At 39.7% G+C, this 144179-nt stretch overlaps 2 protein-coding genes, 2 long non-coding RNA genes and 2 pseudogenes across 6 annotated transcripts; 3 read left to right on the top strand and 3 right to left on the bottom strand.

Annotated features, from left to right (window-relative positions):
- The window catches only part of LOC115691307 (disease resistance protein At4g27190-like), a 7343-nt pseudogene extending 693 nt beyond the window's left edge, over positions 1 to 6650 (bottom strand).
- Positions 6651 to 25197: 18547 nt separating this feature from the next.
- On the top strand, positions 25198 to 81094 carry LOC115691313 (bifunctional riboflavin biosynthesis protein RIBA 1, chloroplastic-like; annotated as a pseudogene).
- Positions 31204 to 51476, bottom strand: LOC115691305 (uncharacterized). 3 transcript variants are annotated; one of them, XM_056303408.1, is made up of 8 exons: positions 48389 to 51448; positions 44877 to 45456; positions 44706 to 44770; positions 38867 to 39568; positions 37474 to 38172; positions 36649 to 37365; positions 32823 to 33308; positions 31204 to 32049 (listed from the first exon to the last, which is right to left on the bottom strand). In XM_056303408.1, the coding sequence occupies exons 1-8, from the start codon at positions 51266 to 51268 to the stop codon at positions 31342 to 31344; spliced, it is 6837 nt and encodes a 2278-aa protein (XP_056159383.1). In that variant the 5' UTR covers positions 51269 to 51448; the 3' UTR covers positions 31204 to 31341. The 3 variants fall into 3 exon arrangements, with proteins under 3 accessions (XP_056159383.1, XP_056159384.1, XP_056159385.1); XM_056303409.1 differs by lacking the exon at positions 32823 to 33308 and having other exon boundaries at positions 48389 to 51457; XM_056303410.1 differs by lacking the exon at positions 31204 to 32049 and having other exon boundaries at positions 33251 to 35885; positions 48389 to 51476.
- Positions 81095 to 81362: 268 nt separating the features above from the next.
- Positions 81363 to 83590, top strand: LOC130135095 (uncharacterized). The gene is made up of 2 exons (XR_008814566.1): positions 81363 to 82048; positions 82167 to 83590. It is a non-coding gene; the product is annotated as an uncharacterized LOC130135095 (long non-coding RNA).
- Positions 83591 to 89797: 6207 nt separating this feature from the next.
- On the top strand, positions 89798 to 90941 carry LOC115691308 (uncharacterized). Its single transcript, XR_008814565.1, has 2 exons — positions 89798 to 90234; positions 90323 to 90941. It is a non-coding gene; the product is annotated as an uncharacterized LOC115691308 (long non-coding RNA).
- Positions 90942 to 92548: 1607 nt separating this feature from the next.
- On the bottom strand, positions 92549 to 131751 carry LOC115691303 (uncharacterized). The gene is given in 12 exon segments (XM_056303407.1): positions 92549 to 92998; positions 93128 to 93977; positions 94758 to 95243; positions 98600 to 99316; positions 99425 to 99635; positions 110292 to 110779; positions 111474 to 112175; positions 125853 to 125917; positions 126024 to 126603; positions 128692 to 129810; positions 129812 to 129956; positions 129958 to 131751. Coding segments are annotated over 11 exon segments (6951 nt in total). The 5' UTR covers positions 131565 to 131751; the 3' UTR covers positions 92549 to 92998; positions 93128 to 93146.
- Between the last annotated feature and the right edge of the window lie 12428 nt (positions 131752 to 144179).

Below are 144179 nucleotides of genomic sequence, written 5' to 3'. Positions count from 1 at the left end.
CTAATGACTACAGAAATTAGTGATCCCTAAAGCAAAAGGAAGTACATTCAAGGTAAATTACTTCCTACAAGGTAAACTACTCCCTCTTATGTTACTACTTTGACGATACATTACTCATTTTATCGGATGATTGCTAGAAAGTACCGTACTATTTCACAATGGAGATTATTACCATGAAAAAAAATAAAGAAACTATGGAATGACCATGATTAGGAAAGACATAGGCAATTTTCTATCAAAGGTAATATCTCATTGCAATAAGTGATCACGAAAGTAAATTACTATTCTATAAGACCTTAATTACGGAAGGTATTTCTAATTTACTACCTACCGAAGGAAACTTAGCAATTTCGAAATGTAATTTACTACTTCACAAGGGATAATTACTATCATAAAAATTTGTATCTTCTCACATATGGTAGGAATTGATAGTTCATCATGGCTAGTACCTTCTATCCTTAATATTAACTACCTGGGTGTGGACTTATACCTATTGTCTGCGGCTCGCAATAATAGTTAGACACGTGGCATATTTTTTCTCTTTGTTGTTTTCTTTTTACCAAATTCTTGTTCTCTCTCTATCTCTCTCTTCACGTCACCGAAGAATCAACCTCAGGAAGGCGCGACGGTGAGTTGTGGCCGGTCATGGTGGTGGCAGATGAACGTGGCAATGGTGGGGGCCCAAAAAAAACAAGGGAAAGCAAGATGACGCGTGTCGTAGACGATCGGTGCACAGTAGGCCGCAAACATCCATACTCAAACTTCCTTTTATACTTCATAAATCTACGTTGACAACTTAAATTTCCACAATTCTTTACTAATAGGGAAACAAACATTTTGCACGAGTCTTGAACTTCATCATCAACTTCAGTGATTATTGCGTCATTATGAAAGGGCAATCATGTCTAGCAAACTAAAAGGCTCTAAGCAATTTTCGCTATACAAAATAGTCTCGCGCCTTCCTTAATTGGAACATTGTTTATCCTTAGTTTACTTACTTCTCCAACTAACAATAACCGATTTAACAGCTGACCGAATACACTAAAAGTGTAAGCTCTAAGCAATTTTTTTGCTTTAAATCCAACGGCTGATGTTGGATACGGGACCGGTCCTGTAAAAGTACAGAGTGGGACCACCAGATTTGTCTCCAATGGCATGTAACCTTGTTTTCTTTGATAAACACATATAACAAATCCTTTTCACCTTTAACTGCTCCCCTCACTTTTCACTTCCATGATTTGTCATCTTGGACTCTTTACACTTGATGCCAGGACTAAACAAAGAGGATCTCCTATTAAATGTTAGCATTAAAGCTAGTTAAACAATTAACTACGATTTCCACCTACTAGTTTAGCAGTTTAATCAACTTTACATGAACGGCCTCAATTTCAATTAAATGCCATTAATTGTTGTTGTGACGATCTACCTTCATATTTATAAATTTCAATAACATAGTGTTTGAGACAATTTCCTAAGTCGCATTTCTAGGTGATAAAGGTTTATTATACAAAATCATTAATTATTTTTATTATGAATGTTATGGTCTACTATATCTCAATGCCATTTCATACGCTCGAGCCTCAACTACACCTTGGAATAATGCTCCAAAACAAGCATTCGTTTGAAAATCGTTTCATTTTAATCTTTCACCGTGATTTTGACCATAATGAAGGAAGAAAGCACATGAAGTTGTTTAATGAGCCAAAAAAAAACTTCATTACGAGAATTAATTAACAAAATTAAGCCCATATTTTGAGTAAACAAAGCGGGAAAATGACAATGATTTTTCACCGCTTAACATAGAATTCGTGAGTTATTTTTCAGTAAATTATGATAATCAAGGTTCCACTCCATTATGGACCAAACCAATGTACATTCCCTTGATTTAGGTCAAAATCATACTTAAATTCACAAAAAATAAAATGCTCTCATTTCTGTTGAGGAAATTTGTCAACAACACTAACATTAGAACTTGATTTGCATGTATTTCAAATAAAATATTTAGGACCTAATTGACTCTCGATTAAAATGTGAGGACTCCTATGACACTTTCCCCCCAAACATAATTTATCTCTATCTTTTACATTGACTACATCGATACATACAATTAAAGGTATTGTCATGGAGTACTCTTAGAGCTTTAATGCTACTTTTGTCCAAATTGCCTGTACGACAATCTTAGAACTCCTCTCTCAACAAGCCACTCATTATTAATCGCTTTCTCCTCCTCTCTTTCTCCATTATTTCACTATTTAATTTTAACACTCTTATATTTTTCTTCATTCTTGAATGATGCTAATTTACATCAATATAACATTCATTTACCTACAAAAAGAACATAATAATTACGGGGAAATTACCAAACCCACTTATGAACTTTGAGGGGGACACACCTTGCTCCTAAACTTTTAATTATTAAGAGTTTCTTCAACTTTGATTTTATTGCAGATGTCAACCCTTTGTGCATTTAACCATTTGCATGTTACATGAGATTTTTTACGACAAAGTTGCAATTCTTTTGTATCTGTTTCAGTTAAATCATCCTTTGGCCTCCGAATGCGCTAAAATAAGTTGAAAGTTTCCAAAATACATAAAGAAAAACGAGGGAAAAAAGGCAAAGATCTTAACAGACATTAGGACAAAAATTACTAATAATATGTTTGACTTCATGAAAAGAGATAAACATCTAATAGGCTTTGAAATATATCCCGAGCATATAAAACAATCATAGAAAAGGCTAATTTTTTTATTTGATTATGCATATAACCTCCCGAGTCAGCTATTTAAAAGGACCATTGGATGATAAGTTGATAACATCACATAGCTATGTTCAATACGCCACAATTTATATAACCAAATTTTGGAAGTAAATGTGTACCGCTTTAAATCTTCATGGGGGATTTCGTGTAGTTTTTCCTAAAAGTCGCCCCCTAATGCCTACGACTATGAGATATTAGCACAAGTTGAAGATTTATGTTTGTTATGCCAAAAGTGCTTAAAAATATATCTATATCTTTTATACAATTTCGTATGCTTGCAAGCATGAACATTCATGAAATGTTGTACTTTTTATATGTATAGTAGACTTAGTGCTTATTGAAATACATGATATGGAAAAGACGTGCATCAATTAGATTAGCATCGTTGCTACTATTTGAAATCCCAATCCCCTTGCCCATTCTTCGTATTTTTTTTTACCTAAGTCACCTAGATATCATATTTTATAGACAATAACAAAGTTCGATAACTAAATTCAGTGAATCCATCTTACAAGATTATGAAATGACGTTATTATGGAATTATTATAATGCCAAAATTCCCTTCAATGTTGCTCTATAAAAACCTATTAATATAGGTGTACTTGCAGCATGTAAGTTGAAAATAACTCAGATTCTATCACAAACTAATTTTATATGGATTTAATTCTATTAGTTGGACTTCTACACAATGAATAGAAACAGAAGATTGCTTTTTCTTATTACAGAGAAGGCGTGATTGGATAAGGTAATTAGGAAGAAAATGAACTTAAAATAAAATAAAAAAAGTAATAAGGATTAAAATCTGCGTTACATCTAATTAGCAAATGAGCAATATTCTTTTCATAGAAAGTTACCTGTTGCCCATTGAAGAATGCAACTTGAGTGCCAACTTGGTCTTTTGATGTACTACTGGAAGGAGCCATCCCGGCGGTGAAAAAGTTCTTGATATTTAGCAAGTCACGCAATTCCAATAAATGCAAATTACGCAACTCAACTTTGCCACAATCATCAACTTCTACAATCTCCCGCATTAAGTTGCACTTGACAGCTTGGATCTCTTCAAGTTGTGGAAGTTCTCTCAATAATGAAAGAGGAAACAAAACTTCCATCTTGTCGCAACTTACGACTCGTACTACTTTTAATGCACTGAAGGACTTGGAGGAGATATGGGTGTTGCATATCTTCTCCAAGTTGATGAGATTCTTGAGAAGTAATGACTCCAACGTCTTAAAATCTGTATGGGATGGCGATTGGAGGACGTAATGGACAGAGGGACTATTCTCAACGTGTAGATGCTTTAATTTTGGAAAGCCTTCTTGGGATAATATGCAAATACTTTGCTCAATTCCGTTTAATTCGTCTAAAAATAGATCGTCGGTTTTGCCTAAGAAATTTTGTATGCATACTTTCTGAAGAATATCGCTTATTGGATACAACTTAAGCTCCAATGTGCTCGATCCTTTGCGACTTCGCCAGCGCCGCACATCACCTATCTGGATTTTGTACTTGCTTAATTTCTCGACGTTGAGATCCTCTGGGAGCACCCTCGGATCGGGAATGCACACATGCAAAGTGCAGAGATTCTTCATGTTATTCAACTCAATAAGCTTGGCATTAGTTGGTGGAGTTTGCTCCATGGCATTCCATCGATCAAAGCTATTCTCCATATACAACTCCTCCAATTTCATCAAGCTTCCAAGCACACCCGGTTCAATCATCTCAAGTCGTGAGCAATGGTTTAAGTCTAACAACCTCAGCTCTACCAATTGTCCAATTTCTTTTGGCAATTGTTGAATTTTGGAGTTCGCAAAGCTGAGTATATGTAGCCCTTTTAGCTCGCCAATCATGGCTACATCCTCTAACGAACAATCATCAAGACACAGAGTGTGTAAGTTCTCCATGAACCGAAACGGCGAAGGTGAACGAGTGAGACGTACTTGAGAAAGATGTAAGACCATGAGTTTTCTCATAGAGTTGAAATATGAATCTCGGACCTTAAGAGATTCATTGTTTGTGAACAACAAAAAGATCCGCATTTCAGGGCAATCTAACTGTTCGGGAAGCTCCTTCATGTCAACGTAGGGAAAGCATGCCGCTGTACAACTTTTGAGCTTGTCCTTGGGCATCTCTGTCACCGACTTATCATTATCTTTCAAGACAAGAAGAGGGTCATCTCTTGAAGCGACCGAGGCAACAAATCCACGGACCAAATCATGTATCTTGAAACCGTCAACATCTTCATCGTCTGCTAACAAAAGGGAGGAGGCTTTCAGGGTTCGGATCAGTGAGCTCAACCTATCTCTAACTTCTTCCATGCTGCTATCTTCTCGAAATAACCTTGAACCCACGCCATACCTCACCAAGTTTTCAAGAGAGGGCTTAGAGACACCATAAACAACACATAGCCGTAACAATAACTTCACCTCCTTGCCATCCTCCCCTTTGAAACGGTTATAACTCAACTGCAACATTTCATTTATCCTCTCACTGATTCCTTTGTTTGTAGACATCTCGATTTGCCTCAAAACATCCTTCCATTCAGAAAAATCAGCGTCTTTAAAAATATTCGCCATTGCAATAATTAGGAAAGGCAAACCTGCACACTTGCGGAGTGCTTCATCCACCAAGGATTTGAACGGGTCATCATGAACTTTGTCTCCTACTGTCCTCTCAAACAATCTTTTTGCCTCTTCCTCCTTCAGCGCATCAAGAAGTAAGTCCCTGTCGCAGCCCATTTCCCTTCGCAAAACATCTTGAAATCTTGACGTCAGCAATAACTTGCATCCTATGACTTTGTTGTCATGTCCGCAAGGAATGCCTACTGATTTTAATTCGAGCCCTTTCCACAAGTTGTCCAGTATTATGAGGACCTTCTTTTTCGCCCTCACCTCATCTTCCAACCTCGTCCGTAGACGCTCTGCTCGCGAATTGACATACTCTACATCCTTTATGTCCAGGTCCAATGCGTACGCAATCTCTCCTTGAATCCTCTTTATGTCTTGATTTTCCGATACGTCGGCCTTAGCGACCCAATCAAACGACTTATCTTTCCTTATTCTCCTTTCGGCATCGGCCAATAGGGTGGACTTGCCGACCCCGCCCATCCCGTAAATCCCGACCACGCTATTGTTGTTATCGGCGAGAGCGACCATGATCTCCTGCATTATCAATTCTCTGGATTTGACGATGTCGTCGTCCTTAAGCTTAATCGAAGTCGAGGCAAAAGAAGCAGAGGCCGTCGTGGTGGTCGACTGGACGACATCTTTGCCCTCTCTCTTGGCCGGAGTCGAAGCAGCGACATTCCCTGGAGCAGGACCACTGAAGGAGATATCCTTGATTTGACTGTATTCTTGAGCGAGTTGCTGAATGCCCTCGATCTTGACCTTGGCTTTCCTGCTGAACTGATAGCGACAATTGGGTTCGGGAAGACTCCCATAGCAGCAAGTCTTCGTCGCCTTTTCGAAGTCGTCCAACTGGTCTCGTGCCTCTTTCAAGGCCTTCTCAGCATTTGCCTGCCACTGCGTGACATGACTGTAGATATTCTGACTATTGTTTCTGGCCACTTCCACAGCATTGTGGACCATCTCAGCCTCGTACGCCAGCTTCCCGACTTCCTTCTGAAGATCCTGGGCGTAGATCTTGGAGGACATAACGTATCCGAATTGACGCTTGATGGGAACAACTACGTACTTCAAGGCATCCCACGCGATAGAAACCACAGAATCGATTGACATTTTTCTTTTGATTTTTGTCGGAGAAGCAAAGAGCGAGAAAACGGAGAGAAAGAGAGAGAGGATGACGAAAAAGAGAAGCAGATACTGAAGAAGAAGAGGAGGAGGAGGAAGAATTGTTGTGCCAAGAAGAAGAAAGAGGGAAACAGAGCAAGAAGATGAAGAAGGCTAAGAGATTTGAGTGCAAACAAGGCTGAAGGAGGGGAGGCGAAGAGCAATCAATTTAAGCATAAAAGAGCTCAGTAACCTAACCTTGGTTAAGCCTTAACCAAACACCACTTAATTTATTTCGTTGACCGGTCACCATCACCAGTGTCTGAGCCTCCCCCGCTAATCAACAAATTGATTAGGTATGGGAAAATTGGAAAAGTAACGAAAGCTGAGCCCATGTAATAAATACTCTATACAGTCTGTCATCATCAACATAACAAAAAGTTAATAGTAAAAGAGAACAAATGGACAAGGACGGGTCACACCCACGTGATATATGTATTTTGTCTAGACGGGCCATAAATATATTTCTTAACTCAATTGTGATGAAAAAATTATTCAATTGATCATAATTTTATTGTACAAATTCTAATTTAACTTCAAACTTTTCAATTTTGTCACACGAAATTCATTTATAATCCTTCTAATCAATTGCATCAGAAAATCTCTAACATTACGTCCAATGATTACTGACTGTCTTATGTTGCACGCTTAGTGATATGACATGTAAGACTATTCGAGACATTATGCTGCTTATTTTTCTCTCTTTCTATCAACATTTCTTTTTTAAAATGTTCTTAATGTGCTGTTCATCCTCTCCTTTGGAAGCCCTAGCTTTTTGTTGTTTTTAGATAATGTTGCCGCCACCGTCACTGTTGCCTCAAGCCGCCACCGCCATCACCATCACCAACAACTCGACCACCACCGTCAAGATGAAACTTGGCCATCGCCATCGCCACCGTAACCACCATCATACAAAAGCCGCCATCGCGTTTCTCTCTCTCTCTCTCTCTCTCTCTCTCTCTCTCTCGCCCTTACTGTGTGGCCGACCTCCATTAACGGAGCTCGCCTCCTGGGATTGAGGTGCGACACATCACTTAAGGTTGTGCGCATTACATATGAGGTCGCGCAATGCGGATCTGAGGTCACTCGAGTGCTTCCATAAATGGAGGTTGACGGTGATCGACAGATGATGATGATGAAGCACCGAATTAGCACATTTAGGAAGGTAATGCTTCAGCTGGCGTAGCTCGTCCATGCGTGCCAAATGATGCCATGTCTCTCCTTCAAACCCTCTTCCTCTTCATCTTCACTACCCAAGTCGCATCCACCGCCTTCGCTGGGTAAGTCTCTTCCCCTCCTTATTTGAAGGATGAGTTCGCTTTGCGCTCAATGTGTTTGCGATAATGCCTCAACGAACTGGGAGTTGCAACGACTTTGCCAAGTGGCACGCCAAGATCGAGCCAGGCGGTCTCACCCACCGTCAATCTCAGTTGAGAGGACACTCTCGCTCTTCAAACAGATTCTTATTACGAGATTCGCTCCCCCATTTACGTTGTTGAACGCAGTCAGGGCAAGCAGGAAGTGCATTCTCAAGAGCAAAACTAATTTTGATGGTGGTGGTTGCTTTGTTGGTGATGGCGGTGGCAGTGATCGGAAAACTTGCAGGGCGGCTGAAATGATGAGGAAGAAGAAATGATGAGGAAGAAGATAAACGTGGGAAAAATGAAAGAAAAGAAAATTTAAAGATACAATAAAAATATTCAGAAAAATCTATAAAACGACGTTATTATAATGCAATTCTTTAACATATTGACCATGACATCTAGAACAGCCGGCAATGACTGGACCTTCACATCAATATTTTTGGCCAAAAGTGGCCAGAAAATTTATATTGAAAAATTATTAAAAGATTTAAGATTAAATTAATAAAATTAAAAGGTGTTGAATTAAATAATACTGCTCCAAGCCGTCACTGGCTCGAAATAAAAATAAAAAAAGGCCGATGTCCACAACACCTTTTTGCTAGAATATCTGATTAACAATAGCCGAGATTTGGCACTAGCGTTCCAACGATTAGAAGTAACAAAGACCCAAACCACGAGAGATGAAAAGAGGAGATGGGCATGGACCGTAGCGCTCAGTGACCTAACCTTAGTTAAGGCCTTAACTATAGACCAATCTATTCCTTGAGAAGCTAAAAACATAGGGGCACACCCCAGTAAGTCGTCACTGAACAATAAAATATATATATAAAGACCGTCGTCGTCACGTTTATCAAGACAAGAATGATGGACTTGTAAACGATAGAGAGAAAAGGATGACACTTTGTATTTTATTGACCAGTCAACATCACCCATATTTTAGTCTCCATCCTTTCCGTCCTCGCTAAAGGGCAAACATTGGATAAGTCTCCATTCTTTCCACCACCACTGAAGGACCAGCATTGATAACGTCTCCGTGTTATTAATTTATATATTGCATAGCAATTTATAATAAATTTCAACTTATTGACATATTAGGCTTGGGCTAACTTAGACCCTTACGTCTCTTGGAGGACATCACGTATCAGAATTGACGCTTGATGGGAGAAAGCACGCTCTTCAAGACATCCCATAGAATAGAAACGGCAGAATCGCTCGACATTTTCCTTCGATATTTTTCCGAGAAAGAGAGAGCGAGAGAACAAGAGAGAGACGGAGAGAGAGACTGATAGAAAAAGAATAGTTGTGCGGAAGAGACAGAGCGAAACAGAGCACGAAGGATGTGAGAGGAGGCAGGCTAGGATATTCGAGTACAGTAAAAGGATGAGGGATCAACGGCTGAGATTCAGTACTGGAGATTCAACGATTTGAAATAAAAGAAATTCCATTGTCGGTCGCCTCTGTCAAGCCACCAATGTGGACTTGCAAAGATCGTCCCTTGAATCTACTACTCCTCCACTGCTAAGGGACAGATATCTAATTAATGTTGACCATTAGGTGAGTACATGTCTTAACCTTTTATGTATTATCTTTCCAAAATCGAATAACCTCAGCCATTGGTACGTGTAGGTGACTCTAACCTAGAATAACTTGCCTTGTGAGATTGGAACGAGCGATTCCTCAATTCCAAGCTGAAAATCTCGTAATGTCCTAACCAACCGCACAAATTTTGGGGTTAAGCAAGCAATAACGTTTTATCGTAATGAGCAAGTGTATTTTGCATTCTGTATCGTTTCTTAAGAACATGATAATGTCCACATTCGTACTATAGACTTTCAATAATTATACGATAGAGATGCTAAATAAGTATATTGTTAAAGTATTAGTATTATATGATAGAGATTCATAATATTGGCCTCAAGATATAGTTGAATGTTAGCTGGCTAAAATTCTATGCGTTTATTAGTCTCAGAGACAAACATGCCCATCAAAATTGTTAGGTTGAAAGGTGAATTTGCCCCCAATTCGGTAGATGCATTATGGCCGTTTCAAACTATTTGACTAAGTAAAAACAATTAAAGTCATGAGGCACATATTCCTTGTAATTAGGTTGAGTAGAATCTTTATCTAATTAATAAGAAATTAATGCGTATAAGAATATTATCGTATATGAATAATTTATCTAGTTAGTAGTGCATAATATTAGCTTAGGCTCCTTACCAAAAAATATTAGCTTAGGCTTAGGTGGAGCCTAGGCCGCCACGTTTTTTTATTCGAATACAGAAAAGGATGAGGGATCAACGGCTGAGATTCAGTAATGGAGATCCAACGATTTGAAATAAAAGAAATTCCACTATCGGTCGCCTCTATCAAGCCACCAATGTGGACTTGCAAACAATCGAGTAATGGAAATGGATGACCCATTTCATTCGTTGCTTTACGTGACCACTCACCATCATCAATGTCCAAGTCTCCATCCTTTCCTCCACTGCTAATGGACAAATATCTAATTAATTGAAGTTGTTTAATTTTTTTTTGCTAACCATAAGTGTTAAGGTTAGAATATGTCAAATTATTCCTCAATCCGTATGTTTATTATGACTGTTTGAAAAGGTTACGAATAATTTCTAATAAAAGAGATGTTGTGACTAATAAGAGTCACGAGGAACGTTCTCTTTAAAATTAAGTTGATAATGATCTTTTACATAGGGAATACCTAGACTATGCCCGACCAAAAAAAAATGCCTAGATTATGAGGAACAAGTGCAAAGAGGTTCTCTTTTCCTAAACTTGCATGTAGTGATTTTCTTTAATAGCTGCCCTCTTTGCAAGAAAAAAAGTAGATGTCATTTTGTTTGACAGCTTCTCTCTCTCTCTCTCTCCACGTATCTATATTGAGGGATTGCTGCTTTTCTTGAATCATCTCTTTATATAGAGTCAAAAGTTTGGTAATGGTAAGGGAAGATGGGACTCACCGATACGTAAGTACAACATGGCCCTTGGCGACAGATGCCAGTGGTGGCTTCAAGTCTTCTTCACCCTCTTCCTTTGCAGTGAATTTCAATGGCGGCACGGTATTATGACTTTTCTCTGAACGCCAAGCCTTCACTAAGGGGGTCTAACTCCAGATTTATTGGAATTAAGGGGCGCCAACAATGTCTCTTATAACCACCCGCGCTGGGTGGCGCCGCTGGAACGCGCACTCTTTCTCTCGCAAAAGGTTGAGTATTCGAATCCTGGGTGTCACAGGGTGACTTAACCGGTACACATGTGTGGTGGCTAGCACGTGCCGCCCCCAGGATTTACCTCCCGGCTGTCGGCCGTGCGGGGGTTCCCTGGGTTATCAAAAAAAAAAAAACAATGTCTCTTATATTTTTACAAGGGAGATAGAAAGAAATATGTGATGAGTCTTTTACACTTGAGTATTAATATTTCTTTTTCCAGTAAGCCAGATTTTGGTCCTTGTCGGGTCGATAATCTTCAGATTTTTGTGATAGAAACACAACAACTTTTTGCTGGAACATTTGATTATCAACAGCTGAGATTCGATACCAGAGATCCAACGATTTAGAACATTAACAAAGACGCAAATCACGAGGAAGAAAGATGAGATGAGCACGGACTACGGAGCTTGGGAACATAATCTTAGTTTACGCCTTAACCAAACACCGGTTGATTTTTTTTTTTTTTTGGTCGGAACACCAGTTGATTTTTTTTTTTGGTCAAAACACCAGTTGATTTTTTTTTTTTTTGATTCAATAGGTATAGAAATAGATGATTTTCTGTATTATTGTTCCTTTACTGGACCGGTCACCATCACCTTTCTTTGTCCAGGTCTCCATCCTTTCCTTCTCCGCTAATGGACAGACATTGATAATAAAAGTGTGCAAAACTGACCGCTCAAACTGAGAATCGGTTGATTGATTTGATTCTCGGTTTCTATAAGTGGAATCGGTGTCCAGGCGGTCCGGTTCCCGATTTCAAAGGCAACCGGATCAAACTGGATTGATCGGACCAGACTGACTACATATATTTTATTTTTATTTTTTATTTCGTTGATGATACTAAGTAGCATATTGGTGCACTTATTGAATAAAATGGTATTTATGTAAGTTCAGACATGCACTCCTATTATTCACTGTACGGTTGTTGAACATTTATTCTTTTTCTTTCCATGTGGCAGTTTGCAAAGAGAACAATAGTAAAATCGTATAGGCCTTAACTTACCTATTGCCTTACGAACTTTGCCCCATCTCCCTTGACCATGAACTTTGACGTCATCGATGAGGATTTAATCTTCAAGAACTGTTTTCAAGGAAATGGTGACCGGTTCCATTGGACCGGATCGGAACCGATCCTTCCGGTCCGGTTCAAGGTTCCACTTTAGGACCAGACCGGGAACCAATCACACCTAATTGATGAAGTATCCATCCTTTCATCCTTTCCCACCGCAAATGGTCCTTTCATCCTTTCCCCACTGCTAATGTACTAGTCCTAATCCATCATTTCATCCGCCATTAATGGACAAACATTGATTAGGTACTAGTCCTAGACCTGCCCCCTTGCCCGGGTAAATTATAATCTAACATTAGCTTAATTATAATTTAACTTCAATTAGAATTGTTAGATCAAAACTTCGAGGGAGATTAAACTTTTGCCATTCTTTTTTTAACATTTTAAATTAGTTTGCTTTCTTGAATACTACTACTCTATATATGACAAAATTAATATGGTAAACGATTGGGAGCCACAACTGACATTGCTTCGTGGTCCCTCATTCTAATTCTAGTTATCACAAATGCTTGGGTCTATTTGGAGTCTTTTACTTCTAACATTCATTGGCCAAATATTGCAGTTATCACAGATTGATTTTTAAAGCATTCAAAATATACAATCATTGACAAGTAGAGTTATGTGTTTTTCCAATATTTATAAAACCTAATTATTTTCATTTTCAATATTTTTTAGGGGAAGCAGATCGCTGAAAAAGGTACTTAAAAAGTGTAAACAAATAGAACAAGTTAACTATAGAAGTCGGCAAAAATGATGGTGGAACGTCATATGGAATTTTTTCGGAATCACTCTTGCATATTCGTAGTTCATGACAATCATTCTGAAGAACGTTATCAAAATGAATAAAAGATCTAAGGAAAAAAATGACTAAGAAGAGATTTGGATAATAAAGAAATCTCATGCCAAGTGCCACCGTGCCACGTGAATCGCTGGCTTGATAATTAATATGCAGCTTGCTGATCCATCGGTATAACTACGTGCAAATTTCTCTTAAAATCATGTCTTAATCCAACATAGCAAAATATGGTTTGATAAAATGATGAGGTCAAATTAGCTTCCGAACCCTTTTTATTCTCGTGTTCCAAAAATTACATCTTTGGCCTAACGTTGTTAAAAACCGTTAAGCTCCTCTTTCTAACTCCTATAAGAGAATGACGAAGTAGATGAACTTGAGATCTGATGCGAATAGTGATTATCAAGACCCTTCTATCACGGGCCATCGCAATGAAAAGAAGATTGCTCCGTTTTGTCGTCTCATTAGCCTCTAAAACATCGTGTGGTAACCCACGCGATTCGAGGCTTAATTGCCGCACTTCTCATCCATACATACAGGGGCATGCCCACAGCTCCTCTAATTAGTGCATTCCCACTTTGTTATTCTTTAACTACTCATTTTATTTACAGATAACCAAATGCAATGAACTGACAAAAGTACCGACACATGCATCTCATACCCAAGTTTTTCCTCCTCCTACAAGCCCCATAAACTGGTTAAACTCAGGCTTTTGGCCCGTGTAGGCGGCTCTAACGTAAAGCAGCTTGCACACGAGTTGTAGAATTTGAATCGAATACTTCCAATTTCTGAGCTAGAAATGCCCAACATCCCAACCAATTGCACCAATTCTAGGGTTAAGTAAGCATAATTTTTTTTATTGTAAAGAGTAGGTGTATTTTGCATTATATATCAATTCTCCAGAAAATGACAATGTTGACATAAAATCACCATATTATTGATCATTCAATAATTGCAAGATAGGGATGCTAACCTAACCTTAGTTTAGGACTTAACTAAATAGCAATCAATTCCTTGGGTGTCGAAATGGATGATTCTCTGCATTATTGTTCCTTTACTGGGCCATTCACGATCACCAATGTCCATGTCTCCATCCTTTCCTCCACCGCCATTGGACAGACATATGAGCCATCCATTCTTTCATCCTTTCCCACCCCAAATGGTCCTTTCATCCTTTCCCATCGCCAATGAACTAGTCCTAATCCGAACAGTTAATATCAAGTCCATTCTATCATGGCACTGCCAGTTCCACACAGCTCCTCTAACGAGTGCATTCCGACATTATTTTTCTTTAACAACTAGTATTACTTACACGAAACAAAAGGCAATTAACTGATAAAAGTACCCACAATTGCATCTCTTGCCCAAGTTTCTCCTCCTCCATCGTCTCCTCTGCTATTTTTTTTTTTTTTTGGTCAGAGTCTCTCCTCTGCTATTTACAGTCCCAAAACTTGGCCTCTTCTTCGCCGGGTTGCTCAACTGGAACGTCGGGTGCCTGCACAACTTCTTCACTCCTTTTCTGAAACTCAGCCATGATTATTAGATCAAAATGTCAAATTACTCCCAAATCCGTATATTTGTTATGACTATTTGAAAAGTTTGTGACTAATTTCTAACAAAGATAATGGTATCGCTAATTAAAGTTACGAGGGATGTTCTCTTCCTAGTTAAGTTGACTGGAATCTTTTGCATAACAACTACCTAGTTTATGAGGAATAAGTGCATATAAACAAATTCCCAGGTAAAGTCATTGTTCTCCTAAAGTAAATACATTTCTTTTTGTAATATAGAGGAATGAGCGCGGAGATCATTTTAGATAGAAGTTTATGAAACATCCTGTAATCCCTATAAATTGGTTAAAGTCAGCCTTTTGACCTATGTAGGCAACTCTAACATAGAGCAGTTTACACACAATTTATAGAATTCTAACCGACGACCTCCAATTTTTGAGCTAAAAATCCCCGATGCCCCAACTAACTACACCAATATTGGAATTAATTAAGCATAATTTTTTAGTGTAAAGAGAAAGTGTATTTTGCATTATGTATCATTTCTCAAGAAAATGACAATGTTAACATAAAATCAACATACTATTGATAATTTAATAATTGCAAGATAGAGGTGCTAACCTAACCTTAGTTTAGGCCTTAACTAAACACCAGTCAATTCTATGGGTATAGAAATGGATGACTCTCTACACTATTGTTCCTTTGCTTGATCAGTCACCATCACCGATGTCTATCTCCACATCCTCCCGTCCAGCCTAATGGACAACTATCTAAATACACGAAAGAGTTGCTTTAATTAGGGTAGTTTTTTTTTTTGCCAATTTAATTAGGGTAGTTGTGGGAGAGGGAGAGGGAGAGACAGAGAGAGTAAACGAGGTTAGTCGTGGGAGCTGGCATCTACGGTAGCAATTGGCGGAAAAAATTGATCTTGAGAAATACATATATAAATCGTCAAAAGATTTAGAATTAAATTGGCCATATTAAAAAGTTTAGAATTAAATTGAGACTCTCTTTCTATGTAGAGAGATACTTAGATGTGCAGCTACCCTTTTTGCACGATAGATAAAGTTCATCTCTTTTTTTACCGACAGCTTCAATCTCTCCCCCCCTCCATCTCGCTATGTGGGAAATGGAAAATGAAAAAGAAATTAGGTTTTATAAATAATGAAAAAACATATAACTCTACTTGTTGATAATTGTGTAGTTTTGAAAGCTTTAAAAATCAATTTGTGATAACTGTAATATTTGGAAAATAAATGTTAGAAGTAAAATACTCCAAATGGACGTGTTAATTAGAATCAAAACGAGGGACCACGAAGCAATGTCAGTTGTGGCTCACACTCATTTTCCATATTAATTTTTTCATATACGAAGTAACAGTATTCAAGAAAGCAAGCTAGTTTAAAATGATAAAAAAGAATGGAAAAAGTTTAATTTCATTAGGAGTTGTGATCTAACAATTCTAATTGAAGTTACGTCTAATGTAACAATTGCAATTGACAATCTAATATAACAATTAGTTTAATTATAATGTTGCTTCTATATTTTAAATATGATTTCATCGACCCGGCAAGTTGCGGGGTTAGGATTAGTACCTAATCAATGTTTGTCCATTAACGGTGGAGGAAAGGATTGATTAGGATTTGTATACGAGGCTGCGTTTGGTAGACCGGATAAATTACGAGCCACAACTAACACTATTTCGTGGTCTCTCATTCTAATTGTAGTTTCCCCCTTTTTTTCAAATGCTTGGGTTTGTTTGGATTCTTTTACTTTAAACATTTATGTTTCAAATAATGGAGTTATCAATAATTGATTTTTAAAATTTTCAAAATATACAGTTATTGGCAAGTAGAGTTATATGGTTATTCATAATTTACAAACCTAATTTTTTTTAGGGAAAGCAAAAGGCAGAAAAATGGTACTTAATATAAGTGTAAGCAAATAGAACTAGAAGTCGACAAAAGTGATGAGGGAGCGTTGCGTGGAATCTTTTCGGGATCACTCTTGCATATTCCTATTTCATGACAATCATTTTGCAGAAAGTTGTCCATCTTATGCCGAATGCCACTCTACCACGTGAATCTCGTTAAAAGTGGACATTTCACAAGTTGCAAAATCGCAATGATTTGAGGCTTTAAAACATGGTATGGTAACCCATACAGGGCAGGGCACTCACAGTTACACACAGCTTCTCTAATTAGTGCATTCCGACTTGTTACTTACACAAAACAAAAGGCAATGAACTGAAAAACGTTCCAACACTTACATCTCATGCCCAACTTTCTCCTCCTCCACCACCTCCTCTGCTATTTACAGTACCAAAAGTTCGTGTCTTCTTCGCCGGCTTGCTCAACTGGAACATCGGGTGCCTCCACAGATTCCTCACTCCTTTTCCGAAACTCTGCCATAATTGTTTGATTAGAATGTCAAATTACTGCTAAATCCCCACATTTATTCTGACTATTTGAAAAGGTTGTGACTCATTTCTAACAAAGAAATTCTATGACTAATGAAAGTTATGGGTGATGTTCTCTTTGTAATTAAGTTGATAAGGATCTTTTGCATAATAACTAACTATTTTTTTTAACATATAACTCTCTAGTTTATGAGGAAGAAGTGCACACAAAAAAATTTACCGTGTAAAGTTAGTAGTTTTTTACAACCTAGGGGCACAAACGTGGACATCCGTCTACCTAGAAGCCGATGAAAAATATAGAAATAATAGTATAATTAAGCTAGTTGAACAAGAAAAAGATTGGAGTTTTATTTTCAAAATGATATCCAGATCGATTAATTCTAAAACGTAAAATTGCCGTGTCATTGATTTATATATTCAACAGCAATTTTGGATAATATTCCACTTATTGTCATATTAGTCTGGGGCTTAATTCGGACCCGTATATCTTCTTATTGACAAAGCACTACTCATTCCAATAATGAGATGCCATTACCTAAGATTGCTACTTAAATGAGTCAATCTCATCCACAGTGCCAAAATATGACAAACCCAGAGAACGACCCGTATCTGAATAAAACACCAAAACCAAAATCATGACCAAAACTCCCAGTAACATCCGGGAAATTTTCCAAGAAGAATGCATTTCCATTGAAATTGTGAGATTTTGGTGAGTCATTGCCAACTGATATAAAAGATTAAACTATTAGATGAATGCGTGTTTTAATATTTAATTATTTTAATACTCCCCCACACGCTTGGTCTGGTCTTTTTGCCTAGCACTAGCGTGGACATATTTAATTGGGGAGGCAATTGATGCCTGAAAAGAGTTGAACTCAGAATCTCCAATTCTGATACTATGTGAAATTTTAATGGGACAATTGCCATCTATTCTAAAAACTTAAACTATTAAATGAAGACATGGTTTAATATTTAATTACTCTAACAAAAATTAAGACTCCTCGGTTGTCCTCGTTCCAATCCAACATGGACAAAAACAAAACCAGACAAAAGCAGCAAATAATCCATCTCTTGTTTTGTCACCAAAACGAAGAGATTCTTCAAAATTTTTTTTCATTTTCCCTGACACGACACCATTAACTATTTAATGTAAAGATTACGACATGTAATTTAATCAGGGTATACTCACGTGACATCGCGAATCAAAACATATGTTGCCGTAAGCTTTACATCAAAAGTTTTCTTTCTTTGTTTTGTTTTGTTTTTTTTTTTAATTGACAGGGCCTTGATCGGATGCTACTGCTGGACCACCCGCTTGACCTGGGTCTGCCGCATCTCCAGTATGCCTGTTCAATTATGATTGCTGGCGCCTCCAATGCCATGGTCACATTAGCGGTTGATGTCCACTCGGTGAATATTTTTTTTCCATCCATATAGTGTTCATAATTTAATTCAATGGATTACTAGAGCAATACTCATCAACAACGTGTATTAGAAAAGGATGTTAGCTAGCAATTTCTTTCATCCTCGAGCACTTGCAAAAGGATAAATTTATCCTTCGATTTCTTTGACCTCAAATCATTACCATCTTGCTCTTTGCCGTCCAATTTATGCTTGGATTTCTCATTCCTCTTAAGCAATTCATATCTTGGTTGTTTAAACATGTAAATCTGCAGACTATTCCGAGTGAATTCTTCAAGCAACATATTACGGAAAAGTAAGAAGCAACTCTTAGGTATTGCGACAGATTATAGCCAGTAAAGCTCGTTAGGAGCTGGGCTCTGTCTCTGTCCTTGGTTGGCATGCATTTGTGAGAGATTCCTATAGTACTATTTGGGGAGTCGGTAAGTTAATTCCTATTGATGTCTGTTTGCCAGGCTGTCCGCCCGCCTAGGATCAATGAATCTAAAGAAATGAGTCCAGGAACAATGAAAGTACCTTGCTAACACCCAGGCCCACTCAGACTTTTCCATCCTTGTCATTATCATTCGGTTTCGTCAGAAAATGGACTCCTACTACTCCTCCTTCTCCTCCTTGATCCTTTATTACGTAGCATTTTTGGCCGCTCAATATCTAAAAAATGGAGACGTCAAGACATCTATATGACAAAGAAGGCCACCCATTTTGTAGCCAGGTTGGGACCAGCCCATCTATGCGTACAAAATGTCTACATGTTCGAGCTAATTGATACGGATGATATTTTGTTCAAAGTCTCCATTTTGAGTGGTGCCAGTCAGGACTAGATCTATTTTGTTCGTAAAGTGCACTTTATAGTGCAACTTGAGTTTTGGTGTACAATTATGCCTCCCTTGTATGGTTGTTCTACATCACTGACAAGTAGCTTTCTTTTAGTTGTTATTTTGAAATATACTAAAAATTGGTTTAATAAGACTTCCGTGAGTCGATTGGTAAAGTAATGATTTAGATAGTAATTCTAGTTAATTCGTCTCTTATGATATGAATAACAGTCATAATTTGTTTCGTGAAATTATCTGATTTTTTGTTTTCATGATAATCATAATGTTTTAGCAAGTCATAATTTTGACATGTGGCTCCTGTTTCTTATCTTCCATTGATTGGAAACATTTTCTTATCTGATGATTAAGAAATATGACTTTTCCAACTTTTCTCTCTTAAATTGCTTTATTATTGTATTGGTGTATATTGAATCGAGAATCTTCATAAAAGAACAATAGTATAGCATATTAGGTCTTTGTTTGAAATGACTTTTACCTTTAACTTTCCATATAATTTTCACATTTTGACTTTTTTTGCACCTGTAACCCTCGAAACTTTTATAACTTTTATTCGTTACCACAAAAATTCAAATATTATTTTGAATTTTACTTAAGTAGAAGTAAACAAGCCCTCCATTATTCATCAACCCCGACTCCACTCGACTCGACTTTATTGGGAGTTTTCTTTTTACCCACGAAAGTGAATAAAGAAGCAAGTCAAGTTAGATGGTTTGAAATGATTTTCATTGGATGAACGACGACTTAAGTCACCAAGCATGCCCGTGTACCTACCCGTAATTTCACGATGAAAGAATCACTATCGCTAATAAAAAAAAATCACAGTTTATACTTTTATAAGCAATTTCACCATTTATGTTCTTTATTCAAACATTATCTAAAATACCCATGGACTTTTGATTAACGAAATTAAAAATCTTAAGCATTTTATCGATCGGTCGATTAAATCTCTTGCTGTGGCAGTCTAGGACACTGTTTTTATTTTTATTAACCAGTCACAATGACCATTCTTTAAGTCTCCATCGTTTCCTCCACCGCTAATGAACAAACATTGATAATATCTCCATCCTTTCCTCTACTGCTAATGGACAAACATTGATCCCCATTTTGCGCCAACAGTAACCAAATTGGTTTGTCATTAATCTATTGATTTATTTCCACATTGTAGCCAAACTATCGTGTTTGATGCTCCTTAGGCTAACCCATGTACTGACGGTCAACGCTTTCGTGTTTTTTGTTCAATAACAAGTTCCTTAGGTAACCCCTAGTGGTTACGCTTTCACCTTTTCATCTTTTTCATAAAGCACCTTTATTTAAAGGCGCTAGAGAGGGAATGGGGACACCCCATTATCTACTGTCTAGTCAAATTATTGCATCTTCTGGACCGGTGCAACGTGCATAGCTTTTTTCCAATTACAGAGACAAATGAATACATGCTGAACCCATGTTTGCACGAATGGTTTAATCATGGGATTCTGGTAATAAAACAAGACTATTACACAATTATGCCAAAACAAACTCACCACAAAAGAGGCATAGAACAAAACAGAAGCGATTTTAACTGCAAATACGAAATTGCCCACGGATCCCCATTTTCCCAATAATAACCAACTTGGCTTATCATTAATATATTGGTTTATTTCCACATTATAACAAAAATATCTTGTGTGTGATGCTCCTTATGCTGAGCTATTTAGGAATTATCAACGCTGTCAACTCTTTAGCTTTTTTCTAAAGTGGCTTTATTAAAGGTGGATTTGAGAAGGAGATAGATGGGACACCCCACTATCTATTTGGAATTATTGACGCTTACAACTCTTTCAGTTTTTTCTAAAGTGACTTTAGTAAAGGTGGACGAGAGAGAGAGAGAGAGAGAGATGGGACACCCCACTATCAAATGTCTATTCAAATTATTGCATCTTTAATCATGGAATTCCGGTGATAACGCATGGCTGCTTTCTTGAAGATAATAACTTTAATAAGGATGTGATGGAAAACGAAAGTGTAGACTAAGAGCTCAAAATGTTAAAGCGCTTTACCTTTTCTTTTTTTCTGCTTTTTGCTTTGAGTTGCGAAAGGAACGAGTTTTATCAAATCCAAATCTTAGTATTCACTTTTGTGCTTTTCTGCATGCCCCTGTCTTTCAATTCACTGGTTCGCCGATAAGTTTTTCCTACATGCCACATAAAGACTTCATTCATGTCATAAATTAGACCTTGTTTGATATTCTTCTTCTAATGCCATAAACAATTGGAAACTTCTATCTTTATTCACTTTAAATTTCAGAATAACAATAAAGGAAACACTCAATTGAACTAAAAACGGACATATGAGACTTGGGCTAGCTTAAAACCTTATGTCTAATTAATGTTGACCATTAGTTGAAATTAAGTTTTGACTTTTCATGTATTATCTTTCAAATTTTCACACATTTGTTGACAAAAAAAAAAAACCCTTCAAATGATCACTTTAAGTGAAAAAAAAAACTCAGTTCATAAGGAAATTTGAAATTGTTTAAATTTTTTTTTTGCCAACCATAATTGTAAGATAGAATGTCAAATTACCCCTTAATCTGTATGAATGTTATGGCTATTTGTAAATGTTATGACTACTTTCTAGCAAAAAAAATGTTACGACTAAACAAAAACATTCAAACTGAATAGTATCACGCTCTCATTCTTTAACCGCATTATTCCATTTGGAAATTGGAGATATTTTTTTAGATAAAACCACACGATTTTGTGAACCTGATCGATATGTGACCTGACTGAAACTTATGCAAGAATTTTAAGTCATCTTGGTACAGATTAACGTGGTTTTTTAATTAGTCCCTAACATGCGCTCAAAGTCTTGGCCCATTTCAGTTGTGAATGTTAGGTCCAAAAGCCCTTTTGAAGCCTGGTCTTTCTCTCTCCTTCAATCGTAATGGCATGGAATCATAATATACTTGGGCAAAATTGGCTTGCCACCTTGGACCACCTTAAGCAAAGTAAGAATTAAGGCAGGTTGTGGAAGGTGGGGATGCCGAAATTGACAAAGGAAAGGGGTAAGCTTCGTGCAATTGAAAAAGGGAAAGATTGAATACCTTTCCTCCATGCAGCATGTAGATCGATCAAGTAGATTGCATGTAAATATATGTGTAGACTGCATGAAGATGGACATGCAGCATGTACATTGAACACTTGTGCTCTTATCAACGAGTTTTTGGTGCATAGAGATTGAGAACTTCCTTCAAAGGACGGCCATCACTGAATCAAGCCACAACTAGACAGAGTTTGATCCATGATCAGGACGGGGGCCTTGTCCGTGATCTAGACGTGCCCTGGTTCATTGCCAGCACACGAGCTTGTTCGCGACTGGGCCTAACTTGATCCATGACACGGAACTTTCTTTACTCCTCTGTATAAATTGTTAGGAAGCTTGTTCTTCGTATTTTCATTAATTTTTCTTTCATCACACTATCCGACTAGTCCATATTGGTATTTTCTGATATACAAATATGCCCTTGCTGGGAAGCGAAGTTGAATAATGGGGTGCCATAATTTTGGAACCACATGTCAATCTTGGCTGATCTTTTTTAGTTAAAACATGGATGCCATGTCGATGTTCAATTGAGTTCATGCACATATTAAGTAGCCTTCGGAATGTTCACGGTTTAATTGAATTGCATGCTTTGCATTTTTGTACAATTGTACGGCATCATGATATCTCCAAAGCAATCTTACTAAATATCATTATGCGAAAAGACAAGTTTGAGATATTGTTTCCGCATCTTCTCAACAAATGTTAAAATATGTCTCGAATTTGATCCCGTGAACAAAATTCGATCCGAGATAAGTTGAATATTTGTAGATGTCCGTAGTGGCATGCTATGAAAATTATATTTCTTGTTCAGTATAATCCAAGTGAAAGATTTCCTATAGTGTCCATCAAGCAAAATAGAAAAAAAAAAAAAAAGAAGAAGAAATTACGTGAGTCAATTTCTTTGCTGAGTGGGTTGAAGAGTTGGACATCGACTCGGTCAACAGTTGGCCAAAGAAAAGACAGAAATAGGAAAGTCCTAATGTTGGACTTTGATTGAACGAATCTCACTGGGATTTTGTTTTCTTATCCTGTACGTACAGGGGCTATCTTTGACGATTTGTTGCACTTCTTCAAGCAGCGGACTACGAGAATACATACATACATACATATATATATATATGTATATAGCTCCTGCGTTGGATCTAGTGCCGTTGTTGATGTGAGCAAAGTTGAAGCGTCGTTCTTTGAGTGCTTGGCAGCGGGTTCGGGATCTTATCATGGAATTACACCAAGAGTTCAAGTGTTTGTAGTGATTAAATTCTTGTGGTAAGAATTATGTATAATTCTTTCGTAAGATTGACAGATTATTTTGCAAGAAATTATGGGGCTAAACACTGCATGAGTTATTGGGTGTAATTGAAGTTTGAGAAACACTTAGAGTGTTTGAGTGACTCGAGTGTGGTTATAATCTCTGTTGTATCGCTTAATCTATAGTGGAATTCATTACTGTTCTCTCGTGGACGTAGGTCACCATGATCGAACCACGTAAATCTGATGTCCGATTTATTTTCTTATTTTGTTAAATTTATTATTCGATCGCTTGGCTTCCGCAACGAGAAATATCTTGGAATTAATTCTCTATTATAAAAAAAAATTTAAAATGCTACTAGTCCGTGACCCTTAACTTATCATAGTCGAGCCGCAGGTGCAGAAAGAAAAAGAAGAAAACGCAAAAAAAAAAATTAAATTCCATAACATGGATGAATGATCTGTTTCCACAAGCAGTGTGCCTCAGTTCAGCATAAGTGCGGATGGAATTTCAGTGATGATTGCTTCATTTCACAAGAACAAAGCTGGAGAATCCAAAGTATCCTTTTCACCATGATCAGTGAGATCATGATATAGCACAGTCTATTACTTTTGGCGTGAGCTATGGGTCGTGGGGTTTTGGCAAGACGAAATTGTCATGCCAAATTCAACAGTTCACATCAATTCATCTCGATCCCACAGTCGAGATGTTTCGCTATCCAACAATTGATATCAAGTTTCTTTTATTCGACGGTTGAGATCACGCACGGTAACTTTGCCGCCCAAAGAAGCACGGCACTGCAAAAAGGCCCATTGCTTTGTTATATCAATTTTTGTCAGTTAAATCTGCATATCCGTGCTCTTACTCTTCTTCTCAGAGTAGAAATGTTAAGAAGAGTAGAAATGTTTCAAAGGATGTTGTGAAAACCTGAACCATCATGCACAGTATACTTTATCGGGACTGGTTCACGACAATTGGTTACGCATCCTACGAAGATATTCATATAATTGAAGTATGAAAAAGGAAAAGCGAAAACATTAATAATGTTTTGTATTCCATCTATTAATGTTTCCATATACTAGTTTGACTATCAAACTCGAAAAAAAAAAAACATGCTACCGAGTTTAGTTATATCAATGACATAAAATTTGTGAAAAAATGTGCTATCAAGCCAAGATATTCAACACCAATATGTATCGCTCGATTTTGGATATCCGTAAAATATCCAATTCGGAATATTCAGACCTCCAAAATAACAATTAATCTCGGGTCGGGTTTCATCTATCGGGCTCAAACTAGAAACATATTTCAATACTAACATTGATCGTCTAAACCCATTGCCCTCGGTTTGTAAGTAATAGTCATCTTCTTTCGATAAAACTGATTGGTTTAAAAGGAAAAAAAGAAAAAGAAAGAGACGATCTCTTCTATTAGAATCGGTAATCTTTCGAGCCCATAAATTAAAGAAAGTGAAATTACTAAATCACACCTGTGGTTGAATGTACATGAAAACAGAACACGAGCATCCCCACCAGGATCATCAGATCTGTTGATGAATTATGATTGCGCACGAGCAATCGTTCGATCTTGATACCGGGACTGCAAAACCTCTCTCGGTTGCTTGCGAAACTGAGCTACCAAGATCGAAGCTTCCCCCCAAATCGAAACTCTAATTGGTCTCCCAATCTTTCATGGGTATAAAATCTAAGCGGCCTTGTTTCATGCAGAGCCTGAAGAAACTCGAAAACGGTCCAAATTGGCTGCGTCAGGCCCCACCCCATTCTTCGCAAAAATTGGTTTTTTCGTCTGATCTAACTGCGTTTCCGTTGGGTAGTGAGTTATCCTCATCGAAGATGATGAATTTGACTTGAACCGACCCACAGCAGGCTTTGCTTCTATTCCAGAAGCGATTGAGGACATCCGCCAAGGAAGGTTTGGTATGCTTTCTGCATGACATGATCGAGTGCATTTCAATTGTTCTTCCATACATGTCTATGTCATGGTGGGAACTGAATTCCAAATTGTAGTGGTGGCAGAGGATGAGGACAGAGAGAACGAGGGTGATCTTATAATGGCACCAGAAAGAAATGGCTAACACCTGAGGCTATGGCATTTTATTGTGAAGTATGGCACTAGGACATATTTTCCCATTGAAGTACAGGGAGGGTGGTGTCCTGAAAAGAGCTGGGCATACAGAGGCTTCTGTCGACCTTGCGGTGTTGGCTGGATTGGAACCTGTGGCAGTTCTTTGTGAGGTACTGGGTGATGGTGGCTCCATGGTGAGATTACCTAAGCTTCGCGAGTTTGTACAGCGGGAGAACGTGAAAACTGTATCTTTTGCTGAGCTAATCAGGTAAGTATTCTCTTCCCAACAATCCAAACGCAAATATTTCTTAGGATAGGTAGTTCCCAATCAAATCCAAATTTCAGCTGCAACTTTCACTTCTTAAGCATTGGCTTTTTTGGCCAAGATGTTGTCCAAGCGGCATCTCACCTTCTTGGGAGTGGATAAATTAAGAATCAGGAAGCCTGGGTGGGGTGGGAAAAAGGAATCTCTTATGGGAGGCTGTTGGGCTACTGTTTTACATAGCAAAACGGAGAGAAGCATAAGCTATTTTGGTCTATTCATGTCATGCTTTAAGCTTGTGGTTGTTATTCCGCCCGTCGACACCACGCAGATCAATGATTTTGGGTACAGAAGAACAATTTTTTATGTGTGTGGCGTTGTTAGATTAGTATAGAGGTTCCTCTCTTACTCGATGTCAAGCTATAGCATTTGGTTAGAACTGGCCAGGATTCTTGTCAAGTCATGTCGATGAGCCTGTGACTGCCATTATTTTTTTGTACCTTTTCTTGTGTTTACCTTGTTCCAAAACTCTTGTCGTTAACTAAGGCAGAGTTTGAGGCGCATTCTCGGCATTATCACCGGGAAATAAGGATAGAACATCTAGATTGACAAATAAGTGCTTGTTTGTTGTATTCCGACTTGTATATTGAGAAGCTTTTTTATACTTGTGCAATTGAGAAATGATTTCACTGCTCAGTAGATGCATACAGGTGCCGTCGGAAAAGAGAGAAATTAATTGAGTGAGCTGCTGCTGCAAGACTACCAACAATGTGGGGCCCATTCATAGCCCATTGCTATAGGTTGATATTAGATGGAATTGAGCACATTGCAATGGTCAATGTGAGCTAAATTATGAGTTAATTGCTAAAACTGTTTGAAGAATTCAGAAACTAATGAACAGAGAGTTTTGAATGGATTAATTGTAAACTTTGAGAATCTTGTTTGTAGCGGTCCAATTTTTCAACACCACTTCAATTTCATGAATAGGAAAAAGGTCCACAAGGGTCCAGCATTGAAGCTGACTTCAGCCAGAATTTCATGAATGAATTTGAACTTTAAGTGCATCTGCAAAGGGGTACAGCTAAGAAAGTTGATCAATCAGCCGAAGTTGTTGCAGGATCATCTGCCGTATGTTTCAATTTGTTTTTTATACTGCTTAAGTTTCTGGTAAATGAGTGGCTCACTGTTCCCATTTATACTTGCTTGGAATAGGGAAAAAAGCCGTATACCTGAGAAGGATGATAAAACAGATCAGGTTATTGCAGGACCATCTAATGTATGTTTCAATTTCATTATATATTGCCTAAGCTTCTGGTAAATGAGCAGCTCACCGTTCTCACTGATACTTGCTTGGTATAAGCAAAAAGGGATCGAGCGAATGGTAGTGAGGCTGGTACCGCGAGAGGTGCCGCAGCTGTTGAGAATAATTTGAGGACAAAAAGCTATAATGACGCGTAATTTACCAGCAGGATCACATAATAGCTATAATTTTTCAGTTTCTATCAACATTTCACGTGTCTTTGTCACTACTTGGAGTGCTATCCAAACTACTGCAAGTAATGCGACCCCAAGTACCGCAACCCATTCGATGGATTAGCACCGTTGTCAACACAAGAATCTAAAGTACAAAATACTTTGCCTATTTTTCGAGGCAACGTACTGTACACATAGTGAAGATAGTAACAACTAATTAAAGTTCTATTTTATCCGTATTACGTTAGTTTTCATTAAATTTTCCCGTCAAATTATTAAGTTGGATGGTACGTGACAGTTGACGAGCGTACCAGTTTGTGGTTTACAGGTATACTGGTTTGTGATTCTTCGTGGTATTAATCAAATTTAACGGATGGTAAATTTGTAACAAGTATACTGGTTTGAGGTTTTTTATGGTAAAAAAATTAGTTTGGGATAAATTTGTCACAGGTATACCAGTTCAGAGTTTTTTGTGGTAAAAAAATTAGTTCGGGATAAATTTATTATAAATATACCAGTTTGAAATTTTTTATGATATTAACCCATAAAATTACTTGTTCTAAGAAAACAGTGGAGAATCTATTTATACATTTTCAGTCTGAAACGGCGCGCCCTAAAATAGTAAAGGAAGCCTCATCTCTTCGAATTCCCCACCCAAACTGACAATGCAGTGGCCGACCGCTTTCGAATTCAAGGGCATTTGTCAACGGGGAAGGAAACGGCCCCAAATCGAAAACTCCGATCGGTCTACCGATCTTTGAACTTGGACTTCCTCGAAGCCCCTAATCTCCTGATTTAGCTCGCGCTCGCCGAGGAGGAGCTTTTCTCTGCTGCTCCTTTCCAAAGAACGGTGGTATCTTGAGTCCCCAAACGACCCACAGCAGGCTTTTGTTTCGATTCCAGAAGCGATCGAGGACATCCGCCAAGGAACGGTTGGGGTGCTTTCTGCATTACATTGGTCGAGTGCATTTCAATTGTTCATCCATAACAGTCCATGTCATGGTTGGAACTGAATTACAGATTGTAATGGTGGGAGAAGATGAGGAGAGAGAGTATTGGGGTTGTTTGTGCGAGCGTGACGGAGGAAAGTATTTGGAGCGCTTGCTTGCGACTTCCTCCTTTGGTGGTGAGTCAGAACCATGCAGCTGATGAAGTACGTGGGGCTTTAAAGTTATGGCTTGATTATCGCCGACAGAGTCCCTCTAGTAACTCCCATAACAAAGGAGAACAAGAGATACTTGCAGACGAGACGCTCCAAGATGTGGGACATCTATGGAGCAGAAGTCAATGGCCGCTTCTTCAGCAATCCTATAAGCAAAAACGGCGAGCCGAGCAGTACTGTTTCTTCTGATCCAGCTGTGCCTGACTCATAGGAGCCGCTGGATAGCTCGACTGCTGATGTTCTATTTGGGGGGATACAAGCAAGTTTACTGACAGGTGGTGTTATTACTTTATCTTAACAGCCCCAAGGTCAAGAACATTGGGATACTTGCTTACCATGAGCTCTGGAAATTTTATGGCGATTCAGTTTTGTAATTATTATAAGACTCATTATTGTTCTATTGATGTCATTCATCCATTTTGTAAGGTGAACAGGTGAAAGACTAGCCCTCTTGTCGAAACTTCCTTTTGTGTTATTGATGGCTTGCAAGATTTATCCTCAATACAACCTTCCTTAGAATCTACAGACCACTGCACATTTCATGAAAACAGAGTTGGTGCAGGACATTCTTTCGTTCCTTTTCTGTCACCACCTCAATGGTGACAGAAATTACTTGAACGAATATACTTAAAGTCTCTATTATAGATCAACTCTCCATGTGGGCAACAGAAGATACGGATTACCATTGACCTTTTACTTTATCGATCCCATGCTCCGCATGAGAGTTCGATTTATACTTTGTCAAAAAAGGACGCAATATGCTAAGAGGTTGAAAATTAAGCACACACATACTTGGAATTTTGGAAGATTCAATGTCCAGGTGTAATGTTCGCTACTCTAAAAAAAACATCAGGAAATACATCCACATTCAATTACTTGCAGCAGAAAGGTTTGCTTTCTTTGATCTGATTAACTAAACAAAACACAGTGAAGCAGAGAGTTTTCTATGGGCATACCAGAGTTTACGCCCAAGTCTTGACATTCCTTCTGAAAATGGAGACTTTGAGTTCAATATTATCAATTCCAATGAGCTCGGACACAGAGACATCTCCTTCCTTTAGAGAGAGTATGGTCTTGGAGAAATGAGGCGTCTCCAGTGCAAAACTTTGCCGGCGCTGTTCATCTTCTCTCTGGCTACTAGAAGTCATCCCCTGAGCACAATTTGTGTAATAAGTTGTAACGTCTGAACCTAAACTAGTAATATGGCATTTAATTGGAGAAGAAATTCATTTCTGGAATGAAAAGTTAAAAAACAAATGAATGCTTGAGGAAGCTCATTAAGAAGAACACACAGGGAATTGAATGTATGAAAAGATGGACAATCTGTCAGTTGATCGAAATTGTATCAAGAATAATGTTAGAGGTACTAAGACTCAAATCGATAGAATTGATTGACAAAGTGATGTGTAATTAGTATGGGCATCGCCATTAGACATTCAGCCCACTAGTTAGAAGACTTGACTAATGAGCGGGTCCGTGTAGGAATTAGGCGTCAAAACTCTTGCAAAGACTTGCCAATCATTAAAATGGCTAATGAAACAATTCCTCAAAAAATTGATGGGGTCCGAGCAGGTCTAACTCTTTAGCCGTGAGTCCTGCAACTCTACGGCGAATAAATTTTAGTTGAAAATGTGAAATTTCACCCGTTGCTAGTTTGGGTAAAATTCATGATTATTTTTGTTCGATTTCATTCATTGTTACATAAGTTGAAAAGGTGGAAAGACTAGTCCTCTGATGGAACATCCTCCTTCAATGTCTATGCTGGCTTTAAAGTTCATCCTTAATTATTTCAGTTATGTGATTACTAGACTTTAATCCGTACCTACTGCTGTATTGATCACAAGAGAGCAATACCTATTAGAAAATTGATTTCGATTCCGACACGCCACGTTAACAAATTCGGTTGAGTGGTCACCGGGAAGGACTTGAGTGCATCTGACTTAAAATGTTTATGATTTAATCACACTTTTTCAAAATTTAGAACTTGATTGTACATAAAGTGAAAGGTTTAACATTTTTTTATGCGATTTCCTCGTGAAAAAGAAAAGGAAAGAAAAGAAAAGAATGGATCGACATTTTCAATTCGCTTGAATAAGGAGAGAGTTGAAGAGAAAAGAAGGAAATGGGATTGCTTAAGTAACTTATGAAAAAAGAGGATGGTGCCGATTTAGGCCGTGATGCTGAGTTGGCAAACTATGAGAAAATTATGTTATCTACCTATTTATATTCAATTAACAAATGGTTGTCATATTGCAAGTCATTTTATTCACGGTAATAATTTATGGGGGGGCTATCTTCAGGGGCCCACGTGTCTAATCCGTAGCTTTTTTTGGGCGAAGAGACAATTCTAACCCTGATTTTTTTAGCATCCACGCAAGAAATTTGTTCCCATCTTTCATTTCTTAACAAAAAAACGGACGTCCTTCACTTCTTTTGCGGAACGGTGATTTTATTAAAGAGAAAGAGGGAATATGGAAATAGAATCTCTCACCTCAATTAAATTTTTTCATCTCAAGCTTTTGATTGTGCCTCAGTAAACTTCCAAATCTCTGTGCCGCTTGCATCACCTGCCATTCCCTCCTATTAGTGTGACTAGACAAGTTAAAAAGGCGAAAACTTTAGAACTTATGATGCTTCAGGCGTCGGACAATTTGAGAAGCAGAGGCAAGCGGAAGAAATTTATGGATGAGAACGACATTAATGAGGTCTTACCAATTCTATGTACATTTCTTTATGCTGATAACTTTTGTATAATTGTGTTGAGATCACCCTTCCAGTTTCCATCCCATGAGTATCTGAATAGTGTGGCATAACGTAGTTGTGGTGTGCTTAGCATACCATTAGAAAAGATCTTCATTTTCGGGCACTCGCCACTTTAATTTGAAACAAGGATGGAAACCTAAAGCTGCAACTTATGGTAGAGGAGAAGCATAGTAGGTTTGGCAGTTGTTGGAGTGTCAACCATGTTAGCCTCCCTAGAGAAATCACTTTTCCTTCTTCGTCTACATCGTTTGCCACTACTTCTTTCATTTTTTCACATCCTATTATAGTCATGCCAGTTAGATGCACCAAATTTGTGACCGCTGAAACCGTCACTAGATGTACAAATCCAGAGGAATTCTTCACCACTAACTGTGTCAAATTCTTGAAGGATGTCACGGCTGGAAATAATGTTGTCAAACCGGGACAATCCCAAACCTCAAACTTGTCAATACTCTGAAGAATTTTTGCCACTAAATAGTCTTCTCTCCAGACACGCTTTAGTTTGTGTAGCTTGCTTAGCTTAAGTTCTCTTAAATTTTCAAGCACCGGATGTTTTCCCTCGCCAACAAGCCCTTCGTCAGGGAATAGATCTTCAAAAGAACTGCAGAAGACCTCAAGGCTTTGTAGGTTTTGAAATCTCTGTAGGAGGAATATGGGAGGAAAGGCGGCCCTTTCATCATGAAAGCATGCCAATGTTACTGCTTTTGGCTTGCCAAAGATGTCATCAGAAAATTTTCCATTCTGTATCATCTGAATGTCTTTATCGACTAATAAAAGTCTCTCTAAGGTGGGAATGTCCTACAAAATTGCCAATACAATGAGAGAAGTAAATTCAACCAGGTTTGGAAATAAATCATGTGCTCTGACAGGTAAACTTAAGTCGGTTAACTCCCATGTAAGGTGGCCTATTCTTACAATTCCTCAGCCCTGCATACATGTGCCAAGCTTCTAAAGTTGTGCTACAATACCCAAACTGTAACCAAATGGTCCAGTATTGCCATCCGCCAACCAAGGTTGAGCGCTCATGTTATAATGATTAGATAGAAAGGGAAAGAACTGTATTGGCATCAGAATGATCAAACAAACAAAAGAAAATCCATTTTACCCAGAAAACATCAAAAGAAAGGTGGTCATCCTGTTGCGATTTGAAAAGGAATTGCTAAATGTCAGTGCCCGATTCTCAATTTAGTCCATAGGAAATTCACATTATCCGTATCGAAAATTTTAAGTGAATTTTTTAAGTAGAGGTCAGTACAGTTAATTCAAGAGCCACCTTGACCAAAGTCATCTTTTATTAGGAATATCTTACCCTGTCAACAAAAATCTATAGTTCCTCGAAATTTTAGGTGATGAGATGAGCTAATAGTGTTACTAAAAACATATTGGGTGTCCACAAATGAAAAGTGTGCTTAAAGATGTTAGAAATATCTTATGTTGTCAACGAACTGATAGGTAAGGGGTTCACTTTTTTTATAGTATCATAATGTGACATAACCACGCAGTGCACATGAGATATGGTGGATGAATTAAAGAATAAAGAAGAAACAGAGGAAGAGCAGTTGCAATCATACCCTCTCAAACGAGAAGTGTGCTTCATGGTCTAATAGGTCGCGTTGATCGTTTCTCTGAGCCCACTTGTTCATGGATGCGGCAAAGGACAACATGTTCAATTTGTCACAATGGGTCACTCGCAATTCCTTCAAGAATGGCCAAGTTAAAGTGGGCAAGTTAGGGTAAAAGCTCTTGAGTTGTGGCATATCATGGAACACCACAGTAGTCAATTGTGGGAAAAGAAATTGAGCAGTAGCAGACTGTGAAGTGTCATCTCCACTCGCGACTATTTCCTCGATCCCACAAGACTCCACTCGAAGTTCTTCAAGTTGGGTTAGACTTGTAGCCACCCAATGCGGAAACAGATTTTCAAGGCTATTACAATTATCAACTTTCACTTGTCGTAAATGTTCAAAAGTGAGAGTATCTCGAGGATTGTCGGTCCATATTTTGCTTAAATTGTCCATGTGGGAGAGAACCATCGACTGAAGCCACGGAATTTGTACCTGCCATATTGAAAAAATGACACTAAGTATGATTATATTGAGTTATGACCTCAAAGAAGGAATTTGCAAACTTCCCTTCCTCTCGCAAATTATAACATTCTAGAACTTGTTAGTGACACCATCAAGGAGGTGTTGCTTGATGCTTTCTTTTCAATTGACTGATGACTAAGGCCGAGTATATTGCATTGGAACAAGCACGAAATGCAGGTCGACAAAATAAATTACCTTACAGTTCGTACCACCTGTTAATACTCATGTATAAAAAAGATGGGACAATATTTTTCAATGAGTTAAGACCCAAAGAATGCAATTACAACCTCAAATACCACATGAATACTTTTGCAATTTGCTGAAAATTTCACATGACATGAAATTTTAAGGCAAGTTTCTTACACAAACAAGGATCCCTAGGCAAATGCAATTAGTCTTCATGAACAAATGAAACGTGTTATGCCAAAATAGATTGTGATACGAAAAAAATGAAGCCATTGTATGAGCTGCTATGAGTTGTTCATTTAAGAGCTGGTATGGAATTTTCATGTCATTATGATAAAACTAATTAAATTACGACATGCTACAATCTCAATTACCAAATGCATATATCCACAGTTCCCTAAGTCCACATACCATGGAAAAAGATTCATACAAGTAACGAATGATCCACCAACATATCCGCCTTAGTCAAATGATCCCTATGAGCACATTATGTTTGTTTGCAGAAAATCAACGATGTTATGAGCTCTTATGACTTGTCTACCGAGAAGCGAGTATTGACATTTTTTTATATGGTTTCAATAAAATTAACGCAATTACGACTTATCAATACCAAAAAACAGAATGACTATTTCCATAATTCCCTAAATCTATTAATATTCTAAATTGAGGATTATTATGAGTTTTTGAAATATTTTAAAAAATGTGGGGGATACCTTATAATCGACAAATAAATAAAATAACGTTAATGCAACTTGTCACTAGCAAAAAAATCAGGTGACTAGTTTCATACTTCTCTATCTATTAGTATTCTAAAATGAGTATTATGATGGCTTTTGGAAGTATTCCAACATATTAATGGCATTAGAAGTAAATGCACAACTAGTAGTAACTCTTATCGTTAAAGAGTAAACAGAAGTATGGATGCTAGTTATGATGAAACGTTCTACTCAGACATAAGAATAAAAAAAATAAAAATTGGGCAAAAGCATTAGAATAAGAAAAAAAACTCAAGCATTTCCTCCGTCAGAAAAGAAAGCAATAGTTAAAACCTGTAAAGAATCTGTAACAAAAAGAGGAGTGATGGAAAAATAGACTAACCTGAACAGTTGGTATGTGTTTATTGCCTTTCTAAGAAATGATGAAATTTAAAACAAATTTGGTAAAGATATTTGCTCGGGTAATCTGAATTCAATGAAAGTAAATTTGAAAATTGACTTGTATTCTTCGAAAAATTAGATGGTGGTGTGTACATGTATTTCCTCCTTGTTCTACTTCGACGGCAACCTCTCCTAAATTCAATTTATAATCAATAGTACATTGAACATTCACTTTTAATTGGCTTATTTCACATTCAATACTGGTAACGCCTTCTCCCTCTAATTTTTGGAAAGTTTCCGTGATGACTTCCTGGAAAGTTCTCTCAATTTGAATATTAAAAAAACAAAAAGTTGCTTGCAATTGGTTTGTAAGGTAACAATTTGGAAAATTGTCCAAAAAGAACTAAACTTATTACATTTGTGCCAATTCAATCTTAAATTTTTCAATTGTGTCAATTTAGTCTTAAACATTTTGACGTTTTGCCAATAAAGTCATTCCGGTCAATTTTGGCCGGAAAATCGCTCACGTGGCAGTTCAGTCAGCACCCACCGTCTTATGTGGCACTACCAGTAATGTGACGTGGACAAATTGAATCAAAATGATGTCATTTTGCATAATTTTATGAATTATTTTCCTTTTTGTGTTCGCTGTTCATCATCTTCCTTAACCCAATCCCATGCTTTCCTCTTCAATCTCTAAGAAAAGTTTCGCTTCCTGACTAAATCGGACTCAATCTTGGAGCTGATTGCATTGCACCAGAAAATGAACACTTCCTTCTGGCAGGTACGCTAGAGAGTGCTTTCCGTCATATTGTCTTGCATACAACTGCTAAATTTTTTTGCGCTTCAACTTGAAGGTGACGAACTCGAACTTGAGTTGATTTACCATCCGTTAGTTATATTATATAGTAGATTGAAATTAACTCATGGAAAAGGGCAAAAAAGAATAGAAAAAAGGAACTTGCGAGTTGATTTCGGGGAGCATAATGGGTTTAAAAGATATAGATCAGAACACCCAAATCGTTTTTTAAAGACTTTTAACCTAACTCCATGCCACAACGGAGCTCAAGCCCTCCAGATCCGGATGCTCATGGTCGACGCTGCAGCAAAGATCGAGCCCTCCAGATCTAGGGCTCAAGGTCGATGCGCAGCGGATCTCGCAATCGTCTGGCTTGGTCGAGATCATGAAGACGCCAAGCTCGATGGCATTTCCAAACAACAGTGGAGGACAGAGTAAGAAGAAGATTGGTTTGCTTTTTTGCTTCTACGTTCAGCGAAGATGGAGGACAAAGAAAGAAGAAAATGAATAGTAATGTGGAAAAGAAGGAAAGAAATAAAATTAAAAAAAAAAGGAAAGAGCAAAAGAAAAATATTCAGAAAATTTGAAATTTTGCAAAAATTATCCACATCAGTGCTGGTTATGCCACATAGGATGGCCAGTGCCCTCGTCAGCAATTACCGGATGAAATTTGGCCGGAAGGACTATATTGACAAATCATCAAAAGGTTTAGGATTAAATTGACATAATAAAAAAATTTAGAACTGAATTGGCATAAGTGCAGTAGGTTTAAGACTTTTTGGACAATTATCTCGTAACAATTCTTTGATTTATTTGCTTCAAGTTGAAGATGCAATTGGTTTTCAGTTGACCTTCTTCGTAAAAACAAATTCTTGGTTTGCGATTTCAGTGATTGGGAAGATTTCAGTTTAACCAATTTGTGAGTGGGTTTACAATTGTGAAGTTTTAGTTGGTGCTGACACCAAACTACAATATTTTATAGCCTGTAATAGGTAACCAACTTCTTATCCTTGATTGATACCGTGTGTTGAGGATTTCGGAGGCAAAAACAAAAGAAAGAAAGAAAGCGGATGTTGCATTGGACTGGAACTAAAATTGTTTCTTGTGACGCATGCAAAGCACCATTCTACTTCCAAATTCCAATCACTGGCATTCCATTTGTACTTCCATTTGACATGATGATTAATCTAAAAAACAAAAGCATTGGATGATGAAAAAGAAGACTGACCTGTAGAGTGAAGAGCGAAGGAGTGTGGTGGTCAATCTCCGTCAAAGATTGCCAAGTCAAACTTCTCATGTTGGGGCAGTGGGCAATTGTCAGATATTCTATTTTGGGACAATCCAACGTATGATTCTTCACCGAGAGGAAACTAGTCAAATTGGGCAAGCATTCCAGCTCCATCCAACGGAGATTCAGGAATGTAATCTTCTCCATTAAGCTTCCCTGCCCTTCTTCCTCTGCGATCACTCCTTCCATCTGACCACACTCCTTTATTTCCATCCACCATAGATTGGCAAGGCTCTGAGCCATCGATGGAGTGAAAGCATGTGTCAAGTTACCACAATTATAAAGGGTAAGACTAAATATACTATTGAAGCGCAATGTCCCTTGAAGATCGTTGTTCCATAGTCGCCTCAACTTTGGTAGATTGACCAAGTCTAGATACCGTAACCTAGGCAGCACCCGAGTGCTTTCCACCGCCTTCAATCCTTCAAGATCGAATATTTCTTCCAGCGACTCGCAATCGTGCACCTGCAATCTTCTCACGTTGTGTAAGAGAAGCATCAATCTGGATGGAATAACATTAATAAATGATGGACATTTATCCACCGTCAGTGATTGTAATTGCCAAGATAACTTGATGGGATTAAGTTCGCTGTGCCATTTTCCAATCAGCTCGGGGAACTCAGACAGCCACAAAAACTCTATTCCAGCAACCGTAGCCTGTTAGAAAAAGCATCATTAAATGTAAACGTCTATTCAGCACAAAGAAATTACTCTATTGGTGATGAAGACCATCCAATTGCACAGAATTTGGTAACCAATGCATACCATTTCTTCAAACATATTTTGGATGGTGATGTTGAGGTCTCCCTTCCAAAACCAAGCTTCCGTTGATACTTGTACTCTCTCCAGCTTTGGTGCCTCTATTGGTCCCCTAGAGAAGAACTTCATGCTGGGACATCCACTCACAATGACATCTTCCAAGAGAGGGAACTTCAGAGTATATTTAATTGAGCTGAAACATCTCAACCCTGTCAACCCATCAAGCTCCATATACTTCAATTGATTGAAAGCCAGCACAAGCCCCTCCTCACCTCCCTCGTCACAAATGACTTCTGTCAACTTTTTACAGTTACTTATCCTCAATTTTGTGAGTTTTACCAAATTTCCAACTATTGTCGATGTAAACATATTGGATGACCCATCACAACGTGACACATCTAGAGTCTTGAGGTTTTGATAGAATCTTGAAAAGGGTAATAGTACTTTTTGCTCATGACTTGGACCTTCTATGGCTTTCATAATGATGCTTAGCTCTTCTAGATAAGATTTGCATACAACCAGCTTTTCCAAGTTGGTTAAACTTTGAACAAAACGATACGTGGATATAGCAGATTCCTGCGAGCAATGATGAAGCTCAACAACTCTTAGCTTGCAGAAGAATTCTCCATCATGAAAATGTCCATTCCATATCTCCATCCGTTCGAATAAATCCAATTTTAACTCTTCTAGATTTGGGAATGCGCCCTGAGAAATTAGTCAAATCAGAATCTGAAACCAACTTAGTTAAAAGAGTATTCATGTGTTATGGTATAAGTCTTGCCTATCGTGCACAATAACTACGTTTTAAGATGTTGAGTCTCATATGATTTACCGGAAGGAAATGCGCCCTCATGCAATAGACATTATGACCAATTTTTTATATTTGACTTGTACCCATATTTGAACTCAAGTAAATCCCTACATTCCCATTTTTACAGATACATACCTCGTGAAAATAACTTCTCCATACAATCACAATTGCACAAATTTAAGAGATTAATGTCAATAAAAATGTCACATCTTTCCGTTTTTCAGCATAAAATCAGTCATCTTTACATAGTCCAAATTAGATAACACAATTGCTCCTTGGTAACATCACACCACATGCCACGTATTTTAAATCTTCATGGTACTTAAGAGAGAGCTGAATGATCGGAATTAGCCCAAACCTTTTTTCAAATCAACGGTTTTGCATTGTGTTAGACATTGACAAGAATGTTCATTCAATATTTGAAGAACATACGATGTTTCCATGTAGTAATAGTTCTATGGATTCAAGGAGAGGCGTACAGTTTACATCTTCATATGTATAGCTACTTGTATGAGATGCTTGGTTGTGACCTTACTCAACACTTCGAATATTCACCATCGAAGCAAAACAAATAATCTTGGGTCGTACCTTTTCTATCAAGAACAGAGGTTGTTTATGAAGTGGCATCTCATTATTGGGTTGCGAAGCAAGCGTCTCCACTTTGTTACAGCCATGCACCTCCAAGGTCTTCAATGCTGGCCAACGTAAAGCATGTGTTCCTGTGTAGATGCACTTCAACTCTGTTAGATACTTAAGCTGGAGGGAGGTTAACTTTGGGAAGACAGCCTCAAGAACTGGTCCTTCCTTCTCGATGAGTTCCACAATGCCACATTCATTGATCTCTAACTCCTCAAGTTGGGTTAGATGTATTGCTACTGAGGCTGGAAACAGAGAGGCGAGGCTCTTGCATCTGGAAATGGTAACAGAATGGAGACACTGGAATTTGACTTGGCTGTGGAGTTCCTTATCCCATACACACTTTAGCTCTGGTAATCCATCTAAGTTTAGCTTTTTTAACGGAAAGCGAGCAATGGGATGTCCATCTAGAGGATTTAGCGGCTGAAGGTTGAAAACAACTTCAAGCGAACCACATGATCGTACGTCCAAACTTTCCAGGCTCTTGAGCCGACCAAGAATGCAAGAAGGAACGATGTTCACTAGCTTATTGCATTGATAAACACTGAGCGATTTCAGTTTGTGGAAAGACTCCGCAGCAACTTGATTGTCCCATATTATCTCAATATTATCCATGCCATAGATGTCTAATGTCTCCAAGCTAGGAAATGCAACCTGCGGTATTCGCTCACGAAATTAGTGATTCTGTTAGATTAAAAGTTCATGAAGTTCCATTGCATACAGCAAAGCTTGAGGAAGAGTGTTAGCATTAGAAAGAAAACGATGGAGATACTGTGATTAAAAAGACGACTAATCAACCATCAGAAGGTGCACTACAGAAGTAGCTGCTCGCACTAAACCTTGAAATCAAATTATGAGTTTCTTAATTGTGGTAAAGAAAATTTACGAGATGCAAGGAACCGCATGGACGACGCGTTGGTCCTGACAATCTTGGTCTATAGATTGGGGTCGTCTTATTAGATGCGTTCGTGAACGCATCCTCATCTTGTAAAGGTCATACCAAATATTGGACAGACCGCACAAAGCAATAAGACAAACAAAGCTTTTTCGTTTATGTTTTGTCGTATATTAGTCTCTCCATATTTTTTAGAAATAAGTATATTAAAAATCCTAAAACTTGTCACGAAAGTACAATCAAGTTCTAAGGTTTTCAAAAAGTGCAAACAAGTTTTAAAACTTGTCAAATTGGTACGATCAAGTCCATCAATTAATTGCACTTTTTAAAAGTCTTAGGACTCGATTGCATTTTCGTGACAAGTTTTAGGACTTGATTACATTTTTGAAAGTTTTAGAACTCGACTGCACTTTTGTGATAAGTTTTAGGATTTGATTGCAGTTTTTTAAAGTTTTAGGACTAAATTACACTTTCATAACAAGTTTTAGGACTTTTAGTGCACTTATCCGTTTTTTTTAAGGACGGTTCAAAAGGCAATATGAAATATTTGAAAACAAAAGGGACGATATTCCTTAATCTTAGTGGACCTTAATTTTGGCGGTTGGTTGTGTTGTTTCTCCATGATAACTATGCTACTTCGATAAAGTAATCGTGGTTAATTTGCCCATATTAGCAATATTCATTTTTCATTTTATTTGTGAGGGTTTGTGGGACCACACCGCCAACTGTTCTAAAAGCTTAAGCAGTTATTATTAAAACAGTTGGCAGTGGTTCCACAAAAATCTAACATGATATTAGAGTAGGAGGTTCTGAGTTCAAATTTTTCTAAATCCCTATTTGTCTCCCCAATTACATATTTACATGCTTTAGGTCAAGACCAAAGTCTAGCCTACGCATGAGGGGAAGTGTTAGAATATTTAAATATTAAATCACGTCTTCATCTAACAGCTTAAATTTTTAGAACAGTTGGTAATGATCCCACAAGATTTCACATTCCTAAATTTAGTTTCATGTTTCATTTTGGACGAGTTTAACTTCAAAATTAGTGTATTAATCCCCATAGTCTCTTTGCTAGCCCTTTAGGTTTCTATTAATTTTACTAATATACTAAAATTAAAAACGTGCAATACAAATAATGTTACGATTTCTTAAGTTATAATCTTTAATATCTCTAAAATATACGTGAAATATGTCAAGGACATCATTACTTCCGGTTAAAGTCAATATAAATTAATTTTATTCAATATTATATCACTCTAAAGCAATTAAAAAGTCAGGCTAAAACAAAACAATGAAAAACGGGATTATTGCTTGGGTCAAAATGAACAAATCTTAACTTTTATCATTTTACACTTGAAAGAACTCAATATACTCAATTGATTGAACTTCCCTTTGAAGATTCGTAACTATTTTACCGTGTTGGATGATCCAACAGTTAGATAACATTTGTAGTTCATACGACTAACAAAGTCCAATTATCGAAAATAGTCCTAGATAGCTCATTAAAGAAGATTAAAAATATCTAATAAAGTCAACATATCAATCCTATTGAAGGGCACATTTTCACAGAATAAGGCAGATCTTGCAAGTACAAATGAAGTCACATGCGTCTCAAAGGCCCCTTACTGCTTTCCTCTCAATTTTTTTCAATTGTTTTCTTGCACATGCTTGCAATGTCCATGCCATACATGTGAAATTTCTGTGAATTTTAAGTTTTCTTGTTAACATCGAAAAAGCTTTTGGAAACCGTACGGGTGTCATAAGAGATGTTCATCCATATTTATGGAAACTATTTTCCAAAGAAATAATACGTAAGAAATTGCAACTCATACATGTCTTCCACTTTGAACACTTAACACTTGCATGCTACTCTTTTTTTTTTATAAATTTTTTCTTGGTATGGCGAATATAATTTCACAATAATTGTCTCTCTCGCCTCTGTTTAATCAATCAGCGAAAAAGAGACATTTCTTTTTTAGACTCAATTGCAAGAGGAAAGACAGAAATTTGTAACAAATGCCACCCTCGAAAAAAGGTTGAATGTTCATGGAAATATAAAAAGAAAAAGAATTCTGAGTTTAACAGAAGAAGGTGGTGGGACCACTGTTTGAGGGCAATTTAGTCAAGTTGTACTAAAAACTGTGCCTCCTCTTGCAGGTTGTCGGAATTGCCTTGCCCTAATTCTAAAATATTTTTTTTATTGATTATCACGGTAATTAAGGGTATTCCGTTTTCTAAATGATGAAAATAAAGTACATCGATCTATTATCATATTAACCACAATATTATAGTAAGAGAGTTTCTTTTTTATCCAACCAGCAAGTGATTTATCAAACACTGCATTTCCAAATTCAAACTCGATATCGGAAAACTCAAATTTTAAAATGAAATATGTATTTTGATTTACAGTTAGATATTGCAGACACATTTTCCGTATTTAGTTAAAGTAAATGATGATTTATAACATTTTATGAGTACTTATTACAAAACGATTGATCGTTGACATTGCCAAAAAATGATCATCATTTCAAGTAATTTGGCTACGACAATATTTATGGATGTATCATCGTTGAAGAATTTTTATTGAATGGTCAAATGTGAAAACAAACTTTCTATTTTAGTTTTGAAATTGACAAAAAGAATTTTGTTTGTAGCAGTCCAATTTTTCAACACAACTTCAATTTTATTTTCCAATTTAATAGAGTATATTTGAGAACAAAATTAATCTTAAAGATCGCCTATCAAATCTAATACAAATAACATACGTGTATGTGTGTGTCAAACTTATGTGATTTTTTTTGTCCTCGTGTTTTTTTTCTCTTTATTTTTTTTACTTTCCCTTCCTCGTGTGCATTTATGATTGGAGTTTCTCGTTTTTTTTTTCCTCAGTTCTCTTAATGCGATTATGTTTACTTCCCGATTGTCTACTTCTTACTAGGTCTACGTTGTAATAAAATTGTCCAATATTTAATTTCTTTTTAGCTTGCTTTGATGATATCTTGATTTTTCTAATTGACTCAAAATGTGTTGATTCAAAAAGAGTATACTAGAGTTGTGTATAATCTACCTTTTGACGTGACAAACATTTCTATTGTATTAACAAGAGGGTAGCATGTTCTTTTTTTCGTCACTCGAGTAATGCTATTTGCATTTACCACGAAATTCATCCATCCTTTGAGTATCAAAGTACCCAAAAGCAATTGTACATGCCCGTGAAAACTAGTAAAATTTTATAAAAAAGATAAGAACTGAAAGGGATGATAATTTCTTACACGAATCAACATGATCGTAAATAATTATCTGACAAATTCGAAAATGATACAAATTGATACAAACTTAATATACATAAATTTTATAGCAAAATTAAGAAAAATATAGTGTACTCCATTGAACATGAATTGCCGGCGAGTCTTTTTTTTTATTTATAGAAAGTACTTATATCTAGTTACGTCTAGATTGAGTAGCCGCAACAAAGTACTTATATTTGGTTACGTTTGGAAGAAAGATGCTAACATGGAAGCTTCAGAATGTTCAAAATATTTTGCACAATAACCTATATGTCTACCCACCTGGCAGAAGCTGAGACACTCCTTCGCGTGACTCCTCTTTCTTTAATTACTGGGTAATTAGCAGCATTCTCATGCGCTGTACGGGCGTAGAATTTTTCGTTTATGTAAAATCAGAATATGTATTTTAATACAAATAATTAATTAAAGTGTATCTCATTTTATATGAATCTCCTTCATTTTGAAAAAAAAGGCTAAATTCTTAACTCGTATTATGTAAAACATAGGGATTTGATAACATTTAAAAATTCCTAATTGTCATTATTATATGACATAGTGTGATTTTATATATGTAGTATAACATTATTGTAATATTGAGAGAAAATTACAAAACTCATCAAAAGACATATATAATATGAAGAGGTACATTTCCAAGGATTGGGTTTGACTTGCAACGCTAAAACTCATTGAAACTAATGGCATCGAACAAGGCAACCACCTAAGAGAATTGAGGAATTTTTTATGGAAGCAAGATGAGTGGAAAGTACCAGAAAAGTTCCAATCGCGAGGAGAATGATCATCTTGCAAATTAAAAGTTGAAGTGATAGCCATTGAGGATATTAATGAAGAGTTACTCTGTAATAATATAATTATATAAATTTTCCAGGTGCTAATTCAATGATGACTTGGTAACAGTAACACGTTCAGAAAAATGGTGTCTGCCACACCGATAGTTCGTCAGAAATTTCGAATTTTTGGTCTAAGTGCATAAATTATAAAGAAATGAAAATTTACTGCCTTGGGTGATTAAATTAAAGTTCGACGACTATATTACAAAATATTTTAATATATAGTTAAAGGGAGTGACTTTAACCCCATAATTTGATAGTTCACAATTGAGCTCATTGAAGATAGTTATCCAACTTTTGTATATATAGTGACTCTACTTTAATTCCTTCATTTCAATTTAAAATCACAATTTGAATAGTAACTCTACTTTGACTTATCCAGATTTATGGTGCAGTGATTATGTGGAACGCAATCAATTTTAACCAAAGTGAGCTTGGTGATTGTGCTTTGTCTCCAATAGAACTAACTATTTATTTGTTAATTTTAATTATTTTCTTGTCAGAGTTAATATTAATTATTTAGCTGGCTGGCGTAGTAATTATTTATATGCACATATCTTATTTTATAATTTCTTAATAATTTGATGTGATTGATCCAACTCTTATTGATGTAAATTGAAACCTGCCAATTGTTTGTAGTGCCATGTGGCAACTTGAAATGCACAGCATGTAAACTTCTAAAGTGCTGTAACACATAAAATTGATGCCAAGCATTTTACTCCATCAGATTGTAAGATTTTGACGTAACATTAATCACGTACCTCTTGATTGAAGAGGGTAGTAGAGCACGATTTGACGCAGTCCTCACTCTGAGCTTCTCGTGAACCTATCATCGATGTTTAAATAGATGAAACGAATGTCATCTTTTACATTGCATGTATGAACTAATCTAAGAAGATCTTCTATGATGAAACCAAAAAAATCAATCTTACATTCTCTGCGAGAGAAGCACGTCAAACTTTCCAAACTTGCAAGGACTAAATTGGTTAACATCGGGAATACTAGAGTTTCTGTTCTTAACCCTTCTTCCTCCATAAGGATCGCCTCCATCTTCTTGCAATCTAATACCTTTAGTTCTCTCAATTGTGAGAGAGATTGAACCACGGATGGCAAAAATAGAAACACGAGGTTGTTACAACCAGACACACGTAACTGCTTTAAATTATGGAATCTCACGATTCCACAAGGATTCTTGTTCCATATGTGCCTCAAGCTTGGTAAATCATCTATATTGATGGTGCTTAGCTCAGAGAGAGTCTCAATATTTGCATTGGCGCCTAGTCCGTCAAGGTCAAAAATTTCTTGCACCGAAACACAAGCTTCTACCTCTAAAGTGTGTAACTTGTGTAGGTTTGCCAGTGACCTAGAGTAAATAACCTTTGAAATAGATTTGCATGAAGACACCTTAAGAAATTGGAGGTTGCTCAGCCCTAATGGAGATTCATCAGTCCATATATCTTCCAGATTGGGAAGTCCAACCATAGTCAAGGACTCCAACGATGGGATTGAAACCTGACAAATAGACCCATCAGCAATAGCATCTACAATTACAAAGAGTAAGCAAGAAACTTATGTGCTATAGCAGGTTATTACAAATAATTGCAAAAGAAAACTTACGAACTTTAGGATAATTTTTGCATTTACAAAAATCTATGATAAAAAAAAAAGCTAATTTACAATCCGAAAAGATATTTTACGACCCCAAAAACAACTAACGAACTTCACTTTTTATTTAAAATATTTTCGTGGATGGTATTAGGAGGAGATTTTGTTTGCAACTTATAAACAATAAGGGAAACTACAGTCATCAAGAAATAGCATTCATTCAGTTTGCTAATGACTACGAAACTTAGTGATCCATAACACAAAAGGAAGTACATTCAAGGAAAATTACTTTCTATAAGGTAAACTACTTCCTCTTAGGTTATGTTACTACTTTGATGATACATTACTCATTTTATTAGATGATTGTTAGAAAGTACTATACTATCTCACAATAGAGATTATTACGATGAAAAAAAATAAAGAAACTGTAGAATGACCGTGATTACGAAAGATATAGGCAATTTACTAACAAAGGAAAATATCTCATTAGAATAAGCAAATTATTATGCTATAAGACCTTAATTACAGAAGGTATGTCTAAGTACTACCTCCCTAGGGAAACTTAGCAATTTCGAAAAGTAATTTAGTACTTCACCGGCAAAAATTACTATCATAAAAGTTTAGTTACTGCAAGTAGCTTCCTTTCTTTCACCGCCTGGGCCACCAACGCACCTTAGCCCACTGGGGCTTATCCAGGCCCAATCCATTTATGCGTGCAATATTATAATTTTTCCAATAAGATCCAATGAAGTAATGTGTATTTATCCAATGACATGAGGAAGTTGTTTTTAAAAATTGCGCTATAACTTGTATCTTTCTCACAAATGGTAGGAATTGGTAGTTCATTATGGCTAGTACCTTTTATCCTTACTATTGACTACCTGGGTGTGGAGTTATACCTATTGTCTGCGGCTCGCACGAATAGTTAGACACGTGGCACATATTTTTTCTTTGTTCTTTTTTTTTTCTTTTTACCATATTCTTGTTCTCTGTCTATCTCTCTCTTCATGTCACCGAAGAATCAACCACAGGAAGGCGCAACAGTGAGCTGTGGCCGGTCATGGCGGTGGCCGATGAGTGTGGCGACAACGGGGCCCAAAAAAAGAAGGAAAGCAAGATGACACGTGTCGGCCATCCATGCGTGTCGCAAACATCCATACTCAAACTTCCTTTTATACTTCATAAATCTACGTTGGCAACTTAAATTTCTCTTCATGGAAGTTCACGGGACCCGCAACTTAAATTTGCACGATTCTTTACTAACAGGGAAACTCACATATTGCACGAGTCTTGAACTCCATCATCAACTTCAATGATAATTACATCATTATAAAAGGACGATCATATCTAAGTCAATGTAAACGCTCTAAGCAATTTTCGCTTTTCTTAATTGGAACATTGTTTACCCTTAGTTTACTTACTTCTCTAACTAACAATAAATGATAACATCACATTGCTATGCTCAATACGCCATAATTTATATAACCAAATTTCGGAAGTAGATGTGTACCGCTTTAAATCTTCATGGGGGATTTCGTGTAGTCTTTCCTAAAAGTTGCTCACTAATGCCTACGACTACGAGATATTAGCACAAGTTGAAGATTTATGTTTTTTTATGCCAAATGCTTACAATATATCTATATCTTTTATACAATTTTGTATGCTTGCACGCATGAACATGCACGAAATTGTGTACTTTTATAATTATAGGACCGATGCAATGACTAAGTGCTTATTGAAATAGACGATATGAAAAAGACGTGCCTAAATTAGATTAGCATTGTTGCTACTATTTGAAAACCCAATCCCCTTGCCCATTCTTCGTATTGTTTTTTTACCTAAGTCACCTAGATATTATATTTTAGAGATAATAACAAAGTTAGATAACTAAATTCAGTGAATCCATTTTACAAGATTATGAAATGACGTTATTATGGAATTATTCTAATGCCAAAATTTCCTTCAATGCTGCTCTGTAAAAGACCCTATTAATATAGGTATACTTGCAGCATGTTAGTCGAAATTAACTCAGATCCTATCGCAAATTAATTTTACATGGATTTTGTAACGACCCGGTCCGACGAGGGCGGGGAGTGGTCGCCGGGGCCAGAGGGCCTGGACAAGGAGCGGCTCCTGGCAGGCTTCTAGGATGGCAAGGGGGGGCATGTCTCTTGTCCCACATCGCTTAGGGGGGAGTCCTGGGCTAGTTTATAAGGCTTGGGTTCTCTACTCTGTGTAACGCGTTTTAAAGCCGTGAGGGTCAGTGGGCCCAAAGCGGACAATATTACACAGTGTAGACCCCGGGTCCTTACAAATGGTATCGAGCCGACTCCGATCGATGCGTGTGGGGCCACGAGACGCCGTGCTCGAAGGAGGGAGAATGTAACGACCCTGGTCCGACGAGGGCGGGGAGTGGTCGCCGGGGCCGAGGGCCTGGACAAGGAGCGGCTCTGGCAGGCTTCTAGGATGGCAAGGGGGGCATGTCTCTTGTCCCACATCGCTTAGGGGAGTCCTGGGCTAGTTTATAAGGCTTGGGTTCTCTACTCTGTGTAACGCGTTTTAAAGCCGTGAGGGTCAGTGGGCCCAAAGCGGACAATATTACACAGTGTAGACCCCGGGTCCTTACAGATTTAATTCTATTAGTTGGACTTCTACACAATGAAGAGAAACGGAAGATTGCTGTAGCTAATTAAAGAGAAGGCATGATTGGATAAGGTAATTAGGAAGAAAATGAACTGAAAATAAAAAAAATAGTAACAAGGATTAAAATCTGCGTTACATCTAATTAGCAAATGAGTAAAAGATTAATAAATAGTATATTCTTTTCATAGAAAGTTACCTGTTGCCCATTGAAGAATGCAACTTGAGTGCCAACTTGGTCTTTTGATGTACTACTTGAAGCAGCCGTCCCAGCGGTGAAAAAGTTCTTGATATTTCGCAAGTCACGCAATTCTAATACATGCAAATTACTCAACTCAACTTTACCACAATCATCAACTTGCACAATCTCCTGCATTAAGTGGCACATGACAACTCGGATCTCTTCAAGCTGTGGAAGTTCTTTCAATAATGAAAGAGGAAACAAAACTTCCATCTTGTCGCAACTTTCGACTCGTACTACTTTTAATGCACTCAAGGACTTGGAGGAGATATGGTTGTTGCATATCTTCTCCAAGTTGATGAGATTCTTGAGAACTAACGACTCCAACTTCTTAAAATCTGTATGGGGGGGCGATTGGAGGACGTAATAGACGGAGGGACTATTCTCAGCGTGTAGATGCTTTAATTTTCGAAAGCCTTCTTGAGACAACGCGCAAATACTGTGATCAATTCCGCCTAGTCCGTCCAAAAATACATCGTCAGTTTTGCCTAAGAAAGTTTGTATGCATCCTTTATGAAGAATATCGCTTGTTGGCTCTAACTTAAGCTGCAATGTGCTCGATCCTTTTTGACTTGGCCAGTACAGCATGTAACCTATTTGGATTTTGTACTTAGTTAATTTCTTGACATTTAGATCCTCTGGGAGAACACTCGGATCGAGAATGGACACATGCAAAGTGTATAGATTCTTCATGTTATTCAACTCAATAAGCATGGCATTAGTCGGTGGACTTTGCTCCACGGCATTCCATCGATCAAAGCTATTCTCCATATACAGCTCCTCCAATTTTATCAAGCTTCCAAGCACACCCGGTTCAATTATCTCAAGTCGTGAGCAATGGTTCAAGTCTAACAACCTCAGCTCTACCAATTGTCCAATTTCTTTTGGCAATCGTTGAACTTTGGAGTTCACAAAGCTGAGAACATGTAGCCCTTTTAGCTCGCCAATCATGGCTACATCCTCTAACAAACAACCATCAAGACACAGAGTGTGTAAATCCTCCAAGAACTTAAACGGCGAAGGTGAACGAGTGAGACGAACCTGAGAAAGATGTAAGACCATGAGCTTTCTCATAGAGCTGAAATATGAATTTGGGACCTTAAGAGATTCATTGTTTGTGAACAACAAAAAGATCTGCATTTCAGGGCAATCTAACTCTTCGGGAAGCTCCTTCATGTCAACGTAGGGAAAGCATATTGCTGTACAACTTTTGAGCTTGTCCTTGGGCAAATCTGTCACCGACTTATCATTATCTTTCAACACGAGAAGAGGGTCATCTCTTGAAGCAACCGAGGCAACAAATCCACGAACCAAATCATGTATCTTGAAACCATCAACATCTTCATCGTCTGCTAACAAAAGGGAGGAGGCTTTCAAGGTCCGGATCAGTGAGCTCAACCTATCTCTAACTTCTTCCATGCTGCTATCTTCTCGAAATAACCTCGAACCCACACCGTACCTCACCAAGTTTTCAAGAGAGGGCTTAGAGACACCATAAACAACACAGAGCCGTAACAATGACTTCGCCTCCTTGCCATCCTCCCCTTTCAAACGATCATAACTCAACTGCAACATCTCATTTATCTGCTCACTGATTCCTTTGTTTGTAGACATCTCGATTTGTCTCAAAACATCCCTCCATTCTGGAAACTTGGCGTCTTTAAAAATATTCGCCATTGCAATAATCAGGAAAGGCAAACCTGCACATTTGTGGAGTGCTTTATCCACCAAGGATTTGAATGGGTCATCATGAACTTTGTCTCCCACCGTCCTCTCAAACAATCTCTTTCCCTCTTCCTCCTTCAGCGCATCAAGATGGAAGTCCCTGTCGCAGCCCATACCCCTTCGCAAAACATCACGATCTCTTGACGTCAACAACAACTTGCATCCTATGACTTTGTTGTCATGTCCGCAAGGAATGCCCACTGATTTCAAGTCCAGCCCCTTCCACAGGTTGTCCAGTATTATGAGGACCTTCTTTTTCTCACTCACCTCATCTTCCAATCTCGCGCGCAGACGCTCCGCTCGGGAATTGACATACTCTGCATCCTTCATGTCCAGCTTCAACGCGTGCGCAATCTCTCCTTGAATCCTCTTGATGTCTTGATTTTCCGACACGTCAGCCTTAGCGACCCAATCAAACGACTTCTCTTTCCTTATTCTCCTTTCGACATCCGCCAATAGGGTGGACTTGCCGACCCCACCCATCCCGTAAATCCCAACCACGCTATTGTTCTTATCGGCAAGAGCGGCCATGATCTCTCGCATGATCAATTCTCTGGATTTGAAGATGTCGTCATCCTTAAGCTTAATCGACATCGAGGCCAAAGAAGCGAAGGCCGTTGCGGCGGTCGACTGGACGACAACTTTGCCCTCTCTCCTGGCCGGAGTCGAAGCAGCGACATTCCCTGGAGCTGGACCGCTGGAAGAGATATCCTTGAATTGACTGCATTCTTGAGCGAGTCGCTGAATGTCCTCGATCATGTGCTTGGCCTTCCTGCTGAACTGATAGCGACAATTGGGGTCGGGAAGACTCCCGTAGCAGCAAGTCTTTGTGGCCTTTTCAAAGTCGTCCAACAGGTCTCGCGCCTCCTTCAAGGCCTTCTCAGCACTTACTTGCCACTGCGCGACATGACTATAGACATTCCGAAGATTGTTTCTAGCCACTTCCACAGCATTCTGGACCATCTCGGCCTCGTACGCCAGCTTCCCCACTTCCTTCTCAAGATCCAGGGCGTAACTCTTGGAGGACATCACATATCCGAATTGACGCTTGATGGGAACAATTACGTACTTCAAGACATCCCATAGAATAGAAACGGCAGAATCGATCGACATTTTTTTTTTTTTGTAGGAGAAACAAAGAGCGAGAAAACAGAGAGACGGAGAGAGAGAATGATAGAAAAAGAAAGGGCAGCAGATAGTGAAGAAGAATGGGTGTGGGGAGGAGAAAGAGCGAAACAGAGCAAGATGGATGAGTAAGGAAGAAGGCGAAGAGATTCGAGTACAGAAAAGGATGAGGGATCAACGGCTGAGATTCAGTAATGGAGATTCAACGATTTGAAATAAAAGAAATTCCGCTGTCGGTCACCTTTGTCAAGCCACCAATGTGGACTCAGTGAAAATATGGCATAGACATTCAGAAAAGGACGAGGGATCGATTGTCCTTTCCTCCGCTGCTGCTCCACTGCTACGGGACAGATATCTAATTAATGTGGACCATTAGGTGGTGAAAACATGTCTCGACTTTTTATGTAATATCTTTCCAACCTAATTACGCCATGCCTTACCCTGCGTAGGTAATTTGTGAAATTGAAATGAACAACTCTCCACTTTCGAGCTGAAAATCTCGCAACGCCCTAACTAATTGCACCAATTTTGATGTTAAGCAAGAAATAATATTTTATTATAACGAGCAAGTGTATTTTGTATTCTGTATCATTTCTTAAGATATTGTCCACATAAAATTATCGCACTATAGATATTCAATAATTGTACCATAGAGATGCTAAATAAGTATAATGTTAAAGTACTAGTATTATATGATAGATATTCATAATATTGGCCTCAAGACATGGTTGAATGTTAGCTCTCTAAAATTCTATGCGCTTATCAGTCTCAGAGACAAACATGCCCATCAAAATTGTTGGGTTGAAAAGGTCAATTTGCCCCCAATTCGGTAGATGCATTATGGCCGTTTGAAACAATTTTGACTGAGTAAAAACAATTAAAGTCATGGCGCATATTCCTTGTAATTAGGTTGAGTAGAAAATTTATCTAGTTAATAAGAAATTAATGCATATAAGAATATTGTCGTGCATAATATTAGCTTAGGTGGAGACTAGGTCGCCGCGTTTTTTTATTGGAAAATGTGTCAATCTTAGATGCGGCCATTTGGGAGAAAACTGTTATTATACAATTATAAATATAGATTCTCACATTGATTTTTGTACGTGTAGTGAGTGCATATATATATTTTTGTATAAAAAAGTACAATTTCCAAGTGAGAAAAATTACACCCAACTAAGACAATGATAACATAATCAAGTTTTGAGTCCTCTTCACAGAGACTGTTATTATTTAGTTATATAGATGTAGGCTTCAATGTGAAGTTAGTACTTAATTTTGTGTCAACAAGTTTAATTTCTCAAAAAGAAAATTTTCTTTTTGAGACTCCTTGATAAACAAATTCTGAAGATCAATTTGCGGACCCTCTCTGCCTCGTACGCCAGCGTCCCGACTTCCTTCTGAAGATCCAGGGCGTAACTCTTGGAGGATATCACGTATCCGAATTGACGCTTGATGGGAGCAAGTACGCTCTTCAAGACATCCCATGCGACAGGAAGGCCAGGATCGATCGACATTTTTTTTTTAGGAGAAACAAAGAGCGAGAAAACAAAGAGACAGAGAGAGAATGATATGAAAAAGAGAAGCAGATACTGAAGAAAAAGAGGAGGAAGGATAATGGTTGTGCTGAGGAGAAGAAACATGGAAACAGAGCAAGAGAGCAAGAAGATGAAGAAGGCTAAGAATTTTGAGTGCAAACAAGGCTGAAGGAAGGGGAGGGAAGAGCTATCAATTTTAAGCATAAAAGAGCTCGGTAACCTAACCTTGGTTAAGGCCTTAACTAAACACCAGTTAATTTATTGGGTAGCTGAAAACTTGATCACATATTGCTCCTAGTGCTCCTGCTCTCCTCAATCGAGACAAGAATAGGATGGTGGACTTATGAACAATCGGGGGTAACACAAATGGATGATTTTCTGCATTTCATTATTCCATCACCAATGTCTGAGCCTCCTCCACAGCTAACGCACGAACATTGATTTTTTTTTTTTTTTGGTCAGATCACAAACATTGATTAGGTATGAGAAAATTGTAAAGAGAACAAATGGACAAGGACAGGCACCCCGGCCCACCATCACGTGACACACGTAGTTTTTGCCTAGAGGTAACAATATGGGATATAAACTCACTTCTTCACTCAATTTTGATGGAGAAATTACCCAATTGATCCTAATCATATTATATAAATTCTAATTTAATTTTAAATTTTTTTAATTTTGATAATTTAATTCTAAATCTCTGCACAAAATTCTTTTGCAATCCTTCCGGTCAAGGGCATCCAGTATGATCGTTAGCCGTCATACGTTGCACGGTCGGTAATACGATGTGTATAACTCTACTCAAAACAACATTATTTTGCTTATTTTTCGCATTTTTCTTACTCATTTTCTCATTTTCTATTATCTTTTCCTTTTTTCTAAATGTTCTTAACTAGCGGTTCATCCTCTCCCTTGGAAGCCCTAGCTTTTTGTTGTTTTTAGAAGATGTTGCCGCCACCGTCACTGCTGCCGTAAGCCGCCACTACCATCACCAACAACTCGACCACCGCCGTAAAGATCAAACTTAGCCATCGCCACCGCAACCACCATCTTACAGAAGCCGCCATCGCGTTTCTCTCTCTCTCTCACCTTAGTGTGTGGTCGACCTCCATTAATGGAGCTCGCCTCTTGGGACTGAGTTGCGACACCTCACTTGACGTTGTGCGCATTACATCTGAGGTCGCTCGAGTGCCTCCATTAATGGAGGTTGACGTTGATCGACAGATGATGATGATGAAGCACCGCATTAGCGCATTTAGGAAGGTAATGGTTTAGCTGGCGTAGCTCGTCCATGCGTGCCAAATCATGCCGTGTTCTCTCCTTCAAATCCTCTTCGTCTTCACTACCCAATTTGCTCGTGGAACGGGACCTTGATTCCCATCCACTGCCGACGCTGGGTAAGTCTCTTCTACTCCTTATTTGAAGGATGAGTTCGCTTCGCGCTCAATGTGTTTGCGAGAATGCCTCAACAAACTTGGAGGTGCAACGACTTTGCCAAGTGGCACGCCAAGATCGAGCCAGGCGGTCTCGCTCACCGTCAATCTCAGTTGGGAGGACACTCTCGCTCTTCAAACAAATTCTTATTACGAGATTCGCTCCCCAATTTACGTTCTTGAATGCAGTCGGGGCAAGTAGGAAGTGCACTCTCAAGAGCAAAACAAATTTTGATGGCGGTGGTTGCTTTGTTGGTGATGGCGGTGGCAGCTTGCGGAGGCAGTGATCGGAAAACTTGCAGGGCAGCTGAAGATGATGAGGAAGAAGATAAACGTGGGAAAAAGGAAAGAAAAGAAAATTTAAAGATACAACAAAAATATTCAGAAAAACTACAAAACAACGTTATTATGATGCAATTCTTCAATATATTGACCATGGCATGTAGGATAACCAGCAACTGGACCTTTACATCAACATTTTTGGCCAAAATTGGCCTGAAAAATTATATTGAAAAGTTATTAAAAGATTTAAGACTAATAAAATTGAAAGGTGTTGGATTAAATAATATTGCTCCAAGCTGTCACTGGCTAGAAATAAAAATAAAAAAAGGCCGATGTCCACAACACCTCTTTGCTAGAATATCTGATTATCAATAGCCGAAATATAGCACTAGCGATCCAACGATTAGAAATAAAAAAGACCTAAACCACGAGGATGAAAGAGGAGATGGGCATGGACTCTAGGGCTCAGTATCCTAACCTTAGTTTAGGCCTTAACTATACGCCAATCTATTCCTTGAGAAGCTAAAAACTTAGGGGCACACCCCTGTAAGTCGTCACCTTTATCAAGACTAGAATGATGGACTTGTAAACAATAGTTAGAAAAGGATGTCATTCTGTAATTTAGGGCGCGTTTGACAATCATTCTGTTCCTAGGAGCTGATTCTACTTAGAAATGATTATTTTTTATTCCGTGCCCGGAAATAATTTCTAAACATTTGAAGGCATTTGGTAACTGTCAAAATTTCTATTCTTGAAATAGAAAAAGAACAGAAATGTATTTGGTAATTGCACAACATTTCTTTTATTAATAATATTTAAAAAATTTTAATATTTCTTTCTTTTTTCTTCCCATTACCCTTCCCCTTCCCCTTCCTTGGCCATGGCCGGTCGCCAGCGCCGGCGACCGACCACAGGCCAAGGCCGACGAGGGCTATACCCTTGCCGCCTGGGCAAAGGCGGCTTGCAGCCTGGGGGAGGTTTTGGGCGAGGGATGCCCTCGGTGGCCTAGGCAAGGGCGGCGGCGAGGGCAAGGGCGGCGGCTAGGGCGAGGGTCGCCCACGCCAGATCCGACGAGGGCGGCCCTAGCCCAAGCGGCAAGTGTCCAACCCTCTCTGACCTTGCCTTGTGGCTGGTCACCAGCGCCCGGCGACCACAAGCCAGGAAGAAGAAGAAGAAGAAAAGGAAAATTTTTTTTTCTTGATTATTGATTTTGTTCCAAAACTGATTTTGGAAATAAGAAGTTACTTTTTTTTTCTTCTAAATTCTGTTTCAAAACTGATTCTGGGAACCCCGGAAACAAAAAATTTACTAAACGGATTTCTGTTCCAAAACTGATTTTGAGAACAAAAGACCATAAATTGTTGGTGTTTGATTGACCAGCCACCATCACCAATATTTTAGTCTCCATTCTTTCCTTCCCCGCTAATGGGCAAACATTCGATAAGTCTCCATCCTTTCCTCCACACTAAAGGACAAACATTGATCAAGTCTCCGTGCTATATTATTATATATTGCACAGCAATTTTTGATAAAGTTCCACTTTTGTCATATTAGACTTGGCCTTACTTAGACTCTTAAATCTAATTAATTTTGACCCTTAGTTGAAAGTAAGTCTTGACTTTTTATGTATTATCTTTTAAATTTTCACATATTTGTGGATAGAAAGCCCCTCAAATCATCCCTTCAAGTGAATAAAAAACTCAATTTATAAGGAAAAATTGAAGTTGTCTAATTTTTTTGCCGACCATAGTTGTTAGATTAGAATGTCAAATAACTCACTAAATCCGTATATTTTTTTTATGAATATTTGAAAGGTTATGACTAATTTCTAACAATTTTTTTGACTAATTAAAGTTATGACAAACATTCTCTATCTAATTAAATTGATAAGGGCCTTTTGCATAACAATTACCTAGTTTATGAGGAATAAGTGCATTTAAAAAAATTACTATATAAAGTTAGCATTCCCCTAGGGCAAATGAATCCCTTTATAATTTAGGGGCACAAATGTGGAGACCCATCTATCTAGATGCGCATGAAATATCCTACAAACCCCATAAATCGGTTAAGTTCATGTGCTTAGCTTGTGTCGGTGGATCTAAATCCATGAAACATTGTGGGATTCGAACAGGCGACATCTAGTTCCAAAGTTGGAAATCCTCCAATGCCCTAACCAAGAGCACCACTACTTGGGTTAAGTAAGCATACTTTTTATTGTAAAAATAAGTATATTTTGCATCATTTATCATTATTTATGAAAATGACAATGTTAACATAAAGATATCCTCTTATTGATATTCAATAATTGCAAGATAGATATGTTAAGTGAGTATCCATTTTTTACTGTAAAGAATAAGTGTTATGCATTTTGCACAATTTCTCAAGAAAAGATAGTCTCTAGTTTTTTTTATGTTTTTTGTTTTTGGTCAGAAGATGGTCTCTAGTTAAATGGTATGGTTTTGCTTATTGGGAGTTTTCTTTTTACCCACGAAAGTGAATAAAGACGCGAGCCAAGGTGGATGGTTTGGAATGATTTTCATTGGATGAATGACGACTCAAGTCGCCAAGCATGCGCGTGTACCTACCCATAATTTCACGGTGAAAGAATCACTATTAATAATAAAAAAAATCACAGTTAATTTTTTTAATAAGCAATTTTCACCATTTATATTCTTTATTCAAACATGGGTTAATACCACGTAAAATCCTATACTATTACACTTGTGACAAATTTACCCTAAACTAATTTTTTTACCACTAAAAACCTCAAACCGGTACACTAATGACAAATTTACCTTATGTTAGTTTTCGTTAAATTTTACTTTCAAATTATTGAGTTTGATAACACGTGGTAGTTGACAGATGTACCAGTTTGAGGTTTTACCCCTCTCTTTGTTACAAGTTTACGAATTTGTTATTTTTTTGTAATATTAATCTAATTTAACGGGGGGTAAATTTGTCACAAGCATACCAGTTTAGGATTTTTAGTGATAAAAAAATTATTTCGAAATAAAACTATTATAAATATATTAATTTGATTTTTTTCATGATATTAATCCTATAAATCCACGGTCACAAAATATTCCTTTGGTTGACCGGTCACCATCACCAATATCTGTGCCTCCACCGCCAACGCACAAACATCGATTAGGCGTGAGAATATTGTAAACAGTAACGAAAGCTAAGCCCACGTAGTCACAAAATACCAGAAACTGCCTATATGGTGTACGGTCTCTTAGCTGGATTTCTTTGCATTCTAAAAGTCAAATTGCAAGCGCATCAAATGGCTTAAAAGAAGTAAAAAACAGATGATTACCAGCTCTTAAAAGAAAAAAACAAAATAGTAAGTACTTCATGCGGTCTGTCACCATTGATGCAACCAAATGTAATTAATAAAGAGAACCAACAATGGACAAAGCAGGCCACACTCATGGGACATGTATTTCTGTCTGGAGGTGGCAAGATGGATCGTAATCCAATTTTTCAACGCTAATTTGGTATACCAGATTGTATATGAGTAACTTAAATTTAGAAACCCCAAACAAAACGAGTTTAAAATATCAAAGTCCAACTCTACGAGTGTCTTTATGGGTTTCCATTAGTCTCGTATCAAACCCATTTTGATTAGTAGTTCAAGCTCAAAATGTAACTACATGAAACAAAATCGGAAAAAAATCAAAAGAAAAATGGCATCATTTGAAATAGTCCACTCACACCTCGCCATTACAAGCAAGGCTGCCGCAGATGACTGGATTGCTACGTAAGTTTAATCCGGCGAGATTTAATCGAAATAACTTGATTGAATTTTTTCCTCAGAAGTTTAAGACTACATTGATTCAATTAAATGATTTAGGACTCAATTGGTTTCTATACAATATGATTATGACTGATTGTACGATTATCCCAATCTATCTAGTCAGTAGTGCTTTATATTAGCCGAGAGAGAATATAGATGGCCACATTTTTTATGGAGAATGTATCGCCTCCAATTCTTGGAATAAGTTGAAGTCCTTTCTAGTTTATCTAGAGTGATATATGTCAACCTTGAAAGCAGCCTCGGGGAAGAGACTGTTACTATAGTCATATAAAGATAGATTCTCACATTGATTTTGTTTGTGAAGTCGGTGCATAATTTTGTATCAACGAGTATAATTTCTTCAAAAAGAGAATTTACACCCAACAACCACAATGATAAGCATATAATCAAATTTACAGCACTTTCCACAAACAAAGATACCGTAAGCGGAAATGGAAAAATAAAGAAGACGAAAGAAAAAATAACCGCAAGCTAAAAAGGTGGAATGTGTGAAGATTACTATAAGAGATTGGGTATTTTAGCATTTTGTCCTTTTTGGTCTCTTGAGGAAATATTACATAGGGATAGATTTGGGAACAATCCTAACAGAGAAATCACACCTGAAATTTAATTTCTCAGAGCATCCAAAAAGAGCAAGACCCCTTTATGTTTGACCAATACATCCTCAAGAAAATTTCCATATTCTAAGAGGGACTTCTATTGTCGACTGGTCTAACCATAAAATTAGACATCTTGCCATCGAAAGCTATTACAAGCCATCTGTACCAATCATCTTACCATAAAAAATATTGATAAGATTGCACGTTGCCCTTAATAACTGGAGAAAAAACGAGTGAAACAGAGCGAGAGACGAACGAGGCGAAGAGTTTTTGAGTGCAAAAAACGGATGAAGGTTGGGGAGCGTCGAGTAGCAGTCAATGGAGAAAGAAACAGATGATTATCAGCTGTTAAAAGTAAACAAATGATTCGCGACTTAAATCATCGCCCTCGGAATATGTACTATATAGAAAGTGTCAGCACGAATTTAATAAAATGTAATTAACAAAGAGAATAAATGGACAAGGACGGGCCACACTCACGTTATAAGGCAGCGATCATTGTTCTTACCGTGATTTCTTTAGGATTTAAATCTCAACAAGTGGTGACACTTGTGCCATATCCCAAGGCAAAAGCACATGTCCAGACCCCTGCAATGTCCAGGGTTCTAGAGAAAATAAATGATTTTGATAAGTAATTAATACATGATTGTGATAAATAGCATCTTTAATCTTTTTCATACTAGCAATACTTTCACCAATATCCGTAACGTGGGCGCTCGTCTGATTCAACACAGGGTGACAATGAGTACGCAATACCTTCAATAACTGATTGCAATACCTAGTTGATAAGACAATGCTAGCATTCAGCAATAGAAGTTCTCTTTTTCTAAACGCACAGTAAATTAAGACTTCTCATGCTGCTAAATACTGTATATCGGAACACTTGAATAAGATGAAAGTTATGATTAATAAGGACGACCCTACGGATGTTTTTATGGATATTGTGGACGTGCAAATTCTCTAAGCCAAATAGTTGCCCCTTTAGAACACGCACGCTGCAATCAAAATAAGTCTCCCTAGGGGTTTTTTAAGAATGCCCTCCGTAGTGCTGCATTACACTAATATTCTCTATCTGAAAATCTCTTTTCTGAAGTCGGGTAAGATCTTTTACTAGGCAAGTTCTCGCTTAGACCAAGCGAATCTCACGATTTGATTATTTTGATCTCACTTGAGACCCACAATGTTGAAAATTTGCGATTAACTTGGATAAACTAAAAGTTATTAGCTGAGCATACTAATTAAATTGGATTATCAATGGCCGAGATTTAGTACTAGTGATATAGTGATTCGGAACCTTAACAAAGACCCAAACCGCGATGAAGAAAGAGGAGATGGGTAAGAACTATGCAGCTCGATTATCTCATCTTACTTAGCGTCTAAACTAAGCACCAATCAACTTCTTGGGAAGCTTAACACTTGGCAGCACACTCCTCTCAGTCGTCACTAGCCAAAAATAACAATAAAAAATGACCACTCTCGGTCTTCTCCATTGAGACAACAATCGTTGGCTTAAATTGTTTTCTTTGCTTGATTCTTCGCATTATAAAATTTAAATTGCAATCCCATCAAGTGGCTTAAAAAAATGAAAAACAAATTACTACCAGCTGGACCATCGCTTGCTTGCTTTTTTTTTTTGGTCAAAAAAGTACTTCATTCATTAAGTGCCATAATCAAAACAAAGATGTTCAATATCAAAACATAAAAAATCTCAAAAGGGTTGGGGGCTTTAGTAATCAAATTAGAGGGGAGGGGATTTCTACGAAGGGTTTTGGCGATTTAATCCATTACATGATTTGCTTCTTGAGGACAGTAGACTATCGCTTGTTTAATAAGTACTTTTTGTATTCTGTCATTGTTTACATAAAAAGAGGTATTTAAGAGAACAAATGGAGAAGGACAGGCCGCACCCACACACACGCGCATGATAAGTAGCATCTTTAATCTTTTTCCCAATATTAATATTCTCATCAATATGTGTATGTGGGGGCTCGTGGGAATCAACACAAGGTGACAATTAAGATTTCAAATGTATTTAACACCTTCAATTAAAAATGTAAATAATTAACTTGAAGTATGAACAAGGGCACCGTAATTTGAAACTTAACATTTAGAACAATATATGAAAAATATAGTCTTACACTCGCGCAACGAACAGCAAGAATAGTGAGTGGCCAAGGGTCTCTCAAATTGTTTACAAACTGTGGTTCAACCACTACTGCTGCTACTGCTACTCATGTGAGTGAGTGCGTGGTACTTTCTTCACGTGATTCCATTCGTCAAGATCTGAATTCCCACTTTTTAAATCATGAAATGCGGATCTTGTAATTCGGGAGGACATTTACTTTGCTTAAACTTTTTGTTGTTTGTCGAGCCCTACTTCGGTCTCTGTTTCTTTGTGCCTTTTAAGACCTTTTCTTCTATTATGCATTGAGGTTCATTATAATAATCAAATGAAAGATTCCCTTGTCCATCTTATTATACCCGAATCCAAGGATTAGCTTTCGGTAGAAACACTTCTGCCAAGTGCCTAGAGGTCCTTTTTCCATATACCAAAGAGTATGTACTTGTAACATACTCTTTGCCTTTTCAATGCACCAAAGAACACAAATATACACTATCAATCATTTACATTAAGGGCTTGTCTGAAAATCAAATGAAACCATATTTAAAGTCATAAGACCAATCTATAGTATAGTTTTCATTACAAATATAATTAGATTACCAATGCATAGATGCCAATACTTTTGTCTTGGCCACATGCCGCCACAAGATTTAATTCACTTATTGCTAGGTGACCATGTGCGCCAAGTCGGATTATGATGTAACAAAAGGGTTTGGCATCCTTTAATCCTCAAAAAAGTAAAGGTAAATTAAGCATGAAGGGCAAGAGTTTTTGTTCACGTTTACCAAATTTATAGAAGGGAACTCTTGTTAGAAAGTAAAAAGTGGTCGCACATATTTTTCAAAGAGTGGTGACAATTGAGAGATCGTTCACACAGTGCTGTTTGTACCATATACCAAGGCAAAGCACATGTGGACCCTTGGAATTTCCAGAGTACTTAAGAAAATACAAGATTTTGATAAGTAACTAATACATGATTGGGATAAATAGCATCTTTAATCTCATTCATACTATTAATACTTTCATCAATATTTGCATGTGGGCGCTTGTCTGAATAAAAACTGGGTGACGAGTACAATTTGAAATGTAAAAGACACCTTCAATGACTGATTACAATACCTAGTTGATAAGACAATGCTAGCATTCAGCAAGAGAAGTTCTCTGTTCTAAACGCTCAGTTAATTAGGACTTCCCATGCAACTAGACGTTGTATATCAAAAAACTTGTATTTTATTTGATTTCACGTGAGAATCACAATGTTCAAAATTTGCGATTAACCCAGATAAACTAAAAGTCATTAGCTGAGCATCCTCCTTATATTTTATTATCAACGGCTCAGATATAGTACTGGTGATCCAATGATTCAGAACCTTAACAAAGACCCAAACCACAAGAAAGAAAGAGGAGATGAGTATGAATTATGCAGCTCGATCATCTCACTTAACTAAGCGCCAGTCAATAGCTTGGGAAGCTAAACACTTGGTAGCACACTGCTCCAAGTCGTCACTAGCGAATAAAAACATTAGAAAATGACTGTTCTCGGTCTTCTCGATCAAGGCAACAATTGTGGACTTAACTTAATTTCTTTGTTTGATTTCTTCGCGTTATTAAATTAAAATTGCAATCCCATGAAGTGGCTTAAAAAAATCAAAAACAAATGACTAACAGCTGTTAAAGTAAGAAAATGATTCGACTTGGATTATAGATTGTTTAATAAGTACTTTTTATTGTCTGTCATTATCGATATAACAAAATGTAATTAAGAGACCATACGGACAAGGACAGGCCGCACCCACACACGCACGTGATAAGGAGCATCTTTAATCTTTTTTATAATATTAATATTCCTATCGATATTTGTACGAGGGGGATTGCGGGAATCAACATAGGATGACGATTAGAATTTGAAATGTTTATAACACCTTCAAACAAGATGTAATTAATAAAATTGTTCGACTTTAAATCAGTGCTCGTGTACTAAGTACTCTATACAGCCTGTCATCATCGATATAACAAATGTAATTAATAAAGAAGACAAACGGGCAAGATCCGACCACATTTACGTGACATGTATATCTAGGGGTGGCAATATGTATAGATACCCATTTTCCAAATTTTAGTGTGACAAATTGTGTATGAGTCACTTAAAATTTTAAAAACCATTCGAAATGAGTTGAAAACGTCAAAACCCAACTCCACATTGGGTTTTTGTGGTTTTGCATAATATCCATATTCAACCCATTTTGAGTTTAGTGAAATGAGCAAATAACAAATTACGACTTCAATGGGGAAGATCTCCTTTTGGTGCCTCCCAATACTATATAATTGAAAGTTGAGGATGGTAATTGTACTATGATTCAGTAGATTATGTAGCAATTATCTTATTGTCCCTTTACTTAACAGTCGCCATTACCAATGTCTGAGTCTCCACATCCTTCCCTCCATCGCTAATGGACAAACATTGGTAGGTACTAGTTCTATACCCCCTCCACGTGCAGGTCAATGAAATTATAACAAAAATATAGGAGTAACATTATATTTAAGCTAATGGAACAGGAAAAAAAATTGAAGTTTAATTTTAGAAATGGTATACAGACCTTTCATGTATTATCTTTCAAACTTTCACAGGTTTTTTGACGTAAAGCCCCTCAAATCATCCCTTAAAGCTGAAAAAAAAAATCAATTTGCAAGGAAAAAAAGTCAAATTATTCCTAAACGTATGTTCTTTTATGACTATTTGAAAAAGGTTATGACTAATTTATAAAAAAAAGAGGTTATGAGTAATTAAATACCATGAGGGTTGTTGTCTTTGTAATTAATTTGAAAAAGATCTTTTGAATAATAACTACTTAGTCTATGAGGAAAAAGTGCATATTATCTAAGCCCCATGTATAGGTTAAATTCAGGTCTTTAGCCTCTATAGTTGTTTTAACCAATTTGCACGCAGTTTGTGCGATTCAAATGAGCAACCTCTAACTCTTGAGTTGAAAATCCTACAACGTCCCAATTATGGGATTAAGTAATCATTATTTTTTTTATCATAAAGAATAATTTAATGTTTCATTGTGTATCCTTTCTTAAGAAAATGACAACGTTAACATACAATTATCATATTATTATTTATATTCAATAATTGCAAGATAGATATGCTAAGTATAGTTTTTTTATTGTGAAGAATAAGTGTATATTGCATTCTGCACTATTTCTTAAGAAAAGATGAGAATTTTATGGAATATTTGAGAATTATTTTGAATTAGAAATTAGAAGGTAAGAGAATTCCTGATTACATGAGAATCTTTTTAAATATATGTATAGGTTTCTCATGGAGTTTTCTTTGTAAAGATGTGAGGTTGAATTGGTCATTGGTTCTCTTAATCAATAGCATAGTTTAATATTCCAAAGCGTATTTTCACAACAACATCAAATTTAAAGTATAGTCCGCATGATCTTTAAGGTATATCTTATCGAACCTTTATTGTAATTTCTATACAATATCTCACACTCTATTTTATTTCATACCAATATTTGTCATAGGAATGTTGAAGTATGAGATCGCCAATATTTCTCTATTTCGACATGAATGTCTACATAGTTTTTTCTTTGGTCGATAATGTATATATAGTTTGTACGCAATAAAAAAAAAGCACTGCACAAATAATCATGATAGAACAAACTTAAAAATTAAAAAGCTACGAAGAATTACTAACTTGAAGTGGGAACAAAGGCAAAATACATTAAAACTAATGTTTAGAATAATACATAAAAGTATAGTCTTAGACCCCGTGCAATGAACGGACATCTTGCTACCAATGTGAGCGAGTGCGTGGGATCCAATGACATTGCTCTTCACGTGATTTTGTTTATCATCATCGCATCCCATGTTTTTCAAACCGTGAAATGCGGATCTTCTTACTCGGTAGGACAGTGACTTTGCTTAAATTTTTTGTTGTTTGTCGAGCCCTGCTTCGGTCTTTGTTTCTTTGTGCCTTTCAAGGCTTTTTAAAAAAAAAATTAACTCTGTTTTGACATTCGTAATAATTATAATCAAATGAAAGATTCCCTTTTGCATCTTAGTTTCCCCGATTTCAAGGATTAGCTTTTTGGTAGGAACGCTACGTACTGCTTAGTGCAAATGCACGAATGCCAATACTTTTGTCGTGGGTACATGCCTCCCCCGAGATTTAATTCACTTATTGTTAGGTGACCATGTGCGCCAAGTTTGATAATGATGTAACAAGAGGATTCTTTCTCCTTTGATACCCGAAAAAAAATATAAGGTAAATCAGGCATGAAGACGAAAGGGAAGGACACTCTTGTTAGAAAGCAGAGAGTCGTCGCATGAATTTTTCTCAGAGATCCAAGTGGGCCGAAAACCTAAACGAAAAGCGAAAAGGGGTTGCTTGAAGATACCTTAAAATCAAAGTTGGACCGTCATCTCAATTAAATTTTCATAATAAGCCCAATTCATTTTAGGACCTTTGAAATGTTTGTCGGCCCAATTCATGTTAGGTCACCAGTAGCACCATAGGACGTCCCTAATTTCTTCTGGTTGATAACCAAACAATCGAACCACGGAAACATTGGCATGGTGCTTCATGTAAGAAATAATGAAGAAAGAGTCAATGTTCAATATGTTAAATCTAAATTGCAAAGCTCTTGCACTTAACAAAGCCTTCTTGAGTATACACATTCGTGGCTATTTTTTGATATATTTTGAACTTATCATTAAATTTGGATTGAGTTTTTGATTCAGTATATATGAAAACCACTAATCTCTTATGAATATTACAAGTAAGTGGAAATGTACCATCCACATTAATTTTAATATCTTTCTAGATTTCCATTAGGTCCACTGCTAATGTAAGATATAACTTACACATTCACCGTGGATGACTAATCTGTTGAGAATTTCACTTACAAAAATTAACTCCAAATACTCGTGCCACTTATCCATGCATATTGAAATTCACTAACCACATAAAATTTACTAGAAAAATTTACTAAGGATATTGAAAAAAATTTCAGTGTCCAACTCAATCAACGATGATCAGGTCTTTTTCAGAGTCTTTGAATACGGAGACTCTGAACACGATATCATCCCGATCAATGAGCTCAAACACACAAATGTCTCTCACATGCAGACGCAGACGGGGTTCTCTCACAAATGTGGACCAATCGACGAAGAGGAAAGCCCTTGGGGCGCATGGATAGCTACTTAACTCCACTAGCCATGATCTGTCTGAACACATGAGAGTCACGATTCTCTTGTTTTCCTGGATATGTTTTTTGATGAATCCGTAAGGAACAGCCTTGGAATACTCATGTTTGAACCACCAATTTATGACATTAGCATAAGCTGATGAGAGAAGCGCAAACAAATTGCTAACTCGAGTAGCTTGAAGGAGCAATCTTTGACTATTGAATGAAAGACATCGATCTTAACTTAGTTACTTGTCACAAGCTATCTTACTGAAATTAGACGCTAAATATGTTTGCGGAAGAAGTGGGAATGGGGCAGGGCTAATTCTGGGCGTAAGAAAGCTGCCTGAAACAAGGCAAAGGTGCACCTTGGATAAAGCTGAAAAATTTGAAGAAAATAACACGTCACATGCTTCCCTACACAAACCAAATCAACTTAGCAAAACAACTTAGCATCAATAATGGAATTGGAGATATGCCAGTGGTAAATTAAGCTCGGGATCTTAGCAGGCGTCTCTTCATATAAGTTGGCTACATCACCAACTTGAAAAAAAGGGATGCTCCAATTCAAATTCACTGGCTAATTCAAGAGCAGCGGGACGCCTTTACTGCAGAGCCATGGAAAACCAACTCAGGGTAACTCTGCATCTGGACTGTTTGATCTCTTATGTACTTTAATTAATAGACACTGCTATGATGTTTCACTAATAAAAGAGCGTGATGTGAGCAGAAACATAGCTTATGAAACTACCAGTGATACCCACTCGTGTGGGTGGATGGATCCTTAGCTTCACTGTCCCAGACGAAGCGGTATGGCCATAACAGGCTAAAATGTCCACAGGCTAAGAATGATGATGGTGCAAAGCTAACTCAAAAGAAAACCATGAAATTGGTTGCAGTTTAAGTGCATTAGTTGATAAGGGGTGGACCCAAGAAAGTTGATCAATCAGCCGAAGCTGTTACAGGATCATCTGCTGTATATTCTCGTTTCTTTCTACTCTGCTCAAGTTACTGGTAAATGAGCAGCTTATTATTCAGATTGATACTTGTTTGGTATAGGCAAAAAGGGATGGAGTGAATGGGTAGTGAGGCTGGTACTGTGAGAGGTGGTGCAGGTGTTGAGAATAATTTAAGGACAAAAGCTATAATGATGCGTAATGTAGGAGAGAAGCAATAAGTGAGTTTTTTCAGATGACTTCTAAGATCCTACTCTTTCCAATAACACTATGTCAAACGAAGCAGATTACTCTCATCCATTTTCGACCTAGACAAACACTTATCATTAATCTTCTCTTCAATATTTGTTATTCTCTAAATATTCACATTTCTCTCTAGCTTCTATTGGTCGAATCTTCTCCTTCAAGTTTTCCTTCCGAGCCATCAACACCTACATAACATCTCTGTTGTGAGTAGAACTTTCAGGGTCATACCGTCGGAAAACTCCACGATTATCTTCCTATAAAACGTTGAGTGTAAATTAGGGGGCTCTGCGTCAGGTCTTTGCTGGAAGCAATACACAAAAATCAAGCAACGAAAGCAATGACTAATAAATCGCACAGCAGAATTTCCAATATGCTTTTGAAACAAAATAGGATCCAACGTTTATGGAAACAGAACATGAGCTTCAACAAAATATCAGATTTTTAGATGAATCATGAGAGCACGAGCAATCGTTCGATCTTAATACCGCGATTGCAAAACCTCTCTTGGTTGCTCGCGAATCTGAACTATCACTCGAAGCTTCCCCCGAATCAGACATATTCAGGCGTTGCCATCAGCTGTGGAGGTCCAAAAAACCTATTGAAATCCAACCTCACTGACCCTTTCAGTCGTTGCCTTCAATTTGTACATAATCAGTGGAAACAACCCGCATGAAAATACTTAGGAAGAATGGTAAAAAAATTTCCATCCCTTCGAGTTCTCCCGCAAATTGACAACGCATTGTCTGAACGTTTCGAATTTTAGGGCATTTGTCAACGGGAAGAAAGCCCCAAATCGAAACTGTAATGGGTCTTCCAATCTTCAATTTGGACTTGCTCGCAGAACCTCCTCTCGCGCTCCCAAGAGAAGCTTCAGGATGCAGGAAACATCATGTTTTTCATTTTTTCATGAGATAATGACACAAATAATCCCTGAACTTTGACTCAATATGCAATTTGATCCCTGAACTTTTAATTTATTCAATTTAGTCCATGAACTTTAGGCTTATATTTAATGTGGTCCCCGAACTTTTATTTTGTTCAATGTCATCCCTGAACTTTTGGTATATATTCAATTCAGTCCCTGAACTATATGAAAATATTCAATAGAGTCCCTAAACTTGAATTAATAGAAAGGACCGCATTGAATATTTTCATATAGTTCAAGGACTGAATTGAATATGTACCAAAAGTACAGGGATGACATTAAACAAATTAAAAGTTCAAGGACCACATTACACATTGGGTTAAAGTTTAGGGACTACATTGAACAAATTAAAAGTTCAAGAACTAAATTGCACATTGGGCCCAAGTTCAGGGACCGCTTGTGTCATTTTGCATTTTTTCATTATCTTTTTGCATACTCAGCTGCTGAATAGATTTACAATGACACATCAGCTGCCACGTATGCTATTTTAACGGTGCTTTCAACGGACAGAGAGTACGTTTTTTTGAGAACGTGATATATTTTAAAGTTCATTTCTTTAAAGAAAATGTGGCTTAAAAAGAATGGTCGATCTTGAGTTCCAAAATGACAATTACTTTCAGGTCTATTTAACAATTTTTTCTCGGTGGTGCCGATATAGAATGTGGACACCGTTTATTTCGCAGAAAATGAACGATTTGAAAAATATTTTCCAAAAAATCATCGCTTGTATCGCTTTAAATAATCAGTCAATAAAATTTGTTCAATCATCGACAATAATTTATGCCTATATATTTTTATGGACAATGTAAATATTTTTCATTCGTTCATTTTTTTGTAAGCGATACAAGATATTATTTTTAGTAAAATATTTTCCAAATTATTTATTCTCTGCGAAACAAATGGAGACACAGTTTTGATTTTGAAACTCTATAAGATGGACTAATTTTAGAATGGAAAGAGCATTCCTTTCCCTCGTCGTCGTAACAATTTTTGATTTAGTGAAAAATTTATCCAACGAATGCAGAACGTACTTGCTAAACAACCAATTCAGAATCTATATTTACCTCTCGCAATCTAATTCGACAACATTATAGATTCTGATTTCACGACTTGCCTCAGCATCTTCCTTGCACATGTAATCTGTTCGGCTTGATTTGGGGAAAGCCAAAAACCAAACTGTGGACGGCCTCAATTGGTGCTCAAATGCAGCAACATCTCATCTCATCTCATCTAATGACATACTTATGCGCAACTACAATGGAAGTGCATCGAAGCTAAAACGGTATAAGAGGCGATAGAGAGAGCCCCGAAGAGCCAGAAGTGGAGGATTAGAGGGAGAAGATGGTCCAAGGATGGAAAGTGCTCAGGAGCTTAAGGGAAAAATGCTGTACCACATATCTTTAGCTCAGATTATAGTAAGAGACTATGAATGGACAGTCCCTTCTTGAAAAATGCTTTCGATTTGCTGGTTAACTAAGATGGGTTACTTTACATGAGCCTCTTTAAGTTGGTTAAAACTACTACTGAACTAGTGAACTAACGTATCAGAGATAATATCAAACTCAATTCCTCTATTAAGCCCATCAATCAAACGCAGCCCAGTGGCCCATTTTCGCCGATCGGAGGTTCGCCGGAGGTGATCTCCGCCGCCTCGCCTCCCTTCTTCCGACCTTCGGGACGGTGATCTCCGGGTGTCTCCCATGGCGGAGCTCTCTGCATCGCGCCTCCAGCCCTGCGGTCGCAACTTCGATCCGTTTCGCATCGCGTCTGGATATCTCCGTCGAGCGATTCCACCGCATCGCTGGATATTTCCATCGTTGCCGAGCGCCATCATCGCGAAATCCTCGGGGCTCCTTCATCGGATCTTCATTTAATCAACGGTTCAGTGGATTCAAGGTTAGTGATGACCGGTTAGACAATTTTGATTGTTACTGAAGATGTTACTTAAATTCGGGGAGTTGATTAGTCTCTTGAACTGCGGCGTCACGCTTGGAAACCTTCTTCTTCCTTCAGCCTTACACCATGTGCGGTCAAATGGACAATGCACGGTGAGTGTTTGATGATATGCCTCAGAGGAATAACTTCTCTGGGAAAACGACGATTGAAGGATGCATGAGGATGGGAGAGGCGGCTCAGTCTCTGGACCTGTTAGTTACATGCCGTGCAGGGATGATTTCTCTTGGAACGCGGTGATTTCGTGCTTTGCCAAGAGTGGCGATCTTCGGACCGTCTCTTGTTTTTCTTAATGCCATGCCCGGGAAGAATCATTTTTGCTTGAAGTTCCATGATCATGGTTATGGCAAGAACAGGCGACCCATGGGAGCCCTTCGGTTGTGTCAAGGACACGAATTCGGATCCTTTTGAGAGATGGGTGCAGGAGTGACAATTTCTGGGACAAACACATGGAAGTGGCAATTGTACAGTCACTTAGCTGAAAATAGCTATTAATGGACAGCCCCTTCTTGAAAAATGCTTTCGATTTGCTGGTTAACTATGATCGGTTACTTACATGAGCCTCTTAAGTTGGTTAAAACTACTGAACTAGTGAACTAGCGTATCAGAGAGTATGAAGAGGGGATTGCTACTGCTTGGAGGAGTCTCCTGCTCGGCAACAACTCTGTCTTCTCTCCGGCGAGGACAAGGATGAGGACGAGCCATGATGTTGAAGGAATTAAGGAAAGGACAAAAGACAGCGGGCTTCAAGGAGCTGCATAATTTAATTACATGAGATTTCAAATGAAGCATACATTGCTTGCCTCTTGCTAAAAACGGAGGAAAACATAACCTCAAGGATGGGATGGCATTATTTGAAGTCTAACTTTGTTCTTCAAACTATAGATGAGATGAGCAGGATTATTTCAGTATTGCTCCATAGTAATAGCACCCTCTTATACAACCAAACCATGTCAAATTATTTCCTGAAGAGCAGGTTGAAGTTGAACCATGCATGTGGAACCTTGGGAAGCATCAAACTTGAGAGATGCTCCCCAGAGAAGGAATGTCATAAAGTTGTAACTAGCTGAAACAAGAACCAATATCTAAAAAAGAAAAAAAGCGTTGCACTTCTCATTGATACATCAAAAGGCCAAAGGAGGCATAATAATGAATTCCAGATTCGTGGAAAGCAGACACTTCTAGCGTACTACTCTGACCAGTGAGTTCTGGAGCTAAGCTCCTGCAAATGGGGACTTTGAACATGGAAAAACCACGACTGATGAGGTCAAACATGCAGATGTCTCTTACTTGTAGTCGTGTTTCTCTCGTAATACATACCAGCCGGCAGAAAAGAACCCTGCTGGGACATGTCGATGGAACCTAAACTCCACCGGCCCAGATCTGTCCAGATACCTGAGAGTCGTAGTTTTCTCATCTTCCATAATGTCTTACTCGACGAAAACATGAGGAACACTGCCATGTGTGATGAAGACCAGAAATTATTTATACACGCATGTGCTTATGAGAGAAGCACACAAGATGAAGTTTCATGGCTTAGTAATTGCTAATTCAGACTTGGATACCTGTCAACTTGATCATGTACTGATCGAACATTAAAACTTAACAAAATACAGTGTGTCACTCAGGCTTTCTTTTGTTTCATTTCAATTTGCTAATTTATTCAAATCGACCATCTAATTAAACAGGGTCAATACCTCTTCCTTTTTTTGTCTAATGAGAGGGGTCAATGCCTACATACATACACACAGAGTAATCTTCTTTTCATATATCTGATGGGGTCCAGATAAAGTGACCAAAATACAATCTGAGGAAGAAACTACTCTTCATCTTAGACCAATAGGCAAGATATATAGTTAGGATTCATAATTAAATTTGACAGAGTCTAGTGGTGAATTAATGGCGAAGATCTTACGATGCTCTTCCTACTATAAGTTGGCCGCGTAGCCATCTCGAAAAGGGGGTTCTCCGATTCAAATTTGCTGTCTAACATGCAGGACGGCATCTAGATTGTTTGATCTCGCTATATACTGGGAAAATAGAAAATTTATAATTTTAAAGACACTAGTAGGAATGTTTCATTGGTTGAATTACTATTTAAAGTAGGCGGGAAACTAAAAATTAGAGATAATTTGATGAATTAAATTTCATATCAGCCTTGCAAGCAGCCTAAAGTGACACTTCCGGTTTTCATCTCAATCAACATGAATATGAGGTACTTACCAGCAGAACTGTGGTAACTTAGACCAGCAATGCGCGCCCTCCCTCTTTGTGTTTTGCGCTTGCCTAACCTCCACACCACCATCGCCGCTCACTCCCATTACTGTAACATCATACCACCGTCACCCTTCGCCTATCACCATTGCTCCTATCTCTCTCTTTCAAACAGCGCAATAAGTTCATAGCTCTGTTTCATTATAACCGTAATAGCTATGACATCATAATCTTAACCACTAGTGTGATTTAACCAAACATGCAATTACAAATTTGTTTACAAGGGAATAGAGTAGTAGGCCAGAGGGAAAGTAGTAATCTTGCTTCTCAAGAGTACTATCGCAACCTCCATGGACAACAAGCATGTGGATCAGAGTGAGAGCGAGTCTACTAGTAGCTTAGTTCAAATGGAATACTCTTCGTATAACGAGGAATGTGAGGAGGCTAGGCAAAATAGAAAGGAGCTTAGAGAAAGAATAAGAACGATGGAGCTTGATTTCGTTGCCTTTTCCGATTAATGCCACAAGAAGAGATGCGGCTATGACAACTCATCTCATCTCATCTAATGATATACTTATGCAACTCCAATGGAAGTGCATCGAAGCTAAAACAGTGTAAGAGGCGATTAGAGAGCCCCGAAGAGCCAGAAGTGGAGGATTAGAGGGAGAAGATGGTCCAAGGATGGAAAGTGCTCAGGAGCTTAGGGAAAAATGCTGTACCACATATCTTTAGCTCAGATTATAGTAGAGACTATTAATGGACAGTCCCTTCTTGAAAATTGCTTTCGGTTTGCTGGTTAACTAAGATCGGTTACTTTACATGAGCCTCTTTAAGTTGGTTAAAACTACTACTGAACTAGTGAACTAGCGTATCAGAGATAATATCAAACTCAATTCCTCTATTAAGCCCATCAATCAAACACAGCCCAGCGGCCCATTTTCGCCGATCGGAGGTTCGCCGGCGGTGATCTCTGCCTCCGGGTGTCTCCCATGGCGGAGCTCTCTGCATCGCGTCTTCAGCGCTGCGGTTGCAACTTCGATCCGTTTCGCATCGCGTCGGGATATCTCCGTCGAGCGATTCCATCGCATCGCTGGATATTTCCATCGTTGCCGAGCGCCGTCATCGCGAAATCCCCGGGGCTCCTTCATCGGATCTTCATTTAATCAACGGTTCAGTGGATTCAAGCAAATCGACGAAGCAAATAGTTCCCGCTGGCATCGACGTGTCGGGTTTAGGAGGAGCCTGAGAAGCTTGCGAGAGGTTTCCGAAGCGACGGCGGTAGCAGAAACCTCGTGCCGTCCTCCGTTGCCGGGTTGTCTTCGCTGATGCATCCTTGTCGCCATTTGTTCTGATTAAGAAGTTTAAATCTCTCCTTCGATCGTAAAGGTCCTGCCTCTGTCCTGCGGTTGCTCTGTTCTTACATCCTCATGCATTGTGGTAATCGTACGTCTGAAGAGGCTCTACGAGGTGGTTTGCCTATTGAAGCCCGGTCATGAGGGACCAGACCTGGTTTACCTGCGGATCGTGGAGCAGGGTCGAATGCGATGAAGGCCATTGGTGTTCTGCTCCATGATCAAGGTTAGTGATGACCGGTTAGACAATTTTGATTGTTACTGAAGAGGTTATTTAAATTCGGAGGAGTTAATTTGTCTCTTGAACTGCAGCGTCACGCTTGGAAACCTTCTTCTTCCTTCAGCTCTACACCATGTGCGGTCAAATGGACAATGCACGGTGACTGTTTGATGATATGCCTCAGAGGAATAACTTCGCTGGGAAAACGACGGTTGAAGGATGCATGAGGATGGGAGAGGCGGCTAAGTCTCTGGATCTGTTAGTTACATGCCGTGCAGGGATGATTTCTCTTGGAACGCAGTGATTTCGTGCTTTGCCAAGAGTGGCGATCTTCGGACAGTCTCTTGGTTTCCTTAATGCCATGCCCGGGAAGAATCATCTTTGCTTGAAGTTCCATGATCATGGTTATGGAAAGAATAGGGGACCCATGGAAGCACTAAGGTTTTTCAAGGACATGAATTCGGATCCTTTTGAGAGATGGGTGCAGGAGTGACAATTTCTGGGACAAACATGAGCCTTACATGAGCCTCTTAAGTTTGAAAAATGGACAGTCACTTAGCTGAAAATAGCTATTAATGGACAGTCCCTTCTTGAAAAATGCTGGTTAACTAAGATCGGTTACTTACATGAGCCTCTTAAGTTTGGTTAAAACTACTGAACTAGTGAACTAGCGTATTAGAGAGTATGAAGAGGGGAGGGCTACTGCTTGGAGGAGTCTCCTGCTCGGCAACAACTCTGTCTTCTCTCCGGCGAGGACGAGGATGAGGACGAGCCATGATGTTGAAGGAATTAAGGAAAGGACAAAAGACAGCGGGCTTCAAGGAGCTGCATAATTTAATTACGTGAGATTTCAAATGAAGCATACATTGCTTACCTCTTGCTAAAAATGGAGGAAAACATAACCGCAAGGATGGGATGGCATTATTTGAAGTCTAACTTTGTCCTTCAAACTATAGATGAGACGAGCAGGATTATTTCAGTATTGCTCCATAGTAATAGCACCCTCTTATACAACCAAACTATGTCAAATTATTTCCTGAAGAGCAGGTTGAAGTTGAACCATGCATGTGGAACCTTGGGAAGCATCAAACTCGAGAGATACTCCCCAGAGAAGGAATGTCATAAAGTTGTAACTAGCTGAAGCAAGAACCAATATATAAAAAAGAAAAAAAAGCGTTGCACTTCTCATTGATACATCAAAAGGCCAAAAGGAGGCATAATAACGAATTCCAGATTCGTGGAAAGCAGACACTTCTAGCATACTACTCTGACCAGTGAGTTCTGGAGCTAAGCTCCTGCAAATGGGGACTTTGAACATGGAAAAACCACGACTGATGAGGTCAAACATGCAGATGTCTCTTACTTGTAGTCGTGTTTCTCTCGTAATACATACCAGCCGGCAGAAAAGAACCCCGCTGGGACATGTCGATGGAACCTGAACTCCACCGGCCCAGATCTGTCCAGATACCTGAGAGTCGCAGTTTGCTCGTCTTCCATAATGTCTTGCTTGATGAATACATGAGGAACACTGCCATGTGTGATGAAGACCAGAATTATTTATACGCGCATGTGCTTATGAGAGAAGCACACAAGATGAAGTTTCATGGCTTAGTGATTGCTAATTCAGACTTGGACACCTGTCAACTTGATCATGTACTGATCGAACATTAAAACTTAACAAAATACAGTGTGTCACTCAGGCTTTCTTTCGTTTCATTTCAATTTGCTAATTTATTCAAATCAACCATCTAATTAAACAGGGTCAATACCTCTTCCTTTTTTGTCTAATGAGAGGGGTCAATACCTACATACATGCACACAGAGTAATGTTCTTTTCATATATCTGATCGGGTCCAGATAAAGTGACCAAAATACAATCTGAGGAAGAAACTACTGTTCATCTTAGACCAATGGGCAAGATATATAGTTAGGATTCATAATTAAATTTGATAGAGTCTAGTGGTGAATTAACGGCGAAGATCTTACGATGCTACTCCTACTATAAGTTGGCCACATAGCCACCTCGAAAAAGGGCTTCTCCGATTCAAATTTGCTGTCTAATATGTAGGACGGCATCTAGATTGTTTGATCTCGCTATATACTGGGAAAATAGAAAATTTATAATTTTGAAGACACCAGCAGGAATGTTTCATTGGTTGAATTACTATTTAAAGTAGGCGGGAAACTAAAAATTAGAGATAATTTGACGAATTAAATTTCATATCAGCCTTGCAAGCAGCCTAAAGTGACACTTCCGGTTTTCATCTCAATCAACATGAATATGAGGTACTTACCAGCAGAACTGTGGTAACTTAGACCAGCAATGCACGCCCTCCCTCTTTGTGTGTGTTGCGCTTGCCTAACGTCCACACCACCATCGCCGCTCACTCCCATTACTGTAACATCATATCACCGTCACCCTTCGCCTATCACCATTGCTCCTATCTCTCTCTTTCAAACAGTGCAATAAGTTTATAGCTCAGTTACGTTATAACCGTAATAGCTATGACATCATAATCTTAACCATTAGTGTGATTTAACCAAACATGCAATTACAAATTTGTTTACAAGGGAATAGAGTAGTAGGCCAGAGGGAAAGTAGTAATCTTGCTTCTCAAGAGTACTATAGCAACCTCCATGAACAACAAGCATGTGGATCAAAGTGAGAGTGAGCCTAATAGTAGCTTAGTTCAAGAGGAATACTCTTCGTATAACGAGGAATGTAAGGAGGCCAGGCAAAATAGAAAGGAGCTTAGAGAAGAATAAGAATGATGGAGCTTGATTTCGTTGCTTTTTCCAATTAATGCCGCAAGAGTAGATGCGGCTATGACAACTCAGATGACATATCTGTTATTCCTAGAAACAGTGAGGATGATGAGGGTTAAAATTGAGAAAGGTTCTCCTTGTATAATCTATGGTGTGACCATAGGAACCTTGTTTTCCAAATAGTCCATCTCAATTTAAACAGGGTATCTAAAGATATGCGAAGTATGAGAAACTTTGGATGTTTTTTGAGGCAATATGCATAGAAATGTAGTGTTACAGGGCATAAGACAATCTCTGCTTTTTGAGGCAAAGTGTGCATACATAATGGTCACAAAGTATGAAACACCTTAGCCTGTTATTTAAGCCAACGTGCTGTACACATGGGGAGTAAACAGGTGATGAAAATTCCACTTAATTCATATTCCTCGATGTACACTGTGTATACATTCAGACGTGATGTTGAGGAATGGTTGACGAAACAAGACGGTAATATGTATCGTTGCTTCATTAGTAAAAGCATCGAGATTTCATTACTAAAAGCCAACACCAAAGCAAAGTAAGAAGTTGCCATTGTTTTCGACTACAAAAAACTTATAAGATCCTAAAATCTATCCAACAACACTATGTCGAGCAACGCAGATGACTCTCCTCTATTTTCGACATTGACAAACATACACTCACTAATCTACTCTTCAAGATTTGTTATTGACTCAAGATTCACATTCTCTCTAGCCTCCTCTTTCAGTCGAATCTCCTGCTTCAAGTTCTCCTTTTGCGCCACCAACATCTATATAAGTTCTTTGTTGTGAATAGAATTTTTAGAGATAAAACCATTCCAAAATTCCGCTATGCATTAGGTCTTTGCCGGAAGCAAAGCAACACACAATCAAGCATCAAAAGCAAATTACTAGATCTCATAGCAGGATCCAATGTGCATGATAACAGAACGTGAGCATCCACAAGATATCATATTTTCGACGATTTACGATAGTGAACGAGCAATTGTTAGATCTTGATACCGTGATTGCGAAGACCTCACGGTTGCTTGCAAATCTGAAATATATTAATCAAAGCATCCCCATAATCGAGAATTTGAGTCGTTGCCATCAGCTGTGGAGGCAAAAACTAAAACCCATTGAAAACCAACCTCACCCACACTTTCAGCCGTGGCCATCAGAGAGAATATTTAGGTACCTAAATCAGTTGAAACAACGCACCAAACAGTTAGGAAGCCTCGTCTCTTTGAACTTCCCCCGCAAATGAACAATGCACAGCCCCAAACGTTTCAAATTTAGGGCCATTGTCAACGGAAAAAAAGAGCCCCAAATCGAAACTCCAATCGGTCAAAGTGACGCCCCACGCTATCAATCTTCAAATTCGACTTTGCTTGTAAGAGAAGGTTTCTCTAGTACTCCTTTTCAAAGTCATCTTCCTTTCTATCTAATAATGTCTGCTTGCTTCTAGGATGCAGAAGACGACATGTTTTTCTTTTACCTACTTAGTCGCTGAATGGTTCATAATGCCGCGTCAGCTGCCACGTTGCTATTTGATGGTGGTTCAACGAACAGAGTAACCGGGTGTTAAATTTAAATAAAAATTTGAGTTTGTGTGTTTGTGTAATCCGTTTTAAAGTTCGTGTTATTTGTTTATAAGATGGATAAAATTCGTGTTTTTTATTTTATAAAATTAGGCTTAAAAAGAACGGTCGATCTTGATTTCCAAAGTAAGAATTATTTTATTTAAATTGCTTCAAATGCATCGGAGGACGAGTCCGCCAGGAAAAGGGGGAGATTCCAATTTGACAATTTTTTTTGTCGGTAGTGCCCCCATAGAATGTAATTTTGAATATTATTAGACTCCAATTATTTTAGAAGGGGCAGACATTTTCTTTCTGTTCGCGTTATTATACTTGATTTAGTGAAAAAATATTTCCATGGAATCTATCAATCGGTGCAGAACACACTTGTATGTACTAACTATCGAGCTTTGAATGCAATAACTGTAGTATTCTCATGTATGTATTATTACTGCATTGTAATTTAAATTATTTTTAAATAAAGTACATTTTATATAAGTGCACTAGGGGCACTAGTTAACACGTTCACGATAACAAAAGGCACTGCCACTAATTTCTTTTGCTCGGACCATCATGCAACACGACTTCTATAGTTTATTAGAGGGGTGGGTTTCAAACTTTCAAGCACAAGATAAGATGATTTTTATTGACATGTCCAATAAGAATGGAGATCCTCTGCCCTGAAATTTTATTGGTGTATCAACCAATTATCAACTCACGAGGGTATATAGATGATTAGGACTACGTGGAGCACCGTATTTTAGTTAATATCTTGAATTTTGCAAATCAAAATAAGGAGAGAAGATTGACAATTTAGTCATAAATTAGTTGGCGAACCTTGTCTCTTGGAATCTCTAATCGGTCTTCCATTCTTCATGGGTAAAAATCTAAGCAGCCTTGTTTCAGGCCCCCCCTTCTTCACAAATTTGGGTTTTTCATCTGAAGCGATTGAGGACGTCTGCCAAGGAAAGGTTGGTATGCTTTCTGCATTACATTACAGACTAGATTTCAATTGTTCATCCATAAATGCCTACGTCATGGTTGGAACTGAACTCCAGATTGTTAGTGGTGGTCAACGATGAGGACAAAGAGAATGAGGGTGATCTTTATGATGGCACCAGCAAGAAATGGCTAACACCTGAGGCTATGGCATTTTATTGTGAAGTATGGCACTTTGGGATTGTTCGTGCGAGCATGAAAGACGAAAGATTTGGAGCACTTGCAACTTCCTTTGATTGGTGAATCAGAGGGAGAATGAAGAGACGCTTCCGACTGCATTCACTGTGACTATGGTATGTTGTAAGATGCTTAGTTATTTTTCTTCAATCAGTCTCTTCTCATACCTTGTAATGAATGATGATTAAGAGATGTTGTTATAGGATGCAAAGCATGGGATGACTATGGGCGTATCAGCGCGTGACAGGACAACGACAGTTTTGGCTCTTGCATCTAGAGATTCGAAAACCTGAAGATTTCAATAGGCCGGGACATATTGTCCAATTGAAGTACGGGGACGGTGGTGTCCTGAAAAGAGCTGGGCATATAGAGGCTTTTGTCGACCTTGCTGTGTTAGCTGGATTAGAACCTGTGGCAGTTCCTTGTGAGGTAGTGAATGATGATGGCTCGATGGCAAGACTACCTAAGCTTCGCAAGTTTGCACGAGGGAAGAACTTGAAAATTGTATCTGTTGCTGATCTAATTAGGTAAGTATTCTCTTCCCAGCAATCAAAATGCAAATATTTCTTAAGACAGGTAGTTCCCAGTCAAATCCAAGTTTCAGCTACAACTTTCACTTCTTAAGTATTGGCTTTTTTGGCCAAGATGTTGTCCAAGCGGCATCTCCCCTTTTTGGGAGTGGATTAATTAAGAGTCGAAACCTTCGAACCTTGGTTGGGGTGGGGTGGGGTGGGAAAAAGAGTCTCTTTTGGGAGGCTGTTGGGCTGTTGTTTTACAATTTACATAGCAGAAAGGAGAGAAGCATAAGCTATTTTGGTCTATTTTCATGTCTCAAGTTTACTTTATGCTTTAAGCTTGTGGTTGTTATTCTGCTCGTCAACACCATGTAGATCGATGATTTTGGGTACTGAAGATTCGTTTCTCACGATTTTTTATGTGTTTGTCATTATTAGATTAGTATATGGGTTTCTTTCTTACCGGATGTCTAACTGTAGCATTTGGTTATAACTAGTTAGGATTCTTGTCGAGTCATGTCAATGAGCCTGTGATTGCCATTATTTTTATGTACATTTTCTTGTATTTACCTTGTTACAAAACCCATGTCTAAATGTCAATTGACAGTTAACTGAGGTAGAGCTTGAGATGCATTCTCAGCATGTCACTAGGAAATAAGGATAGAACATCCTGATTGACAAAAAAAGTGCTTAAATTGTTTGTCGTATTCTAACTTGTACATTGAGAAGCTTCTTATACTGCGTAATTGAAAAATGATTTCACTAGTCATTAAATGGATGAATATACAGGTACGGCCGAAAAAGAGATAAATTCTTTGAATGCGCTACTGCTGCAAGATTACCAGCAATGTGAGGGCCATTCACAGTCCATTGCTACAGATCTATATTAGATGGAATTGAGCATATTGCAATAGTCAATGTGAGATAAATTATGAGTTAATTGCTAAAACCGTTAGAAGAATTCAAAAACTAATAATTTGGTGTACCAAATTATAGGTAGAACGCCACTAAATTTATCTTAAAGCAAATGTCTAATCACGTGTCGATCATAAAAAACGAAAAATGGATAAACATACAAGATAGAAAAGAACAAGAAAAATAAATATTACATCAGCCCGCTTAGAAAATATCAGACTCATTTCCTCTCTTAAGCCCATCAAACGCACGCAGCCCAGACACAAGCCCAGTAGCCCATTTTCTCCGATCGGAGGTTCGCCGGAGTGGTGATCTCCGCCGCCTCGCCTCCCCTCCCTTCTTCCGACCTTCGGGACGGTGACCTCCCGGTGTCTCCCATGGCGGAGCTCTCTGCATCGCGCCTTCAGCCCCGCGGTCGCAACTTCGATCCGTTCCGCATCGCGTCTGAATATCTCCGTCGAGCGATCCCATCCCATCGAATCGCTGGATTTCCATCGTTGCCGAGCGCCATCATGGCGAGATCCTTGGGAGTCCTTCATCGGATCTTCATTTAATCAACAGTTCAGTGGATTCAAGCAAATCGATGAAGCAAATAGTTCCCGCTGGCATCGACGTGTCGGGATCAGGAGGAGCCTGAGAAGCTTGCGAGTGGTTTCCGAAGCCGATGGCGGTAGCAGAAATCTCGGCTCGTCCTCCGTTGCTGCATTTTCTTCGTTGATGCATCTTCGTCGCCATTCGTTCTGATTGAGAAGTTTGAATCTCTCCTTCGATCATAAATCTCTGACCAATTCTGATTGTGGTTGCTCGGTTCTTACATCCTCATACATTGTGGTAATCGTACGTCTGAAGAAGCTCTACGAGGTGGTTTGCCTATTGAAGCCCGGTCATGAGGGACCGGTTTACCTGCGGATCGTCGAGCAGGGGTCGAATGCGATCAAGGCCATTGGTGTTCTGCTCCATGATCAAGGTTAGTGATGACCGGTTAGACAATTTTGATTGTTACTGAAGATGTTATTTAAATTCGGAGGAGTTAATTAGTCTCTTGAACTTCGGCGTCACGCTTGGAAACCTTCTTCTTCCTTCAGCCTTACACCATGTGCGGTCAAATGGACAATGCACGGTGACTGTTTGATGATATGCCTCAGAGGAATAACTTCACTGGGAAAACGACGGTTGAAGGATGCATGAGGATGGGAGAGGCGGCTGAGTCTCTGGATATGTTAGTTACATGCCGTGCAGGGATGATTTCTCTTGGAACGCAGTGATTTCATGCTTTGCCAAGAGTGGCGATCTTCGGACCGTCTCTTGTTTTTCTTAATGCCATGCCCGGGAAGAATGCATTTGCTTGAAATTCCATGATCATGGTTATGGCAAGAATAGGAGACCCACGGAAGCCCTTAGGTATTTCAAAGACATGAATTCAGATCCTTTTGAGAGATAGGCGCAGGAGTGACAATTTCCAGGACAATCACATGAAGCAGAAATGGGACACATTCATTGGCCATGAGCTTATAAGGAGTGGCAATTGTACGTTGCTTCAAGAAGGGACAATGGTGATTCATATTGTATATTTCTAACACAAATCAAGGGAAGTAAAAGGGTCTGTTGAGGTTGGTTTCTTTTGTTTGGCTTTGTTCATGGGCTGGTGAGAAGTTTAGAATCGTTCAAAACCAGACGTCTTCTCTGCCGCATGACTCATTTGTCATGTCTTGGTCAATTGCACTTGAGATTGGAAGGTTCTGGTTACCTGCTCAACTCTATAACCATTAAAAATGGGCATGCTAGGTTTATGTTGTTTTGCTATGATGTTGAGCTCAACTACTATTTAGAAATGGACACCTTCAGAGCCAGATCGAATAAGAATCATCTTGTGTCTTGGAATATCATGATCTCCAGCTGTGTTCAAGTAAATTTTGGGTACATCAATGATCTTGACCTTCTTGGTTGAGTCAGATATCTTAATTAGGCGGGAACGACCAATTCGAAAAAAACATATATCATCGCATCATCATCTCGCCCTCATCTCCCCGCACCGATATTGAAGGCAACGAATAAGTTATCACAATTGCCACCTATGTCATGAGTCGCCCTCGCCGGAGTTGTGTGGAGTTTGTCAATGTCAACCTATACCCTTCATAGGTCGTAGTGTCAACCACTAGCAACAACGTCTTGAAGACTGTGGTTCTCAATTCAATTGGTGTTCGTGGTCAAATATTGCATCTACCAGGCACGAGTATCCTTCGTCTAACCTGGCTAGTCGAGTCTGAAAAACGTGATTGAGGCTCATGTAAAGTGAAATTCGTCTCTAGTTAAAGCTTTATCAAAGTTTCAAATGTGTATTGATGTTTTAGTGATGACCTGATAGTGATTCTTTGCCTTATATTTAAGTAGAAGTGCATTAATCGAAGTGCATGGCACCTATTTAATGAAATGTCTGAGTGACATCATAATATATGTTCTCTGAAGGAAACAAGTTCAATAGCCATTTCGTTCAATGTTTTACTTCTCACCATACGATTGTCGCATCTTCATGAATGCAAATGTCCTTTTTTTTATGACTAAACCGAGAGCCAGATCTTGTTAACCCAACTATAACCTGACTCTTCAAAACCATATTACCTCCGGTTATGCTTGAATCAATCCATGTTGTTTGTTGATTTAACAATTCATGTGGAAAATCGTATATCATAGCTCTCAAATTACCATAAACAAGACCAACCAATCGAGTAGTTGCGCTCGTGGTTGATTCTGTCATGCTCCATCATTGCTGTGTTTTTCTAATTTCACATTCGTATTTCACAGCTCTCAAATTGCTGTGTTTTTGGATGATTTCGTGAGGTTGTGGGAAAGAAAAAAAATAGAGAAATGAAAAACGAACAATTTTTATGCCACACATCTTTTCAAAGCAGCTGTCTCTAGGCGAGTGTATAGATGACTGCAGCAAAGTACGGATGGCGGAAGGGCGGTTCGGACGGGGCCCAGTATGGCCCAGATCATTTCGTGCCGGCTCTTTTTTTTACATGTTAATTTTCCGGGGCCCAGTAGAATTTTTTATTTTTATTGTTAATTTTTGAAAAAAAAATAATTCCAAGGTGGAGACTCTTGTCAACGGAGAAGATTACATACGATTCAGACAATGATTCTAGTTACAAACTCGTGGATCAAAGTGAATGCGAGTTTGAGGGTAAGCTTATTTCACGAGGAATACTTTGTCAGATAACAAGGTCTACAAGGAGGCTAAGCAAAATGAAAAGGAGCTTAGGTAAAGAATGCGAACGGTGAAGCTTGATTTTGTTTCGTTTCTGATTGAGAGAACCTCGGTTTTGAAATAGGAATGAGACTTGAATCTCCATCTCAATAGGAAAGAGACTTGAATCTCCATCTCAGTTTTGAACAGGCTGTCCAAAAATATGCAATTTTTAATGGGCCTCAGATGGCCCAGGAGTGCGGAGACTATGGAGGCTAAGTGTCTAAAGGGACGCCCATGGAGAGTTTTTGGTAGCTAGCTCCAAAAGGAGAGGATGTCTATTGTTGAGCGTGTTGAGCCAGAACACAAGTGTTTTGAGGTGTTGGAAAAACAAACAAGGCACAGCAAAATGGATTGCCAAAGATTACCTACCGACGTTTAGATTGAATCCTAAGTTTTCTGCAAAGATGTTATAGGAAGATTTGAAATTGAAGTATGGGTCGACCGTGACAAGGATTAAATGCAATCGAGCAAGTCGCATTGCCCTCGATATGATCAGAGGTGCGTCCGAGGATCATCATAAAACAGTTGAGGTCTTATAATGGTGCCTTGCCGGGTGAGCATGTGCATTGCACATTCGAGTATGAACTTGGCAATGGAAATGAATTTAAAAGGTTTTTACGTGGGCTTTGAGGAATTACGAAAGGGGTTTCTAAAAACAGCTTTGGGAGGAGCACAACTCACGGAGGTAGGTAGGATGGTAACAATCAAATGTATTTATATTGTCACGCCTCGAACCCCAACGAGCTCGCGACATCCCCTGCTCCGGTCGAAATGATGCGACGTCCCAGGAACGTCGCCGACCCAACCCAAACATCAGAGCCACATGCGGAAGCGAATAACAAAACCCCGGACAAATAATGACGACAACGGGGTAGAACAACGTAACAATCCAAAGAACCACATATTCATACAACACCAAATATACAAACATCATATTACGACATAAATACGACTAACATCCTCGTCACCGTTTAAACAAAAGTTCGGGGTTTGGTTATCTTAACTTCACTATCGGATAACCCAAGTTATACAACCCCTAAAACACCCTATGGAAAAACCTAGGGGTCGCCCTCTTCCATTCTGCTTCTGAATTTCTGGCTTGAATCTCGGAACTCACCTGCGCTCCACTGGCACCAACAAGCAGCCTCCCGGACTTCCAAAAGAAAAGGCGCACTTCCGGGTTTAGGGTAGGGTCTCAAAGTGGCGGTTATACAACCGTGAGACGAATCTCAATAAGTGTACAACCCCAAACCCCACGTAGGCACTCACGTACCGCCAGACGAAAACACACATAACACACAACGATCGGCCAAATTAACAATCACATGCGACCCTACCTGGAATCCATCACGCGCGTTCCTGCACGTTAGACAATAACACAGCCAACACATCACAGTAAGGAATCACAAACGCGCGCGTGCCTCAATTATAAGACAGAAACCACTTGGGCACGTCCCATACCGTGCCTAGCAGTTTCTACCCCATAATTAAGCATCACATCGCGCGATACAAACACACTCGCACGCTACTCACACTATGCGTCACTTTCCACAATCCTCTCGCTTGTCTTGCCAAATCCCACTCATTTTCAACCTTTCCACCACTACTGCGCCCGCATAAAACGCATCAGGCCAACGGTCTTCTGACCTCGTCAGGCATCGTCACCCCGTCGGGCCGGGCATCATCACCTCGTCAGGGACGGCATCGTCCCGCGTAAACGTACACACCGCAGGACGGAATCCTACACACACTTTCCTTCTACCGCGCCCGCGTAAAACGCATCAGGCCAACGGTCTTCTGACCTCGTCAGGCATCGACACCCCGTCGGGCCGGGCATCGTCACCTCGTCAGGGACGGCATCGTCCCGCGTAAACGTACACGCCTCAGGACGGATCTTTCCAACCAAACCACATTTCCATATCCTCATTCCACTCAAACCACACTTACACACGGCCAACAACCACACGACCCAACACAATTCCACATTGCACACACAATTCACAAGTCACATACACTTTGCAAATATACATTCTCACCACGCAAGTACACCACACAATCATGCACATATAACACGCGATCCCAAAGCACAATCACACATTCTTGGCACGCGAACATATTGCGCAATCGCACTGCCACACCATCACACCTCACGGCCACACACGTGACATATACGACCACACGTACACAACCCGAAACACAATCCCAAATCAGCCAACTACCACAAATCGTACAATCACGCACAAATTTCCATTCAAGGTACAATCCCAATAATTAATCGCACAAATTAATTCCGGTCAACCTCAACATCACAGCCCTAATCCAAGCTCCCTAAACCTCAAAATTCTTCGCCTAATCAGTCCGTAACCACCAAATAATCAGTCACTCAAATCAGTCCCGAACAGTTCCTAAAACAGTCACAAAATCGCCTAAACCGGGTCCTAAACGAGTCTAGAAATACCCGAGCTCCTAAGTAATTTTTGGGGGAGACACTTACCCAAAAAGGCGAGACAGAACGGGGCTGGAATGGGCCGGGACAGCAGCAGCAATGGGAGCGACGTCGCGGCGACGTACGGACGGCGTGAACAGTGCACCCGTACGGACGCGGTGAACAGTGCTTTCGTGCGGACACCGTACGGACAGGGGTTGGGCGGTGGTCGGTGCAGTGCTTTAGGGGACAAGGCAGCGGCGTCCGTACAATCCGGCGTGAACAAAGTGATCCGTACGGACGGTGAATGCGAATAAGACGGGGCACCGTACGGACGGCGCTGGAGCCGGCGACGTACTGCGAGGCTGGACGGGCCGGGTGTCGACGGACAGCGATCGGAGTCTCCGGCTGAAGCTCCGTGATCTGCTTATGCAGACGGAAAGAGAAAAAGAGAGAAACAAGGCTGTTTTGGACAAAAACCGGGGGTTGTGGTGGCTGAACAGTGAGAGGAGGTCCAAGGGTGTTGTGGCGACGGCTGGTGGGCGGCCAGCAGCTCCGGCTGGTACTGTTCCGGCGTGAACAATACCAGAAAATGCAGTAACCGAACTGCAGAACAAGAAATGGTGAAGAAGAAGAATTTTCACGGGGGAATTGACCGAATAGGCTGAGAGGAGAGAGAGAGGGTCTGGTCAAATAGGTCAAAGATGGTGTGAGTGGAATCCATGTGTCTCAATCTAGGCCAATTGGACAATTTTGCCCTTGATCCAATGGCTATCTTTCCTTCTCATCCAATAATTTAGGGGTAGAATGGTCATTTGCTCTTAACCATGGTTGACCAGACCTGAGTTAAGCCTAACTCACCTTGGTTAATCCCAAAATTAATTCAAATTTCGGAATTAATTAAAAATGGCCTAGGGGTATTTTCGTAATTTTCCGATCCCGAACCAAAATTCCAATTTTCGCACATACGCGTTCCATATGTGCGTGGCCAACATAATATGGTGTCGGAATCGCGAAATTCATCGCGCAAGCCCTCGAAAATCCACGTCAAAGTCTCGGGAATAAAATAATATTATTTTTCCAATTTTTGTCGAAATTCCAATTTTTGTCCATAACGACTCCCGGTATGCGTGGCCACCCAAAAATGATGCTAGCCTCAAAAAATAACCTCAAATGACCTCAAAATCCAACATTGGTGTCCTCAGGGGCAAAACCGTAATTTTTCCGGTCCCGGACCGAAATCCATTTTTTTGCAGAAATGGGTGGCCCCAAGGTTGGCCAAGCCAAAAACGTCATCGGCCGTCCAAAATTGTCACTTTCAAAATTCTCGATTCCCAGGCCCGAATTCTAAGAAATGACTAAAATTGAACAATCGCGACTTTAGATTATCTCTGGCTAACGGGTGGCTCTCTGGAATTACGCGCTCTCGACCCGTGACCGACACTAAGTCAAATCACGTTTAAGTTTACTCCACCCGGGACGACCTCGGTTGTCATATAATTGCGAGGGTCTGTCGCTAGTTCCCTTCGGACACGATCAATCAAGTAGACCGGTCTCGGTTGGCTCAAAACATTCCCTCGTCAATCCATATGGTCGAAGATTGAACCCAGGTTGAGTTCTTTGGTCGTGCGAACTCAATCCCGTAACGGCCCTACCCCTAAGGTTAGCATCCCGAGAAAGCGCATTTTCGAGTTAGATCTCACTATAAGTGCATTGATCAAATTCATTTCCTAAATCCCGGGAAAAGGATCGAAAATTCAGACTGTTACATATATGCTTGGGCGACTGAAGAAGGTGAGTACGAGAAATCTTGGGGGCAGTTTTTGGAAATGTTGTTCCATGATTTGGGCATCAATTATGGCCTTGGGTGGGCATTTATTAGTGATCAACAAAAGGTATGCAAACGTAGCATTGATTCATGTTACATTCATGTTGACGACTGTATACCTTGTGTAACTCTTGGAGAGACTGGTTCAAAGACTGGTTCAAGCTGTTGCACGTCTAGCACCTTTAGCAGAGCACAGAAATTGTGCTTGGCATGTTTATGCAAATAGGAAAAAGGTCCACGAGGGTCCAGCATTGAAGCTGACTTCAGCCAGAATTTCATGAATGAATTTGAACTTTAAGTGCATTTGCAAAGGGGTACAACTAAGAAAGTTGATCAATCAGCCGAAATTGTTGCAGGATCACCTGCTGTATGTTTCAATTCGTTTTTTATACTGCTTAAATTTCTGGTAAATGAGTGGCTCACTGTTCCCATTTATACTTGCTTGGAATAGGGAAAAAAGGCGTATACCTGAGAAGGATGATAAAACAGCCGAGGTTATTGTAGGACCATCTAATGTATGTTTCAATTTCATTATATATTGCCTAAGCTTCTGATAAATGAGCAGCTTACCGTTCTCACTGATACTTGGTTGGTATCGGCAAAAAGGGATCGAGCGAATGGTAGTGAGGCTGGTACCGCGAGAGGTGCCGCAAGTGTTGAGAATAATTTGAGGACAAAAAGCTATAATGACGCGTAATTTACCTGCAGGATCACATGATAGCTATAATTTTTGAGTTTCTATCGACATTTCACGTGTCTTTGTTGCTACTCGGAGTCCTATCCAAACTGCTGCAAGTAATGCGACCGCGAGTACCGCAACCCATTTGATGGATTAGCACCGTTGTTAACACAAGAATCTAAAGTACGAAATACTTTGCCTGTTTTTCAAGGCAACGTACTGTACACATGGTGAAGATAGAGTTAACAACTAATTAAAGTTCCATTTTATCATATTCCATTAATTTCCGTTAAATTTTACCGTCAAATTGCTGAGTTGGATGACACGTGACAATTGACAGGTGTATCGGTTTGTGGTTTACAGGTGTACAAGTTTGTGATTCTTCATGGTATTAATCCAATTTAACAAAAGGTAAATTTGTCACAAGTGTACTAGTTTAGGGTTTTTGGTGGTCAAAATATTAGTTTTTGGTAAATTTGTCATAGGTGTACCAGTTCAGGATTTTTGGTGATAAAAAAATTAGTTCGGGTAAATTTATCATAAATGTACCAATTTGGGATTTTTTGTGATATTAACCCATAAAATTACTTGTTCTAAGAAAATAGTGGAGAATCTATTTATACGTTTTCAGTCGAAACGGCGCGCCTCAAAATAGTAAAGGAAGCCTCATCTCTTCGAATTTGCCCCGTGCAAATTTACAATGCAGGGGCCGACCGCTTCGAATTCAAGGGCATTTGTCAACGGGGAAGGAAAAGGCCCCAAATCGAAGACTCCGATCGGTCTAACCGATCTTGAACTTGGACTTGCTCGAAGCCCCTAATCTCCTGATTTAGCTCGCGCTCGCCGAGGAGGAGGCTTTCTCTGCTGCTCCTTTCCAAAGAACGGTGGTATCTTGAGTCCCAAAACGACCCACAGCAGGCTTTTGTTTCGATTCCAGAAGCGATCGAGTCGAGGACATCCGCCAAGGAAAGGTTGGTGTGCTTTCCGAATTACATTGGTCGAGTGCGTTTGAATTGTTCATCCATAATAGTCCATGTCATGGTTGGAACTGAATTCCAGATTGTAATGGTGGGAGAAGATGAGGAGAGAGAGTATTGGGGTTGTTTGTGGGAGCGTGATGGAGGAAAGTATTTGGAGCGCTTGCGACTTCCTCCTTTGATGGTGAGTCAGAACCATGAAGCTGATGAAGTACGTGGGGGCTTTAAAGTTATGGCTTGATTATTGCCGACAGAGTCCCTCTAGTAACTCCCATGACTAAGGAGAACAAGAGATACTCGCAGACGAAACGCTCCAAGATGTGGCACATCTATGGAGCAGAAGCCAATGGCCGCTTCTTCAGCAATCTCATCAGCAAAAACGGCGAGCCCAGCAGTACTGTTTCTTCTGATCCAGCTGTGTCCGACTCATAGGAGCTGCTGCATAGTTCGACTGCTGATGTTCTATTTGGGGGGATACAAGCAAGTTTACTGACAGATGGAATGATACAAGCAGCAACATTGGGATACCTGCTGACCATGAGTTCTGGAAATTTTATGGCAATTCAGTTTTATAATTATTGTAAGACTCATTATTGTTCTAGTGATGTCATTCATCCATTTTGTAAGGCGAAAAGGTGAAAGACTAGCCCTCTTGTTGAAACTTCCTTTTGTGTTATTGATGGCTTGCAAGATTTATCCTCTATACGACCTTCCTTAGAATCTAGAGACCACTGCATATTTCATGAAAACAGAGTTGGTGCAGGACATTCTTTCTCTTCTTTTCTGTGACGACCTGAATGGTGACAGATATTACTTGAAGAAATATACTTAAAGTCTCTGTTATAGATCAACTCTCCATGTGAGCAACAGAAGATAAGGATTGCCTTTGACCTTTTACTTTATCGATCCCATGCTCCGCATGAGTTCGATTTATACTTTGTCGAAAAAGGACGCAATATGCTAAGAGGTTGAAAATTAGGCACACACATACTTGGAATTTTGGAAGATTCAATGTCCAGGTGTAATGTTCGCTGCTCTAAAAAAAACATCAGGAAGTACATCCCCATTCAATTACTTGCAGCAGAAAGGTTTGCTTTCTTTGATCTGATTAACTAAACAAAACACAGTGAAGCAGAGCGTTTTCTATGGGCATACCAGAGTTTACGCCCAAGTCTTGACATTCCTTCTGAAAATGAAGACTTTGAGTTCAATATTATCAATTCCAATGAGCTCGAACACACAGACATCTCCTTCGTTTAGAGAGAGTATGATCTTGGAGAAATGAGGTGTCTCCAGTGCAAAACTTTGCCGGCGCTGTTCATCTTCTCTCCGGCTACTAGAATTCATCCCCTGAGCACAATTTGTGTAATAAGCTGTAACGTCTGAACCTAAACTAGTAATATGGCATTTAATTGCAGAAGAAATTCATTTCTGGAATGAGAAGTTTAAAAACAAATGAATGCTGGAGGAAGCTCATTAAGAAGAACACACATGGAATTGAATGGATGAAAAGATAAACAATCTGTCAGTTGATCGAAATTGTATCAAGAATAATGTTAGAGGTGTACTAAGACTCAAGTCGATAGAATTGATTGACAAAGTGACATGTAATAAGTATGGGCATCGCCATTAGACATTCAGCCCACTAGTTAGAAGACTTGACCAATGAGCGGATCGGTGCAGGAATTAGGCGTAAAAACTCTTGCCAAAACTTGCCGATCATTAAAATAGCTAATGAAACAATTCCTCAAAAAATTGATGGGGTCCGAGCTCTAACTCTTTAGCCGTGAATCCCGCATCTCTACGGTGATTAAATTTTAGTTGAAAATGTGAAATTTCAACGTTGCTATTTTGGGTAATATTCATGATTATTTTTGTTCGATTTCATTCATTGTTACATAAGTTGAAAAGGTGAAAGACTAGTCCTCTGATGGAACATCCTCCTTCAATGTCTCTGATGGCTTTAAAGTTCATCCTTAATTATTTCAGTTGTGTGATTACTAGACTTTAATCCGTACCTACTGCTGTATTGATCACAAGAGAGCAATACTTATTAGAAAATTGATTTCGGTTGAGTGGTCACCGGGAAGGACTTGACTGCATCTGACTCAAAACGTTTATGATTTAATCACTTTTTCAAAATTTAGAACTTGATTGTACGTTAAGCGAAAGGTTTAACATTTTTTATGCGATTTCCTCGTGAAAAAGAAAAGAAAAGAAAAGAAAAGAAAAGAAAAGAAAAGAATGGATCGACATTTTCAATTCGCTTGAATGAGAAGAGAGTTGAAGAGAAAAGAAGGAAATGGGATTGCTTAAGTAACTTATGAAAAAAGAGGATGGTGCCGATTTAGGCCGTGATGCTGAGTTGGCAAACTATGAGAAAATTATGTTATTCACCTATTTATAATCAATTAGCAAACGGTTATCATATTGCAAGTCATTTTATTCACGGTAATAATTTATGGGGGGCCTACCTTCAGGGGCCCACGTGTCTAATCCGTAGCTTTTTTTGGGCGAAGAGACAATTCTAACCCTGATTTTTTTAGCATCCACGCAAGAAATTTGTTACCATCGTTTATTTCTTAACAAAAAACGGACGTCCTTCACTTCTTCTGCGAAATCGCGATTTTATTAAAGAGAAAGAGGGAAATTGGAAATAGAATCTATTACCTCAATAAATTTTTTCATCTCAAGCTTTTGATTGTGCCTCAGTAAACTTCCGAATCTCTGTATCGCTTGCATCACCTGCCATTCCCTCCTATTAGCGACAATACAAGTAATAAAGATGAAAACTTTAGAACTCATGGTGCTTCAGGTGTTGGACAATTTGAGAAGCAGAGGCAAGCGGAAAAAATAATGGATGAGAACGACGTTAATGGGATCTTACCAATTTTATGGGCATTTGTTTATGCTGATAACTTTTGTATAGTTGTGTTGAGATCACCCTCCCAGTTTCCTTCCCACTCGTGTCTAAACAGTGTGGCATAATGTAGTTCTGGTGTGCTTGGTGTACCCTTAGAAAAGATCTTCATTTTCGGGCACTCTTCCACTTTGATACCAACCAAGGATGGAAACCTAAAGCTACAACTTACGATGGATGAGAAGCATTCTAGGCTTGGCAGATGTTGGAGTGTCAACCATCTTAGCTTCCCAAGAGAAATCACTTTTCCTTCATCATCTCCATCGTTCATTACCACTTCTTTCATTCTTTCACATCCTATTATAGTCATTTCAGTGAGATGCACCAAATTTATGAGCGCTGAAACTGTCCCTAGATATATCAATCCAGAGGAATTCTTCACCACTAACTTCGTCAAATTCCGAAAGGATGTCGCGGCTGGAAATAATGTTGCCAAACTGGCACAATCCCAAACCTCAAATTTGTCAATACTCTGAAGAATTTTTGCCACTAAATAGTCTTCTCTCCAAACACGCTTTAAGTTGTGTAGCTTGCTTAACTTAAGTTCTCTTAAATTTTCAAGCACCGGATATTTTCCCTCATCAACAAGCCCTTCATCAGGGAATATATCTTCAAAAGAACTACAGAAGACCTCAAGACTTTGTAGGTTCTGAAATCTCCGTAGGAGGGATATGGGAGGAAAGACCGCCTTTTCATCATGAAAGCATGCCAATGTTAGTGCTTTTGGCTTGCCAAAGATGTCATCAGAAATTTTTTCATTCTGTATCATTGGAATATCCTTATCGACTAATAAAAGTCCCTCTAAGGTGGGAATGCCCTGCAAAATTGCCAATACACTGAGAGAAGTAAATTCAACAAGGTTCAGCAATAAATCATGTGCTCTGAGAGGTAAACTTAAGTCTGTTAACTCCCATGGAAGGTGGCCCTGTTATTACATTTCATTAATCTCTAGAGCCTTGCATATGAGTCTCAAGCTTCTAAAGTCGTGCTACAAAATGCAAACTATAAACAAATGCTCCACTATGGCCATCCGCCCACCAGAGTAAGCTGTGCGCCCATACTAAAATGATTAGATAGAAAGGGAAAGAACTGTATTGGCATAGGAATGATCAAACAAACAAATGAAAATCCATTTTACCCAAAAAACATCAAAAGAAAGATGGTCATCATGCTACGAATTGAAAAGGAATTGCTCAATGTCAGTGCCCGATTCTCAATTTAGTCCATAGGAAATTCACATTTTTGATTCGCATTGAAAATTTTTAAGAGAATTTTTAAGTAGAGGCGGTACGGCAACAACCTTGACCAAATTCATCTTTTATTAGGAATATCTTATTCTGTCAACAAAAAATGCAGTTCTTTGAAATTTCAGGTGATGAGATGCACTGATAGTGTTACTAAAAACATTCTAGGTGTCCACATATGAAAAGTGTGCTTAAAGACGTTAGAAATATTTTGTGTTATCGACAAACTGTTAGGCAAGGGATATCATGTTTTCTATAATATCATGATATGACTTGACTATATAGTGGACATAAGACTAGTAAGTGCTTTAAAGAAAAAAGTAAAAACCAAGGGAGAATAGTTGTAATCATACCCTCTCAAATGAAGAGTGTGCTTCTTGGTTTGAAAGGTCCTGTTGATCATCTCTCTGAGCCCATTTGTTCATGGTCGCAGCAAAAGACAACATGTTTAGTTTGTCACAATGAGTCACTCGCAATTTCTTCAAGAATGGCCAATTCAAAGTAGGCGAGTTAGGGCAAAAGCTCTTGAGTCGTGGCATATCATGGAACACCAGAGAGGTCAGTTGCGGGAAAAGAACTTGATTAGTAGTCGAGTGTGGAGTGTCATCTCCCCTCACGACTATTTCCTCGATCCCACAAGACTCCACTCGAAGCTTCTCAAGTTGGGTTAGACTTGTAGCCACCCAATGCGGAAATAGATTTTCAAGGCTCTTACAATTGTCAACCTTCACTTTCCGTAAATGTTCAAAAGTGAGAGTATTTCGAGGACTGTCGGTCCATATTTTGCTTAAATTGTCCATGTGGGAGAGAACCATCGACTCAAGCCCAGGAAATTGTACCTGCCATATTGAAAAAATGATACGATAAATTTGAATACATTGAGTTATGACCTCAAAGAAGGAATTTCCAAACTTCCCTTCCTCTCACAAATCATAACATTCTAGAACTTGTTCGTGACACAATCCAGGAGGGGTTGCTTGATGCTTTCATTTCAATCGACTGATGACTAAGGTCGAGTAAATTGCATTGGAACAAGTATCAAATGCGGTGCGACAAAATAAATTACCTTCTGTCCGTACCACCCGTTAATGCTCATGCATGAAAAAGATAGGAGAATATTTTTCATTGAGTTATGACCCAAAGAATGCAATTACGACCTCAAATACCTAATGAATACTTTTGCAATTTCCTATCATTTTATTTTAAGGCAAGTTTCTTACACAAACAAGGATCCCTAGGTAAATGCAATTAGTCTTCAAGAACAAATGAAACATGTTATGCCAAAATAGTTTGTGATACAAAAATAAAAATAAAAAATGAAACCATTCTATGAGCTGCTATGAATTGTTCATTTAAGAGTCTGTATGGAAATTTCATTTCATTATGATAAAATTAATTAAAATACGACATGCTACAATCTCAATTACCAAATGCATATTTCCACAGTTCCCTATGTCCACATACCATGGAAAAAGATAAGTTTGTCATACAAGTATCGAATGGTCTACCGAGATATCTGCGTTAGTCCAACGATCCCTATGAGCACATTATGTTTTTTGCAGAAAATCAACGATGTTATGAGCTCTTATGACTTGTCCACTGAGATGCGAGTATTGACATTTTTTTATATGGTTTCGGTAAAATTAACGCAATTACGACTTATCACTACCAAAAAACAGAATGACTATTTCCATAATTCCCTAAATCCATTAATATTCTAAATTGAGGATTATTATGAGTTTTGAAATATTTTAAAAAATGTGGGGGATACCTTATATTCGACAAATAAATAAAATAACGTTATTGCAACTTGTCACTAGCAAACAAATCAGGTGACTAGTTTCATACTTCTCTATCTATTAGTATTCTAAAATGAGTATTATGATGTCTTTTTGAAGTATTCCAACATATTAATGGCATTAGAAGTAAATGCACAACTAGTAGTAACTCTTATCGTTAAAGAGTAAACAGAAGTATGGATGCTAGTTATGATGAAACGTTCTACTCAGACATAAGAATAAAAAAAAAAATTGGGCAGAAGCGTTAGAATAAGAAAAAAAAACTCAAGCATTTCCTCCGTCAGAAAAGAAAGCAATTGTTAGAACCTGTAAAGAATCAGTAACAAGACAGGAGTGATGGAAAAAAAGACTAACCTGAACAGTTGGTATGTGTTTATTGCCTTTCTAAGAAATGATGAAATTTAAAACAAATTTGGTAAAGATATTTGCTCGGGTTCTCTGAATTCAATGAAAGTAAAATTGAAAATTGACTTGTATTCTTCGAAAAATTATATGGTTGTGTGTACATGTATTTCCTTGTTATTCTACTTCGACGGCAACCTCTCCTAAATTCAATTTATAATCAATAGTACACTGAACATTCACTTTTAATTGGCTTATTTGACATTCAATACTGGTAACGCCTTCTCCCTCTAATTTTTGGAAAGTTTCCGTGATGACTTCCTGGAAAGTTCTCTCAATTTGAATATTAAAAAACAAAAAGTTGCTTGCAATTGGTTTGTAAGGTAACAATTTGGAAAATTGTCCAAAAAGAACTAAACTTATTGCATTTGTGCCAATTCAATCTTAAATTTTTCAATTTTGTCAATTTAGTCTTAAACCCTTTGACGATTTGCCAATGAAGTCATTCCGGCCAATTTTGGCTGAAAAATCGCTCACGTGGCAGTTCAGTCAACACCAACCGTCTTACGTGGCACTACCGGCAATGTGACATGGACAAATTGAATCAAAATGATGTCATTTTGCATAATTTTATGAATTATTTTCCTTTTTGTGTTCGCTGTTCATCATCTTCCTTAACCCAATCCCATGCTTTCCTGTTCAATCTCTAAGAAAAGTTTCGCTTCCTGACTAAATCGGACTCAATCTTGGATCTGGTTGCATTGCACCAGAAAATGAAGACTTCCTTCTGGCAGGTACGCTAGAGAGTGCTTTCCGTCACATTGTCTTGCATACAAGCGCTAAATTTTTTTGCGCTTCAACTTGAAGGTGACGAACTCGAACTTGAGTTGATTTACCATCCGTTAGTTGTATTATATAGTAGATTGAAATTAACTCATGGAAAAGGGAAAAAAAGAATAGAAAAAAAGGAACTTGCGAGTTGATCTCGGGGAGCATAATGGGTTTAAAAGATATAGATCAGAACACCCAAATCGTTTTTTAAAGACTTTTAACCTAACTCCGTGCCACGACGGAGCTCGAGCCCTCCAGATCTAGCTGCTCATGGTCGACGCTGCGGCAAAGATCGAGTCCTCCAGATCTAGGGCTCAAGGTCGATGTGCGGCAGATCTCGCAATTGTCTGGCTTGGTCGAGATCATGAAGACGCCGAGCTCGACGGCATTTCCAAACAACAATGGAGGACAGAGTAAGAAGAAGATTGGTTTAAGAAGAAGATTGGTTTGCTTTTTTGCTTCTACGTTCAGCGAAGATGGAGGACAAAGAAAGAAGAAAATGAATAGTAATGTGGAAAAGAAGGAAAGAAATAAAATTAAAAAAAAACGAAAGAGAAAAAGAAAAATATTCATAAAATTTGAAATTTTGCAAAAATTGTCCACATTAGCGCTGGTAATGCTACATAGGATGGCCAGCGTCCCCGTCAGCAATTACCAGCTAAAATTTGACCGAAATGACTATATTGACAAATCATCAACAGTTTTAGGATTAAATTGACATAATAAAAAAATTTAGGACTGAATTGGCATAAGTGCAATAGGTTTAGGACTTTTTGGACAATTATCTCGTAACAATTCTTTGATTTATTTGCTTCAAGTTGAAGATGCAATTGGTTTTCAGTTGACCTTCTTCGAGAAAACTAATTCTCGGTTTGCGATTTCAGTGATTGGGAAGATTTCAGTTTAACCAATTTGTGAATGGGTTTACAATTATGAAGTTTTAGTTGGTGTTGACACCAAACTACAATATTTTATAGCCTGTAATAGGTAACCAACTTCTTATCCTTGATTGATACCTTGCGTCGAGGATTTCGGAGGCAAAAACAAAAGAAAGAAAGAAAGCGGATTTTGCATTGGACTGGAACTAAAATTGTTTCTTGTGACGCATGCAAAGCACCATTCTACTTCCAAATTCCAATCACTGGCATTCCATTTGTACTTCCGTTTGACACGATGATTAATCTAAAAAACAAAAGCATTGGATAATGAAAAAGAAGACTGACCTGTGGAGTGAAAAGCGAAGGAGTGTGGTGGTCAATCTCCATCAAAGATTGCCAAGTCAAACTTCTCATGTTGGGGCAATGGGCAATTGTCAGATATTCTATTTTGGGACAATCCAACGTATGATTATTCACCGAGAGGAAACTAGTCAAATTGGGCAAGCATTCCAGCTTCATCGTATAGAGTCTCCGGAATGTAATCTTCTCCATTGAGCTTCCCTGCCCTTCTTCCTCTGCGATCACTCCTTCCATCTGACCACACTCCTTTATTTCCATCTGCCATAGATTGGCAAGGCACCGAGCCATCGATGGAGTGAAAGCATGTCTCAAGTTACCACAATTATAAAGGGTAAGACCAACTATAATATTGAAGCGCAACGTTCCTTGAAGATCGTTGTTCCATAGTCGCCTCAACTTTGGTAGATTGACCAAGTGTAGAGACTGTAACCTAGGCAGCACCCGAGTGCTTTCCACTTCCTTCAATCCTTCAAGATCGAATATTTCTTCCAGCGAATCACAATCGTGCACCTGCAATCTTCTCACGTTGTGTAAAAGAAGCATCAATCTGGATGGAATAACATTAATAAATGATGGACATTTATCCACCGTCGGTGATTGTAATTGCCAAGATAACTTGATGGGATTAAGTTCGCTGTGCCATTTTCCAATCAGCTCGGGGAATTCAGACAGCCGCAAAAACTTTATTCCAGCAACCGTAGCCTGTTAGAAAAAGCACCATTAAATGTAAACGTCTATTCAGCACAAAGAAATTACTCTATTGGTGATGAAGACCATCCAATGGCACAGAATTTGGTAACCAATGCATACCATTTCTTCAAACATATTTTGGGTGGTGATGTTGAGGTCTCCCTTCCAAAACCAAGCTTCCGTTGATACTTGTACTCTCTCCAGCTTTGGCGCCTCTATTGGTCCCCTAGAAAAGAACTTCATGCTGGGACATCCACTCACAATGACATCTTCTAAGAGAGGGAACTTCAGAGTGTATTTAATTGAGCTAAAACATCTCAACCCTGTCAACCTGTGACATTCCGAATTTCGGCCCATAGTTGGGATTTATAAAACGTGTAATTCGTCAGTGTGCTTATAGTAAAATCTCGCCCGGGAACTGATCACTCTCGGTTATTGTTTTAAAATTGAGATTTCGCTAGAATCGCGCTCGATCGAATTTGGCCGTTATTTAGACCCCGAACTTGACAGTCGATTTTCGGGAATTTCAGGACGAAATAGATTGGACGGTGTCAATATTATCGTAGCCAGCGTTGAGATTGTCAGGAATAATGGAAAAAGGGGAGTTTTTGACCGGGTGCGAATTTGGACTAGTAGACCTCCCTCGATATAGTTTGATTTAATTAATTCCGCCTTTGTCCCTTTTTATATGCGAGGCTTATTTTGGACCGGTAGATCGCTTTCGATTTTGAATTTGGGTCATCGGATCGCATTTAATATTTGATTGAAGTTAAATTTTTTATTGTTTTCTCTCTCTCTCTCTCTCTCTCTCTCTCCCCGGTCACCTCCCCCTGCGCACGTCTATCCCTTCTCCCCTGTGTCAGACCCATCCCTTCTCCTTCTCTCTCTTCCTTTTTCTTTTTCTTCTTCCTTCTTTCTTCTTCTTCTTCCTCCTCCTTCGTCACTCGATCGTGCGCCGCTCGCCGCACCAGCCCGACGCCGACCGAGCTCGCCTCCAAACTCCCCGGGCCGCCGCCGCTCGCCGCTGCTTCGCCGCCGTCGCCCGACCGAGCCATGTGCCGCCGCTCGTCGCCCGCGACGCGCTCGTCGGCCTTGTCCGCCCGTCGCGCCCCTGCCCACGCCGCACGCGAGCAAACGAGCCTTGCCGCCGCGGCCCGCGTGGTCCGGCGTTGCCCGGCCATCCGCCGGCCTGTCCTCCGTCGCCCGGCCACCCGAGACGCCGCCGTGCCGCCTCCGGCCGCCGCGCGACTTCCTCTCCCCTGTTTCTCTCTTCCCCGACGCCTTCCCCTGTTTCGGCTCCCAGCTTCGTCGCTGCCGCGAACCGCCGTTCCGGCCGCCGCTGCCGCCTCCGCCTCCGCCACCCGCCTCCCCTCGCCCACCTCCGCCGACCTCGCCGCTTCCCCTTGGCCGCCACCACCTTTCTTCCTCTCGTTTTTCTTCCTCCCCGACGCCTCCCCGTTTTGGGCTCTCCCGGCACCGCCTCGACCAGCCGCCGCGCGCCGCCGTACCGGCCGCCGTCGCTGCCCCGTCTACCACCACCTAGCCCCGGCGACCCTGCCCAGCCAGCCCGAGAGTGCCCCGAGCCGTGGCCGAGCCCGCGCCCTTGCTCGTTCGGTTCAGCCGAGGGAGGGGCGTCACTGTTCATTCCGGGGGTACTGTTTCATCCGGGCGTCACTTTGTTCATTCCGGTACTTGTTCATCCGAGGCCCGTCTTGTTCATTCCGAGTATCGTTCATCCGGGCCCGCTTGTTCATTCCGAGTACTTGTTCATCCGAGGCCCATTATTGTTCATTCCGAACACCGTTCATCAAGGCCCGTTATCTGTTCATTCGGCACTGTTCATCCGGCCCGTTTTTGAGCCCGTGCGGGTTTTTCCCGAGCCAAATTGAAGTAAGTGACTTCCTAAACCCTATCTAGTACTTTGGGTATTTTATGACTTGTCTCGGGTTTAGAACGGTTAGAGCGTGATTTAATTTAATTATATTATGATATGATTGTGCTAATTGGATTGGATAAAATGATGTGCATGATTTGGGTGATCGTACGTGGCCGACTTGAACGTCGGGTTTGTGGATTGACGTGGTGAGTTGTGAATATGGATGGTTTAATGCAATTGGCGTGAAATTGATTGAATTGAATGGCGTGTGCATGCCTGTCGATTATAAGCCCGGATTGATCGGAGGGCTACGGACTTGGGACGTGTTGACGGCGGTCCGTGTGAAGGCATGAATGGCCGGTGTGCCAAATGGATGCGGGCTTGAGACGTGTTGACGGTGGCCCGTTAGAGGTGTGTTGGACCGGGACGTATTTACGTCGGTCATTGGAAATTGAGCCCGGATTGATCGGAGGGCTACGGACTTGGGACGTGTTGACGGCGGTCCGTGTGAAAGCATGAATGGCCGGTGTGCCAAGTGGGCTTGAGGCGCGATGGCGCGGCGTGAGAATGGACTGAGGCGCAGTGGCGCGGGTCGTGAGAAAGATGTTCGGCCACGCATGCGAATTGAGTGATTGAATTGGCTGGTTGAGCGTGTGATTGAATTGGCTGGTTGAATTAGTTGGATTGATTGAGTGCAAGTGTGGTTGGTGTTTGAGCGGTTGTGATGTGCTATTTAATTACTATTATTGTATTATCACGTTGTGACTAACGTGTAGAGTTGGCATGGGCTTGATGACGAGGTAAGTACAATGATGCGAATTTTATATATTATGGGGTAGATTGCATGTACGACTTGTCTGGGTACGCATTGGCCTACGTGGGGTATAGGGGGTTGCTTATTGAGACTCGTTCTCACGGTTATTATATAACCACTTTCAGATCCGCGACCGTGATCGACTTGAAGAGGCCGCCAGAGTACTACAGGGATTGAAGGATAGATCAATTTACCCTGTCTTTTGAGTACCTTTTGTAGAGGAGATAAGTTTGTCAACCACCGCCCCCTTTTGAAAATTGTGGCTTTAAATTTGGTAGCCTGGATTACTTGTTTTGTATTAATGACTCGCTTTATGAAATTATTGTTTCGTGCTATCCTTTTGTCATCTTGTTAGTTGTCTCAGGTTGTTTTATTTTGCTTCCGCTTGCGTAGTTCGTTTGGGTCGGCGACGCGTCCTGGGACGTCGCGTTCAATACGACCGTGGAAGGGGTGTCGCGAGCCCGTTGGGGTTCGGGGCGTGACATCCCCGTTGAGTTGGTATCAGAGCAAGGTCAGCTCGATCCCAGTGGTCGAAACCTGGAGTGATAAGGAGCGATGACTTTGGGGTAGCCAGTTAGGGAGATTTGTGTGCAATGCGTACCCCGGATGTGTGATTGTGATTTGCTAAGTGATTTTTATGCAATAATGTGTGAGGTGCGGGTGCGTCGGGACTTGAGGTAAGTGCACGAACTCGGTTGACTGAGATTGAGTGTTGTATGTGATTGGCTGCCTGCTTAGTGAATTATTGTTGTGATTCGCTGCCTAGGGCTTTAGACTGGTAGAGTTGGCCTAGGTTTTTAATTCCTGCGTGGAACTTAGCAGGTGAGCGTTTGTGAGAATCGGTAAGATGAGCAGTCGAGGTCGAGGTCGAGGTAGAGGTCGAGGTCGCGTAGCCCCGTTAGCTGGAGTTATGGAGGATCCTAGGGTGGATGAAATCTGGAGAGCGCTCGAAGAAGCAGGAATATTATCGGGTAGACAGACGGGGGAAAGAAGTGCTAATGTCGCCGCTGCAGCTGCCAGCGAGATTGTTGGGAATAATGGAGATCAAGGGAATAATGTAATTGGTGGAAATCCTGGTCCAGTGCGAGTAAATGCGATCAGGCCAATGTCCAAGCTGGTCGAACAGTTTCTGAGGTTGAAACCCCCAAAGTTTGATGGGAGAGGTGACCCCGAGGCTGCACCGAGATGGGTAGAAGAGCTAGAGAAAGCTTTTGAGGTGCTGGGGTGTACTGAGGAAGAGAAAGTAACCTTAGCAGTCTACCAGCTTCAGGAAAATGCCAGCGATTGGTGGAGAGCCACCAGAGGTCAAGTGTTCCCCGCTGGTACTGCCCCAAATTGGACCGTTTTTACCGAGACCTTCAACGGCAAGTATTTCTCGGAAAGTGCCCGAGAACAGAAATTGGCCGAATTCATGAGACTCCGCCAAGGTCAGAGGTCAGTAGATCAGTATGAAGCCGAGTTTGCAAGGCTGTCCAAATTTGCCCCCAGAATGGTGGAGGACCCAATGGACAAAGCTAGGAGATTCCGGGATGGGCTGAAACCGGACCTTCGCAGTCAGATGATCTCATTGAACTTGAGGGGCTATAACGAGATATATGAAAGGGCCCAGGCAATTGAGCGAGATCAAACGGATCGGGCCGCCGCTTCTGGATCGCGGTATGCCCCGACTAGGGATGACCGTCAACTTGGGAAAAGGCCCATGGCAGGAAATAGTCGCTTTGTCCCTCCCGTTCGGAGGAATATTGGGAAGCCAAACCGTTATCAGAACGCCCCATGTAGGCTATGTGGAGGAAGGCACTGGAATGGACCGTGCCCAAATAGGAGCGGAGTCTGTTTTGTATGTGGCGGAAGGGGCCATCAGATGAAGGACTGCCCCAACAATAGGCAGGCCGGGTCACCTGCACTCCTACCGCCGCCGCCCCGGAATGGAAATCAAACTAGAGCTATCCAGCCGGCCAATCAGAATAGGCCGCCGGCCCAAGGCCGGGTGTATGCAATGGCAAGGAGGGAGGCTCAGGACGCGCCTGGCGTGGTCACAGGTACTGTCTCTCTCTGTGATCATGCTGCATATGCCTTGTTTGATCCGGGGGCGTCGCATTCATTTATATCTGAGCAGTTCGTTGAATTATCTGGGATTGAGCCGAAATCGCTTGATGTTATGCTGTGTGTTACTACTCCACTGAATGATAAAGTGCTGATTGCGTTTGGATGTCCCGATTGTAAGATAGTGATCGGTGATAGGGAAGAAAGGATAGATTTGGCGGTTTTATCTATGCATGACTTTGATGTGATTGTCGGTATGGACTGGCTAATCAAACAGAGAGCTGTTATGGATTGTAGTAGCAGGATGATCCAATTTAATCCGGTTGGACATCCTAGATTTGAGTTTGTGGGAAACCGAGGAGGAACCTCGATCCCTTGGATTTCGTCGCTCGAGGTAGCCAAGCTTCTGAATGAAGGGTGCCAAGGATTTCTGGCAAATGTAGTTGATTCGACGGCTGGAGAGCCGAGGCTAGAAGACATAGCCGTGGTGTGCAATTTCCCTGATGTTTTTCCTCAGGAATTGCCGGGACTGCCACCTGATAGAGAAGTGGAGTTCGTGATTGAGTTAGCCCCAGGAACGGAACCAATCTCGAAAGCGCCCTATAGGATGTCACTGTCTGAATTGAAGGAATTGAAGGTCCAAATGCAGGAGTTGCTAGATAGAGGCTTTATCCGCCCGAGTGCGTCTCCATGGGGAGCACCGGTGTTATTCGTGAGAAAGAAAGATGGATCTTTGAGGTTGTGCATAGACTACAGACAGTTAAATCAAGTGACCATTAAGAATAAGTACCCACTACCAAGGATAGATGACCTATTTGATCAGTTGCAAGGAGCATCGATGTTTTCAAAGATCGACTTGAGGACGGGGTACCATCAACTGAGGATTAAAAAGGAGGATATCCCAAAGACGGCATTCAGGACGAGGTATGGGCACTATGAATTCACGGTAATGCCGTTTGGACTGACTAATGCCCCTGCTGCTTTTATGGACTTAATGAATCGGGTATTCAAGGAGTTTTTGGATCAGTTCGTCATCGTCTTCATAGATGATATTTTGGTGTATTCAAAGAGCCCCGAGGAACATGAGGTACACTTGGAAAAGGTTCTACGAACGTTAAGAGAGCATGCACTGTATGCTAAGTTTAGCAAGTGCGAGTTTTGGCTGAACCGAGTAGCATTTCTTGGGCATGTAATTTCCGGAGAAGGAATCTCCGTGGATCCGGCAAAGATTGAAGCAGTGATGGATTGGCCGAGACCGACGACGGTTACTGAGGTTCGAAGCTTCTTAGGATTGGCAGGTTACTATAGACGATTTGTGGAAAGATTCTCAGCAATAGCCACTCCATTGACAAGGTTGCTTAAGAAGGAGACTAAGTTTGAATGGACGGAGAAGTGCGAAGTGAGCTTTCAGGAGTTGAAGCAGAGATTGACGACTGCGCCAGTGCTAACGATCCCTTCAGGACCGGGAAGATATGAGATTTATAGCGATGCTTCGCTCAAGGGATTGGGATGCGTGCTAATGCAACATGGAAGGGTGGTTGCTTATGCATCGCGTCAGTTAAGGCCTCATGAGATGAACTACCCAACTCACGACTTGGAATTGGCAGCAATTGTTTTCGCACTTAAGATTTGGAGGCACTATTTATATGGAGAAAGGTTCCAAATTTATACGGACCATCAGAGCCTCAAGTATTTATTTTCGCAGAAAGAATTGAATATGAGGCAAAGGCGTTGGATGGAGCTTTTGAAGGACTATGACTGTGATATTTTGTATAATCCCGGAAAAGCCAACCGGGTAGCGGATGCTTTAAGCCGGAAATCGAGCATCGCGCAATTAATAGTCAAAGAGTGGATTTTATTGGAAAAAGCGCGAGACTCAGAGTTTAAGTTCGAGGTAGGACGCCTCTCCAGTTTGGTGGCAACGTTAAGGATTGAACCGGAAGTGCAAACCAAGATTAAGACGTTACAGTCTACGGACCCTGAGATTCAGAAAATTCTGGAGATGGATGGCACTAAGAGGAAATCGGACTTCCAAGCGTCCGAGGACGGAATTCTTAAGTTTCGAGGACGGTTGTGCGTGCCAGATGATTTGGAGCTTAAGGAAGAGATTTTATCGGAAGCTCATAGGAGCAATTATAGCATTCATCCAGGCAGCACGAAAATGTACCAGAACCTTCGACAGCATTATTGGTGGAATGGAATGAAGGTGGATGTAACCAAGTATGTGGCCAAGTGTTTGACGTGCCAACAAGTGAAGGCACAGCATTGTAAACCTGGTGGGATGTTGCAACCGTTGGAAATCCCAGAATGGAAATGGGAGCATATTACGATGGATTTTGTAACGGGATTGCCAAGAAGCCAGAGGGGACACGACTCTATTTGGGTGATAGTGGACAGATTAACCAAGTCGGCGCACTTCCCGGGCAAGGCGAAAGGATTTTGAGCTAGAAAGATATGCAGATTTATATGTACGGCAGGTAGTCCGATTGCATGGAGTACCGGTATCGATCACTTCGGACCGTGATTCCCGGTTTCATCGCGAATTTTTGGAAAAGTCTCGCAATTGGCCATGGGGACTAAGTTGCAATTCGACGGCCTATCATCCTCGGACGGACGGCCACGTCCGAAAGGACGATTCGAGACATTGGAAGACATGTTGCGAGCATGTGTTTTGGATTTTAAAGGTGGTTGGGAGGAGCAGTGCATTTAGTCGAATCGCCTATAATAACAGCTTTCAGCAGAGTATTGGGATGGCGCCGTTTGAAGCACTTTATGGCAGAGCGTGTAGAACACCGTTGTGTTGGGATGAAGTGGGGGAAAGAAGTATAACGGGTCCAGAGTTGGTTCAACAGTCGGTAGAAACAGTAAAGATTATCCGGGAAAGGCTAAGAACGCTCGGGCCGTCGGAAAAGTTACGCAGACCGAAGACGTAGACCGTTGGAGTTTCGAGTTGGCGACCATGTGTTTCTTAAGGTCTCGCCGATGAGAGGACTATCTCGATTTGGCAAGAAAGGGAAACTAAGTCCAAGGTATATAGGCCCATTCGAGATTTTGGAAAGGATTGGGATGTTAGCATATCGTCTCGCCTTGCCGCCGAATTTGTCGCAAGTTCATAACGTCTTCCACGTGTCAATGTTAAGAAAGTATGAACCGGACCCGACCCACGTGCTTTGAACTACGAGGAAATAGACGTGGACGACGAGTGTCGTACGTGGAAAAGCCGGTTCGGATCGAGGACGAGAATGGAGCGAGTGTTGAGGAACAAGACAATTCCGATGGTTAAAGTGATTTGGGAACACCATGGAACCGAAGGTGCGACGTGGGAAAGTGAAGAGTTGATGCGACACCAGTACCCCCATTTGTTTGAATAGTTGGGTTAGATTGTAAATTTCGAGGACGAAATTTTTGTAAGGGGGGAAGAGTTGTGACATTCCGAATTTCGGCCCATAGTTGGGATTTATAAAACGTGTAATTCGTCAGTGTGCTTATAGTAAAATCTCGCCCGGGAACTGATCACTCTCGGTTATTGTTTTAAAATTGAGATTTCGCTAGAATCGCGCTCGATCGAATTTGGCCGTTATTTAGACCCCGAACTTGACAGTCGATTTTCGGGAATTTCAGGACGAAATAGATTGGACGGTGTCAATATTATCGTAGCCAGCGTTGAGATTGTCAGGAATAATGGAAAAAGGGGAGTTTTTGACCGGGTGCGAATTTGGACTAGTAGACCTCCCTCGATATAGTTTGATTTAATTAATTCCGCCTTTGTCCCTTTTTATATGCGAGGCTTATTTTGGACCGGTAGATCGCTTTCGATTTTGAATTTGGGTCATCGGATCGCATTTAATATTTGATTGAAGTTAAATTTTTTATTGTTTTCTCTCTCTCTCTCTCTCTCTCCCCGGTCACCTCCCCCTGCGCACGTCTATCCCTTCTCCCCTGTGTCAGACCCATCCCTTCTCCTTCTCTCTCTTCCTTTTTCTTTTTCTTCTTCCTTCTTTCTTCTTCTTCTTCCTCCTCCTTCGTCACTCGATCGTTTCTGCTTCTGCTCGCACCAGCCGACGCCGACCGAGCTCGCCTCCAGCCCCGTCGCCGTCGCTGCCGTCGCCGCCGTCGCCCGACCGAGCTGTGCCGCCGCTCGTCGCCCGCGACTGCCGCTCGTCGGCCTTGTCCGCCTGTCGCCGGCCCTGTCCACGCTGCACGCGAGCAGCAACTTGCCGCTGCGTCCGCCGTGGTCCGGCGTTGCCCAGCCATCCGCCGGCCTGTCCTCCGTCGCCCGGCCACCCGAGACGCCGCCGTGCCGCCTCCGGCCGCCGCGCGACTTCCTCTCCCCTGTTTCTCTCTTCCCCGACGCCTTCCCGTTTCGGCTCCCGGCTTCCTGTCGCTGCCGCGCGAACCGCTGTTCCGGCCGCCGCCCGCCTCCGCCACCCGGTCTGCTCCCCTCGGCCACCTCCGCCGACCTGCCGCTTCCCCCCTTGGCCGCCACCACCTTTCTTCCTCTGTTTTTCTTCCTCCCCGACGCCTCCCCTGTTTTGGGCTCTCCCCGGCACCGCCTCGACCAGCCGCCAGCAGCCGCACGTCCGGCCGCCGTCGCCCTGCCCGTCTACCACCACCTAGCCCCGCGACCCCCGCCACCGCCCCGAGAGTGCCCCGAGCCGTGGCCGAGCCCGCGCCCTTGCTCGTTCGGTTCAGCCGAGGGAGGGGCGTCACTGTTCATTCCGGGGTACTGTTCATCCGGGGCCCGTCACTGTTCATTCCGGGGGTACTGTTCATCCGAGGCCCGTACTGTTCATTCCGAGTACTGTTCATCCGGGGCCCGTTCTTGTTCATTCGAGTCTTGTTCATCCGAGGCCCATTCTTGTTCATTAGAACACTTTGTTCATCAAAGGCCCGTTCTTGTTCATTCGGCCTTTGTTCATCCGGCCCGTTTTTGAGCCCGTGCGGGTTTTTCCCGAGCCAAATTGAAGTAAGTGACTTCCTAAACCCTATCTAGTACTTTGGGTATTTTATGACTTGTCTCGGGTTTAGAACGGTTAGAGCGTGATTTAATTTAATTATATTATGATATGATTGTGCTAATTGGATTGGATAAAATGATGTGCATGATTTGGGTGATCGTACGTGGCCGACTTGAACGTCGGGTTTGTGGATTGACGTGGTGAGTTGTGAATATGGATGGTTTAATGCAATTGGCGTGAAATTGATTGAATTGAATGGCGTGTGCATGCCTGTCGATTATAAGCCCGGATTGATCGGAGGGCTACGGACTTGGGACGTGTTGACGGCGGTCCGTGTGAAGGCATGAATGGCCGGTGTGCCAAATGGATGCGGGCTTGAGACGTGTTGACGGTGGCCCGTTAGAGGTGTGTTGGACCGGGACGTATTTACGTCGGTCATTGGAAATTGAGCCCGGATTGATCGGAGGGCTACGGACTTGGGACGTGTTGACGGCGGTCCGTGTGAAAGCATGAATGGCCGGTGTGCCAAGTGGGCTTGAGGCGCAGTGGCGCGGGCAGTGAGAATGGACCTGAGGCGCAGTGGCGCGGGTCGTGAGAAAGATGTTCGGCCACGCATGCGAATTGAGTGATTGAATTGGCTGGTTGAGCGTGTGATTGAATTGGCTGGTTGAATTAGTTGGATTGATTGAGTGCAAGTGTGGTTGGTGTTTGAGCGGTTGTGATGTGCTATTTAATTACTATTATTGTATTATCACGTTGTGACTAACGTGTAGAGTTGGCATGGGCTTGATGACGAGGTAAGTACAATGATGCGAATTTTATATATTATGGGGTAGATTGCATGTACGACTTGTCTGGGTACGCATTGGCCTACGTGGGGTATAGGGGGTTGCTTATTGAGACTCGTTCTCACGGTTATTATATAACCACTTTCAGATCCGCGACCGTGATCGACTTGAAGAGGCCGCCAGAGTACTACAGGGATTGAAGGATAGATCAATTTACCCTGTCTTTTGAGTACCTTTTGTAGAGGAGATAAGTTTGTCAACCACCGCCCCCTTTTGAAAATTGTGGCTTTAAATTTGGTAGCCTGGATTACTGTTTTGTATTAATGACTGCTTTATGAAATTATTGTTTCGTGCTATCCTTTTGTCATCTTGTTAGTTGTCTGGGTTGTTTTATTTTGCTTCCGCTTGCGTAGTTCGTTTGGGTCGGCGACGCGTCCTGGGACGTCGCGTTCAATACGACCGTGGAAAGGGTGTCGCGAGCCCGTTGGGGTTCGGGGCGTGACACAACCCATCAAGCTCCATATACTTCAATTGATTGAAAGCCAGCACAAGCCCCTCCTCACCTCCCTCGTCACAAATGACTTCTGTCAACTTTTTACAGTTACTTATCCTCAATTTTGTGAGTTCTACCAAATTTCCAACTATTGTCGGTGTAAACATATTGGATGACCCATCACAACGTGACACATCTAGAGTCTTGAGGTTTTGAAAGAATCTTGAAAAGGGTAATATTACCTTTTGCTCATGACTTGGACCTTCTATGGCTTTCATAATGATGCTTAGCTCTTCTAGATAAGATTCACATACAACCAGCTTTTCCAAGTTGGTTAAACTTTGAACAAAACGATATGTGGATATAGCAGATTCCTGCGAGCAATGATGAAGCTCGAGAACTCTAAGCTTGCAGAAGAATTCTCCATCATGAAAATGTCCATTCCATATCTTCATCCGTTCGAATAAATCCAATTTTAACTCTTCTAGATTTGGGAATGCGCCCTGAGAAATTAGTCAAATCAGAATCTGAAACCAACTTAGTTAAAAGATTATTCATGTGCTATGGTATAAGTCTTGCCTGTCGTGCACAATAACTACGTTTTAAGATGTTGAGTCTCATATGATTACTGGAAGGAAATGCGCCCTCATGCAATAGACATTATCACCAATCTTTTATATTGGACTTGTACCCATATTTGAACTCAAGTAAATCCCTACATTCCCATTTTTATAGATACATACCTCGTGAAAATAACTTCTCCATATAATCACAATTGCACAAATTTAAGAGATTAATGTCAACAAAAATGTCACATCTTTCCGTTTTTCAGCATAAAATCAGTCATCTTTACATAGTCCAAATTAGATAACACAATTGCTCCTTGGTAACATCACACCACATGCCACGTATTTGAAATCTTCATGGTACTTAAAGAGAGAGCTGAATGATCGGAATTAGCCTAAACCTTTTTTTAAATCAACGGTTTTGCATTGTGTCAGACATTGACAAGAATGTTCATTCAATATTTGAAGAACATACGATGTTTCCATGTAGTAATAGTTCTATGGATTCAAGGAGAGGCATACAGTTTACATCTTCGTATGTATAGCTACTTGTATGAGATGCTTGGTTGTGACCTTAATCAACACTTCCAATAATCACCATCGAAGCAAAACAAATAATCTTGGGTCGTACCTTTTCTATCAAGAACAGAGGTTGTTTATGAAGTGGCATCTCATTATTAGGTTGCGAAGCAAGTGTCTCCACTTTGTAACAGCCATGTACCTCCAAGGTCTTCAATGCTGGCCAACGTAAAGCATGTGTTCCTGTGTAGATGCACTTCAACTCTTTTAGATGCTTAAGCCGGAGGGAGGTTAACTTTGGGAAGACAGCCCCAAGAACTAGTCCTTCCTTCTCGATGAGTTCCACAATTCCACATTCATCGATCTCTAACTCCTCAAGTTGGATTAAATCTATCGCTATCGAGGCTGGAATTAGAGAGGTGAGGCTCTTGCACATGGCAGTGGTAACAGAACAAAGACACTGGAATTTGACTTGGCTGTGGAGTTCCTTATCCCATACACACTTTAGCTCTGGTAATTCATATAAGTTTAGCTTTTTTAACGGAAAATGAGCAACGGGATGTCCATCTAGAGGATTTAGCCGCTGAAGTTTGAAAACAACTTCAAGCGAACCACAATGTCTTACCCCCAAACTTTCCAGGCTCTTGAGCGGACCAAGAATGCAAGAAGGAACGATGTTCACTAGCTTATTGCATCCATAAACACCGAGCGATTTCAGTTTGTGGAAAGACTCTGCAGCAACTTGATTGTCCCATATTCTCTCAATATTATCCATGCCACTGATGTCTAATGTCTCCAAGCTAGGAAATGCAACCTGCGGTATTCGCTCACGAAATTAGTGATTTTGTTAGATTAAAAGTTCATGAAGTTCCATTACATACAGAAGAGCTTGACGAAGAGTGTTAGCATTAGAAAGAAAACGATGGAGATACTGTGATTAAAAGGGCGACTAATCATTCATCAAAAGGTGCACTACAGAAGTAGCTGCTCGCACTAAACCTTGAAATCAAATTATGAGTTTCTTAATTGTGGTAAAGAAAATTTACAAGATGCAAGGAACTGCATGGACGAAGCGTTGGTCCTGACAATCTTGGTCTATAGATTGGGGTCGTCTTATTAGATGCGTTCGTGAACGCATCCTCATCTTGCAAAGGACATACCAAAGATTGGACAGACCGCACAAAGCAATAAGACAAACAAAGCTTTTTCGTTTATGTTTTGACATATATTAGTCTCTCCATATTTTTTAGAAATAAGTGTATTAAAAGTCCTAAAACTTATCACGAAAGTACAATCGAGTCCTAAGGCTTTCAAAAAGTGCAAACAAGTTATAAAACTTGTCAAATTAGTCCAATCAAGTCCATCAATTAATTGCACTTCTTAAAAGTCTTAAGACTCGATTGCATTTTCGTGACAAGTTTTAGAACTTAATTACATTTTTTGAAAGTTTTAGGACTCGACTGCACTTTTGTGATAAGTTTTAGGACTTGATTGCACTTTTTGAAAGTTTAAAGACTAATTGCACTTCGTAACAAGTTTTAGGACTTTTAGTGCACTTATCCCTATTTTTTAAGGACAGTTCAAAAGGAAATATGAAATATTTGAAAACAAAAGGGACGATATTCCTTAATCTTGGTGGACCTTAATTTTGGCACGGTTGGTTTTGTTGTTTCTCCATGATAACTATGCTATTTCGATAAAGTAATTGTGGTTAATTTGTCCATATTAGCAATATTCATTTTTCATTTTACTTGTGAGGATTTGTGGTACCACACCGCCAATTGTTCTAAAAACTTAAGCAGCTATTATTAGAATAGTTGGCAGTGGTTCCACAAAAATCTAACACGGTATTAGAGCAGGAGGTCCTAAGTTCAAATCTTTCTAAATCCCTATTTGTCTCCCCAATTACATATTTACACGCTTTAGGTTAAGGCCAAAGTCTAGCATACGCATGAGAGGAAGTGTTAGAATATTTAACTAATAAATCACGTCTTCATTTAACAGCTTAAACTTTTAGAACAGTTAGTAATAGTCCCACAAGATTTCACATTACTAAATTTAGTTTCATGTTTCATTTTAGACGAGTTTAACTTCAAAATTAGTGTATTAATCCCCATAGTCTCTTTGTTAGCCCTTTAGGTTTCTATTAATTTTACTAATATACTAAAATTAAAAACGTGCAATACAAATAATGTTACGATTTCTTAAGTTATAATCTTTAATATCTCTAAAATATACGTGAAATATGTCAAGGACATCATTACTTCCGGTTAAAGTCGATATAAATTAATTTTATTCAATATTATATCCCTCTAAAGCAATTAAAAAGTCAGGCTAAAACAAAACAATGAAAAACGGGATTGCTTGGGTCAAAATGAACAAATCTTAACTTTTATCATTTTACACTTGAAAGAACTCAATATACTCAATTGATTGAACTTCCCTTTGAAGATTCATTACTTTTTTACCGTGTTTGATGATCCAATAGTTAGATAACATTTGTAGTTCATACAACTAACTAAGTCCAATTATAGAAAATAGTCCTAGATATCTCATTAAAGAAGATTAAAAATATCTAATAAAGTCAACATATCAATCCTATTGAAGGGCACATTTTCACAGAATAAGGCAGATCTTGCAAGTACAAATGAAGTCACATGCGTCTCAAAGGCCCTTACTGCTTTCCTCTCAATTTTTTTCAATTGTTTTCTTGCACATGCTTGCAATGTCCATGCCATACATGTGAAATTTCTGTGAATTTTAAGTTTTCTTGTTAACATCGAAAAAGCTTTTGGAAACCGTACGGGTGTCATAAGAGATGTTCATCCATATTTATGGAAACTATTTTCCAAAGAAATAATACGTAAGAAATTGCAACTCATACATGTCTTCCACTTTGAACACTTACACTTGCATGCTACTCTTTTTTTTTATAAATTTTTTCTTGGTATGGCGAATATAATTTCACAATAATTGTCTCTCTCGCCTCTGTTTAATCAATCAGCGAAAAAGAGACATTTCTTTTTTAGACTCAATTGCAAGAGGAAAGACAGAAATTTGTAACAAATGCCACCCTCGAAAAAAGGTTGAATGTTCATGGAAATATAAAAAGAAAAAGAATTCTGAGTTTAACAGAAGAAGGTGGTGGGACCACTGTTTGAGGGCAATTTAGTCAAGTTGTACTAAAAACTGTGCCTCCTCTTGCAGGTTGTCGGAATTGCCTTGCCCTAATTCTAAAATATTTTTTTTATTGATTATCACGGTAATTAAGGGTATTCCGTTTTCTAAATGATGAAAATAAAGTACATCGATCTATTATCATATTAACCACAATATTATAGTAAGAGAGTTTCTTTTTTATCCAACCAGCAAGTGATTTATCAAACACTGCATTTCCAAATTCAAACTCGATATCGGAAAACTCAAATTTTAAAATGAAATATGTATTTTGATTTACAGTTAGATATTGCAGACACATTTTCCGTATTTAGTTAAAGTAAATGATGATTTATAACATTTTATGAGTACTTATTACAAAACGATTGATCGTTGACATTGCCAAATAATGATGATCATTTCAAGTAATTTGGCTACGACAATATTTATGGATGTATCATCGTTGAAGAATTTTTATTGAATGGTCAAATGTGAAAACAAACTTTCTATTTTAGTTTTGAAATTGACAAAAAGAATTTTGTTTGTAGCAGTCCAATTTTTCAACACAACTTCAATTTTATTTTCCAATTTAATAGTGGATATTTGAGAACAAAATTAATCTTAAAGATCGCCTATCAACTCTAATACAAATAACATACATATACGTGTGTGTGTCAAACTTATGTGATTTTTTTTGTGTAACAGCCCGAATTTCGATGTAATTTCCGGGATCAATGAAATTGATATTATTTCGCATTTCATTTTAGTAAGTCTCACCCAGAGCTGATCACTCTCGGGATACTAACCAATAAGGTATGGCTAACTAGAAGATGGTACGTGGACCGGGGACCCTATCGCGAAAGGGATACCGATCACGAGAGACGCTGAGGAAATATTTTGGGCCAACGTGAGCCGATCTTAGGAAAGGTAACGGATTTGGTTTGGCCAAGGCCAACGATGTACGATTGGGACGCAGGTGATTCTGCAAGACCAAAAGTGCACGTGGTCAACCAGTCCGGAACTTGAACCTAATGATTGTGACCTCTGGAACTAATGATAATTTCTCATTCTCTCAATGATCGAGACCGTCACGATACGAATAGCCTTAGGTCGATACGCGTAACCTCTAAACAGCCACCCGTTAGTGAGAGACTCTGAAATTGAAAGTTTAGCGGGTTTTGTTCACGGAATTGGGCCCGGATTTCGGTATCGATTTTCAAAGGCTTAAGAGACTATTTTTGGGAATCTGACGTCATATTACGCTGGCCACTCACATGTGAAGTTAGTACGAGTAAAAATTGGAATTTCGGTCCGGGGGTGAAAAATTACGATTTTGCCCCCGGGATGCCAGCGTCGCTTTTCGAGGCCAAATGAGGTTATTTTTCGTGGCCGATGCCATTTTTGGGTGGCCACGCTTACCAGGAGTCATTTTGGACAAAAACTGGAATTTCGACAAAAATTGGAAAAATAATATTATTTTATTCCCGAAACTTTGACGTGGATTTTCGAGGGCTTGCGCGATGAATTTCGCGATTCCGACGCCATATTATGTTGGCCACGCATATATGGAACGCGTATGTGCGAAAATTGGAATTTCGGTTCGGGATTGGAAAATTACGAAAATGCCCCTAGGCCATTTTTGATTAATTCCGAAAATTGGATTTAATTTTGGGATTAACCAAGGTGAGTTAAGGTTAAACCAGGTCTGGTCAACCATGGTTAGGGGCAAAAGACCATTTCACCCCTAAATTATTGGATTAGGGCAAATCCTAGCCTTTGGATCAAGGGCAAAATTGTCCATTGGCTTGATTTTTGACACATGGCACCCTAGGCCCTAGTTTTTGACTAAGATAAGCATTTTTTCTCTCTCCTCTCTCACTCCCACGACCAGACCAGCCTTCAGAAAATTTTCTCTCCATTTTCCCCTCACTTTCTCTCATTTTCTCTCAAATTTTCACTCTCATTTTCTCTCTCGCCGGAGCTTCGCCGGAGCACGCCGCCGACCGCCGTGCCTCGCCGTCGACCCCCTTGGTCCCCCGCTTCAGCTCAGCCTCGGTTCCGTCCATTTCTCTCTCCCTTTCCCCCTCTTTTTCTCTCTTTTTCTCTCTTTTTCTCATTTTCCATTCTGTGAACAGTGCACCGCGAGCTTCGCCGGAGCTCCGATCGCCGTTCCGTCGACACCCGGCTGTTCAGCATGTCCATACGTCGCCGTTCAGCCCAGTCCGTACAGCGACCCGTACAATTTACTGTTCACGTCCGTACGGTCACTGTTCATCCAGACCCGTACGGCCGTCGCCGCCGTGACCGGCGCCTCGCCGGCCACCGTTCCCAGCCGTCCGCACAGTGTGTCCGTACGGTGGTACTGTTCACGCGTCCGTACGGAATCACTGTTCACCCCCCGTCCGTACACCGCGCCGCCGTCCGCCGGGAATTCCGCCGCCGGTTTCGCTGTTCATCAGTGATCGGCCGCCATTCCCCGTCGTCGTGACCCTTGTTTTGGTGAGTAAAATTCCTAAACCCGGATTAGGACTGATGTTGCGTTTTTCTGGACTGGTTTAGGTGTTATCGGTGCTTTTTGGACTGGCTTAGATAATAGCAGTGTGTATTTGAGACTGGGTTGAGGACCGATTAGTAGAATTTATTATCGGAAAAATTTAGTGGATTAATGAGAATCGTTGGGGAGGATAATAGGGTTTAATGACCAATTTAGGAGTTCATCGGTGAAATTGCCGGGTATGCCCGGGTTGTCTGAATTATATTGGTGCTCGTGGTTCATTGCATTGCATAACATGGACACGCATTGCGTATGCCAAGAGTGAGGCATGTGATGAAAATTGTGCGAGAATGCGTGTCGCCATGAGCATGTGATCACCTAAAATACCCCGAGCGTTATACGGCGGGTTCGAATAATAATGAGTCGTGTGATCACCTAAGGACATTCGGGTCGATACCGTCCTCATGCACTTTGAAGCAGGACGATGCCCGGTATGTCCGGAAGGCGACCATCCTCATGCACTTTGAAGCAGGCTCTGGTTCGCAAGGAGAACAGTGTTGCGCCTCATGCACTTTGAAGCAGGCTAGAGACACTGGGCCAGATCGGATGCTGCGCCTCATGCACTTTGAAGCAGGCTAGACGCACCGGGCCGTGAAAAATTGATGACTTGAGTCGTAATAATAATTAATTGGGCAAGTGTGCCAGTGTGGGCCAGTGGGCCAAAGAAATGTGCATGACATGTCAATGACATTTGCATGCATAAACATGCATTGAATGGCATGCGAGTGTGTGAGACTCGGTGTATGAGCATGTGATTGGCGTACGTGTGATAATGTGTGCCACGTATGTCCCGTGATTATTACATATTGAACTATCTAACCTGCAGGGTCAGAGAATTGTATGATTATGGTTGTGTTATGATTTTAAATGTCTGTTTCAAGTCAGGAGATTGCATGCTAGCCTAGCCTAGGTTTAGGGGTTGAACTCACTGAGATTCGTCTCACGGTTGTGTAAACCGAAACTTTTCAGACCCCCAGCAGTAGGATGCCGAGGTCACCACCTCTTTTTGGGAATACCGCCTTTTATCCAGCAGTCGTCGAGCATGCACCCCGGTAGGGATGGAGCAGAACGGAGAAGTGGCTGTTTGGGTTATTCCCAGCTGTTGGTGTTTCCTTTTTGGTTGTCGTGAACACTGTAAAAAGAGTTTTAAAATAGTAATATAAGTATGTACATATTTTCTGCGTTGAATCTTGTTTATTGGATGGCTATCCTTGGCTCATATTGTAATTGTCTGGGTTTGTTTATTTTATACTTCCGCTTGTGCTTGATCTCTGTATGGGCGTGGGTCGGCGACGCTTCCTGGGACGTCGCACTGCAATCGACCAAGGTGGGATGCTCCCGCTTCGTGGGGTACGGGGCGTGACATTTTGTCCTCGTGTTTCTTTTTCTCTTTATTTTTTTTTACTTTCCCACTTTCCCTTCCACATGTGCGCATTTATGATTGGAGTTTCTCGTTTTTTTTTTCCTTTGTTCTCTTAATGCGATTATGTTTACTTCCCGATTGTCTACTTCTTACTAGGTCTACGTTGTGATAAAATTGTCCAATATTTAATTTCTTTTTAGCTTACTTTGATGATATCTTGATTTTTCTAATTGACTCAAAAAGTGTTGATTCTAAAAGAGGATACTAGAGTTGTGTATAATCCACCTTTTGACGTGACAAACATTTCTGTCGTATTAACAAGAGGGTAGCATGTTCTTTTTTTCGTCACTCAAATAATGCTATTTGCATTTACCACGAAATTCATCCATCCATTGAGTACCAAAGTACCCAAAAGCAATTGTACGTGGCCGTGAGAACTAGTAAAATTTTATAAAAAAGATAAGAACTGAAAGGGAAGATCATTTCTGACACGAATTAACATGATTGTAAATGATTATCTGACAAATTCGAAATGACACAAATTAATACAAACTTAATATACATAAATATTATAGCAAAATTAAGAAAAATATAGTGTACTCCATTGAACATGAATTGCCAGCTAGTCTATTTTTTTTTTTTTTTAGTTACGTCTAGATTGAGTAGCAGCAACAAAGTACTTATATTTAGTTACGTCTAGATTGAGTAGCCGCAACAAAGTACTTATATTTAGTTACGTTTGGAAGAAAGATGCTAACATGGAAGCTTCAGAATGTTCAAAATACTTCGCACAATAACCTATATGTCTACCCACCTGGCAGAAGCTGAGAGACTCCTTCGCGTGACTCCTCTTTCTTTAATTACTAGGTAATTAGCAGCATTCTCATGCATTGTGCGGGCGTAGAATTTTTCATTTATGTAAAATCAGAATATGTATTTTAATACAAATAATTAATTAAAGTGTATCTCATTTCATATGAATCTCCCTCATTTTGAAAAAAAAGGCTAAATTCTTAACTCGTATTATGTAAAACACAGGGATTTGATAACATTTAAAAATTCCTAATTGTCATTATTATATGGCATTGTGTGATTTTATATATGTAGTATAACACTATTGTAATATTGAGAGAAAATTACAAAACTCATCAAAAGACATATAATATGAAGAGGTACATTTCCAAGGACTGGATTTGACTTGCAACGCTAAAACTCATTAAAACCAATGCCATCAAACAAGGCAACCACCTAAGATAATGAGGAATTTTTTATGGAAGCAAGATGAGCGGAAAGTACCAGAAAAGTTCCAATCGCGAGGAGAATGATCATCTTGCAAATTAAAAGTTGAAGTGATAGCCATTGAGGATATTAATGAAGAGTTACTCTGTGATAATATAATTCTATAGATTTTCCAGGTGCTAATTCAATGATGACTTGGTAACAGTAACACGTTCAGAAAAATGGTGTCTGCCACACCGATAGTTCGCCAGAAATTTCGAATTTTTGGTCTAAGTGCATAAATTATAAAGAAATGAAAATTTACTGCCTTGGGTGATTAAATTAAAGTTCAACGACTATATTACAAAATATTTTAATATATAGTTAATGGGAGTGACTTTAACCCCATAATTTGATAGTTAACAATTGAGCTCATTGAAGATAATTATCTAACTTTTGTATATATAGAGACTCTACTTCAATTCCTTCATTTCAATTTAAAATCAGAATTTGAATAGTGTCTCTACTTTGACTTATCCAGATTTTATGGTGCAGTGATTATGTGGAACGCAATCAATTTTAACCAAAGTGAGCTTTGGTGATTGTGCCTTGTCTCCAATAGAACTATTTATTTGTTAAGTTTTGAGAAGTAGAGAGAGAGAGAGGGAAAAGCTTGATGTGTATTAACCAGTAGTGTCTAATACATATACCAAAAATAAGACCTAAAGGTCCTAAGGACCACTTTACCCTTTTACTACTTCTAACACTCCCCCTCAAGCTGGAGCATAGATATTAATCATGCCCAGCTTGTTACAAATATATTCTATCCTCCCATTACCCAAAGGTTTAGTAAAAATATCTGCAAGTTGTTCACCGGTTCGAATATGATTGGGAATGATCATTCCACTCTGCAACTTTTCCCGAATAAAGTGACAATCAACCTCAATGTGTTTTGTTCTCTCATGAAACACAGGGTTGGAAGCTATATGCACTGCAGCTTTATTGTCACACCATAGAGTCATGGGTACTGAAGCTTTGAAGCCTATCTCAGTCAATAACTGTTGAATCCACACTAATTCACATGTCACTTGTGCCATGGCTCTATATTCTGACTCGGCACTCGAGCGTGCAACAACATTTTGTTTCTTACTCTTCCATGATACTAGATTTCCTCCAACCAAGGTACAATAGCCAGTAGTTGATCTTCTATCATCTGGAGACCCTGCCCAATCAGCATCAGAGAATCCTTCGACTTTGCTATGACCATGATTTTGGTAAATAATTCCTTTTCCTGGAGTCTTTTTCAAGTACCTCAATATCCGAATAACTGCATTCCAATGAGATGTACGAGGAGATGATAGAAACTGGCTTACCACACTTACTGGAAAGGCAATATCTGGTCGAGTGACTGTGAGATAATTCGGTTTTCCTACCAGTCTCCTATATCTCTCCGGGTTATCAAGAGTTTCTCCTCCCTCAGCAGCTAGTTTGACCCCTTGTTCCATGGGTGAATCAAGAGCTTTTGATCCCAACATACCTGTCTCATTAAGCAAATCCAGTACATATTTTCTTTGTGATAGAACAATACCTTTATGTGACTGAGCAACTTCAATTCCTAGGAAATACTTCAATTTTCCTAAATCCTTGGTCTGAAACTGTTGATGAAGATAAATCTTTAGTTCAGCTATACCAGTCAAATCATCTCCCGTGATGATAATATCATCAACATACACAATCAAGAACAGGTTGCCTCCCCGTGACTGTTTATAAAAGAAAGAATGATCATTTCCACATCTAGACAGTCCAAAAGAAAGTACAGCATCAGAAAATCTTCCAAACCATGCTCGTGGGGATTGCTTCAAACCATATAAAGACTTCCTTAATTTGCAAACCATAACCCCAGACTCCCCCTGAGCAACAAACCCTGGAGGTTGCTCCATATAAACTTCCTCATGAAGAGTACCATGCAAGAAGGCATTCTTAACATCAAGCTGAAATAAAGGCCAGTTATATGTGGCAGCAAGGGATATCAAAATACGAACAGAAGTAAGTTTGGCAACAGGAGAAAAAGTGTCTAGATAGTCAACTCCATAAACCTGAGCATACCCTTTTGCAACAAGTCGTGCTTTTAAACGAGCCAGAGAACCATCATGATTGACTTTCACAGCAAATATCCAACGACAACCAATAGCAGCTTTGGCTGAAGGAAGAGGTACCAAGTCCCAAGTCTGATTAAACTGGAGAGCCATTAGTTCTTCTTCCATTGCTGTCCTCCAGCCAGAATTTTGTAATGCTTCAGATACAGATTTGGGGATAGGATATTGATCCACAGTAGATAGAAAGGATCGAAAAGAAGGAGAGACAGAAGAATATGAGACGAAGTTTGCAATGGAGTGTTGAGTACAAGTACGCGTACCTTTGCGATGAGCAATAGGAAGATCAAGATCAGATACAAGAGGAGGGTCAACTAATGGCGGATCTGGAGCTGAAGATGACGTAGTAGTGTCATGAGCAAGGGGGGAAATAGTAGCTACTCGAGGACGTCGAGTATAAACCTGGAGAGGAGGTGGTTCCTGTGTAGAGACCTGTGAAGTAGTTGGAGCAGGTGACCGAAGGGTAGTCACATAGAAGTCTTCATCAAACTCAGAAACAGAAATTGGAACATCATGATAAGGCGTGGATTCGAAGAATGAAACATCAGCAGTTATAAAGTATTTTCTCAGTAATGGAGAATAACAACGATATCCCTTTTGAGTACGAGAATAACCCAAAAACATACACTTGATAGCCTTGGGATCAAGTTTTGATACTCCAGGTCGATGATCACAAATAAAACAGACACAACAAAAAATACGGGGTGGTAAGACAAACAGTGACACATTTGGAAACAAAGTAGAAAAAGGAATACCACCTCGCAAAACAGAAGAGGGCATGCGATTGATGAGATAGCATGCAGTTAGAACAGCATCACACCAAAAGGTTTTGGAAACCTTCATTTCAAACAACATGGATCTAGTAACATCCAATAAGTGTCTATTCTTTCTTTCAGCAACACCATTATGTTGTGGTGTATCAGGACAGGAAGATTCATGGATCATACCATGTTGAGTCATAAAGTCAGAAAAAGGTGCAGAAAAGTATTCTTTAGCGTTATCTGAACGCAAAACTTTAACCTGCACACCAAACTGAGTATGAATTTCATACACAAATGCACGAAATATAGAAAACAATTCTGAACGATTTTTCATTAGATATAACCATGTTACCCTGGAATAGTCATCAACAAAAGTAACAAAATATCTAAAACCCAGATTAGAAGCCACATGACAAGGACCCCAAATATCTGAATGAACTAACAAAAAAGGGGACGCTACTCGTTTAATAACTCGTGGCGGGTAACTAATACGATGTAATTTGCCCAGTTGGCATGACTCACACTCTAAACTAGAAAGGGATCCAAAACTAGAATCTAACTTCTGAAGGCTACGTAGAGAAGGATGACCAAGTCGACAATGGATCTGATGTAAGGATGCAACACTAGGACATGCAATGGGAGTAGCGTCTTCAAGTACATACAACCCCCCTGCCTCATGTCCTCTACCAATCGTCCTCTTCGTAGCCAGATCCTGAAAAATACAAGAATCAGGGTAGAATGTTACTGAACACTGAAAATTTTTGGTTAATTTACTGACAGACATGAGGTTAAACGGAAATTGAGGAAGATAAAGCACTGAGGACAATGGCAAGGAAGGAGTTGGATAAACTGTGCCAACCCCCTTAACATGTGTAGATGATCCATTGGCTATGGTTACCTTGGATGAAGATGAAGTAAGAGAGGAAAATATACCTGAAAGACCCGACATGTGGTCAGAAGCCCCTGAATCAATGATCCAAGGATAAGAAGCAGCTGAAAGGCATGTAGTCGCATTACCTGTCTGTACCAAAGTAGCAGTGGAAGAAGCAGACTGTGAAATCTGAGACTGGGTGTATCGTGCAAACTCCTCATCAGACATAACAACTACCTTGCCTTCAGAAGACTGTGGAGAAGAATCAGTACCAGAAGCAGTATGTGCAAACTGTTGTTGGTGCACTGATCTTCCATGTAACTTGTAACAGAATTTTTGAATATGGCCAGCTTTCCCACAGTAATGACACGTCCGTATGGCCCCTGAGTTGTTAGTAGACACGTGCTGTTGGCCTTGGCCTCTCCCTGGTCCTTCACCTCGGCCTCCTCCTCGGCCACCACGTCCACTATATCCTCCACGATTTCCTCCATCACTCCTGCTACCGCTACCCGATCGAGATTGGAACACAAGAGCTGAACTATCTGCCATAGGTGTAATATCTTGAGGAGACTCACGAGATACCCGAAGTACCCGAGCAAACGTATCCGTGAGTGATGCGACAGCCTCTCCTCCAAGAATCTGAGACCTAACAGTTTCATATTCAGGACCAATGCCTGCTAGATACACCATTACAGCCAATTGTTCTCTTTGAAGTTGCATTTGCTGAATATTGGCTGAAATGGGAAGAATAGCATTCAACTCCTCATACATTCTCTTAAACTCAGCAAAGTATTGCGTCATAGGACGTCCCTTCCTTTCAGATTGGTAAAACTCCTGCGATAACTCATAAACTCGTGACAGGTTATTTTGGCCAGAATATAATACATTCGAATAGTCCCACATTTCTTTGACCGTGTCAATATGAGTTACTAGATCAACTATATTATTTTCCATAGCGTTTAACATCTGACCAAGGATGCATGCATCAACAATATCCCAATTTGCATCATCTTCGGGTTTCGGCTCAGTTATGTGTCTAATCTGATTCCTGCCTGTCAAAGTAAGCTTCACAATTTTCTTCCATTGATGGAAGTTAGAACTCCCCACAAGCTTCTTATCAGTAATTCGATTAGATGAAGACGACATCACCTCAGTCATCACAGGATTATTCCTCTCAGAATCACCCATCCTTCAATATCCCAGCAGACCGTATACTGGCACAACAATTCAGCACTTCAACAGACCATATATCACAACAATTTAGCAATCCAACAGACCGTATATGGGCTCCCAAGCCTCGTCAACGTTACCAGCCTTCCTCCACACCTCCACCAATCAATAAACTATAACCCGATTGATCAAACATCCATAATCTAAAGTCTAATAACCAAGCAATCTAACCTGGCCAGTATTGAAGAGCGACAAAAGCAAGCAAGGCAACAACGACAGCATAGTCCAGCAACAAAACCACTTGCAGGCAACTATGAAAAGGCTAAGAACACCTTCCTGCCAGCTTGAAATCCATCTTGAAGAATTTTCATTTGCTTGTCATTCCATCGAGAGACAATAACACATGCTGAAACTACTGGCCAGTTTCACAAATTTCTTGCATAAAGCAATTTCAGAGGAACAGAGGAACAAAGGAGGAACAGAGGAGGAGAGACCTTCAGAGACCTTCAGTTCATGGAGAGACCTTCAGTTCACGGAGCCAAGGAGACCTTCAGTTCACATCAATGGCGAGGAAACCTCCAATCACCAGGCTCGCGTGACTCGCACGACCCGAATCGCGCGAGCCGGGTTGCGCGGCCGGAGCCCCGCGCAGCCGGGAGCCCCGCGCGAGCCGGGTCGCGCGAGCCGGAGCCCCGCGCGAGCCGGGTCACAGCGGCAAACCCCGCGCGAGCTGGGTCGCGCGAGCTGGGGTCGCCGGCGACGGGTTGTTCCGGCGGACGGCGACGGCGCCGGCGACGGGTTGTTCCCGGCGGCGGCGGCTAGGGTCGAGGCTCTGATACCATGAGAAGTAGAGAGAGAGAGAGGGAAAAGCTTGATGTGTATTAACCAGTAGTGTCTAATACATATACCAAAAATAAGACCTAAAGGTCCTAAGGACCACTTTACCCTTTTACTACTTCTAACAAGTTTAATTATTTTTTTGTCAGAGTTAATATTAATTATTTAGCTGGCTGGCGTAGTAATTATTTATATGCACATATCTTATTTTATAATTTCTTAATAATTGGATGTGATTGATCCAACTCTTATTGGTGTAAATTGAAACCTGCCAATTATTTGTAGTGCCATGTGGCAACTTGAAATGCACAGCATGTAAACTTCTAAAGTGCTGTAACACATAAAATTGATGCCAAGCATTTTACTCCATCAGATTTGTAAGATTTTGACGTAACATTAATCACATACCTCTTGATTGAAGAGGGTAGGAGAGCGCGATTTGACGCAGTCCTCACTCCGAGCTTCTCGTGAACCTGTCATCGATTTTTCATTAGATGCAAAGAATGTCATCTTTTGCATTGCATGTATGAACTAATCTAAGAAGATCTTCTATGATGAAACCAGAAAAATCAATCTTACACTTTCTGCGAGAGAAGCACGTCAAACTTTCCAAACTTCGAAGGACTAAATTGGTTAACATCGGGAGTACTAGAGTTTCTGTTCTTAACCCTTCTTCCTCCATAAAGATCGCCTCCATCTTCTTGCAATCTAATACCTTTAGTTCTCTCAATTGTGAGAGAGATTGAACCATGGATGGCAAAAACAGAAACCCGAGGTTGTTACACTTAGACACCTGTAACTGCTTTAGATTATGGAATCTCACTATTCCGCAAGGATTCTTGCTCCATATGTGCCTCAAGCTTGGTAATCGATTTATATTGATGGTACTTAGCTCAGAGAGAGTCTCAAAATTTGCACTGGCGCCTAGTCCGTCAAGGTAAAAAATTTCTTGCACCGAAACACAAGCTTCTACCTCTAAAGTGTGTAACTTGTGTAGGTTTGCCAGTGACCTAGAGCAAATAACCTTTGAAATAGATTTGCACGAAGACACCTTAAGAAATTGGAGGTTGCTCAGCCCTAATGGAGATTCATCGGTCCATATATCTTCCAGATTGGGAAGTCCAACCATAGTCAAGGACTCCAAGGATGGGATTGAAACCTGACAAATAGACCCATCAGCAATAGCATCTACAATTACAAAGAGCAGGCAAGAAACTTATGTGCTATAGCAGGTTATTACAAATAATTGCGGAAGAAAACTCACGAACTTTAGGATAATTTTTGCATTTACAAAAATCTATGATAAAAAAAAAGCTAATTTACAATTTGAAAAGATATTTTACGACCCCAAAAACAACTAACGAACTTCTTTTTTTATTTAAAATATTTTCGTGGATGGTATTAGGAGGAGATTTTGTTTGCAACTTATTAACAATAAGGGAAACTACAGTCATCAAGAAATAGCATTCATTCAGTTTGCTAATGGCTATGAAAATTAGTGATCCATAACACAAAAGGAAGTACATTCAAGGAAAATCACATTCTATAAGGTAAACTACTCCCTCTTAGGTTATGTTACTACTTTGACGATACATCACTCCTTACATTGGATGATTGCTAGAAAGTACTATACTATCACACAATGGAGATTACTACCATGAAAAAAAATAAAGAAACTGTAGAATGACCGTGATTACGAAAGACATGCAATTTACTAACAAAGGAAAATATCTCATTAGAATGGGTAAATTATTATGCTATAAGACCTTAATTACAGAAGGTATGTCTAAGTACTACCTACCTAAGGAAACTTAGCAATTTCGAATAGTAATTTTGTACCTTCTATCCTTACTATTAACTGCCTGGGTGTGGAGTTATACCTATTGTCTGCGGCTCGCACGAATAGTTAGACATGTGGCACATATTTTCTCTTTGTTTTTTTTTTCCTTTTACCAAATTCTTGTTGTCTCTCTATCTCTCTCTTCATGTCACCGAAGAATCAACCGCAGGAAGGCACAACAATGAGTTGTGGCCGGTCATGGTGGTGGCAGATAAGCGTGGCGACAATGGGGGCCCAAAAAAAACATGGAAAGCAAGATGACACTGTCGGCCATCCACGCGTGTCGCAAACGTCCATACTCAAACTTCCTTTTACACTTCATAAATCTACATTGGCAACTTAAATTTCTCTCCATGGAAGTTCACGGGACCCGCAACTTAAATTTGCACGATTCTTTACTAACAGGGAAACTCACATATTGCACGTGTCTTGAACTCCATCATCAACTTCAATGATAATTACGTCATTATATAAGGACGATCATATCTAAGTCAACGAAAACGCTCTACGCAATTTTCGCTTTCCTTAATTGAAACATTGTTTATCCTTAGTTTACTTACTTCTCTAACTAACAATAAATGATATCACATGGCTATGCTCAATACGCCACAATTTATATAACCAAATTTTGGAAGTAGATGTGTACCGCTTTAAATCTTCATGGGGGATTTCGTGTAGTTTTTCCTAAAAATTGCTCACTAATGCCTACGACTACGAGATATTAGCACAAGTTGAAGATTTATGTTTTTTATGCCAAATGCTTACAAATATATCTATATCTTTTATACAATTTTGTATGCTTGCGCGCATGAACATGCACGAAATTGTGTACTTTTATAATTATAGGACCTATGCAATGACAAAACGCTTATTGAAATACACGATATGAAAAAGACGTGCCTAAATTAGATTAGCATTGTTGCTACTATTTGAAAACCCAATCCCCTTGCCCATTCTTCGTATTGTTTTTTTACCTAAGTCACCTAGATATTATATTTTACAGATAATAACAAAGTTAGATAACTAAATTCAGTGAATCCATTTTACAAGATTATGAAATGACGTTATTATGGAATTATTCTAATGCCAAAATTTCCTACAATGCTGCTCTGTAAAAAACCCTATTAATATAGGTATACTTGCAGCATGTTAGTCGAAATTAACTCAGATCCTATCGCAAATTAATTTTACATGGATTTGATTCTATTAGTTGGACTTCTACACAATGAAGAGAAACGGAAGATTGCTTTAGCTAATTAAAGAGAAGGCATGATTGGATAAGGTAATTAGGAAGAAAATGAACTGAAAATAAAAAAAAAAAGTAACAAGGATTAAAATCTGCGTTACATCTAATTAGCAAATGAGTAAAAGATTAATAAATAGTATATTCTTTTCATAGAAAGTTACCTGTTGCCCATTGAAGAATACAACTTGAGTGCCAACTTGGTCTTTTGATGTACTACTTGAAGCAGCCGTCCCAGCGGTGAAAAAGTTCTTGATATTTGGTAAGTCACGCAATTCTAATACATGCAAATTACGCAACTCAACTTTACCACAATCATCAACTTGTACAATCTCCTGCATTAAGTGGCACTTGACAACTCGGATCTTTTCAAGCTGCGGAAGTTCTCTCAATAATGAAAGAGGAAACAAAACTTCCATCTTGTCGCAACTTTCGACTCGTACTACTTTTAATGCACTCAAGGACTTGGAGGAGATATGGTTGTTGCATATCTTCTCCAAGTTGATGAGATTCTTGAGAACTAACGACTCCAACTTCTTAAAATCTGTATGGGGGGGCGATTGGAGGACGTAATAGATGGAGGGACTATTCTCAGCGTGTAGATGCTTTAATTTTCGAAAGCCTTCTTGAGACAATGCGCAAATACTGTGCTCAATTCCACCTAATCCGTCCAATAATACATCGTCAGTTTTGCCTAAGAAAGTTTGTATGCATCCTTTATGAAGAATATCACTTGTTGGATCTAACTTAAGCTGCAATGTGCTCGATCCTTTTTGACTTGGCCAGTACCGCATGTAACCTATTTGGATTTTGTACTTAGTTAATTTCTTGACATTTAGATCCTCTGGGAGAACACTCGGATCGAGAATGGACACATGCAAAGTGTATAGATTCTTCATGTTATTCAACTCAATAAGCATGGCATTAGTCGGTGGACTTTGCTCCACGGCATTCCATCGATCAAAGCTATTCTCCATATACAGCTCCTCCAATTTTATCAAGCTTCCAAGCACACCCGGTTCAATTATCTCAAGTCGTGAGCAATGGTTCAAGTCTAACAACCTCAGCTCTACCAATTGTCCAATTTCTTTTGGCAATCGTTGAATTTTGGAGTTCACAAAGCTGAGAACATGTAGCCCTTTTAGCTCGCCAATCATGGCTACATCCTCTAACAAACAACCATCAAGACACAGAGTGTGTAAATCCTCCAAGAACTTAAACGGCGAAGGCGAACGAGTGAGACGAACCTGAGAAAGGCGAACGAGTGAGACGAACCTGAGAAAGATGTAAGACCATGAGCTTTCTCATAGAGCTGAAATATGAATTTGGGACCTTAAGAGATTCATTGTTTGTAAACAACAAAAAGATCCGCATTTCGGGGCAATCTAACTCTTCGGGAAGCTCCTTCATGTCAACGTAGGGAAAGCAAATCTGTCACCGACTTATCATTATCTTTCAACACGAGAAGAGGGTCATCTCTTGAAGCGACCAAGGCAACAAATCCACGAACCAAATCATGTATCTTGAAACCATCAACATCTTCATCGTCTGCTAATAAAAGGGAGGAGGCTTTCAAGGTCTGGATTAGTGAGCTCAACCTATCTCTAACTTCTTCCATGCTGCTATCTTCTCGAAATAACCTCAAACCTACACCGTACCTCACCAAGTTTTCAAGAGAAGGCTTAGAGACACCATAAACAACACAGAGTCGTAACAATGACTTCACCTCCTTGCCATACTCCCCTTTGAAACGATCATAACTCAACTGCAACATCTCATTTATCCTCTCACTGATTCCTTGGTTTGTCGACCTCTCGATTTGTCTCAAAACATCCCTCCATTCTGGAAAATCTGCGTCTTTAAAAATATTCACCATTGCAATAATCAGGAAAGGCAAACCTGCGCATTTGTGGAGTGCTTCATCCACCAAGGATTTGAATGGGTCATCATGAACTTTGTCTCCCACCGTCCTCTCAAACAATCTCTTTGCCTCTACCTCCTTCAGCGCATCAAGATGGAAGTCCCTGTCGCAGCCCATTTCCCTTCGCAAAACATCTTGAAATCTTGACGTCAACAACAACTTGCATCCTATGACTTTGTTGTCATGTCCGCAAGGAATGCCCACTGATTTCAAGTCCAGCCCCTTCCACAGGTTGTCCAGTATTATGAGGACCTTCGTTTTCGCCCTCACCTCATCTTCCAACCTCGTGCGCAGACGCTCTGCTCGCGGATTGGCATACTCTACATCCTTTATGTCCAGGTCCAACGCGTGAGCAATCTCTCCTTGAATCCTCTTGATGTCTTGATTTTCCGACACGTCGGCCTTAGCGACCCAATCAAACGACTTCTCTTTCCTTATTCTCCTTTCGGCGTCAGCCAATAGGGTGGACTTGCCGACCCCGCCCATCCCGTAAATCCCGACCACGCTATTGTTGTTATCGGCAAGAGCGGCCATGATCTCCCGCATGATCAATTCTCTGGATTTGACGATGTCGTCATCCTTAAGCTTAATCGACGTCGAGGCCGAAGAAGCGAAGGCCGTTGCGGCGGTCGACTGGACGACATCTTTGCCCTCCCTCCTGGCCGGAGTCGAAGCAGCGACATTCCCTGGAGCAGGAGCGCTGAAAGAGATATCCTTGAATTGACTACATTCTTGAGCGAGTCGCTGAATGTCGTCGATCTTGTGCTTGGCCTTCCTGCTGAACTGATAGCGACAATTGGGGTCGGGAAGAGTCCCATAGCAGCAAGTCTTGGTGGCCTTCTCGAAGTCGTCCAACAGGTCTCGCGCATCCTTCGAGGCCTTCTCAGCACTTACCTGCCACTGCGCGACCTGACTGTAGACATTACGAAGATTGTTTCTAGCCTCTTCCACGGCATTGCAGACCCTCTCTGCCTCATACGCCAGCTTCTCGAGTTCCTTCTGAAGATCCAGGGCGCAACTCTTGGAGGATATCACGTAGCAGAATTGACGCTTGATGGAAGCAAGTACGCACTTCAAGACATCCCATGCAACAGAAACAGCAGAATCGATCGACATTTTCCTTTGATTTTTTTTTCGAGAAAGAAAGAGCCAGAAAACAGAAAGAGAGAGAGAGAGAGTGATAAAAAAAGGGCAGCAAATGGTGAAGAAGAAGAGGAGGAAGAAGAACGGTTGTGCAGAGGAGAAAGAGCGAAACGGAGCGAAACGGACGTGAGATGAAGAAGGCGAAGATATTTGAGTACAGAAAAGGATGAGGAGGGATCAACGGCTGAGATTCAGTACTGGAGATCCAGCGATTTGAAATAAAAGAAATTCCGCTGTCGGTCCGCCTCTATCAAGCCGCCAATGTGGACTTGCAGACAATCGAGTAATGGAAATAGATGACCCATTTCGTTTATTGCTTTACTTGACTAGTCAGCATCATCAATGTCTAAGTATCCATCCTTTCCTCCACTGCTAATGGACAAATATCTAATTTATTGAAATTGCTTAATTTTTTTTTACTAACCATAAGTGTTAGGATTAGAATATGTCAAATTATTCCTCAATCCGTATGTTTATTATGACTGTTTAAAAACGTTACGAATAATTCCTAGAAAAAGAGATGTTATGACTAATTAAAGTCACGAGGAACAACGTTCTCTTTGCAATTAAGTTGATAAGGATCTTTTACGTAGTGAATGCCTAGATTATGAGGAGCGAGTGCAAAGGAGGTTCTCTTTTCCTAACCTTGCATGTAGTGATTTTCTGTGACAGCTGCCCTCTTTGCAAGATAAAAAGTAGATTTCATTTTTATTGACAGCTTCTCTCTCTCTCTTCACAGTTTGGCAATGGTAAGTGAAGTTGGACTCTTCTAGCAAAAAAAAAAAAAAAGTGAAGTTGGACTCACCGATACGTAAGTACAACATGGCCCTTGGTGTCAGATGCCAGTTCTATTAGCGGTGGCTTGAAGTCTTCTTCACCCTCTTCCTTTGCAGTGAACTTCAATGGCAGGACGGTATTATGACTTTTCTCTGAACGCCAAGCCTTCACTAAGGGGGTCTAACTCCAGATTTATTGGAATTAAAGGGCGCCAACAATGTCTGTTATATTTTTACAAGGGAGATAGAAAGAAATATGTGATGAGTCTTTTACACTTGAGCATTAATATTTCTTTTTCCAGTAAGCCAGATTTTGGTCCTTGATGGGTCGATAATCTTCAGATTTTTGTGATAGAAACACGGCAACTTTTTGCCGGAACATTTGATTATCAACAGCTGAGATTCTTCTCAGCTGGGTCCTGGTTTTGGATTAGCCTTGTTTAGTGCTCCCGATTCTTCTCTCGGGGCTTGGTTGTCTGTTCTATTTGTATAGTCCTTGCTGGACCTTTCTTGACCCTTTCTGGACAGTTATGTCCTATTAGGGTCAGGTATTGGTTGGAGCTATAGCTTGTATTTGGTTTTGAGAAAGTTATATATATACTTACCTTACCAAAAAAAAAAAAAAAAAAAAAAAAAAAAACAGCTGAGATTCTATACCAAAGATCCAACGATTTAGAACGTTAACAAAGACGCAAACCACGGGAAAGAAAGATGAGATGAGTAAGGACTATAGAGCTTGGTAACGTAATCTTAGTTTGGGCCTTAACTAAACATCAGTTGATTCGATAGGCATAGAAATGGATGATTTTCTGCATTATTGTTCCTTTACTGGACCAGTCACCATCACCTTTCTTTGTCCAGGTCTCCATCCTTTCCTCCTCCGCTAATGGATAGACATTGATAATAAAGGTATGCAAAACGGATCATCCGAACTGAAAATCGGTTAGTCGATTTGGTTCCCGGTTTCTATAAATGAAATCGGTGTCCGAGCGGTCCGGTTTCCGATTTTAAAGGCAACTGAACCGAACTGGATTGATCGGACTGGACTGACTATATATACTTTTTTTTATTTTTTTATTTCATTGATTATACTAAGGAGCATATTGATGCACTTATTGAATAAAATGGTATTCATGTAAGTTCAGACATGCACTCCTATTATTCACAGTACGGTTTTGAACATTTATTTCTTTTTCTTTCCATGTGGCAGTTTGCAAAGAGAACAATAGTAAAATCCTAAAGGCCTTAACTTACCTGTTGCCTTACGAACTTTGCCCCATCTCCCTTGACCATGAACTTTGACGTCATCGATGAGGATTTAATCTTCAAGAACTGTCTCCGAGAAAATGGCGACCGGATCGGAACCGGTCCTTCCGATCCGATTTATATCAAAACTTCGAGGGAGATTAAACTTTTGCCATCCTTTTTTAACATTTTAAATTAGTTTGCTTTCTTGAATACTACTACTCTATACATGACAAAATTAATATGGGAAACGATTGTGAGCCACAATTGACATTGCTTCGTGGTCCCTCATTCTGATTATAGTTATCACAAATGCTTGGGTCTATTTGGAGACTTTTACTTCTAAAATTTATTATCCAAATATTGCAGTTATCACAGATTGATTTAAGAACTTTTAAAATTATAAAATCATTGACAAGCTGAGTTGCGTGTTTTTTCATAATTTATAAAACCTAATTATTTTCATTTTCATTTTTTTTAGGGGAAGCAAGACGCAGAAAAAGGTAATTAAAAAGTGTAAACAAATAGAACAAGCTAACCATAGAAGTCGACAAAAATGATGATGGAACGTCATATGGAATTTTTTCGGAATCACTCTTGCATATTCCTAGTTCATGACAATCATTCTGAAGAACGTTATCAAAATGAATATAAGATCTAAGGAAAAAAAAATGACTAAGAAGAGATTTGGATAATAAAGAAATCTCACGCCAAGTGCCACTGTGCCACGTGAATCGCTGGCTTGATAATCCATATGCAGCTTGCTGAGCCGTCCGTATAACTACCTGCGAATTTCTCTTAAAATCATGTCTTAATCCAACATAGCAAAATATAGTTTGATAAAATGATGGGGTCAAATTAGCTTCCGAACCCTTTTTATTCTCATGTTCCTAAAATTACATCTTTGGCCTAACGTTGTTAAAACCCGTTACGTTCCTCTTTCTAACTCCTATAAGAGAACGACGAAGTAGATCAACTTGAGATCTGATGCGAATAGTGATTATCAAGACCCTTCTATCACGGGCCGTAGCAATGAAAAGAAGATTGCGCCATTTTGTCATCTCATTAGCCTCTAAAACATCGTGTGGTAACCCACGCGATTCGAGGCTTAATTTCCCCACTTCTCATCCATACATACAGGGCATACCCACGGCTCCTCTAATTAGTGCATTCCCACTTTGTTATTCTTTAACTACTCATTTTATTTACAAATAATTAAAGGCAATGAACTGACGAAAGTACCGACACTTGCATCTCATACCCAAGTTTTTCCTCCTCCTACAAGCCCCATAAACTGGTTAAACTCAGGTTTTTGGCCTGTGTAGGCGGCTCTAACGTAAAGCAGCTTGCACACGATTTGTAGAATTTGAATCGAAGACTTCCAATTTCTGAACTAGAAATGCCCAACGTCCCAACCAACTGCACCAATTCTAGGGTTAAGTAAGCATAATTTTTTTATTGTAAAGAGTAAGTGTATTTTGCATTATATATCAATTCTCCAGAAAATGACAATGTTGATATAAAATCACCATATTATTGATCATTCAATAATTGCAAGATAGGGATGCTAACCTAACCTTAGTTTAGGACTTAACTAAATAGCAATCAATTCCTTGGTTGTCGAAATGGATGATTCTCTGCATTATTGTTCCTTTACTGGACCATTCACCATCACCAATGTCCATGTCTCCATCCGTTCCTCCACCGCCATTGGACAGACATATGAGCCATCCATCCTTTCCCACTGCAAATGGTCCTTTCATCCTTTCCCATCGCCAATGTACTAGTCCTAATCCGAACAGTTGATATCATGTCCATTCTATCAGGGCACTGCCAGTTCCACACAGCTCCTCTAATGACCGCATTCCGACATTATTTTTCTTTAACAACTCGTATTACTTACACGAAACAAAAGGCAATTAACTGATAAAAGTACCCACAATTGCATATCTTGCCCAAGTTTCTCCTCCTCCATCGTCTCCTCTGCTATTTTTTTTTTCGTCAGAGTCTCCTCTGCTATTTACAGTCCCAAAACTTGGCCTCTTCTTCGCTGGGTTGCTCAACCGGAACGCCGGGTGCCTGCACAACTTCCTCACTCCTTTTCTCAAACTCAGCCATGATTATTAGATTAGAATGTCAAATTACTCCCAAATCCGTATATTTGTTATGACTATTTGAAAAGGTTGTGACTAATTTCTAACAAAGATAATGGTATCGCTAATTAAAGTTACGAGGGATGTTCTCTTCCTAGTTAAGTTGACAAGAATCTTTTGCATAACAACTACCTAGTTTATGAGGAATAAGTGCATATAAACAAATTCCCAGGTAAAGTCATTGTTCTCCTAAAGTAAATACATTTCTTTTTGTAATATAGAGGAATGAGTGCAGAGATCATTTTAGATAGAAGTTTATGAAACATCCTACAATCCCTATAAATTGGTTAAAGTCAGCCTTTTCGCCTGTGTAGGTGACTCTAACATAGAGCAGTTTACACACAATTTATAGAATTCTAACCGACGACCTCCAATTTTTGAGCTAGAAATCCCCAATGCCCCAACTAACTACACCAATATTGGAATTAATTAAGCATAATTTTTTAGCGTAAAGAGAAAGTGTATTTTGCATTTTGTATCATTTCTCAAGAAAATGACAATGTTAACATAAAATCAACATACTATTGATAATTTAATAATTGCAAGATAGAGGTGCTAACCTAACCTTAGTTTAGGCCTTAACTAAACACCAGTCAATTCCATGGGCATAGAAATGGACGACTCTCTACGCTATTGTTCCTTTGCTAGACCAGTCACCATCACCAATTTCCATGTCCCCATCCTTTCCTCCACCGCTGATGGACAAACATTGATGAGGTATCCATCCTTTCATCCTTTCCCACCACAAATGGTCCTTTCATCCTTTCCCGCTACTAACGTACTAGTCCTAATCCATCCTTTCCTCCACATTTAATGGACAAACATTGATTAGGTACCAATCCTAAACCTGCTCCTTGTGCAGTCAACGAAATCATGTTAAAAATATAAAAGTAACAATATAATTAAGCTACAGGAAAAAAATTAAGTTTAATGTTATTGTTTTATATACTGAATAGCAATTTTTTATAATGTTCTATTTATTGACGTAATAGAGTTGGGTTAACCTAGAACCATATATCCAATTAATGTTTTGACCCTTAGTTGAAAAAAAATATATTATCTTTCAAATTTTCGTGGATTTGTTGACAAAAAGCCCCTCAAATCATCCCTTTAAGTGAAAAAAAAAAAGGCAAAAAAACTCGGTTCATAAGGAAAATTTGGAATTGTTAAATTTTTTTTGCCAACTATAATTCTTAGATTAGAATGTCAAATTACTCCTAGCTCCGTGTTTGTCTGTATATTATGGCCATTTAAAAAAGTTATGATAAAATTCTAACCAAAAAATGTTATGACTAATTAAAGTCATGATATACTTTCTCTTTGCAATTAAGTTGATAAGGACCTTTTGCATAATAACTACCTAGTTTATGAAGAATAATGCATATAAAAAATGACCACATAAAGTAGCTTGTTTTTTATAATTTAAGGATACAGGCATGGAGACCAATCTATCAAGTAATTCATGAACTATCCTGCAAAGCCCATGAATCAGTTAAACTCAAGCTTTTGCCTAGTGAAGGTGGTTATAAGCCAAAACAGTTTACACACAGTTGGCGAGATTCAAACAAGCGACCTTTAGTTCCTAAGCTATAAATCCCTAACACCCCATCAACTACACAATTTTTTTGGACCAAGTAAGCATAATTCTTTGTTGTAAATAGTGTATTTTGCATTCTATATTATTTTTATAAAAATGACAATGTTGAATAAAATTATCATATTGTTTTTTTTTTTGGTAAGGAATAAAATTATCATATTGTTGATATTCAATAACCTCCAACATAGAGATGTTAAGTAAGTATAATCTTTTATTGTAAAAAATAAGTGTATCATGCATTCCGCATAATTTCTTAAGAAAAGATAGTTTTGAGTTAAATGATATGGTTTTACTTCTTTTGGTGATTGATTTGCATAAGATTGACATTGGTGGAAACCCCACTTCAATGTTCTTAAATAAAACGAATCACATATTTACGATATCTTAATGATAGGGAGTAGGGGTGATCAATCGATCCAGTTAAATCACATAACTGACTAATTTGGCTTACCCGGCCAGTTTCAATTCAATTCACACGGAGACCAATTCGATTCCTAAGTAAAAATTTAGGGATCGACCTTGACTAGTTCGCTTCCCGTTTTTTGCTGTGTACTAATTTTTCTACTCGGGCAGACTGTGTCCCCAGCTAGAACGGTTTTGAACTGTTTCAACGCCGGTTCTTAGGTATAACCGGTTTCAAGGTCAGTAATCGAATAGAACTAGTTTTGAATAGGTTCAAACCCTACAAGTCTTTTAATGGAGAACTTTCGCAAAATAATAAGGTTGAACATTCCATCATAAGCAAGCTATTATTGTGTCCTAATTGAGAACTTTTTCAAAAATAATGAATATGATGAAGCAATTAAATAAAAATGAAACAAAAAAAAAAGAGGATGGTCGATTTGCTAGTCAACCTTGGAACTGGCCAATGCAATTCCAGGCTGTTACAGGGTCGACCAATTCAATTTATAATTTCATATAGGAAATTGGCTTTGACAGGGTAGATTTCAAGTTCTTAATCTGAAACATATCCATCTTCAAACATCACTCCTAATACGAAGATGCAAATGGAAATATAAGTGAAATAAAGGTAGTGATTCTCTTTGGCAACTACCGTTTCTACAAGATAAAAAATTAATTTCATTTTTACCAACAGCTTTAATCTGTCTCCTCTCCCTCGCTCCCTTCCCCCTCCCTTCCTTTATACGAGGGAAATTGATGCTTTTCTTGTATCATTTTTTCAGAGTCAAAGTTTGGTAACGGTAAGTGACAATGAACACCCTGATACGTGGTACAGCATGGTCCCTTGTTGTCATATGCCAGTTGTACTAACGGTGACTGGAAGTCTTTTTCACATTCTTCCTCTGCAGTCAATATTAATGGCGGATAGTATAATGATTCTTTTCAGAACACCAAGCCTTTTAACTAAGGTGTCTTTACCCCAGTTTATAGGAACAAATGGGCTACAATAATGTATAATGTATGTTGTTTTGATTCGAGGGTGATAAAGAGAAATATGTGATGAGTGTCATCGCTTTTTCTTTTGGTAGTAAACCAGATTTTGGTTCTTGACGTGATGATCTTCAGATTTCAGTGAAAGAAACACAGCAACATTCTGCTGAAATATTTTATTATCAACGGCTGAAATTCAATAGCAGAGATCCAACAATTTAGAAAGTTAACAAAGACGGAAATCACAAGGAAGAAAGATGAGAAGGGTCTAGACTATGGACATCGGTAATCTAACCTTAGTTTAGGCCTTAGCTAAACACCAGTCATATCATTGGTTTAGAAATGGGAGATTTTCTGCATTATTGTTTCTTTACTTGACCAGTCATCATCACCAATGTCCATGTCTCCAACCTTTTCTCCACTGCTAATGGGACAGACATTGCTGAGGAATCCATCCTATCATCCTTTCTCACCACAAATGGTCCTTTCATCCTTTTCCCCCCGCTAGTGTACTAGTCCTAATCCATCCTATCATCCCTTCCTCCATCGCTCAAGGACAAACATTGAGTAGGTAGTAGTCCTAAACCCACTCCTTATGCAGGTCAATGAAATCATGTTAAAAATATTGAAGTAACATTATATTTAAGCTACAAGGAAAAAAATTGAAGTTTAATTTTCCAAATGATATATAGATCTAAATAGCTCTAAAATATAATATAGCCATGTAATTTGTTTTATTTATTGAATAGCAATTTTTTATAACGTTCTATTTATTGACATAGTGGACTTGGGTTAATTTAGATTCGTATATCCAATTAATGTTTTAACCATTAGTTATAAAAAAAACTATTATATTTCAAATTTTCATAGATTTGCTGACAAAAAGCCCCTCGAATCACCCCTCAAAGCAAAAAAAAAAAAGTAATCGGTTCATAAGGAAGATTTGAAGATGTTTAAATTCTTTTGCCAATCATAATTATTAGATTAAAATGTCAAATTACTTTTAACTCCTTATATATATATGACTAATTAAATTCATGAGGTGCTTTCTCCTTGTAATTGAGTTGATAAGGACCTTTGGCATAATAACTACCTAGTTTATAAAAAATAATGCATCTAAAAATACTACCACATAAAGTTAGCATATATTGTTTACAATCTAAGGATATAGGCGTGGAGACTCATCTACCTAGTAATTCATGAAGTATCCTGCAAACCCCATAGGCAGGTTAAGCTCGGGCTTTTGGCTAGTGGAGGTGGCTCTAACCCATTGTAGTTTGAACGCGGTTCGTAGGATTCAAACGACGACATCTAGTTCCTAAGTTGGAAATCCCTAACGCTTCAATCAACTGCACTGACTTTTTGGGTTTAGTAAGCAAAATTTTTTATCGTAAATAATAAGTGCATTTTTTATTATGTATTATTTTTAAAAAAATGACAATGTAAACATAAAATTATCAAATTGTTGATATTTGATAATTGCAAAATAGAGATGTTAAGTAAGTATATTCTTTTATTGCAAAAAACAAGTGTATAATAACTAAAGAGATGATAGTCTCTAGTTAAATGGTATGGTTTTGCTTCTATTGGTGATTGATTTGCATAAAATTGACGTAGATGAAATGTGACATTCTGAATTTCGACCCACTTTCGGGATTTATGAAATGATATTATCATCAATGCACTTTCTGTTATATCTCACTCGGAATTGGCCATTCTTGAGAATACTAACCGTTAGGGAATGGCTAGTTAGGATTTTGATACGCACGACCCAAGAACTCGAACCTGGATCGATACTTCGACCATAAGAATTGACGAGGGGATATTTAGGACCATTTTAGGCAGATCCAAGAATGATTAAGGAACAATTTAACAATGTTATACAATTGAGTCACGGGTGATGCCGTTTAATCGTTGTATGCATTCCAAACGTTCCAAAATCAATTTCTAACGATCGTGTCGTTCGGAACTAGTGATTGACCCTCGTAATTACATGACAACCGAAGTCACCATGGCTCGAGTAAACTTAAACGTGGATTGATATCAAATCAACCACGGGTCGACACGCGTAAACCCTAAAAGCCGCCCGTTAGTTTGAGATACACGAAAGTCGCGTTTGAGCGATTTTGACCACGAATTGGAATCCGAACTTGGGTATCGAACTTTCAAGGATATCAAAATTATTATATTGGACGACGCCGCATTAAGCTCGCTTTATTTTCGGTTTGCTCAGAAATTCGCGAAAAAGGGAAATTAGGCTCGGAAATTGGAAAAGACGATTTTGCCCCTGTGTGTTCTAGAATTTATTTGTTGAGTGGAAGGACTAGTTGGTATTTTACCCTAGTGGCCGAAAATCTTCATGGACAACTTTGCCCTTGCCTTTTTGGTTAATTACAAAAATGCCCTTCTAGAAGCCTTTTGTCAAGATGCATTTCTAGCCCTTAGATCAATACTTGGGCATCAAGGACTCATCCTAGCCCTCCATTTTGGTGAGATATGTTCAGCTCACACACTCTCTCTCCTCACTTTTCCCTTGCTCTCTCTCTCTCTTCATTTTTCTCTCTCTTCCTCTCTCTTGGCCGAGACACTCCCCACCACCGTCCACCACCTACCAGCCCCTCACGCCACCACCTTGGACCACCGTGGACCACCGTGAGCCGCCCGCAAGCCGCCGTTCACACCCGGAGCAGCCGCCGTTCGCCGGATCGCCGTTTGGGCCGCCGCCGTTCGCCGGAGCTATTGGCTTGGCCGGGACTGGTGCTGCTGGGTTTGGCTTGATTCTTAGCTTATATTAGTAGTAAGTAACTCCCTAAACCTTGATTAGGTTAGTAGGTTACCAATGGATAGTGTTTAGGGGTTGTTAGGGTAATTTAGGGGTTATTTTAGGGGTTAATTTAGGGGTTATGGCATAAGCTGAATTGAGAAATTGTTGGTGGATGGATTTGATAATTATGTGGCTGTTTTGAATGTTAAGATAGGTAGATTATGTTATTTGAGCTTGATCATATGTTTAATGTTGCTAATTGTGCTTAATTTGGCTAATTATGGTTGTTTAGTGATTGTTTTAATTAAATTCGTGGGTTAGTCTTGTGGCTGCAATAATCATGTGGTAGTGGCTGAATTGGATGACTTGGACTTTGATCATATGGCCCCCATTGATTCTAGAATGGTTAAGGTTAATTTTAGGGCTTAATTATCATGATTATGTGCTAATTTCGATCCTACGGTTTAGATTAAATTAAGATGTGATAAAAGTTAATCATATGGCTTATTAGAGATTTGAGATTGATCGGGTGACTTTGATTGGCAATCGCATGGCTAATTAGTCGATTATGTGTCGATTAAAGGTTTAATGACGATCGTGTGGTGGATTAGTTGTTTAAAATCGATCGCGTGGTTAATTGGTTTGATCGTATGATTAATTTATTTAATCATGGCTGATTAGTTGACTATGTCTTGATCGTGTAGTCTGATGATGATTTCGTGGCCTAGAACGAAGATCGTGTGGTTAATTATGGCTATTGTTGGCTTGGCATGGCGTATCGTGATCATATATCGATGTTTGATGCGAAAACGAGTGCGATTCATGGCATATTTATTCGTAGTACATTGCACGTCATAAACACTTGCATTGGCTAATTAAGAAAGATTAAAATTGGCAATGCGTGGTTATTTACGTGTGTGACCATGATGAGTTCCGTCTAAGACGAGTCTAGACGATGCCCGGTGGAAGTTCGGATGCTGTCTGGTACCCGACTTGTCGGGGGGGTTCGATCCCAGACATTGCCGATCGCGGTGGAGGCCGGATCGATGCTCCTAAATGGGATGCCGTCCGGTACCCAACTTGTCGGGGGGGGTTCGATCCCGGACGTTGCCACGCCCAAAGTAGTGGGGTGATGCCTGGCTATGCCGGAAGACCGGCGGGAGTTCGGTGTGACCTATGGTGGGTCGTTAATAATCTGGACAACTTCGAGTGTTATGTGCATATGGTATGCTTTGAGCTTTATTATAGGATAAAATCGTGAGGCACGGTATGGGACGGGTCGAAGTGATTTCATCTTATAATCGAGACTCGTGTGAATGATTGATTATGTCTGGATTATTATTATTGATGTTATGCATATTGATAGTTGCCATGGTTGTGATACAAATTGAGACTTGCATAGTATGTGGTACCATTGTCCGTTGGATAGGAACTTACCCTTTTGGTTAGAATGGCATGATTAGGGTGCCGGAGGTACGTATTGCCCTAGTCGAGGCTTAGGCAGTTTACTTATTGAGATTTTATCTCATTCCCGTTGTTAAACATTTTCAGACCCTCGACCTTGATTATGACTGAGCCTCCGCTTCGTTTCGGGGTACCAACGGAGATGGAGCATTGGGTGACTGAGTACCCAGTAGGTGAGGGTAGGGAGTATCGGAAGTATGAGAGCACGGTTTGGGTCGACGATGGGGAGCAGTACTTGACAGCTCATAAGTACATGGCTTGGTTTCTGAGAGACGGAGCTCAGAATATTGGTCCTCTCGAGGGGTTTGATGTTCCCCATGACGATGGTTTAGGATTATGGGATCTTATGGAGATTGATCCCCCTGACGGAACTGTAGTTAATCCGGAGCCAGAACCGATGGTGACAGAGCCTCCAGCGTGGGTCGAGTGGCCAGAACCTGAATGGGAGTCCTTGCCGTCCGGCTCTTATAGTGAGGCATATGACCTGGCTTCGCCAGGAGCACCGCCAGGATGTTGTGGAGGTTTTTGATAGGGTTAGAGATCCCTATCTTTTTGGGAGCTCCTCTTTTGAATAGAGTAGTGGAGCAGATCGACCACCCTATCCCTTTTTGAGTATGCGTGGTCTGGGTTTGTGGCCTTTAGGAAGGCTTGTATATTCTATCGTTGTATGTGATGTTAAGTTTATAAAATAGTTTGTTGGTTTGTTTAAATTCTCTCTCTGTTATCCCGTTTGAATGTTTGTTGAATGGAGTGTTCGTTTGGCTTCCGCGTATTTTCTCTTATTTCGATGGTAACGGGTCGGCGACGAATCCTGGGAGTCGCATTCTTAACGACCGCGGCGGGATGTTACGTGTTCGTAGGGTACGGGGCGTGACATGAAACCCCACTGCAATGTTCTTAAATAGAGCCAAACACATACTTAGGATACCTTAATGATAGATAGTAGGGGTGAGCAATTGGACTGGCTCAACCAGAGAATCGAACTGAACGAGCCTTACTCGGCCGATTATCAATGGCTGAGATTCAATACCAAAGATCAATGATTTAGAACCTTATCAAAGACATAAACCCCGAGGAAGAAAGAGGAGATGGATTTGGACTATGGAGCTCGGTAACATAAGTTTAGTTTAGGCCTTAACTAAACACTAGTCAATTCCTTGGGTATAGAAACGGATGCTTTTCTGCATTATTGTGCAT

This window comes from Syzygium oleosum, unplaced genomic scaffold (genome assembly GCF_021117445.2).
Source record: "Syzygium oleosum isolate NSW1041296 unplaced genomic scaffold, Sole_v2.1 Sole_v2.27, whole genome shotgun sequence".
Lineage (NCBI taxonomy): Eukaryota > Viridiplantae > Streptophyta > Magnoliopsida > Myrtales > Myrtaceae > Syzygium > Syzygium oleosum.
Note: the sequence above shows the minus strand (reverse complement) of the source record. Positions and strands in the feature narration are given on the sequence as shown.

Coding starts and splice junctions, on each gene's coding strand:
- LOC115691305 (XM_056303408.1), bottom strand. CDS start 51,268: ATGTCGATCGATTCTGCCGTTTCTATTCTATGGGATGTCTTGAAGTAC. Junction 45,457..48,388: donor CATTCTTCAATGGGCAACAG/GTAACTTTCTAT, acceptor TCTATTTGTCAG/GTTTCAATCCCATCGTTGGA. Junction 32,050..32,822: donor CACACTTCTCGTTTGAGAGG/GTATGATTGCAA, acceptor GCAATTTTGTAG/GACATTCCCACCTTAGAGAG.